At 44.4% G+C, this 144,179-nt stretch overlaps 1 pseudogene; it reads right to left on the bottom strand.

The window, feature by feature from the left end:
• Window positions 1–126,240: 126,240 nt before the first annotated feature.
• On the bottom strand, window positions 126,241–126,358 carry LOC126185745 (5S ribosomal RNA; annotated as a pseudogene).
• Between the last annotated feature and the right edge of the window lie 17,821 nt (window positions 126,359–144,179).

Below are 144,179 nucleotides of genomic sequence, written 5' to 3' on the forward strand. Positions count from 1 at the left end.
GTTCTTCCCGCGAACCATACGCGACTGGAACAGGAAAGGGAGATAATGACAGTGGCACGTAAAGTGCCCTCCGCCACACACCGTTGGGTGGCTTGCGGAGTATAAATGTAGATGTAGATGTAAGGGCGGACTGGCTTAATTATCCCAAACCTCGGGTGGGAAAGCGTGTCTTGTTACACTGTGCGCCCCTTATATCACCATCTACTGACTCACCGGCAAAACTGTGACATTTCTGTAGGCTTAGTATAAGTGGGGGTTCTTGAGTACTGGAGCATCTGCTCTGCCGTACTGAATCTTTTTTGAGTCGCTATGAGGTCGTCCAGAGATTATAAGAGGTTGGGTTTTAGACGACTTTGAGTTACGTTAGGTTCTGGACTGGGAGTACTCCAGTGCTTTGTGTTGCCAGTACAACGAAGGTTGTCTCACACTGACGATGGTGGTCTTTGTTATGATAACTGGGAGATGAAGAGTTGGTCCTATGATATCGAAAGTTGTGCTGTTGATTAACAAATCACAATGCCATGGCTCTAATCCCATAGAGCCGCTAGGTCTACCTCCGTCATTGCCATTTGCAACAGTCACCTCAGATTCGTACATAGAATATATACAGTGTACGCCTGCCCCTTGGAAATAAGGCTGCATTGGTACGGTATCCCGTGGGCTTCTTCCCACCCACCCCCACTTTGCCTAAAAACAATTGAACGTGGCATATCTCTGTGTCGTCTGGAACACTCGGATCGGACATTATACAAAATCTGGCACCTGTTACTCTCATGGCACGTTATGCCCATACTCATAATTACTTACAACAAAACTAATGCATGGTCTAGTCACTTTAATGTGGCCAACGCCTCTGTTCGACGTCAACGTGCAAATAACCACCCACGAACGGCAGGTGGCGGAACTAGCAGTGGAGGGTATATAAAGCATTTCGAGGGGATGCGGGAAATATGAAGTCTTGTATTGCGGAAACTGAGCGATTTATCTGACGTCCAAAAGGGCATGATCACTGGCTTTCGGGCCAAGGGTGGAAGCATTTCCAAAGCGGCTAATGCTGTAAACTGTTTGCAGGCCAGCGTGGTTATAGTATACCGTGCACCGCCAAATTGAGCTTTCGAGAACCGGTCCCAAGGCAAATGTGGAACACCAAAGGTCGTAGATGACAGGGGTGAACGATGGCTGCAGAGATGTGTACGGGCGAACAGACGTGCAACTGCTGAGCAACGGACCGCCCAGATGAACCGAGGAACTGTCTACAGTGTCTCTTCAAAAAGGTTCAGCTATTACTGCCGCTCATGGGCCCCACCAACACGCGCCTGGTTAATGCACTAATGCTGACTCTTCATTGACGACGAAGGCTGGAATCTTCACCCCGTTACAGCAACTGGACGTCCACTGAGTGGTGACGGGTCACATTCGCAAATGAATCACGTTTTAAACTCCTTCGCACAGATGGCTGTTGGGGTGTACAGTGTAAAACGTCTGAAAGCAAACACCTTGCAACCAGGAGGGAACGTTATTGTCTGGGGAATGTTTTTATGGCGTTCCCTGGGCGATCTCGACAACCTCGAAGTCACAATGGATCAACAGCAATATGTGTCTATGCATGTATCCATGAAACTATGTCCACCCCACATGCAGTTGGTTTCCAGGACGAGATGGCATCTACCAGCAGAACAATGCATCGTGTCACACAGCTCGCAGTGTACGTGACTGATTCGAAAAGGACCAGGATGAGTTTACCGTGCTCCCTTGGCCACCAGACTCCCCGCAGTTAAACGTAGTCTGGAATCTATGGAGCCATCTCGATCGGGCTGTTCGGACCATGGATGCTCAGCCGAGAAATTTTGCGCAACTTGCCACGGCACTGGTGTCGGCATGGCTCCAAATCTCTGTCGGTACCTTCCCAAACCTCATTAACTCTCTCACTGCACGTCTCGCACTGCAAAAGGTCGTTAGTCAGGCTGTTGTCAGGTGGTCTCATTAATGTGACGGGACAGTGTATCATTTCAGATACACCGCCCACAAAATACATCAAACAGATTCTCTAATTGACGTAGCTTGTACAAATACCTTACTAATCATTACACAAAAATTGATTAAAGGCGCTCCATCAATTAGTTCCTATGTCCCCATCAGAAGACTGTAGCATTACACCAAATCACTCTGAACTCCCAAAGATCCAACAACGTAATACGTTAAACATCGCAGGCGTGGCAAGACATACTCCTGCCACTAATCACAACGAAGTTTCAAGCGGAACACAGTAAGGAACCCTCTAATTGCTGTCGTCAAGAAAAATTTATATACTCGAAAATAAAAAGCCAGTAGACAGAACTGTTCACAGTAAATGCTCCCATGGTCAACCTCGGTGGCAACGCTACCTGGGGAAACGAAGCTGTGACCAGTCTCCATCCCCTTTTCGAAATATCCGACATTCATAACCCACATCCAATATCAACTACACAAAAACTTCTGTTACGTTATCATTCTCCCTTACACAACAAGGTACCATAATAAACTGCATCTCATGTATACCGCTAGTAAAAAAAAAAATCTGGATGAAGAACTCCCAACAGTAACAACACAATGTCCCAAACAAAAGTTACGCAAACAAGAGACAACAGACACCAATGCCTACCACGAATTCCACGCTTCCGGTATATGCAACCACAAACAATGAACATCTTAGATTAACAATTCGAGGAATATTTCTACACACGAAAATACAACGTTAACCCCCTTAAAAATCAACTTGAAATAAAACATGGTACTCTACACCTCTATTTTCACGACCTTAATGAGTATGCATTCCATGTGCAGCTTATACTAATGTTTTTAGCTCTATGCTCTTCCTCTCAGCCTTCAATCTCTTCTTAGTAATTATTGCTGTTCCTTGTGGCAATGAATCAGGAGTGTCTTTAAGAGGATGTGGGCGCCCCACATGAGCAACGGTTGTCGCCATTGGCACTTCTAATTTCACATCCGTCGATGAAGCCATTTCAACCACTTCTTTGTGTAACCCTTCTGGGTATATCGCTTGTTAACATCGCACAGTGCCTATTTGGTTTTCTGGTAATTTACCACTATGCTGCCCCATTCTCTCCTGACGTTCCAGTGCCTCATTGTGTGCTTTTTTCATCTGCTTCTACACATTCTTCAACGTTCTAGCCAAGTTCCGTACCATTTCTCAATTCCGTCCGGTTTTGAATTTGGCTACGTCAAATGGCGAAGGCATTTTCCTGCCATGAACAACCTCATATGGCAAAAGAATAATGCTGTAATGTATTTTAAAATTATACGCTGCTATCACATTCCTGTCATTGTGATGACTTTTAATTTAATATCTCATCATCTAACGGATCATTTAATGAATGCGTCACATCCTCTCGTTAGATTCTGAATGTAAGGGGTTGGTTCTTAGTTTATGAATACGTAAAAAGTGACACAACTAGAATAAAATTTTCACTCTACAGCAGCGTGTGTGCTGACATGAAACTTCCTGGTAGATTAAAACAGTGTATCTGACTGAGACTCAAACTCAGAAGCTTCACCTTTTGGGGGCAAGTGCTCTACCAGCTGAGCTACACAAACACAACTCATGATCAGTCAACACAGGCTGAATTACAGCAGTACCTCATCTCCTACATTTTAAAATATTCAGAAGGTCTCCTGCGAAATTTTCAATACTGACGCTCGTGGAAGAAAGGATACTGCAGAGATATGGCTTAGCCACAGCCTGGAGTATGTTTCCAGAACGAAATTTTCGCTTTGCAGTGGGGTATTCACTGATGCGAAACCTCCAGGGAGACTAATATGGAATGGTCATAACTGCAACCTATCATGGGAAATATCTATGGTATGCAAGAAATGATAGACAGTATGCTGTTTGAGGCAGGCCCGTGTGGCCGAGCGGTTCTAGGGGCTTCAGTCTGGAACCACACGGCCACTGCGGTCGTAGGTTCGAATCCTGCCTCGGGCATGGATGTGTGTGATGCCCTTAAGTTACTTAGGTTTCAGTAGTTCTAAGTTCTAGGGGACTGATGACCTGAGATGTGAGGTCCCATAGTGCTCAGAGCCATATGCTGTTTGATATTTTGCTTATAAGCTTGTTTCGGATTTATTGTCTTCATTAGTACATCTGCAAATAATCGCGTTTAGTTATATTTCACGTAATGTATGATGTATAAAGGTTTTTTTTATATTGGATGTTGTACTCACATCATGACGTTATAGACTGACGTATGTAGTAGCAACTTCTGACACCGAATGTTACAGGAAGAGGTAGAAGGCACCGTATTAAAACTCATCCCAGTTTCCCAAGTGATTAATTATTTCCAGCTACATGATCCCCGTTCCTCTCGGTTGGCGTCACCGGGTCCCGCAGTGCTGAGGACACAACTTCGCTGTCTGCGAAACGGCTTGGCGCGGAATGGCTGCCTCAGCGACCCGTGCAAAGCCCTGCTGTGTGTCTGCCTTGTACGGCCGCAGAGTTGCGTCGACGTCAGGATGCGCTGGCAGCCTACACTGCGGCCTTCGCCCTGCCGCCTCTGCGCCGCCCGCTGCAAGGCAACTGGCGGCATGACCCCTCGCCGGCGTGGCACGGGTCGCGGCGACAAGCGCCCATGATCCGGCAACTGAAGCTGCGGCTCTCGCCCTGGTTGCCTCCGGTGCGTGTTGGAAGCCAAGACGACTGTCCACGGTAGCGAGCCGTGGAGTGGCTCGCCGTTGGCTGGCTACGGAGCCCGCGTCGGCCTCAGAGGATCGAAGTGCGCCTCTGTTTTGTAAACGTGCCGCTCCGCATCTCGTACTCATAAGACTAAGGTTGGCCAGTGGGCCCCTTCTGCCTGTGACTTGCGCCATGCGAACAGCTGCGTGTAGTATTTCTGGCGGTTCTACGACACTGTGGCCTCTATTTTACTTCGCAACTGCGTATCTCACTGTAAACAGGCCTATGTCTGTCTGCAACTTGTGCGCTCAGAAATATTGCACCAAAACTGACTTTTCCTATCCAAAACGGTAGTACTGCTACATTATTCCCCCCTTTGGGAAGACCCGGTCCCCATAAAAATTCCTTACTGGACAACCAATGCTCGATCAACCCCTTACCTACTCGTCTCATGCCCTCGGTATCCAATACACAGGGACTTGGACTACCCTTGGTTCCCTCTTGGAATTGGCTCTCCCCCTGATCAGAATGAAAACAACACATAACAAAGTTAAGGCTGCAAAGACACTTGGCACAGAAGTGCTCAAAATGATCGTTATTTGCCGTTGGCTTTCCCTATACTGAGCGATATGTTGCACAAGCTGTTCGGCTGATATGCGCCCCTCTTGCTCCTTGGTCTAAAATGAACTGGTTTATGGATCTCAACAGACCTGGCTCCAGAGTTTGATTTAACAAAGTCAAATTCTGCCTTGGAAAAAACTCTAAAGTGGCTTCTGGCCAGTACAGCTGCCGCTGTGTAACGTTCAATTGCGTGACTCCTGAAACTGACGCTGGCAGATGGAAGGTTGGTCCTATTATGTTACACAAAGTTCCACTGATTAAAATTACGCTCCCCTCGAGCTCTATGCGTTTCGCTTCTGCAAATATTCCCCACTCAAAAAAACTTGCTACTACTATCAAATTCTCATAGGTGGAGAAGGTTCAGTGCATCCTGACCCGTTGCAAGCTCAATTTTGGCTCCACAATGTCCCTTGGACAGTCTATTCCTTTACCCCTAGATAAAAATAACTGCACTGTGCACATTTCCGGATTGGTGCTGACCATCCTGGTTGGACATACCGTTACCTTCCCTTTATGGCAGCTTCATAATTCCTCCCTTGTCATCTCGGCGTAACGGTTGCTAGCTGCTGAAATCAGCAATACCTCCTTACTTTCTACTTCTACAAACTTGCTCAACGCTCCCCTTTTCAGTGACCTGAGGACAGGCATCACCATCACCCTTCCCCCCCTCTGCAAAAAGACTGTTGTACAATGCTCGATTAATCTACGCAAACCCAATGATATGAAACAAGAAAACAAAAAAACTACAAATACTCCACTACTTTCTGGATCGCACAGAGTATGGTACTTGATGCTGTACTCTATCTTCCTGGTTTTCTCTGTGCTTAGCAACTCTCTTCACTCTCTCTTTCTTCCTCCTTCCTTCTTGAGACATGCCTTCAATCACATTCGGGCAACCCTTAAATGGCTGTAACCGCCCAATATGTACTATCGTTATTCTAGTTGGCAGTTCAAGCTTAACATTAACGAGGGATGTGGTTTCAACAACTTGGTATGGCCCTTAATACCTCGTGACGAACTTCTTCGGTTTCCATTTTTGCGTACAAGGGCTGGATAGCATTACCCATTGCCCTACTCTATACTGCGGCATACTTCCTTTCCTCTTAACTATGTCTTCCTGCCTTTCCAAAACCTTTGTATTCGCCTTTTGCACCCGTTTCCAAACTACCGAATTGTTCGCGCGAATTGACGTACAGATTCGCCGGTCCTTCCTTTCTGTAACTTCACTAAATCAAACGGTGACGGCATTTTTCACCCGTACACTACCTAATATGGAGGCAAACCGGTATTGGTATGGACTTTTGCACTGTGTGCGCATACAGTATGCTTCAAATACTCGTCCCACTGACGGTGATGAGAATCCACATAAAAACTCAGCATCTTCCCGATTGTTCTGTGTACCCGTTCTGTCCTTCCGTTCTTCTGTGGATGCAATGAGCTCGTCCTCAACTTCTTTACTTTCAACAACTTACACAGTTCCTTCATTAAATCCGGCATGAAGTTGGTTCCTTGGTCAGTAATTATTGTCTCCGGTACACCAAACTTCAAAATCCAGTTATTTACTAACGCTTGCACAGCCATTGCTGCCTGTTGATTTGGCATAGCCACCACCTCCACATACCTCGCAAAATGGTATATTATTGTCAGAACGAATCTGTTCCCCGATGGCGTTGGCCTGCAAGGTCCTAAGACATCAATCCCCAACATAGAGAATGGACATGTCGCTTCCGGCAATCGTTGTAGCTGTATCTGTTTCCGACTCAAACCTGCTCTCTGCACACGTGGTATACAATTCTTGACATAATGACCCACATCTTCTTTCCTACCTATCCACCAATACCTCTTCGCCAATCTCCTATTCGTCGCTTTACACCCTCCATGACCAGATAACATGTGATCATGTGCTTCCTTTAAAACCTCAGCCCTCAGCTTCGCTGGCACTACCACCCTTGGTCTTAACTTCGTTTCCCTGCGTAGAAGACCGTCGTACGTATTAAATTGTGGCTGTGTCCGATTCACTTTACAATCATTGTCCGCATCATGAAATTCCTGCCATACTGCTAGGTCACAACCTATGACTTCTACTTTTGCCACCTTCTTACTTAGTGCATCCGCATTACCGTGTTTCTTCCCAGGCTTGTGCACCACCTCGTAGTCGAATTCACTAAGCCTCACAGCCCACCTAGCGACTCTAGTGGACGGATCCTTCAACCCCAACAACCACTTCAATGCAGCATGATCTGTCACTACCTGAAATCTTCTCCCATATAAATAACATTTAAAGTATGTGATTCCATAGATTACGCTAAGTATCTCCCGCTCTGTTGTTGAGTAATTCCTCTCTGCTGCATTCAACTGCCTAGACGCATAGGCTACAGGATGTTCTTTCCAATCAATTTACTGACTAAGAACACACCTTCATGCTTGATTCGATTCATCGCATGCTAGAATAAATTCCTTTTCAAAATCTGGAAATATAAGAATCGGACTTGACGTTAACACTTCTTTCAGTCTGTCAAACGCTTTCTAACACTCTTCTGTCCACTCAAATTTCATACCCTTCCGTAACAATCGCGTCAACGGCTGTGCTAAATCTGCAAAACCCTTCACGAACTTTCGATAGAAATTGCAAATTCCGATGAATGACTGCACTTCCTTAACCGTTTTTGGTTCCCGAAAATCCCTTACGGCCTGTACCAACTTCTGATCTATTCGACTCCGTCCTTACTGATAATATGACCCAAATGACATTCTGCTGTATTGGTAATGGCCTCCAGGAGTAAGTAGAGAACGCAGTGTTTGGATGATCCTCTGGAGCCACCTCTAACTGATGATTACCACTTGTCAAATCCATCGTAGAAAAGTACTAGCACTGTCCTAAGTGATACAAAGTCTCAGATATGTTTGGAATGCAGTATGCGTCCGTTACTGTCTTATTATTGAGGTATCGGTAGTCACAACAGATCCTGTATTTCTTACTTCCAACCATAGATTTTTTAGGCACAACGACAATGCCTGCTCCCCAGCAAGTATTACTATGCTCTGTAATACCATCCATAAGCTGCTGATCAATGGAATCCTCCACGTTGCTGCTGTGGTCTTCAGTCCAGAGACTGGTTTGATGCAGCTCTCCATGCTACTCTATTCTGTGCAAGCTTCTTCATCTCCCAGTACCTACTGCGACCTACATCCTTCTGAATCTGCTCATTGTATTCTTCTCTTGGTCTCCCTCTACGATTTTTACCCTCCACGCTGTCCTCTAATACTAAATTGGTGATCCCTTGTGCCTCAGAACATGTCCTACCAACCGATCCCTACTTATAGTCAGGTTGTGCCACAAATTTCTCTTCCTCCCCAATTCTATTCAATACATCTTCATTAGTTATGTGATCTACCCATCTAATCTTCAGTATTCTTCAGTAGAACCACATTTCGAAAGCTTCTATTCTCTTCTTGTCCAAACTATTTATCGTTCGTGTTTCACTTCCATACATGGCTACACTTTATACAAATACTTGTAGAAACGCATTCCTGACACTTCAATCTATACTCAATGTTAACAAATTTCCCTTCTTCAGAAACGCTTTCCTTGCCATGGCCAGTCTACATTTTATATCCTCTCTACTTCGACCATCATCAGTTATAATAGCAAAGCTCATCTACTACTTTAAGTGTCTCATTTCCTAATCTAATTCCCTCAGCATCACCCGACTTAATTCGACGCCGGCCGCTGTGACCGAACGGTTCTAGGCGCTTCAGTCCGCAACCGCGTGGCTGCTACGGTCGTAGGTTCATATCCTGCCTCGGGCATGGATGTGTGTGATGTCCTTAGGTTAGTTAAGTCCAGGGGACTGATGACCTCAGATGTTAAGTCCCATAGTGCTTAGAACCATTTAAACCATTTCACCTGTCCCTTACATCTTGCTCACCAGATGGTAGAGTTTTGTCAAGGCTGGCTCTCCCAAGGCTGTTTGTAGTTCTAATGGAATGTTGTCTACTCCCGGGGCCTTGTTTCGACTTAGGTCTTTCAGTGCTCTGTCAAACTCTTCACGCAGTATCATGTCTCCCATTTCATCTTCGTCTACATCCTCTTGTATTTCCATAATATTTTCCTCAAGTACATCGCCCTTGTATAGACCCTGTATATACTCCTTCCATATTTATGCTTTCCTTTCTTTGCCTTGAACTGGGTTTCCATCCGAGCTCTTGATATTCATACAAGTTGTTCTCTTTTCTCCAAAGGTCTCTTTAATTTTCCTGTAGGCAGTATCTATCTTACCCCTAGTGAGATATACCTCTGCATCCTTACATTTGTCCTCTAGCCATCCCTGCTTAGCCATTTTGCACTTCCTGTCGATCTCATTTTCGAGACGTTTGTATTCTTTTTTGTCTGCTTCATTTACTGAATTTTTATATTTTCTCCTTTCATCTATTAAATTCAATATATCTTCTGTTACGCACGGATTTCTACTAGCTCTCGTCTTTGTACTTACTTGATCCTCTGCTGCCTTCACTATTTCATCCCTCAGAGCTACCCATTCTTCTTCTAATGTATTTCTTTCCCCCATTCCTGTCAATCGTTTCTAATGCTCTCCCTGAAACTCTTTGCAACCTGTGGTTCTGTCAGCTTATCAAGATTCCATCTCACATTTTTGCAGTTTCTTCTGTTTTAGTCTACTGTTCATAACCAATAGATTGTGTTCAGAGTCCACATCTGCTCCAGGAAATGTCTTACAATTTAAAACCTTGTTCCTAAATCTCTGTCTTACCATTATATTATCTATCTCAAACCTTCCAGCATCTCCAGGCCTGTTCCATGTATACAACCTTCTTTCATGGTTCTTCAACCAAGTGTTAGCTATGATCAGGTTATTCTCTGTGCAAAATTCTACCAGGCGGCTTCCTCTTTCATTTCTTACCCCCAGTCCATATTCACCTACTACGTTTCCTTCTCTTCCTTTTCCTACTATCGAATTCCAGCCATCCATGACTATTAAATTTTCGTCTCCCTTCACTATCAGAATAATTTCTTTTGTCTCATCATACATTTCATCAATCTCTTCGTCATCTGCTAGCTAGTTAGCATATAAACTTGTACTATTGTGGTAGGCGTGGGCTTCGTGTCTATCTTGGCCACAATAATGCGTTCACTATGCTGTTTGTAGTAGCTTACTCGCATTCCTATTTTCCTATTCATTATTGAACCTACTCCTGCATTACTCCTATTTAATTTTGTATCAATAGCCCTGTATTCACGTGACTAAAAGTCTTGTTCTTCCTACCACCGAACTTCACTAATTCCCACTATATCTAACTTTAAACTATCCATTTCCCGTTTTAAATTTTCTAACCTACCTGTCCAATTAAGGGATCTGACATTCCACGCTCCGATCCGTAGAACGCCAGTTTTCTTTCCCCTGGTAATGACGTCCTCCTATGTAGTCCCCGCCCAGAGATCCGAATGGGGGACTGTTTTACCTCCGGAATATTTTACCCAAGAGGACGCCATCATCATTTAACCATACAGTCAAGCTGCATGCCATTGGGAAAAATTATGACTGTAGTTTCCCCTCGCTTTCAGCTGTTCGCAGTACCAGCACAGCAAGACCGTTTTGGTTAGTGTTACAAGGCCAGATCAGTCAATCATCCAGACTGTTGGCATTGCAACTACTGAAAAAGATGCAGCTAATTTTCAGGAACAACACGTTTGTCTGGCCTCTCAACACATACCCCTCCATTGTGGTTGCGCCTACGGTACAGCTATCTGTATTGCTGAGGCACGCAAGCCTCTCCACCAGCGGCAAAGTCCACGGTTCATGTTTTGGGTGACGGGGGGGGGGGGGGGGGGGGGGGGGGAATCCTCTACAACCGGCTGCAAATACCTCGGTATTCTGTATGGTTTACGGTAAACAGATGATTAGTTACCTGCTGGTATCCTGTGTTGAACTAATGGAGTTGCTGGGTTGCTGGTAACGGCCGTTGCGGAAAAAACAAATCCTTAAATTCCCACAACAATTCTTCCATATGCTCTTTATCTCCTCCTTTCAAATGCTTAACTTTGTTACGCAATGCAGTTCTATCGGCAGTTAGTGGATGATCGCTACGCCTACCTCTCGAACAGCAGTCTTCGTCATCTGGCACATCCAAATTTGCAACTAAAACACCTTTTCTCGGATTCTTGTCTACAGCGCTAAAATTATCCACGTTCACGGGAATTACTCGCCCGTCGTTCCTCTGCTGTACGCGTACAATACTACGTTTCACAAAACAGCCGAATGGACCCAAAACTTCATTGTCCTCCAATGGTTCAATAAAACATACTGTACCCACAGGTAGATTCGACTCCAGACCTACCCAAAGCGACTTCCCGGTGCCACTAGACATACAGTCGTGTGAATTAAGCCTTAATGCTAATGTACGCGGTTCAATTGGTTTGTTCATTACGTTGAACGCCCCTCGCAACAGCTCTGCATCGACAGCCGATTCCCCTAGCTGAAATAACATTCCACCTCGTTCCACAGTTCGTTGTCCAAGGTCAATTTTGGCATGATGTTGATGCAAGAAATCTACTCCTATGATCATGTCGTAGCCCTCGCTTAGCCATGGTGCTACCTCCATGCATTCCTCTGCCTCGTGATGACTGGGTGTTGTGTGGTGTCCTTAGGTTAGTTAGGTTTAAGTGGTTCTAAGTTCTAGGGGACTGATGACCATAGCTGTTAAGTCCCATAGTGCTCAGAGCCATTTGAGCCATTTGCCATCCATGCATTCATCAAATAGGACTTTCCCTATGCGAAAGTCAACTGTCACCGACCCCAAAGGTGTGGCCTCCTTATCCCCCACTCTACACAACATATAATAACGTGGTGGATCTATCTTCCTTCGTCCCATTGAACACTTAGTAGCTACTGAAACTTGCGCCCCTGCGTCCAACAAAATCTTAAACGTTTTAGTTCCTATGGGTCCTACCACTGAACATTCCACCTCTGCATATGTATTTGTAGCACTGAAATTAAACGGGAGCTCCCCCTCTGCCGTTTAACGATTGTCCACCTCTACTAACTCCACTTCTCCATCCTCCTCGCTGCTGATTTCCACCCCTTCCTCTATTCATCGGTGACTGGGTACATTGCCTCTGCACGTGTCCCGTACGACCACACCTATAACATTTTATACCCGCTGTAAATGCTGCTTGTCTATCACGTAAACCCGTTGCCACATCTATTTCCTCACATTTAATTGCCAGCTTAATGGTCGAATACAAGTCTTTCGGAGTCCCTTCACGCACTTTCCGGGACATATGCGCAGGTAGCCCCCTCGAAAATACATCAAATGCCCTCTGCTCGGCCTCCTGCAACAGAACACCATTCGCCTCATCGCTCTGGCCGATCTCGTAAGTATACTCGTTAATTTGTCTTGTCCTGTCCGCAAATTTCTCTACCGTCTCCCCCTGCCTCTTCGTCATTGTACTCAACCTCTTACTCCGACAACAAAAAATACTATACCCACGCAAAACATCTACAATGGCCTGACATGAGGCATACTCAAAAACACAAAAAAGAAAGAAAACGTCCAACACTCAAAAGAAAACTGGTCAAAACTCACCACATCATGTGACTGTAATGCAGGCGGTGGGCTCGAGCGTCGCACTGTACAGACGACGTCGGCTATTCTGACACCAAATCTAGTAGCAACTTCTGACACCGAATGTAACAGGAAGAAGTAGAAGGCACCGTAATAAAACTCGTCAGAGTTTACCAAGTGATTTATTATTTCCAGCTACAGTGCCCTCGTTGCTTAACTATGAGTAAACTGTTATTGCTGTGCGTAGTTGTTGGATGAAATATTTTTTCAGTAATTTTTGAAGTTGTTGGATGACATAATCTTACACGGTTCGTGTATCTATGGAAATGTTACTGATGTGTTTGCAGTCTCTGGTGTTTCGGTTATCCATTATCCCCATACAAAATTTCGATAAAATTTTTTAAGAATTGTGTGTGCCCGAAAGCCAATTTTCCATTTAGAATTGTTTGGAGATGTGGTCTCTAACGACAATGGACAGCAGTAATAGTTTAGTCAAAGTTGACATATGTCCATCTACAACATCGAATGTAAAAAACCATTATAAATTACATATTATGTACAATATAAATAAATACAATTGTTTGTAGATATTCTGCTGAAGGCAATAAAGCTGCAATAAGCGTCCGTAGGACAAATGATTTCTTAAGTTCAGCCTAACTGAATATTTAATCACGTTTATTTAAGGTTTAGATCTAAAATACCTTATGTTATCTTAAATTGCAGCGCAGTGTAATTCGAGTGTGAAGTTCAGAATATCTTCCAGTAGTTGCTTTGTCACTACTTTGTGAGTAAAGTGGAACCACGAGTTGATGATCCGGAACTCTAACTAAGATCATCAATCTTAAATGCGAATGTGCGTGAGATTATAACGTCTCCTCTTGACAATATTTTTCAATATAGCAACTTTTCTTTATGTTCAACCCACGAGGGGTGTACTTTGTGAGACCAGTACCACATGCTTATACAATTGTTTGACCCATCAGGTTAATAGTAAGACGATAGTAACCAGTTCGAGGTTTTTCTTTTCTAAATTGCGTTTCGATGTAATTTATTTTAATTATCAAAATTATTGTGGAGTTACACTCTTTGTGTAAAGCAAGCTGACCACGTGAAGCATGTGGCGTAATCATCGAAGTAGCCCTCAGCTATTCTTTTTGGGAAGAATTCACAGAGAGTTAGTACGAATTTAGCATACCAGTGTGTGGTAATTTCAAGATGGACAGGATTGCGCTATGAACGTAACTTCTTTGGGTGAAAATTGAATCGGTTGGTTGTGGTTAATTTCCTCTTGCATATGTTTCAACGTTCTTCGTGTGTTATTTTATGAATGCAGTGTTGTATGCAGTCTCCCAATCTTGGCTCCATATTTGATGTGTTCCGTAAGATTACAAACTCACATTTTCACAATCCTAAATTCAAATGGCTCTGAGCACTATGGGACTTAACTGCTGTGGTCATCAGTCCCCTAGAACTTAGAACTACTTAAACCTAACTAACCTAAGGACATCACACACATCCATGCCCGAGGCAGGATTCGAACCTGCGACCGTAGCGGTCACGCGGTTCCAAACTGAAGCGCTTAGAACCGCACGGCCACACCAGCCGGCCTTCACAATCCTAAATAAGGCACCAGTTTAGTTATGAATCAAGTGTAATATGCTGAAATTTTAATGGAACAATGATCAATGTTAAAATAAATGTCCAAATATAAACTGATATATTTCTTTTTATTTAAATTCTCTTATATATATATATATATATATATATATATATATATAAAGAGAATATATATATCACCAGTTGTCGTAAGATGACTATTAAAAGATTATAATTAATGTTAGCCTGGTTGGGAATTTGGTAAGCTAGACTGGATACCTGGTGAAACAGTTGCTCAGTAATTCAAGGTTAACTTCCCCAGATAGCTCATGGCTTTTAAGCTGCTTTTATTGTCTTGAATATCACCACCGCTTTCAGAACAACTTAATGCATCAACATTACAATCTAACTCATCATTCTCCTCTAGTAGTTCTACCACACACAATATGTTGACATGTACTTCCATTCCCATGTTGTTCCAAAGTAATTTTCTTGTGCCTTGCGCCACCTCATCACGTGAATCGAGTCTTAATGACTTTGTATGCAGCATAATTGGTCATCCTTTATGACAGGTCATCCTTACGACCTAATATCGCTAGGCCAAACAATTGAACATTATTTTACCTACTCTATTCAAACTTTAACGTGATGCGGGTGTAGGGGGGCTTATCTGCATCTTGCTCAAGAGGTCCAGACTCGCCACAGGTATGTCAATCCCTGCGTCTAATACTAATCTACGCTCTCTACCATCTACTGAGCCAATTGATCAACACTCCACCTCTGCATATGCCTTTTGAAGAATGGAACGTACTAGAAGCACTTTCTAGCGGATTAGGAGCTCTCGTTTGTTTTCGTTCGTCCTAGCAGAAAAATGGTTCAAATGGCTCTGAGCACTATGGGACTCAACATCTTAGGTCATAAGTCCCCTAGAACTTAGAACTACTTAAACCTAACTAACCTAAGGACATCACACACACCCATGCCCGAGGCAGGATTCGAACCTGCGGCCGTAGCAGTCCCGCGGTTCCGGACTGCAGCGCCAGAACCGCTAGACCACCGCGGCCGGCTCGTCCTTGCACTTTTTACATCTTATGTCTCTCTCGGTACATAACAACTCAACATTTTTTTCACTATGGCTGGCGACGATGCCTCTAAATGTGACCTGAACATCGACATTAATAACACCGTACGTCAGTAGAGAGACACTTCCTTTATCCTGTACTCTGGTCATTCTGTCTCTCTCTTGTAGTTCTGTAGCCGCCCTGATGGCACCAGCCAGGTCGTTCCGGGTTGCTGCAGGTACCGTTCTTGACATATTGGGGGCAGCTCCCTTAGGAAAGCATCCAGTGTCCTATTTTATGCGTCCTACAGAACGACTTTGTCCTTTTCATTATTTCATGTCAACTCACAAGTATTACCTTTAATCTTTCTTATTCTACTGTGCAACACCCCAAGTAGCTATTCATGAAGGAATCTAGAACTATTTTGTTTCTTATGGTGGTGCAAGAGACCTTTTAAAAGCTGCTCGAATGTAAGCACATCTCCAAAATCTTCATGATATAACACGCATGTCTTTGCTTCCTCCGTCAGGCGCATCTTGACAACCGCTTGCCTGGTCAGAAATCCAGCCTTGTGGTTATCAATACATCATCCATGAATCCCAACACATCCTCTCTTGTCTTGCCTGAAAATGGGTTAACCAGACTGGTGACAGCTGAATCCAATCAAACTGGAGAAGGCCCTATCTTCTGTCGTAGTATCTACCTACCTATCCATTTATGAATTGCTACCTATGTTTTCTTTTAACTGAGCTACTTTATTTACGAAAGATTGAACTGCTTCTTGCTTAGAAACAACCTGTGTCTCGGATTCGAACTTTGTAGAACATATAGCTATCAAAAAAAAAAAAAAAATACAATAAGAGAGAAAAAACCAGAGATAACAGCAATACAGACAGCTGCTACACTAACTCACTATTTCTGGTTCTTATGCCTAATCATTAGCCATCTTAATGCGCTGTTTAGCAAGATGGCCATAGCTACGGAATGTGTAACATTTAACAGGTGCAGGCTCTGAATAAATTACACTGTGGCTGAACAAGTTTCACTGTGTGCACCTGCTTGTAACCGCATGCATGCCAGCGTAGTCCTCGCAAGTATTCTCACCTTTCTATGACAGAACGGCGGGTCTCTTAGACCTCACAAACTCCGCACTCAAGTTGCTATTGAAGACTTGTTTCTCAACCTTCCTCTTGCAAATGAAACTGGACAGGGAAAAACAGTCCGCTCAGTTCACTGTGATCTTCATGCTGTCCACTGCAGCTGGAGACACCGTCCCTGGTGCTGCTCCCATATTGCAACATTTCTGTCACCACTTGTTGAGGCCTGGTGTGAAAGACCTCTACTGTGGGTGGTAGAGCTACACAGCTAGTGGTCAAAAAACCCAGCAGTTCACCACACCAGGTGTGGTGCAGTCGTGTGGTAAGTGGATATCAAGTTGTTGTTCAACGTCTGGTAATACAGACAGCAATTTCGTAGACTCATTTATTCTGTGGCAAAAATACAGTGTAAAAGTAGCAGTTGGAGACTGAAATTGAGCGATTTCCCAAGTGACCGCCGTAGGTGCTGTTCTCAGCAAGCAACCTCAGTGACACAATAGGCATGACGTAGGCAGGCCATAGCGGAAGCATTACTTGTCAGCACTGTGGCAGCGAGAAACTGCCGAGTCAGGAATCTGGCCCCAGGTGCAGGCGGCTGTGGCGGACACTGGTGATGGACATACACACTGCTGTGGGTCTTACAGCATGACGTATTGTGGCATGCGAAGTCGAACTGTGAACTTTAGCGTCAAAAGTAGCGTCACAGTTTTACACAGGTGAAGTGTCTCCGCACAGTCAAAGGGGACCAGCAGCAAATTTTGCTCTCACAGGCGATGACCACTGGGTGCCAGACATGAGCCATGGTCCCCCCAAAGGCAGGTGGCCACTGGCAGATGGAAATTAGTCAGAAGGTGGCGGAGGATGGAAAGCGCTAAATTAGCACATTTAAACTTAGCGCAAAAGACAAGTCCACAGCTAGCAAAATGGTTCAAATGGCTCTGAGCACTATGTATGTGGGCGATGCTGGAGTGGTCGCCCGATGATATACCACATATGCTCGATTGGAGAAGGGGCTGGTGATCGGGCAGGCCAAGGCAACATGTCGTCACTCTGTAGAGCATGTTGGGTAACAACAGCGGTAAGTGGTCGAGCATTATTATGTCGGAAAGCACCTCCTGGGATGCTGTTCGTTAATGGCAGCACAACAGGTCGAATCACCAGGTTGACATACAAATTTGTAGTCAGGGTGCACGGGATAACCACGAGAGTGATCCCGCCGTCATACGAAATCGCTACCCACACCATAACTCCAGGTGTAGGTCCAGTGTGTCCAGCACACAGACAGGTTGGTTGCGGGCCTTAACTGTACTCCTTATAAACAACACAGGGGTATCAGTGGCACCGAGGTAGGACCAGCTTTCATCAGAAAATACAACAGACCTACACCCTGCCCTCCAGTGAGCTCTCGCTTGACACCAGTGAAGTCGCAAATGGCGGCGGTTTGGGGTCAGTAGAATGCATGCTACAGGGCATCTGGCTCGGAGCTGTTCTTGAAGTAACCGATTTTTAACAGTTCGTTGTGTTACTGTGGTGCCAACTGCAGATCAAATTGCTACTGCAGATGCAGTACGATGCGCCAGAGCCATATGCCGAACATGTCAGTAGTGCCACGTGATCATCTGGAGCCCGGTCTTCTTGCGACCGTGTATTCTCGTGACCACCGCTGCCAGCAGTCATGTACAGTGGCTACATTCCTGCCAAGTCTTTTTGCAGTATATCAGAAGGAACGTACATCTTCTGGTAGCCCTATTACATGACTTTGTTCAAACTCAGTGACGTGCTGATAATGGCGTCTTTCTCACCTTAAAGGCGTTCTTCACTAATATTAGTTCACCTCGTCCAGTCTCAAAGGTAACTAATGCTCACGACTGTTACAGCGTGCCTCTAAAACAAACCTGATTTGCGTCCTCATAGTGGCGCTACTAGCGCCACTCTTACGCGACTCCGATGTATATATATTGTTAGTCCAGACACTGTGACTATTGGTGCCTCAATATATGTCTATTTCAGCTCCACTTCAGTTTCTTTCTTGTTTCTTCTATACGCCTAACAGTCCTCCGACAATCACAATATAATTTACTACCCGATGGTTTCCGCACTGCCATACTGCACCACTAAGTGGACGAGAACTTTCGGGTGCCACATGTACTTGGAAGACTAACCAACCTGAAAACGGACTACTCCTAGTAGCTGTAATTTTGCATATGTATAAGCCAGAACTCAACTAATGTTCAAAACAAATAGAAACTAGAAACAGTGAAAGAAGTTGAACTTAAAATCAGCAGAAGAAACTCTAATATGATGTCAGTAAACATTTCTTGGGAGAATAATGACACAGAGCAAATGGCACTGTATATTTCGTTACTACAAATCTACAACGAACAGATTTTTAAAATGAATGCAACAATAAGCGTAGATAAACTCATGATTATCTTCCTATTATATTAATGAATATTATATCAATGTATTTTAGTGTGTTTGTGAATCCATAAATTCTAGACATATTGAAGGAATTTTTGAATTATACTTTAAATCAAATAGAAACTAAATATATAGAATTTTGCAATGTGATCACTCAAGAAATAAAATACCACATACGTATTTTGAATGAAGCAATACAAAACTTGAATGAATTACAGCTGAATAATGATGAATTTATACAGATATTGTACAACATATTATTTCTTTTGGCTCAATCAATTTCTTATATAATAACCTAGAATTTAACGATGAAACACTTTTTGTTGTTCAAATATATAGGAATTGTTAGAAGACAAGATTTCTGCACTTTATTTCTCTTATCCAAGGCTATAAAGATGAAGCAGAAACGAGTTTAGAAAAAAATCATTTATTTGCAAATGGTTATAAAATTTTAAAAAATGTCCAATTTCTACTTGGTAACATAAGAAATTTCCGACATTTATGAACTATGTAAATGGTAAAATGTTACTACTATTACGTTTTTCTTCGCATGTTCTATTGATAAACAGTATATAAATAGGATGTTGGAAAGAATGTAACGCACTTGAAGCACAAGGACGTGCATATGACCGATGACTACATGTTGAACGTAAATAACTACAGTTGCCACACATGGAGGGTCGCTTGCAGTAATTACTGCACCAAATTGACTGTTTATAACACACTATTAACAGCCTTTTTAAATGTTCAGCTAAACTGACTGCTAGTGATTGCAATTGTTAAACTATTTCTGCGTTCATCTATACAAGTTATAAAGAATAGTCAACAATCTGCACTATCACGATGTATAAATCGCATTAACTGTTCATGATGGATGACTGTAGAAAAATATGCAGAACAATCACAGTTAGTCAACACGGACAATACGTTTTGCTTAGGCAACAGCAGTTGCAGTGGTCTGAAGGCAAAGTAATTCGCCAATCTTTAACATAATGCAGCGCTTCAGCAACCGTGAATTGTTCAGACAAAAAAAAATTCAGCCTTCAGTTGCAACGTAAATTTTTTTTTTTAAATTTACTTAGGTTTCGATTACAGTAATGGTATCTTCTTCAGAACCTAGAAATTAACCCATACGGACATATATTAAACATTGAAATATATTTTAGTTAAAGTTTGCTTTGATTGTAGAACTTACAATTTTTAACGCGCTTTAATCTCTATTGAACTATTATTTTTCTTCTTCTTCTTATTGTTTCTAGCAGTTCCCTAATATTTGGTAGTGAGAGACAGCCTTAAATATTTTACCTTTAGCACTATATAATGCATTCGTGTTTCTTGCATCTCTTTTTTTATCACTAAAATTATATTCCTAAATACCTGTAACAGTTAAGCAGTTATTAATATGATGTTAAGATTAATCCCTGTATTATTTACAATATATTTTTATAAAATACTGTTGTCAAATATGTTGAAAAGTGGGCTGCAAACTATTCCAGACAGCTGGACATATGTCGAACATCAGCTAATAAATAAAAACAAGTAATAATAATTAACCTAAATTGTGCCGGTAATACAACATTTATCAGTGCGAAACTTTTGTGAAGACATTTGAGGGGCAAGCATCATGTTGTGGGTAGGTCATGGTCAATGTTCAAAATGATCACGATCCAAAAGTAGCTGAAAGCGTAGAAATGCTACGGACCGCAACGGAGATATGTTTAGCCAAAATGCAACGGTGTCAGCAAGGCTACATTTACTTTAAACGAAATCTGTCTCCTCGGTTAACTACATTATCTCCAGAAACGAGGAATGAAACAAACAGGGAAGCTGTTTGCCGCCACTTGACTTCTGGCCGGAAGCAAAGTTTTATCGACGCACCTTGCACAAAGAGAACGTCATTAACACGCGAATTACCAGAAGTGGAACGCTTTCGCTGGTGAAAACAATTTTTGTTTGCTGAGAGAATCTCGTGAAAGGGCTGCGCATCGCTCGCCAGCACTGAGTCGAGCGTGCATTTGCTTAAGAGAGTGCTTGGCCGGATTCGGGTGGTAAACCACGACACGAATTATTCAGGCTGCCGCGTGCCTCGCGGGACCACCTTGTCCCATGCCACGACAAAGCACAGCCCGCTCCTTCAAACGAGAGGCCATGCATTTTAACGTCAGCAGAGAGCTCTCAAATGAGAGCTTTATGCCGTATTTACCACCGCAATTACGAAGGAGTCTTAGCTTTCGTGTTTTTCACAGGTAACTGAGCACAACTTCTCTAAGGAATTTATTCCGCAATAAGAAGGAAATAATTGGCTGGTTAGTGCTTGTATTACATTTTACACCAATAGTGTGAGAGCATTCACGTATTTAACTTAAATAATGGACGTGTTTTGAGTTTCTGATCCCAGAACAGTTCCCCCTGTACCACGCATACAAATAATCACACATTAACGGAGAACTCTAATAGAAATATTTAGGAGCTTTGTTTATTCTAACATAATCGTACCAGGAACTTCGAATCACCTTATTTTATTGCCGTTTACTCTATTCGTATGGTTTAGTGGTAATCATTTTGTAAGTATTGACAGAAAATGTTTCTCTTTTCTTAAAAAATATTTATTTTGTTATTTTTATTTATTGTCTTAGACACGAAACAAGACTTTTAAGGTCTCCAGGATGACAGTGGCAAAATAATATTTTTAACTGTGTATTGCCTTGGCCCACGCGTTTGGTGCCAGAATGGTACATCTGCAATTCTGATATAATAAAAAGAACATTAATGACAACTTTAGAACAATTAATTTGTATATAATTAGAGCTATAGAGCAATTAATTTGTATAAAATTAGTTAATGTTAACTGTGGTGTCACCGCGAGACACCACACTTGCTAGGTGGTAGTCTTTAAATCGGCCGTGGTCAGTTAGTATGCGTCGGACCCGCGTGTCGCCACTATCAGTGATTGCAGACCGAGCGCCGCCACACGGCAGGTCTAGTCTAGAGACTCCCTAGCACTCGCTCCAGTTGCACAGCCGACTTTGCTAGCGATGGTTCACTGTCTACATACGCTCTCATTTGCAGAGACGACAGTTTAGCATAGCCTTCAGCTACGTCATTTGCTACGACCTAGCAAGGCGCCATATTCAGTTACTATAATTACTTCAAGAATGTATTCTGAACAGATAATATTGTGAATCATGTACCGTCAAGAGCGACGTTCATCATTAGTGGATTAAAGTTAAGTATCAAACTAATTACGTCCGCTTTCTGAATTCTCATTCCTTGTCATGTTCCAGACCTCCCGTCAGTATACAGGGTGTTACAAAAAGGTACGGCCAAACTTTCAGGAAACATTCCTCACACACAAATAAAGAAAAGATGTTATGTGGACATGTGTCCGAAAACGCTTAATTTCCATGTTAGAGCTCATTTTAGTTTCGTCCACCTACGCTCAATGGAGCACGTTATCATGATTTCATACGGGATACTCTACCTGTGCTGCTAGAACATGTGCCTTTACAAGTACGACACAACATATGGTTCATGCACGATGGAGCTCCTGCACATTTCAGTCTAAGTGTTCGTACGCTTCTCAACAACAGACTCGGTGACCGATGGATTGGTAGAGGCGGACCAATCCCATGGCCTCCACGCTCTCCTGACCTCAACCCTCTTGACTTTCACTTATGGGGGCGTTTGAAAGCTCTTGTCTACGCAACCCCGGTACCAAATGTAGAGAGCCTTCGTGCTCGTATTGTGGACGGCTGTGATACAATACGCCATTCTCCAGGGCTGCATCAGCGCATCAGGGATTCCATGCGATGGAGGGTGGATGCCTGTATCCTCGCTAACGGAGGACATTTTGAACATTTCCTGTAACAAAATGTTTGAAGTCACGCTGGTACGTTCTGTTGCTGTGTGTTTCCATTCCATGGTTAATGTGATTTGAAGAGAAGTAATAAAATGAGCTCTAACATGGAAAGTAAGCGTTTCCGGACACATGTCCACATAACATATTTTCTTTCTTTGTGTGTGAGGAATGTTTCCTGAAAGTTTGGCCGTACCTTTTTGTAACACCCTGTAGTTCTTCCCTCCTCACGCTAGCCTGCTTGAGCTAAAACGCGTGCATTTCGGTCTCCACTCGTAACACGGCGTTGGCTCTTCTGCTAACACAAAATTAACAGGTTCATGTAGTTTACTGAGCTGCGCGATAACTGGGCACTGCAAGCCATTTAAAACATACCACTCCGTGAGTACAAGTTTTAAAGACAGGTGACGGGAATGTGATACAGAAATATGGAGTATTACGCAATTAAGTATTAACGTTGGTAAGTGAACGTATTTAAAAGAGGCAAACCAGTATAACCTGCAATAAAAAAGCTTTAATTTGATTCAGTGTCAAATATGTACCAGCTGCTTGTATAGCAATATTCTCTCAGGGCGCATTGCCAGGTTTTCTCTAAAGGCACATGTCATGAGGGATTTGAAGATGCTCCCTATTCGGGGCGAGGCATATGTTTACAGCGGTAACTCGGTTGACGGCAGGCTGGCAGAAGCAGAGAGCGTCCCGTTGTGGAGCGAACTCCTCACGTCCAGCGGCACTCTATGGCCAATCTCAGTGCATCAGGATGACACGGTGACGCAGCAGATTCTAGACCAAGCCACAATGTCAGTCATCTCCAAGCACCAGTAGCTAGTGATGCATCTTGACCTATCCCAAGATTACAATAGCGTCGAACTCAGTCTCACGAAGTGTTCTTCTCCCAGGCTCCAACTGCACTCCAACGCTTTCCCCCAAGACTTCAATTTGACTGTTCCGCAAAGTGTGCTCCTGCCCTTTTTCTTCCTTTCAGTGGCTTACTCACACTGGTTCGTCCGTTGGATAACCCCCAGCCAGTGAATTGTGGAGTTACAAATTTGCGGGTCGCACTATTAGAGGAGTGTCAGTGTGAAGGCTGGTGTGTGATACGATCTTAGCACATAGAGACAAAAGAGACACAGAATATTTTATTGTGTAGTCAGTTACCTCGCTGTTCCTGTGCTACACGATACACTCCAGCCATAGGCCATTTTCCTAACCGGGAACGCTGGGGCATACGCCATAGAGGAACATGATTTTTATTTCTTACATTCGCTTGAAAAACTTATATAGTCAGAGCACTAGAGCTGGAGTTTTTTGATGTAATGCGTCGTATTTCTGTTACATCAGCCATAATGAATCTTAAAATGTCATAATTATACCTAAGCTAACGTGAACATCAACCCAAAATGTTCAACGTGCAGGCCAAAAAGCATGTCACAGTCAGACGTTGCCGAATGGTGGTATTGACTGGAGTGTCACGTGAACCACTAAATCTTGCTTCTGCACATCATGCCATTGTCCACCAGCTTACGTCTACGCTCACTCTGAATCTCTGTGGAGCCACTTTGTGCACCAGTTAAACAAATTTCCAAGGAAATACAGCGATCAGAATGTCTATGTTTGGCTACTATATGCTTCTGGCCATGAGAAGGTTACTACCGCTGCCAAGTTACCATATTTTGGCGATGTCTTTCTGAGGGGTTTTCCTTTCTCCAAATGAAGGGCTATGACATAGGTATGCCAGGTCATCTGCCGATAAACAGCTCACAGGTGGTTACCAGAAAAACGCTACTTCTAGCGGCAATATGCCTTCCTTTACAAAGACATACGGTTGAGGACTAAATCGAATATATTGCTTACACCATTATATAGAATCAGGTAACATGCAAATAGAATCACTCGCATATCAAAACACTTCACTCCTGTGTTTCTCCACTATACGAATCCAGTTTCCGGCTCGGTAAAAAGTTTAAAACTTCCATTGGGTTATTTGGTACGATGTTTTACTCATTTTTATGATTTGTTTGTTGTAACAGAAAAAGCAAGTTTATGTAATAAATTCCGCTTACAATCTTAAAAACTCTGGTAACAGAAAGACTAGCTTCAACACAGCTTCGCTTACACCCCAATTTAACATCGGTAGAGTTGTCAGCACGTAGATAAATAACAAAAGAAATCGATAAAGGAATAATTTTGCTTTTGGAAATTTCAATTTAGGGAACGAAAAAATTGAGCTGTGGAAAAGAAGGAAATTTAGTTTCCATTTGGGGGGAAATTTAGTTTTCAAGAGAACAATATTTAAATGTAGGAGTAAAATAATATTTCACGAAAGGCTAGAATTATTGATTTCGGATCTGTTTCCAAGACAAATGGCTTGATGGCTCGGCTGAAGCGTGAAAACTATTTCTTGAGGGAAAATTCCGATTCTCATTATGAGAAGAGGAAATGGTCTGAGACGCGGCAGTCCAAGTTTGAATCCTCATACATATATATATATATATATATATATATATATATATATATATATATACTCCTGGAAATGGAAAAAAGAACACATTGACACCGGTGTGTCAGACCCACCATACTTGCTCCGGACACTGCGAGAGGGCTGTACAAGCAATGATCACACGCACGGCACAGCGGACACACCAGGAACCGCGGTGTTGGCCGTCGAATGGCGCTAGCTGCGCAGCATTTGTGCACCGCCGCCGTCAGTGTCAGCCAGTTTGCCGTGGCATACGGAGCTCCATCGCAGTCTTTAACACTGGTAGCATGCCGCGACAGCGTGGACGTGAACCGTATGTGCAGTTGACGGACTTTGAGCGAGGGCGTATAGTGGGCATGCGGGAGGCCGGGTGGACGTACCGCCGAATTGCTCAACACGTGGGGCGTGAGGTCTCCACAGTACATCGGTGTTGTCGCCAGTGGTCGGCGGAAGGTGCACGTGCCCGTCGACCTGGGACCGGACCGCAGCGACGCACGGATGCACGCCAAGACCGTAGGATCCTACGCAGTGCCGTAGGGGACCGCACCGCCACTTCCCAGCAAATTAGGGACACTGTTGCTCCTGGGGTATCGGCGAGGACCATTCGCAACCGTCTCCATGAAGCTGGGCTACGGTCCCGCACACCGTTAGGCCGTCTTCCGCTCACGCCCCAACATCGTGCAGCCCGCCTCTAGTGGTGTCGCGACAGGCGTGAATGGAGGGACGAATGGAGACGTGTCGTCTTCAGCGATGAGAGTCGCTTCTGCCTTGGTGCCAATGATGGTCGTATGCGTGTTTGGCGCCGTGCAGGTGAGCGCCACAATCAGGACTGCATACGACCGAGGCACACAGGGCCAACACCCGGCATCATGGTGTGGGGAGCGATCTCCTACACTGGCCGTACACCACTGGTGATCGTCGAGGGGACACTGAATAGTGCACGGTACATACAAACCGTCATCGAACCCACCGTTCTACCATTCCTAGATCGGCAAGGGAACTTGCTGTTCCAACAGGACAATGCACGTCCGCATGTATCCCGTGCCACCCAACGTGCTCTAGAAGGTGTAAGTCAACTACCCTGGCCAGCAAGATCTCCGGATCTGCCCCCCATTGAGCATGTTTGGGACTGGATGAAGCGTCGTCTCACGCGGTCTGCACGTCCAGCACGAACGCTGGTCCAACTGAGGCGCCAGGTGGAAATGGCATGGCAAGCCGTTCCACAGGACTACATCCAGCATCTCTACGATCGTCTCCATGGGAGAATAGCAGCCTGCATTGCTGCGAAAGGTGGATATACACTGTACTAGTGCCGACATTGTGCATGCTCTGTTGCCTGTGTCTATGTGCCTGTGGTTCTGTCAGTGTGATCATGTGATGTATCTAACCCCAGGAATGTGTCAATAAAGTTTCCCCTTCCTGGGACAATGAATTCACGGTGTTCTTATTTCAATTTCCAGGAGTATATATATATATATATATATATATATATATATATATATATATACTCAGTTCGTCCATTCGTATGAAATATTTCACTAAATTTGACCGCTTTGGGACCTCAGTAAGTTGGTGGAACAGAAGACAAGAAGTTTATATATATATATATATATATATATATATATATATATATATATATATATATATAGTGGTCAAATTTAGTGAAATATTTCATACGAATGGACGAACTGAGTTACTACCGGAAGAAAAACAGTCATAGGGATATATTTAGAGTACACTCGAATAGACGACTACCACTTGAGATATGCAATGTGACACAGGCAAAACCCTAATGGGATATTAACATTCCAGAGTCCTATGACAGAACCTTCCAGAGGATTCACATTCACGCTAGTTGTGATGTCGGTATTTCCAGTAGGCTATTGCGTAAAAATACTTATTGGGAATTGGTATCTTAATCTTCCAGCATTTCATATTGCTATTTCGGTACATATTTGCCCTACTAGGGAGGAGCCAATATTTACCAAAATGTCAACGCACACTAACATAACTAAGTGTTGTACTCGTCTTTTGAGCTGTGTATGATTCAGGTTCGTCGTATATCTAGGAGTTGTGCAGAGGTCCATAGTCTTAAATAACCAAGTGAAAACTTACATTCACCGTATCACTGTATAAGATTTATTCCATATGCTGATTTATCACAACAGTAAAAAATTTACATTATTCATCTTTTAGCACTAAGCAAAGCTTCTCTACAAGCACATTTTTCATAGCAACAGAAGACATATGTTGTTTCACGTTTGCGAGCTTACAAAGAACTGAGACAAACAACACACTTTTGGCGCACAGACTACGATTGGTTACAGGCTAGATGACAACTGAACCGCGACTCGACTCATTTGGCGTGGATTCAGATCTATGAAAGGTTATAAACTGAGACAACTAAATATCACGAAAGTGACACATCATAGGAAAAACATGTTTAAGGGGAAAAGTTAATGTTAACTGGATGTGACTTTAACCTATGGAATGTCTATGGATTCACAGCTGTAAACTGACGGTCATGCGACATACTTTTTAACACGTCTTCCGAAAACTGTCTTGTGCAGGTAGCTCGACAGCCCACACACAATTGAAATAGCTTAGATCTTGTAGTTACAAACAGGCCGGACTTTATCAACAGTGTCAGTATAGAAACAGGGATTAGCGACCATGGTTACGAAAGTTAATAAATCAGTCGAGAAGGCTAGGAGAGTGTTTCTGCTAGACAGAGCAGATAAACAGTGACAGTGAACTGACACCACTTAGGTCCAGTAAGATGGACGTAGAGAAATTATGGGTCCTTGCTGCTCGTGGAAGCAATATGAGGCTTAAATCTCTTTTTTCTACTCCCAGCGGTTAGGATGGGCCGTTGGACAGTATTACCACCCAAAATCCTAAGAGGCCTCTTGTGGATTGTCCACCTGGGTCGTCACTGACTGTTAATGACAGTAACCACAGTAACAACAACATCCTGTAGAGAATAATGTTTTTGTTGTTATGAAACGTGGCCGCGCGGGATTAGCCGAGTGGTCTAGGCGCTGCAGTCATGGACTGTGCGGCTGATCCCGGCGGAGGTTTGAGTCCTCCCTCGGGTATGTGTGTGTGTTTGTCCTTAGGATAATTTAGGTTAAGTAGTGTGTAAGCAGTTAAGTCCCATTAGATTTCACACACATTTGAACATATGAAACGTGTGGACGCGTCTTTTGACAAATTATTGTCGTTTTAAAGTCATAAAACACTCGAGGGACATGCTGGGTTACTCAGATCTATCAAGAGGCTACGGAATGGTACTCTACTGGTGGCGACCTTGAAGGCTCCCCAAGTACAGAAGGTACTGATTGCCAAGCGACCTGGGGAATATCCCGTCACCAACGAGTTGCACACTGCGTTGAATAATGTTAAAGGTGTTGTTACTTGCCGGGACATTATGGATATGGATACGAAAGAACTGCAGTGGGAATGGGAAAGTGCACTGGTGACTGGCGTCCAAACGTTATGAAAAGGGCTGATGAGGAGCTCGGAAAGTCAGCATCGTTTACCCTGAAATTAAGTCTTCCGAAGTTGCCGGACTATATTACAGCAGGATTTCTCCACCTTAAGGTAAGACTATATGTCCAAAATCCAATGCCATGCTTCAAGTGCCAACGCTTTGGTCTCACCACTGTAGATTGTAACGGTCGGGTTAAATGTGGACGATGCGGCAGTGAGAAACACGAATAGGGTTTCCAGTGCACTGCGCTACCCAGGTGTGTTAATTGATCGCAGGCCCATCCCATTTGGAGCAGGGATTGTCCTGTCTATGCAGACGAAAAGAAGATTCAGGAACTTAAAGTCATCGGACTCTCGTACTCTGACGCAAAAGAGGAATTTAAGGCCACTTAGCCACCAATTTTCGTCAAGTCCTTCTTCTCGGCATTGACGCAACCTGTCCATAAGGTCAATGTTAGCATCCAGACTATGACTGTTGAGCAGGGCACATCTACCTGCCACTGTCAATGTAGCTGTGAGCTTGCATAGGTCGTCCCTATCACTGAAGCATTGAATGTTGCCGGAAACAATGTCAGCGTAGACAGCAAACCCTCCCGGTGGACATCGGAACAGATTCAGCAGAGTGTTTCTGTTCAATTTGCTTTTGCGCTGTCTCCAAGATTCAAGCTGGGGACGAAGGCCAAATGGTTCAAGCAGTCCGCTCCAAAGCCCTTTGACCTTCCGATGTTGCTGTTGCCTAATGGATTTGAAGACGATCATACCATCCCCCCCCCCCCCCCCGCCCCTCCTCTGTTGCTGTATCGCCACCGTGGCGGAACGAGAAGCGAAAAGACAGAGTAAAACCATACCGATGGAATGGCTTCCATACTACAGAGCAACTTGAAAGGGTTGAAGACTCATGTGGTGGAACTGAAACTTCTAGCAGAGACGCGCCCTTTGTGCTTGTGTTTACAGGAACCATATTTTAAAGATACAGACGTGCCTGTGCTACAGGATCATACGATATACCGGAAGGATGACTTCTCGTAGGAAAGAGTCAAGGGAGTGCTCGCAGTGTTTGTCCATAACGCTTCCCACTCCTCTGCTCTCCCCCTGGCTACTGATCCCTGCAAGGAGTTGCAGTTGAAATTCATTCCCATCAGAGAATTACAGTTTGCTTCCTGTATTTACCTCTGCTAGACGTCTGAGAGGCTCTCACAGATCTTCTGGAACAAGTACCCCAACAATTTCTCCTCGTGGGAACCTTCAAAGCCCATCATGTCTTGCGGGGCTCGACCTCTACTTGTCATCGGGGTCGGGGCTTGGAGAGCCTCATGACATCTCACGATCTGTGCATACTCATCACAGGTACTGACACTCATTTCTGTACTGTTATTGGATCATTCTCAGCCATCGACCTCTCTTTCTGCTCTCCTGCCCTCGGAGACTCTGTTCAATGGTAGGTGATTGACGACCTTCATTCCAGTGACCACTTTCCACTCCGCATCCATCTGCTGGATGGAATACTACCTGAAGAATAGCCACCAAACTGGATTGTCAGCAGGGCTAACTGGACGCTCTTCAGCCAGCTGGCTGTGTTCAAATACTGCGACAGCATCATGGATGGGTGGACCACATCACACAAATGATCCATCATGTCGCTGACCTATCCATCCTGATGTCCTCAGGTCACCTTAGGAGGCGACCTGTAACTTGGTGGACATATGAATGCCGGTGCCGTTCAGCAATCCAGGACAGGCTCTTAGTCATTTTAAATGCCGACCAACAGCAGACAACCTAAGGGCCTTTCGAGTTGCGAGAGGCAAGGCTAGACACGTCATTAGGGAGAGTAGAAGAAGGTCATGACAAGCGTTCCTGGACTACATCAATCGTTCCACATCTTCTACGAAAGCATGGGAAGCCATCTAGACAGCTTCTGGTAAACACAGTCGTTTACCAATAGCAGCCGTGCTGAAGCAGGTATGTTTCAAAACAACGTCTGGCGACATTACTCAGACGCTAGCCGAGGATTTTGCAAAAACTACTGCCGCTGTAAGCCAGTAGCCGGCGTTTTGACTCTACCGTGCAACTGTAGAAAGGGGAAAGTTCGACTACAGATCCAATAGCTTTGAGGCCTACAAGTCCCCTTTCTCCGTGTGGGAGATCGAAACGGCACTGACGGAGACTTGTAGCACTGCACCCGGTCACAACCAAATCCGGTACTACATGCTTCGAAGTTGCCTGCAGCGTCAAAGGAAATCCTCCTAGAATTTTTTAATCTCATATTGGGGACAGGTAACTTTCCCAACTCGTGGTGGGAGGCTATTCTGATACCTCTCCTCAAACAAGGAAACGTCCGAACATGTCCCAGTGGTTATTGCAGTAGCGCCTTAATGAGCCGTGTAGGAAAGACCCTGGAACGAATGGTTAACCGTCGTCTGGTCTGGTTGTTAGAGACCAGACAACTCCTTAGCTGCTCTCAGTGTGGATTCCGGAGATTTTTGTCGACTGTCGACAACCTGACACTGGTAGAGGAGGCTGTCCAGCAGGCTTTCCTATGTGAGCATCACTGTATCGGCATATTCTTCTATATCAGTATGGCGTTTGATACTACTTGAAGACACTGTATTCTCGCACAACTGCATCAATGGGGCTTTAGTGATCACCTCCCCATCTTTATACGCTCTTTCCTGTCTCAACGGTTCTTTAGGACACGAGTTGGTGACACACTGTCAGATCGATTTGAGCAGAAGAATGGTGTCCCTCAGGGCAATGTTTTAACTGTTACCCTCTTTGCCATAGCCGTAAACAGAATCACGTCTACAGTAAGGAGTCCTGTACAGTGCTCCTTATTTGTGGATGATTTTGCTGTTTTCTACACCTCCTCGTGTATTGCAACAGCGAGCCGCCAGTGGCAACCTATAATGTGGCGGTTAGAAGATTGGACGGCAAAGATGGGTTTTCAGTTTTCTGCAGATAAGTTTGTGTGTGTTCATTTTAATCGTTCTCGTCGGATTTTTAATTTACCTGCCTTGCATATGGGGGACTTCATCCTACATTTTAGAGACTCCATGAGGTTTCTGGGCCTCATTTTTGACTCAGAGTTGTCGTGGTTGCTACACCTGAGAGACCTGAATGCCAGAACCCTGAAGGCACTGAATATCTTAAAGAGTCCTTGCAGCAGGTCTTGGGGGGAAGACAGGGCGCTTCTCCTCTAGATCTATAGAGCTTTCGTGCTTTCGCGACTGGACTACGGGTGAAAGGTGTAAGGGCCAGCGAACCATGAGAGGATTCGGTTGGCCATGAGTGCTTATCGTACCAGACCCATACCCAGCCTTTGTGCTGAGGCGGGGTAACCGCCACTTACCATCTGGCGGCAGCTGCTCATGGAGCATCAGGCGTGTAAGTTTCTCGCAGCTGCGACTTCTTCCACACACCATACTATTGCTCATCCGCCTTTTCACCTTATGTCCACGAGCCACAATGCCGTTTGGGATCCGCATGCAGCGTGTGCTAGAGACACTCGGTGTGGAGGAAGTGTGACCCCAAATCCAGGGTTTAAACCGTCTGCCACCCTGGTTACTGAAGAGGCCCAGAGTATTTTAGATCTGGTGCGGTACAGAAGATATTGCACTCCTGCTTCCGTTTTTAATGCGATGTTTTCTGATATTTTGTCTGCGCACCACGACTATGTCGCCGTTTTTCCGGAAAGGTCGAAACAGGGGGATTTTGTTGGTTGCTCTGTTGTTTCCCCAGACCGTGCCCTCAAGGTCCGACTGCCCCCATCCTTTACTGTCTTTGATGCTGAATTTTATGCGATCTTGGGGGGCACTGGAGCAAATGAGACGTTCTTCCAGAGCTAAAAATAAAAAAAAAGAAAGTCACACATAAAAACGACAATGAAATTACAAAATCTGAAAGACAAAACACAAATGTTGGCACATATACACATAGCGCTGATTTTCTTTCGAGAACCTGTGTTGCAATCTAACAACATAATCACAGAAAAACCAGAGGACTGTACGAGGCGAAAAAGGGCCAACATCTATAAGGAGTAAGCTTCCTACAAAAAATTGGTCTGAACATGAGACGTCTCTCTTTCTCCCTCTCCATATATATATATATATATATATATATATATATATATATATATATATATATATATATGTGTGTGTGTGTGTGTGTGTGTGTGTGTGTGTGTGATGAGTCACTATCTATTGCCACCAAGAATAACTCCGAAAGTATGATAGGAGCTGAAAAGTTTGTGGGACAAAAATTGCATGGGACAACAGGGGCCATAATATGACGCTGGTTTTTTGTTCTTAGGAGGGGTCGCTTCAGAGATATGAAGGTCAACTTTGTTTTTTTAAATGGGATGCTATAGTTTGGTACTTATTTTCTTAAAGCGACTATCGAGACGAATCCAATGATGTGTAATAGTAAGGTGTTTGAAGGTCAACGAAGGCGACAAAGGCGGCATGAACGGCCATTTGCAGAAGGTGTTCGTTATCACTTCGGTGTTGGTCGAAGCACATGCTCTGACAGTTCTCTCTCGTATATAGTGCAAATAGTAAATATTCGCCAAATACGGCGTATCCATCTAACGCGCCATTGACATTTAAACACCACTCAGCGGTTTCGCAATACAACACTAATATGAATGTTAAGACTAGTAGCGTCGAATCAAGCGAATGTAAATGATGTATTACTTCGAAGAACAGGTCGATATGCTTCTCATTTACGGAGAATGTCAACGAAACTCAGTAGGAGCTAGAGGCCTATACGCTGAAAGATATCCTCAACATACTCATCGTATGTGTATGATAAATTAAGAACAACTGGATAATTAACGCATCGGAAGCGTATCCGGCAAAGGCAAGTTACTAACGAGGAAACGGAAATTGGTAGTCATGTCACTGTGGTTCGAGATCCTTGTGTTAGTTCGGGGCAAATCGCAAGGGAATCTGGCATGAGCCAGAGTAGTGTTGTTCGTGTTCTGTACCGCCATAAATATAAAAAAATGGCTCTGAGCACTATGGGACGTAACTTCTGAGGTCATCAGTCTCCTAGAACTTAGAACTAATTAAACCCAACTAACCTAAGGACATCACACACATCCATGCCCGAGGCAGGATTCGAACCTGCGACCGTAGCGGTCGCGCGGTTCCAGACTGTAGCGCCTAGAACCACTCGGCCACTCCGGCCGGCATAAATATCATCCTTACCATATCAGCCTCTATCAAGAATTAACTGGTACGGATTGTTTGCATCGCACTGAATTCTGCCGATGGGCTCAACTTCGGATTCAGGGGGATGACACATTTATTAATTTGATTTTATTTACTGACGAGGCTACATTCACGAACCATGGAAATGTTAATTTGCGTAACATACATTATTGGGGAACTGAAAATCCATGTTGGAAGCGGCCAGTTGCTCACCAAAAACAGTGGTTGGTGAATGTATGGTGTGGGATTCTGGAGGACAGAATTATAGGCCCCAATTTCATCGAAGGAAATCTTAATGGAAGGAAGTACACCACACTCCTGCAAGAAACGTTAGGTCTGTTATTGGAAGATATACCCTTAGGAAGAAGGAACAGTATGTGGTATCAACGCGACGGGTGTCCAGCACATTTTTCGCTGATGGCTAGAAATGAGTTGCAGAGACAAATCCCAAATTGTTGGATTGGACGCGGAGGGGATGTGTCATGGCTGGCTCGTTCGCCAGACTTGACGCCTCTGGATGTTTTCTTATGGGGATTCGTAAAAGACATTGTTTATTAAGAGGTTCCAACTACAGCTGTAGATATGCGAGAGATAGTTGTCAGAGCGTGTACTTCGGTAAGTGCCCATGTGATAAGGAATACCACTCAATTCGTGATAAGAAGATTACAGCACTGCATTGATACCAATGGTCATTACTTCGAACACCTTCTGTAAATAGACGTTCATGCCACCTTTCTGACCTTCGTTAGCCTTCAAACACCTTACTATTACACAGCATTGGATTCGTCTCGATAGTCGCTATCAGAAAATAAGTACCAAACTATAGCACCGTATTAAAAAAAAAAGAAAAAGAAAAAAAAACAAAGTTGACCTTCATATCTCTGAAGCGACCCGCCTAGCAACAAAAAATCGACGTCATATTATGGTCCCCGTTGTCCCTTGCAACTTTTGTCCCCCAAACTTTCCAGCTCCCATCATACTTTCAGAGTTATTCTTGGTAGCACTAGTTAGTGACTCACTCTGTATATATGGATTTTTCCTCATGTAACAAGTAATTTAGGTATCATATTGAATCGCTGAGCAAAACTGACTGTTGGTAGGCCCTGTGTTGCGCATGTAAACAGTGTCTTGAAATAAAACTTAAACATTCACGAAATTCAAAAATTGAAATAAAGAAAATTAATGTAATTAAATACCAAAAGAAACTAATTGTGTGCTCTATGAAAACTGGATAATTAAACTCAGTATTGAAGTGCACGATGAACGTTGCGTAGTATGAACTGCAACGTCTGACACGGAATATACGCATAAATAAATTAATGCACTACTCGGAAGAAAATAACTGTTTAAAATTATCAGCACTATTTATTGAAAATTAATCTGCTTGCTAGCTCGACATCTGAGAATCCCGACTACACACTGTTTGCCCAAGAAAGCAAGATGAAATCTGCCCTGAAATAAAAGGGACTTACCTTTTGCTAAGTAAATTGTTTTTGTGTCTGGAGTACTAACGTTCTCGAAAGCAAATGCAAATCAGGAGTTGCAACAGCTAAAGGAAAATAGACTACTAACTACTAGTTTCTTTTCTTTTCATGCCAGAAACAATCTGTGACTTCGTTTGGCGTAAGGTACAATGAGCACACGACAAAATATTTACAACTTTAGTATGAATTATGGAGGTGGGCTTTACTGTGAAGAAAATCGTTCTAGAGAAATCAAAGTCTAATTATTGACAAAAGACTGCACATCATAGGCAGAATAAAAATTACAAAACCCTCTCATTGCGGAAAAACTACAGACATTTCAACCAGTTGAGTTATTTGTGATATAATCAAAACGAAGAGTTCAAAGTAACACTAATCATGAAAGTTATTAGTTACCTGGGGGACAAATATTTCCTTCAATCAACAGTTCTGACAAACGTTTCACTCTTGCACATGACTTATGCCCCGGCGCTGCACAACTGCCTGATTATCAAGTCAGCCACAGATAAAACTAAATATAGAGTCAAGGGTCTTATTCTCCGCTCATGCAGCGAACTCATTCGTCTTTGTTCCAGTACAGCAAGGTGAGTTATTTACAATAGCAGAGAACCTTACAAGATGTTGTTAGCTTTGGATTCAAAGTCTTCGACTGCAATGAGACTAATACTGCCATTGCCCACTGCTGCAGTGCTGATGTAGTAACAGAACAAATAAACACTGGACAGTTAACATTTTTACTGTACCAAGCGCAAGAATCAGTAACAGGAAAACAACAGCCGAAGTCGATATCACGTCCGTAGCACACTTCTTGTCCAGCGTAGTATTGCATATCAGTAGTGTACTGAAAAGCAGAGTAGAAACAGTGTAGCACACCCAGTTCTCGGGTGCGGCACGGTATGCCGACACTGAACAGCACTGCGAAGAATGAGTCTGGTAGTGGAGCCTTTGGTGTCGGCTCCAAATGCGCGGATAGCGAGCCTTAGCTCAGCATAAGGAGCCATGACTTCGGCGTGCCGATGCGACCAGCCACTCGCGTGACCGGCGCACCGTACTGACGGACGGTGAATGGTAGTAGTAAATGTGCATTTGCCAAAGTAGCCACCAGATATCCATTGTTTCTAGGCTCTGTAAGATGATCGAATAACCGCGAATCGATCATTTTACTTTTACCTCGAGTCGATAACATTCTTGTCATTTGGGTCATCCAATGCGATAGCCGTTTTGTCCTTCTGCCCTTGTTCACTCGTAAACTCCTCAGTACGGATTAACAATTTCAGGAAAACTGTTATAAGGAGTTTTCGCTTTTCTCCAAGACGTCAGTTGCAAATATGGTGCTCGAGCCAACAAGACCTAAACCAATTAATGGAACGGCATCATAACGTATACGCAACGGCCACAGAATCTGGATATTTCACAAAAGATGCCTATCGTCAGTATTTGGACAAAGTCCCTTGACCTTAAGTAAAAATGGAGCCGTTTCTGTACATTATTGACTTGTGGCATGGATAAAGGTATCTTTCCTTATACGACGGCCCGGTTGTGGATGAAATCTTAATATTGACGTGTTCATTAAATTTAATTGCGCCAAAGTGTATACCGTTCTCTCAACCCTAAGACGAATGGTTTCGGTGACAGGTGAAGAAATACATTCGTCCATTACAAACATGCCCTATTCTTATTGTACAGCAACTGGAAATCACAAATAGAAGTGATGCAATTAATAAAACATGTGCCTGGATCCTTAATCAATTGCAGGCTCCAGCTTTCGAGAAAATGCTTTTGTATGCTTGGTTTGCTGTAGAATTATTTCGCAATGTTATCGACGTTGTTAATGTTGTTTACACTGAAATATGTGATGTGGCATACGTACTTTCGCAGATTGCTCGTGTTTCTCGAAATCTTTATGATATATTTTAATAACGCTTGAAATGCTCATTTGTTCTGGAAATAATCCCATTCCATTTAGCAATGTAACAAAAAATATCATTCATGTCACATACTTCCATGTTGACAAAAGAAAAAAAACCGACGTAAGATTGAATTTCTTTTAGCTGCTTCACTACCGACTCAGTCAGTTTAATGCCACAAGGGCAAACTGATAGAGTAGCATCAACACTTTGTAATTTTCTCGAAAAGTATTGGGTGTTGGCATCTAAGAGAATATATGTGTTCCTTTCTGTTACTATTGGTTATTCGTCTTGAGCTGACTGCAATTTAATTAAAAAGAATTGCAACAGACGCGTTTCGGTTTTACATATAAAGCATCTTCCGCGGTTATTCTGCAAATTTGATACATGTGTTTGTACATTTTTGGTTGTCTTAGGTTAAAAACAACGTTTTGTTTACAAAGTTGGTGTGCAAGTTACTTACGGTGTTTCTTTACATATTCTGCTTCTTCCCTCATTGCTAGCAGCGATTGACGTCAAAAGACTTCGAACCACATTTGCACTTGGCAGTTTTTGACATTCTGCAGTATTTCTTGCGCTGCGTTATTTACACTTCACTTTTGTAAACTGTTTCTCATTCCGCACAGCACACTGTAACAGCGTTTATGTCTGTTCATTTGTTTGCGTTCACGTTGTGAATGTTGCCAACCTATGAAACAACTTTTCTTTGTGAGATTGTCTTGTATGTTAGGTGGAGACATGAGGAGTGGGGGTGGGTTGACAATATTTTGTTTTTGGGTGGGGGGAGGGGAGCTGGGGTAGGCATGGACCGTGATTATAGGACAGAATCTGGAAGGAGATGGAAGTGGTAAGTGGAAACTGTAGTTATATGCGTACAATTAATGTTACATTAAATGGTCAATGAGTTTAAGGAGTGCGTGGTTTGCCAAGGACATCGAATTTTTATGCACGTATGTATAGGGAAACTATAGAGATTCAGAAACACCACAATAATTAAATAGAAAAGAGGGAGACTTAATGTTAGACAAGATATGGCCGTCGACTTTGCACCAACGATGTGACACTCGATTATCTTCAATTGAGGATAATGATGGTAGTCAGAGATAGACTTACAATCGGCCTCACGCGACGCATGGTGGTGCCTTCTATGCGCTCTATATGAACGTGACCTCCACGGCCTGGCAGCCAGTCGTTGACTCACCTCGGAAGATGTTGCCCGCAGTTGACAACGAAAGGTCAGGTGGAAGAAATTTAATAGATCGACCACGGCCTCTCAGTCCGGAAGTTTTAACTAATGAAGACGCCGGCCGTGAAAGCCTACACGTTATGATCAAGTTGGTCTGAACAGTGATGAGTTGTTTCTTTTCTGTTATTGTTTTTTGGATGTCGTAGTTTTCTTGTAAGGTGAGGAGGTGCTTTTTGTTGTTGTTTATCCTTATGAATTCCATTTCTGTGTCTCTGGCTGCAATTTTATGTTGGTGTTGGTGTAAGTGTTCCGCAAACGTAGAATGATTTGTCCTATACTTCCATGCTCTTACATGTTCTTTGTATCTGGTGTCAAATGTTCTCCTGGTTTGACCAATGTGTCTACCATCACATGTATTGCATTTCAGTTGGCATATTCCTGATTTCTGATATAGATCAGTTTTTCTTATTGTTTTTAGTAAGTATTTCTGTATTGAGTTGTTGATTTGGTGGACTATTGTTATGCCTCGTTTTCTTGAAAATATTACATATTCAGTGTTTGTATTTGTGGTTGTATGTCATTGTGTACCACCTTTTACTTTCTGTTTATTTCACACTTTGTGTTGCTCCTATTCTTGTATTTTGTGTATTTGGTTGTGTGTGATTTTGTCCTTGTGATGATAACAGCCGGGAGTTTGTTCTTTTCGGTTCTTGATTTTCTTGTTCAGCTTTGTTACTAAGTTCTCTTTGTAGCCATTGCTTGTGGCTGTTTGTGTTATGGTATTCATTTCTTTTTTGTAATTGCCTGTACCGTCCGCCCCTGGCAGCTGAGTGGTCAGCAGGATGGAATGTCATACCTAACGGCCCGGTCTCGATTCCTGGCTGGGTCGGAGATTTTCTCATCTTAGGGACTGGTTGTTATGTAGTCTTTACCATCATTATTTCATCCCCATCGATACGCAAGTCGCCGAAGTGGCGTCAACTCGAAAGACCTGCACCAGGTGAACGGTCTACCCGACGGATGGCCCTAGCCGCACGGTACTTCCATTTTCCATTATCTGTATCTAATGGTACTACGTTTAGTCTGTGGAGTTTGTATCTAAGTGCTGCCTGCTTTTAAGAACTATGATCTTGTGATGTCTCATCTATAACTGTGCCTGTTGTTGTCGGTTTTCGTTATATGTCAAATGTGTGTTGGTTGTTCTGAATCTTTATGGTGATGTCCAAGAAATTTAACTGTCTATTTCACTCTTTCTCTATTCTAAAATGTATCTTATCAGGGACAGAATGTATGTATGTGTGTAATTGGTCAATTTTATTGCTTGTTTCATCTATCAGACACAAGATGTCATCCATATATCTATTCCGGCATAGGATGTCCGCCCCACTAGCTGAACGGTCAGTGCGTTGGATGGCCGCACATGGGGGCCCGGGTTCGATTCCCGGCTGCGGTGGGAGATATTCTCCCCTCAGGGAGTGGGTGTTGTGCTGTCGTTATCATCATTTCATCCCCATTGTCGACGCGGAGGTAGCCCAATGTGGCGTCGTACTCAATAAGACTTGCACTTGGCGGCCGAACTTTCCGCCTGGGAACTCCCAGCCACTGACGCCATACGATCATTTCCATAGTACAGGATGTTGTACGTATTTGGCACTGTTTTGTTAAATATAATCTGTTCTATATGGTTCATAAATATGTTTGCCATGGTTCCAGACACTGGGGATCCTATTGGTAATCCTTCACTGTGTAAATAGAATTCATTATTGAACTGAAAATGGTTCTGTTCTGTTATCAGCACTCTTCTTTCACCTAGCGAAGTTTCGACTGTGTCAGAGAGTGATCTATGGTGGGTTCCCCTTGTAAGACTAGATGCATATAGACAAGCGAAGGAAACTTCTAAAACCACCTTGACAGAGACATAGAAAATGCACTGGACACATTTCGGTCAACACAAGCTCAAGAAAACGTGTGTGGAGAACCATACAAAATACTGACTGAAGAAATCCAAACCCTATTCATTCTTGCAAAGCTAAACCAGGGTGACGGGTCCATGACACAGGGGTACGTACTGGACCAACTGCTCCCCGATTATGTCACGAACACATACCAGGAACAACACACCACACCACGAGAGAGCCTCAGGACCCATGCCACACAACAACTGTTCAAAAAATGGCTCAAATGGCTCTGAGTACTATGGGACTTAACATCTATGGTCATCAGTCCCCTAGAACTTAGAACTACTTCAACCTAACTAACCTAACACAACACCCAGTCATCACGAGGCAGAGAAAATCCCTGACCCCGCCGGGAATCGGACCCGTGAACCCTGGCGTGGGAAGCGAGAACGCTACCGCACGACCACGAGCTGCGGACAACAACTGTTACCTGCCGATTTGCACAAGAGGAGAATGATTAGCAGTTGCAGGACTGACAAAGAAAAAGGCATTTGAGCCACGTGGGATTCATTCGTATGTACGATAAAAAGCAGCTCCACAGATCGTCGCAATGTTAACTGGGATATTAAATGACACTCTAAGACTGGTCATAGTACCAACAGTTTGGAAGACAGTCAGTTCAATAATATTTTAAAAATCCGCTGATAGCGAACCATCAGATTCAGAATCTTACAGATCCATCTATCAAACAAATACACTATCTAAAGATCAGGGGAGGCTCCTGCGTGATCTCCTGCAGGCGCACAAGAGCCCTTCGTGGCCTTAGGTCACATCAATGCGGCTTCCAGGAAGGTGAATCAACCTATAGTGCTATAAACAGAGCACTCAAAATAATTTCAGGAACCACACGTGGTTATGCTATTGCAGTAACCATAGACACTGCAAGCTCCTTTCAGAAGCTCTGGTGGCCTGCGAAGTTTACGAGGCTGCGAAATATGCAGCACTAGGAAAAATTCCACGGGGTAAACAAATGATGGTGAAAGACGAATGCACAAAAGTCAGTACGCACAAGAAACGTAATCCCCACGAGCAAATACATGCTACAAACAAACAAAGCACAGACAAGCAACTAGACAATAAATGTAATAATGGCCTAAAACAAATAAATAGACGTGAGCAGCAGAGTTAAACAGTGACCGGTGAATATACCGCAAGAAGTCACATTAAATCTGTTTTAAGATAAATAAGTTTATAATAATTACAATGGCGCAAATACTTAACACACATGGCACACAACATAGCTACAACAAGTATAATTTAAAATTTAAGGTCGGAACTATAATAATTAAGAACATTAAAGGCGTCCGCACGTCGATGCTTCGATGAATCACACCAAGGTTTCCATATCCGGACACCTAAGGTCGTGGGATGAATCTCTCCCCTCTACTCTATCCTGTCATCTTACAATTTCCTTCTTAAAATTAAAATATTATAGTTTCGCCTTTCACATATATGTAGACTTTATAGTCAATACCTGGTGACGGATTGCACATGATGCGCAACGATCCGAATTCATGTTACTGCCACCTCATTGTAATCTATAAGATGTTATGATGATTGTCCTATTAAATTTGGAATAACTCAGACAGCAATTTGAGTTCAGTGCTACTCTACATGTGAATTAGAAAATTGTGTATAGAAAAAAATATATATTCCATGAAATTCTGCGAAATTAGTAAAATTTGTTAAATACTAACGGCTCTGCCTCTGTCAAAAGTGAGATGTGAATAATATAGCATACAAAACGGACGCGGTACACTTGAGTAATACAGACTAAGTTCCATAATCGTGATTAAATATGAATTTAGCAAATATTGTGAAAACACTCCATTGCCCAGATTCGAATCCGCGTCCTCTCGCGCGGAAACTTGCACGCAAAGATTGGTCTCTCAAATATGACTGGCTATTTCTGCCAAAGTCGACTTCTTTCCACCATTTTCGTTTTACAGAAGCGGGTTGTTCTAATTTATTGCCGTATTCAATTCATGTATTGTTTCCCGATTTAAGAAATCAAATTTACTGCCATTTGTAACAGGATTTATTAACAAAAATGGGACATTTAAGCCATTTTGGATTTTTTCTTTAATTTTTTGGGAAGTGAGGTAGTGACGTTATCTGAATTGGCAGGACCATGACAAAATTAGGAGGTCGAAACACTTACTAATGAATTAACATCTTATTCTCGGTGGTGTGGAACGGCAAGATGATTACTATCAAATGTTGTTGTCCTAGGCTGTGCTTTGTTACACGTTTTGGATTCCGAACCAAGGCTTCTAAAGTGGAACATACTACGTATTACGGATGAACAAACATACAATCATTTGTCTATTTGGATCTGAATTTTACTTGCCTAAAATCTGTTTATGTTCCTCTACTGAAATGTTTCCGGTAAATAATGATTCGATACCATTCATCCAAGTTGTCTACGGCAGTTACTCTTGCTCTCACACCGCCACTAACTAAGCTACTTGCAACTGTCAGTGAAACATATCACAAGTGGATGGCAGCACCGTTGCTTTATATGCAACAGTCTCGTACACGACCACTATGGTAATTAAATAAGCAACTTTTTGTCTACTGGTTAATCTTCTCCAGAGTTATGGCTCTTTTGGAATTTTTCTCAAATTTGCCAACACTGTCGCAAATAAGACAAACTGTAGCAAAATACAGTGATAAATGTAGTATTGAGGAGAGATCTGGAGCTTTTACAGAGTTTACTCTTGTTTTTCAAGACGTGGGGAACATTCTGCTTCATTTGCTGTGAGGAAACCCCAGGAACGAAGTAGCAGCTTCAGAATCTCTGTGATCTAAAAAATGTTTATTTCAGGCCCAGGGACCAAGCATACCTGCGGATGAGGGAATTCGAAACGAGCCTTCACCCAGCTTCATTGAATGTTCCCGCACGCTGTCTGTGACATATGACCGGAGTATATGTAAGCAAAACAAGATAGCAGGCTACCACCTTAAATATTGTAAATATATTCTAATGTGTTCGCATCACTTTATATTCATTATTTCACTATAGACAAATGTATACGAAAGTAAAGCAGCAGCTTAAGGTTTCCAGGACAGCAATATCGCGGCAGAAAAAATACGCCCGTTGAGGGAAAGACTGGACGCGCGAGATGTATAAACAGTTACAAGCTTGTGAGTAAGAGCAAATGCGAATCAGATACGTGGATACTAGAGTGTTTCTATCCACGGACTAAACGGGTTCTTCAATTTTTTCCGTAGCAGAGACATGGTGTGAGCTATTACCTGCAGATTACAAAACTCAACATCTGTACTACTTAAAGACAGATTATGGTGTGTGGCAGTGAGTACCTTTTGTATCACAATCGTTTCTTTCCTTTCCTGTCAGATTCACTAATGGCGCTCTATTTCTTCCTTAAGACTCTTGGTATTAATCTATACCTAGATTCTGCTGTCCCTAAACTAATTTTGTGTGTTCATTCTACCTTAGGTCGACCCAGACAGTCATGCCTAAACGTTTTACTGTTTCGACTGTTACCAATTATTTACCATCAGTATTGTAACCGAACAGTGATGGATTATTTCACCTGTTTATGCATTCCATTATGTTCGGAATCAGCTACAGTTCTTGCACCAGTCGTCGACCTTCTACAGGATTTTCAACTTTTCAGTGCAGTCTTCTGGCATTGTAATCTTCCTGCTCTCAGACGAAGAAGCATGAATAAGATTGCATCGTTAAGAAATTATTGCTACATATAAGAAGATTCACAGATGATCAAAGCTTTGTTCGTAGGCTGGAGCAGAGTGAACTCCAAGAAGATTCACTCTTAAGATACAACCAACGGAATGGTCCAATCTCACATGTCGAAACCTATTCTGAAATTTTTCACACAGGAAAAACATACCGAAAGAAATGCACTGTCAATATTTTAGCTCTTGAGGCGCAGTGCAGGTATTTTTCAAAAAAACTGTTGAAGTTACTAATTTTTGCCGCACGAAGAACTGCTTGTAACAGCGTTTGTACAGCCCTTCCTGGCCAGCGAACGTTTCTGCGAAAAAGCAGACCAAGCCGTGACAAGGAGACGTAGCGATGCGTAATACGAAGTCCAAAGAGCACACGGGCGAATTTTACGCACTTATCAATACCAAAAAATGTATCAAATCATTAAGTTTTGAATGACTTGCAGTTAATATCGAGAGCTAAACTGTTGCAGACGAATTTGTTACACAAGTGACTAGTACAGAAAAAGAAACATCAAGGCAGTGTGTAACGTTATGTTACAGACGACTTCGATCAGTCAGAACTTCAACTTGTTGACATTAAATATTTTATAACAATCCACGTAGCACAGTTCTCATGATAAATTTTGCATAATCTGTATTTTGCTGACGACAAAACAGATCCTTGTTTATTCCCTGTAGTCGTCACAGAAATGCTAAGTGTCTATTGTATGACGAAAAAAAAAGTTTTCCTTACGCCAGGTAAACTTGATAAAAGAGAAATTAATGCATAGAGGCATTTCCCAGTAATTACAAGCTTTATTAAGACAGAACTGGAGTAGAATAGGAAACGATCGTGGCCATTGTTCAGCATACTGTGCTGCGTACGAGGCACACTTGATCAAATTCGTACAATTTGGTGATGAAACTGACAATGCAGAAATGACTGAAGTGTAACAATGGTGTACCGCTGATAAACCTGAAATGACAAATAGCTCACGGCAATCATATTGCCCGACAAATTTCTGAAAAATGTTAGACTGTTTAAAACTTTTAAATCGAGAGGCTGAATCATATTTTTGGTTCTGGGTGGAATCTGAATTATATTAACAATCTTTTCGTCGTCCTCCTAAATACAGAGCTGTCATTATGTCCAGTCCTAGAGTCCAACAAAAGCCATTAATTATTTTCTGCAAATGGTAATAAAACGTTGCAGATGTAACACTGAAAATTGTTCTCTCCCGCTTTTCCAGATTTTGCTACGCCGATTACAAGATTTTTGCTATTAAATAGTCCTCTTTTTTAGATTTTTGCCCTAATTTACCTTGATGATCTTGAAGACCGAAAGCTGCGGAAACAGCAGTCCACTGATACATATCACTGGCATTGTTGTATACGAATGTGTCCCAGCATTCGTCGACTCCGCAAGCGACTCCGTCTTTTTTTTCGTTCGAAATGATAAAGTACGGTTTGCACGAAACCTGAATGAATGGCTATATACGCACAACGGGAGAACAAGAAGCTTCGTCTCCACTTCAGCTACGAATTTCTCTTTGTGTAACTGCTAATGACATCTCCTCTATACGTTTACTTGAGGTGAACTTGGTAATTTTGCGGGTTCTTTCACTGTATAATTTGTTGAATCTGTTTATCCAGGTCGAAGAAACCTGTAAATGTTCACCTCCCTTGCAATTCAGAGCCCCCACTCTGATATAGCTCCCTCGGTGACGGTGCAATCATTAGCACGAGCAGCTCTAAGTCTTTCGAATAGTTTGTCTTTCACACTTTTGCGAGTTTCATTTTGTCAGATGTAGATATTTTTTACGTTTATACAATTCATGTTCAGAGTTTATGAAATGATACTGCCTTTATACACTGCTTATGTGTAAGCGTTTTCTACCTTCTTCGTTTCACTTAAAATTTATAGACTTTCCGTTCTCACTGAAGGATGTTACTGTACATACTTTCTTTGGGCATTGAAGACACTCTATTTTTGTTCTGGGCTTCTATTAGCGCAAAAATCATCGTTCGAATCACAATTCACATAATCGATCGAGTTATTTTCTGTGTACACAATTTCTAACGGAACGTCGCCATTATCCCAATGAAAATCCAAGACATCAAATAATGAATCAAAAATGGAAAATCCAGGATATAATGTAACAATATGATGAAAAGGAAAGTTGCTACTCACCATATAGTGGAAATGCTAAGTTAAATAAATTGTAAATTCGAACGTATGCTGACTGTGAACAATTGTGTTACAGAAACTATCAACGGAAACTGAAATTCGCTTTATAAATTACGATCGCGTTGTGCCGTGTTGTCAACCGAGGATATGTGCCTCTCGTGTTGCATATTCTCTGTCTGCTACAGCTATGGGGCCAAACTGCTTAGGTCATCGGTCCCATAGCTTACACACTACTTAATCTAATTTAATCGAAGTTACGCTAAAGACAACACATACACCCATGCCGGAGGGAGTTCTCGAATCTCCGACGGGGGGATCCGTACGAACCGTGGCAACGTGCCTAAGACTACGCGGCTACCCCGCGCGGCAAATACGGTTGTCTAAGTAACTGATTTCAGTGATTAACAGTGCAAGATCACAGGTTAATGAAAGCATGAAATAATCCATTGTAGATATGAAATGCTGGTGTATTAATAACCGGTGTAACCGCCAGGACGTTGCAAGCAAGCATGCAAACGTGCTGTTTGTGGATGACATGTCCCTTACGTTCTTGATTTGAGACAGATCTGGTGATCTAGCAGGCCAAGGGGACACGTCAACACACTTTTGAGCATTTTGGGTTACAACAGCGGTATGTGGGCGAGCGTTTTCCTGTAGGAGAAAACCTCCTGGAATTTTGTTCATGGATGTCTTCACATCAGGTTGAATCACCAGACTGACGTCCAAATTTGCAGTCAAGGTCCGTGGGACAAACACGAGAGTGCTTCTACTATCATACGAAATCGCATCCCAGACCATAACTCCAGGTGTTGGTGCATTGGGTCTAGCACGCAGGCAGGTTAGTTGCAGTCCTCAACTGGCCACCTTATAAGCAACACACGACTATCACTGCCACCGAGGCAGAACCAGCTTTCATAGGAAAACAGAACAGAGCCTTGTAATGAGCCCTCGCTTGACATCAAATAAGTTGCAAATGGCGGTGCTTTGGGGTCAGCGGTATGTACGCTACCAGCTGTTCTTGACGTAACTGATTTTTAACAATTCGTTTTGTGACTGTGGTATCAACGGCTGCTGAAAATGAGGTACGATGCGAAAGGTTCATATGCCGAACGCGATGGTCTCCCGTCACGGCAGGGTCACGTGACCGGCCGGAGCCCGGTCTTCTTCCGACTGAACATGCTCGTGACCATCGGTGCCAGCAGTCATGCACAGTAGCTATATTCCCTGACAGATATTTCTGCAGTGTCGCAGAAGGAATATCCAGCATCTCGTAGCCCTATTACTCGACCTCGTTCACACACAGAGAGGTGTCTTAATGGCATCCTTGTCGCCTTAAAGGCATTCTTGACGATCATCAGCTCACCACGTCCAGTCTCAAAGGTAACTAACGCGTGTATTTAACGCAAACCTGATTTGCATGCTCATAGTGGTGCAACTAGCGCCACTGTTATGCGACTGACGCGAAATTGGAATAGAAACCATCTTTCATATGTAGAAACAAGCCTTCTTTTTAGTGTTGCGACTTTTTTCCGTCAGCATATATATACTTCTCTCCTTGTCATTACACAAGTTTTAGGATTAGGAACAAAAGAAGGGAGGAAGGTTAGCGTTTGACATCCCGTTGACACTGAGGTCATTAGAGACGGAGTGCAGCTAGGTGTGGATGAGTAAGGAAATTGGCCGTGCTCTTTCAGAGGAACCACTCTGGCATTTGTCTTAACAGATTTAAGGTAATCACGGAAAGCCTAAATCTGAATGGTAAGTGGGGGTTTGAACAGTCGTTGTCTAGAATGCGAGTACAGTGTGTTAATCACTGTACCACCTCACTTGGTTAGGATTATGAGAGCGGATTTCCAAGACGATTACAAAATTATGTTACAAAATTATATCTTTTCGCATCACCTAATATTTGTGTTATTACAACGATTACGCTATATGAGGGCGTAATAACAACATTTCATCCTGTACACCACACACGAATAATCTAGGAAACGACAGTGCTTCGCTATGTACTCTTCGCCACACAGTGTGCAGCTGCCTGCGGAGAGTAGATGTCCTCTTCTTAGACCACACTAACTTTCGGTGATTTACTGCAGTAGTTGTTGATAATCATTAATCTGAAATACGCAAACTGCAGTACTAAACGGTTTTAGCAGGAGCAGACTACTTACGAGAAACTTATCCCTGTCTCTCTGTTCCTTCCATTTCCTTCGTAATAACATAAATATAACACCGCAGGTAATATAAAGCGACAAAAATGTCAACAGTTTAGCTACGAATTTCACAAAACAATGAATTTCTGCGAAAACTCGTGTAAACTACCATAACTAAACCTTTACTAACATAATAAAGAGGAACACACGATAACTGCGTATGGAACTTCCCTTGTTCTTCGAAGAACCAGTCGCTACGATAACTAAGTGCGTTACAGAAGGGAAATATGTACCAGGGGAATATGTACACTTAAATGGCGGTTGTATCCTTCAAAAAAATTTATATGACTGTTGCTCCACACATTAAATACGAAACTCTCCATTGCGTTCAACCGATCTTCCAAATCCTTTGCTGTCTCTGACGGAATTGCAATGTCATCAGCAGACCTGAAACTTTTTGTTTCTTCTCTCTGGACTTCAATTCCTTCTACAAATTCTTCTTTGGTGTCAGTTACTGCTTGGCCAATATACTGATTGAATAACATTGCGGATATGTTACAGCCCCGTCTCCCTGCCTTCCCAACAACCGCTTCCCTTTCATACCTTACGACTCTTATAGCTCCTGTCTGGTTTCTGTACAATTTGTAAATAACCCTACACTTCCTAAATTTTACCCGTGCTACCTTCCGAATTTCAAAGAGTGTATTACAGACAACACTGTCAAAAGCCTTCTCTAAGTCTACAAATCCTATAACTGCAGGTTAGCCTTTCCTCAACCTATATTCTAACAAGGGGAGACCACACATTGGAATCACTGATTTACTTCAAACTTTGTACACCTTTAGAGGCAATACAAACAACATAATGTGTATGTAGTAACATGTACTACTCTGGCAGTTCCGAGAAAATCTCAAGAGAAGTTTTACAAGTCTATTATGTAACTGACGTATCTGTGAGGAGGTGTCGGACATTGGAGTTCATGGTGATCAAATGGTTAGCCTTCGTGCTTCACAAGATGAACATGTATGAGGCGACGGTTCAACTCCCGCTCAAACCTTCATTTGTGTAGTACAAGTGTAAATTCTGTGATGTTAAAAATAATTTGCACCTACACTATTCGTTGTTGCCACATTAGCAACGTTTCACCGTTCCCAGGTTAACTGCCAAATGGGGCATGCCTCTGTGTCTGCAGCTCAAAGCGTCGAGATGCCAAATAGTTCCGGGTAACTTACCAGATTGCCTGTACAAGGGATTTCGCAAATCGCGACAGGCATACATTTTCAGGAAAACACAATGCGTCTCTTCATTTACTAGTCGATAGCTATAAATATATTTGTTATAATAATTAAATTTAATTAAAAATAGTAAGCAGTCAGATACCAATAACATGAAGTTCACTAAAACCTCATGCAATTACATGTGTTTTTTAAATTATATTACCTCTCAAATGTCATGTAAATTAAATAATATGACCAGTGATGAAAATAATATAGATTAAATATTGAGTCCGAGCGGGGATCGAACAGTCGCCCTATACACGCTCATCTAACGAAGTTCGAGCGCTAACTACTAAATCACCACGTACTCTGACTTCCGTGTTCCTACGCACAAATACATGCGTTACATACCTGATGCGTAAAACTTCTCTTGCGATTTTCTCGGTCTTGCCAGAGTAGTACACCTTACTACTTGCACGTTATGTGTTTTAATGGCCTACTAAAGGTGCACAAAGTTTGAAGTAATCTGTGGTCCCAATGTCGTGGCCTCCCATCTTAGGGAGGCCACGACATTGGGCATCTTAGGGTCAGTATTCGATCTCGTAAACTCATATACGGCCGAAAGAGAGTGGTGCTGACCACCTGCCCCTCCATATCCGCATCCTGTGACAGCTGTGGGCTGAGGATGACACGGCCCCCTGCTGATACCGTTAGGCCTTCATGGCCTGTTAGGGCGGAGTTTAGTTTTTAGGGTCAGTACTACCTCGCGTGTTCCTACATTCCTCCGGATCCATACTGATATTCCGAGAGGAAGGGCTTCTGCCATATTTTCCATGTTCCTATAAAGAATACGTGTTAGTATTTTTTGCTACCGCGAGTTACATTCTCGAACAGAGCTTGGAAAAAGTGACCACTTATTGTGCGACCTCTGAGTCGTCTTATTTTCTCACTATGGCCATTCCTCACAGTGCAAGTGAGAAATAAAAAAGGACTTTGACATGTCCGCCAATCTAGTAAGGATCGTATTCTGTATAGCAGTATTCCTCACAAATTTAATTATCAGGACTAATTGAAACTTATCGCAAAATTCAGATAAGTTGTCTAAATCATTTGGTAATTGCTTTTGATTTTTATTGATGTCACTTTTCCAAGCTATCTGTGAGAGCTGCTCACAAGGAAATCCCTGAGTACGAGGACACAAGTTCAATCTTTAGTAAGGCTCATTTGAAAGCGTTGTGTTAACAATTATGACAGGAAAAATATTAACTGCTAATGACCCACCGTGTGCATCAGGAGGGCAACGGAAAATGAGTGTACGGGTCTTGCTGAGATCAGACTTCTATGGAATGTATGTAACTCAAAAAATGGACATCGTCGACATTGTTTAAAACAACCATTAACTTGCATCATGAAAACTGAGCGAAAAATGGCGATCTAGAGTGATCACAAAGGTTCGCACAATCAAGATCGCAGACGAACTCCTTGAGAGTTATAGGACCGTGCAGGATGTTCAGCTAGCTATCCACTGTCAAAGAATGCATATAAAATCATTTTGGTGCAACGGGATGATGAAAACTAATGAAATGTGATGGCATGCAACCGAATGCGAAACGGTCCGTCGTACAGCTTATCGTGAAACAGGCTATCCTTTAAGGAGTAGATGCAGATAGTGCGATAATATGTTTTATAGGCACGGAAAAAAAGAAACATCCAGAGGCTGATTTTGTCCAGTGGTTCCAGGTGATATAAATTGCAATGTCACACTATTTTCAGGAGGGATAGTTTGCTGTAAAGGAATATAATTTTTATACACAGACCATGAGTAAACCAAAAGCAAGTTATTTTCAACAGCTACTGGCCAAAAGCAATGTTCATACCATAGTTATAAATTCTCTTACGCCCATTTTCCCTCTCTTGCTTGCTGGGACGTAAATATTCCCTACTGTCCTTGCAAAATCACGCACACGAGGAACAATGGTAATGGGCGGAGCACCTCCAACTTCTCGCAGCACATTAAATAACTTTCTAGCTAATTTACCATCCAGATTAACAGTCGGCATAACTGTATACAAATGCGTTAAAACATTATGGTTAGTTTATCTTGATACAATTCTCTTGCTACTTCTAATTTCCAGGCTTCCTTTCACATGCATTTCGTCTTCAAATGCCAGTTGGTTGGAGTTGAAAACAAATTCCTTACTGGAGATGGAATAACTTTGTATATCTCATCTCTAAATTTTCTGACCGATTCCGCAGTTTGCTGTGCATCGTCAAGTTGACGCTTGTTTGAAATTTCGTTACCTTACGTCTTCAAATTCTGTAGCACTGTAGGAAGTTAAGCAACCATCCAGTACTTCCCTTGAAATCAGTGTGACTATGTTGCTCGTAACTTGATATGCATATCGTAGTAGGTCATTATCATGTGCATCCTGTACATTGTATCGAACATCCTTGAAACGCGCAAACACCAGTTTTTGTAACAACTACGTCTTGTCCTAGCTTGAATATCTGTACTTTTTCATATTCACTACACGGTCATATTGCTGCGGAATTAATCAAAATCTGCCCATAATTGATTGTTTACAATGCTGCGGATGACCTTCCGTGTACGTAATTATGCTTTGTACCTCCCAATTTGGACAACTATTGTCTTTTACTACCTTTCACTGGAGCCTTGATTTGTGACTCCCTGTAGTACAAGAACGATGAATTACATGGCTCGACACCTGTTTCAGTATCACTTCCACTTGTTAAGCACGTATCGTCAGCATTTGTACTCCTCATGTACATTGCCCAAACACTCGAGAATACACTGACTCCCCTTGCAGAAACGCTGAGATTTCATCGCCCACTCCCTTCTCACCCTGCGAAATTCCTTGAGTTCCTTTCATACGAAATGTCGACTTCGGCAGTTGTTGTTATAGATACTCGTATAATGCAAAGTTTGCTTTGTTTATCGTTGTCATTGTGTCAACACCACTAGCACTCTGGCACTGTTGTGAATTACTTTTCGACTAAGCAGTTCAACTATGCTCCGCAGCCTCATGCTGTGCTCACCATAGGATACCTCCAGGAACTACCCCTGTTGCCGTTAGCAGCCAAGATTGTGATTGCATGGCAGACAATATGTGGGGCGTCGAATGCCGTAAACATCATTTGCCTTTTGCGACGTCGCACTCAAGGGGTTCCTGTCAGAGTGTCTCCTTAATCATTTATATGAATCAAAGTCAGCAAATTTGTCAACTTATCCATTGGAGCGTGGCTTACAACAAAATGATGCAATACGAGTGCACTTTTCTTTATCACCCTGACCTCTGAAAAGTCCTCCCCTCTCTCTTCCCCACCCTCCCTGCCCATACGAGCACACTTTCTGAATTTTGTGCACTTTTGAAGGAGGTTTCTGGTGCACTTTCTTTGTCACCCCCTTGACCTGTTCTGTTCCATGTCACCACTTTTTATATCAAATTAAACTGACTGAAAAGAATTGGCGGGAAATATCTCAATTAAGTACCACCCTCCCCATAACCTACTGTGCCACTTTCAACATTTCGTCATTAAACATGAGCTGCTTCAGGTGAAGCCTGAGTTATTCGAATAGCCCCCCTCCCACTCAATCAAATTGATTGACTAATTAAATAAATTGATTTTCTTTATGGTGGATACAGTCCCCGCCTGAAAATATTGATTGATTGGCAGGAAATTGACAGCAGTGTATGGAAAACTGTTTATTTAAAAAAAATGTGGATGACAAGGCAGTATGGAATACATAAGCAATCGCGTCCCTTCTTTATTCTGATTGCACAAGGAATACTGTCATGAAACAGTCTCCATATGTAATTGCACTGTCACGGATAACGATAAACATGTCTGGTGATCATCAGACTGCACCAGGTGCTGGTGTCCTAGCCAGCTGAGAGGCTTCCCTACCTGCATTCGGGCCCACAACCACTGTCGGCCCCCAGACCACCGTGTGAAGGATCACCAGCCACATGACACCACCAGTTCACCTCAAATGGCTATTTCCTATTGCATGCCACTGCTGGACCTGGCACATCTGTCGCGGCCGGGCCAAGCTACCAACAAAGCAGTGATTACTTGGGAAACGCCCAAGCCTTCCCCTGCTGGTTACCATCACACACGAGAACTCCTTCCAAGACAAATGCCTAACAGGGAATCGACACAGAAACGCTGCTTAAGTCAATAAATTGATTGAATAACTAATTTCTGGTCATATGGTCGTGATGTAGGTGATATAAGGCGGAGCTGGTGGCTCACTGGTCTCAGCTGTAGTCAGCCTCTGAAAGATGAAGAAACTTGAAACGTCAGCAGTCGAGATAATGCAGTGATCCCCAGCAGGACAGGAAGAAGCAAAAGAGTAAGTACTCCTTGCTTAATAATACATCTTTGTCTCTCTCTCTCCCCCTGTAGTTGCTATTATCGTACGTAACGGTTCTTCCTCTTTTTGTCTCCAACGTCAGAGGAAGTGGCATCCAGCTCGCTGAGACCTGCAGTGGTGTGTGAGCCTCTAGCTGAACTGGTCAGCATATTGGAACTAATAAATACGGATGTGGCATATACATCTACATCTACATCTACAGTTATACTCCGCAAGCCACCCAACGGTGTGTGGCGGAGGGCACTTTACGTGCCACTGTCATTACCTCCCATTCCGGTTCCAGTCACGTATGGTTCGCGGGAAGAACTGTAGTGCTGCGGAATAGTAAACAGTTGGAAACGTGGAATATTGTCAAAGTTTCGCTATGCCGAGAGCCAGAGGCAGTATGTTAGCCAAGAGGTAAGAGGATTGCACATATATCGGAATGTGTCGTCACGCAGGGGCAATGGCCTGGTTACACACAACAGGCGAGAGAGAATTGCTTAGCACGTGGGTTTGTGTTAGACAGAGACTTTTGTAGAGTGCAAGACAGAGGTATAGCGTCAGCTGTACTGCATTTCGCAACTTCGCGTAAGTCTGCCGTAACAACACATAACTCTGTCGCAAGAACACCTAAGGGGCGAGTACGACAGATGAATCACCAGTATAAGTGGAGTGAATGCGGTCATTACAAACGAGCATGACGTCAGGACGTCGCTCGTGCTTCCTTTAAATACGCCAGCTTTGATAGCAACAAGGCACTCGCAGTTAGACTAGCAGTTAGATGTGTACTTGGTCGCTGCGTAGTGCTCAGCTCGGTGATCGACATGTTAATCTTTATTAAGGAGATGTTGCAGTAAGGGCGGCCCATCCAGCAGCAGACGTGAGGGGACAGTACCAGCTCTGGTCCTCTCTACTGCCACTGTCAATCATCAACCCAGGATTAGCAGACATCGCAGCAAACTCTCTCGCTGCCAATGCTAACCACATCAGTCAGACATCGTCGAGATCGTGCGGGGCTTAGGCCCTGTGCATCCGCCGTCACAACTGGGTGAGCCAACGACACTGGAGGATTGCAACCCAGAGCCACCAGGAGGAGCAGGGAAGAAGACGGGGTGGGATAGAGTACACACCACGCTACGAGAACGCCTCTCATGCCAACAGCACCGGGACTGTAACCTGGAGCCTCCATGCGCAGTGGCTTGCTGTCCGCAGCCGAGCCGACCGCCCAGCCAAGCACCACCAGCCACGCGCGGCCGAAGTACGAAGTAAGGACATTCCTCCACTACGTCACAGCACGCGGCGCTGCGCTAGCATGACTGTGCGGCCCAGATTTGGTGTCATCGCTACGATTCAGCGAGGACTCAGGGAAGGTCGTTGATATCACCAAGCCACATTGTACTCGGCAGGAAGAAAGGTGTTATGAATTAATAATGTTTCTTTGGCGTTTATGACGCTTCTACAGCCATTTCCTAGCACCCTGACAACTGAAGAGGTCAGCGCTCGGCCATCCAGTCCACCGTAGGCGACCGGGACCACTGGGGTGCCTACAGATTTGGTGTCAAAAGTTCTCGCGCCCACCGCCTACAGATTTGATGTCAGAAGTCCTCGGCTTACCGCATACAGATTTGGTGTCAGAAGTCCTCGCGCCCACTGCCTACAGATTTGGTGTAGTGGTAAGCGCACGAGGCGATTTTTGTTAATAACCATGGATGCACGTTCTTTGTTGGGAGTGCACTTTGTGAGACCTATGGAAACAGCAGATTTATCCGAGTTTAAGGGAAACAGTTGGGAAACGTACTTGGCACCAGTCAAATGTACTGTGTGTAATTTAACAGGGCATGGGGATCCATGCTTGAAGTTTGTACCAGTAGAATGTTCAAGTTGTGAACAGTTTGGTCACGCAGTGCACAGTTGTAGAGACGCGTCGCTGGGCAATAGCAAGGTGGAAGGATTAATTTTGTTTAGTTGTGCATTGTGATTCTTGTTTGTCTTCTTGTGCGTAGTGCTCAATTGTGGCAAAGAAGTTGAGTAGCTAGTGTAGTTATTGTTCTGAGGAGTAAATTCAGTACAGAGTAACTTCTTGGTAATTTGCACAAATCATGCCGGAAACAAGATCCGTTAGTACTGAAGTGAGCATAGCTGCTCTGACGGAGCAAGTCTCAAAATTGTTAGAAGAGAATGCGCAGCATATGTTTCGTCATGTATAATTAATGACGCAAATGGAGACCTTGAGTTCGGCACAAGAGTCGCAAACGGGTTCAAGTGAGTGCAAGTCAGTAGCAATGTCCAACCTTGCAATGTATCCTTCAGTAGCTAACCTGATCACGCCTTTCTCGGGTAAAACAACAGAGGATGTCACAGCGTTTATTAACGATGTTTTGGCAACAGCTGCAATGAGCAATTGGTCGGACGTAACTACATTACGTACGGCAAATTTGCGACTTGCAGGGGAAGCCAAGACGTTCGTGATGTATCATGAGACGCTTAGTAAGGCGAGCACGTTTGAAGAATTGGCAGATGGGTTAAGACAAAGATATCATAAGCAGAATAGTGCAATATTTTTTAGGGAGAAGTTAGCTAATTTGACGCAGAAGGTTAATGAGACAGTGGAGTCGTTTTCAGATAGGATACGGAAAATTAATTCGCAGACCTATGAATTATCGGGTAATCCTGAGGCGGATCGTGTGTTACTACGAGAGGCAGAAAACAGAGCCCTCGATCTATTCCGCAGGGGAATTCCTGCAGAATTTTCTCGTAGGGTTAGGATGGAGTATCCTGGGGATTTAGCTGCAGCACTGCGTATTGCAACGCATCTGCAGGAGATAGACATTGCAACAAGGGTTCGCAATGATAAACGCATCTTTGCGTCGGAGAGGAATTGTTACCGTTATGGGAGGAAAGGTCACGTGAAGGCTCAATGCAGACAGCCGCAGTGCTATGCTTGTAAACGCTATGGTCACAAGGCGAATGAGTGTAGTAGTAAGCAGAATGGTAACGGAAATAAACAGGAAAAAGCGTTAAACGGGAACGGGAGTGTTTCGTCCGTCGGAAGACATTCCCAGTAAGCAGAAGTACTGGGAAAACTAGTACACAGACGGATTGTTGCTTGATGGGTGTTGTAAGGAATAACAGATGTAAGTTTTTGATTGATACAGGGGCACATGTATCTGTTGCTAGTCTAGACCTCGTGGGTAGGAGAAGACTAGGTACTTCTAGGTATAGATTACGTGGAGTAGGGAATAATGAGTTGCAATCATTGGGTACAACACAGCTCGTTTTTAAGATTGGAACTGTAGAGTTCGGAGAGCAAATGGAAATGTTGCCAACTAAGGGACAAGGGTATTCTGTGATTCTCAGACTGGACGTCCTCGATAAACACCATGCCAAAATTAATCTTTCACAGTGTACAGTTGAACTTAGTGGAAACTTGTTTTCAATGGGTACAACAGCTCAAAAATAGTTCAAATGGCTGTGAGCACTGAGTATCTGTACACAAGCGTGCCTCTATTGACACGAATTAGTAAAATACTACTCACTTCGATTTTGATTGGGTCTGTGTTTAATTGGTATGCTGTGTCATACTCAAGAAGTGCGCAAATGTATTCTTAGAAACCCAAAATTTGCTTGTCAGCAGCGGAAAAAAAATGGCTCTGAGCACTATGGGACTTAACATCTATGGTCATCAGTCCCCTAGAACTTACAACTACTTAAACCTAACTAACCTAAGGACATCGCACAACACCCAGTCATCACGAGGCAGAGAAAATCCCTGACCCCGCCAGGAATCGAACCCGGGAACCCGGGCGCGGGAAGCGAGAACGCTACTACAACAGCTGTAAATGTTTCTACGTCGCGAGGTGCATCCGTTGCTAAGATGTCACCAACCGAACCGCGTACAAGGGTATTAAAGATGATTACGCATGTCAAAGTGTCTTTGGGTACAGGGAAGTTAGTTTGGTTGTCAGTAGGTACCGATGTACCACAGCAGAGACTATGTGTGGTGAAGCCACTGCAGAGCAATGGAGCATTAGATGAAATGCATTGTTTTATTAAGAGGAGCGTTGCGCGCGTAACGGATATAGATGGGGAACTGATGATTCCGGTCAGTGTAGATATTTTGGGCAGATGAAGTGGATCTCCCAAAGGGTTTAGTGGTAGCAAGTTTGGAAATACTCGACGATGAAGATATAGGTGAATCCCAAGGTGATTATAACGTCAAGCAAACCGTCAAGGCATCTGTACTACGTGATAAGATTCGTCATTTGGAGAATGGTGATCGGAAAGCTATGGAAGCTTTGTTATTAGAGTATTTAGATTTGTTTAATTCAGAAGGTCCATTGCCAGCAACTCCTATTACACAGCACCGTATAGCGACTGGCGATAGTCCGCCGGTCTATAGAAAACCATACAGGATAGCGAAACACCTACAACCACTAGTGGAAGAATTTACTAATCAACAGCTAAGGGACGGTATTATAGAGAACAGTGAAAGCCCGTGGTCTGCCAACATAGTGGTAGTTCCTAAGAAGTCATTGGACGGTACTAAAAAGTATAGGTTTTGTTGTGACTATCGTTTTTTGAACGCACGAACTGTAACGGATGAGTATCCAATACCGAACATCACGGAAACATTGGATAACCTAGGTCGGCGTAAATATTTTTCGACACTAGATCTAAAGAGTTGGTACCATCAGATAGAAGTAAGTCCCGAGGATAGACCGAAGACGGCCTTTACAACAAGCCTTGGTCACTTTCAGTATCGCAGAATGCCATTTGGGTTGAAAAACGCTCCTGCTACTTTCCAGCGTCTGTTAGATGGTGTGCTTCGGGGACTGAAACCGAAGTTTGCTATGGTATACCTGGATGATATTGTTACTTTTTCGCGTGATATAGAAGAGCATGTGGAACGACTGAACGAAGTATTTAGTAGGCCAAGAGCGGCAAATATTACGCTTAATATCGAGAAATGTCAGTTTGCTGCCTGCCGAAGTGGCCGTGCGGTTAAAGGCGCTGCAGTCTGGAACCGCAAGGCCGCTACGGTCGCAGGTTCGAATCCTGCCTCGGGCATGGATGTTTGTGATGTCCTTAGGTTAGTTAGGTTTAACTAGTTCTAAGTTCTAGGGGACTAATGACCTCAGCAGTTGAGTCCCATAGTGCTCAGAGCCATTCGAACCATTTTTTTTGTCAGTTTGCTCAGACGCAAGTGACTTATCTTGGGCATATTATCAGTCAGGATGGGGTAAGAACGGATCCTCGTCTAACGTCGGCTGTGTGCGTGGTTTTCCAGTACCACAGACCACTAAACAAGTTCAGCAATTACCGTAATTACTACAGACGATATGAAAAGGGATTCGCGGAAATTGCACAGCCATTTACGAGATTGTTAAAGAAAGGTGTTAAGTTTGAATGGACAGCACAGTGTCAGGAGGCATTCGAGAAGCTCAAACAGATACTAACATCAGACCCAGTGTTGATACTTCCTGATTTCGAACAAGAGTTCATACTATCTCGTGATGCTAGTAATATTGCTGCAGGTTGTATTTTTTCTCAGAGGGTTAATGGACAGGAGCATCCAGTGGCTTATGCTTCCAGGCAACTGAATAAGGCAGAGAAGAATTATTCAACTACAGAGAAAGAAATGTCAGCGATGATTTACGGTATCTCGTATATTCGCTGTTATTTATATGGGCGTAAGTTCAAGGTGATTGCAGATCACGCAGCATTGAAGTGGTTGTTGGGGCTGAAAGATCCTTCGAGTCGTTTAAGGAGATGGGCACTGAAACTAAGTGAATTTGACTACGAGGTAATTCACAAACCAGGGGTAAAACATACGAATGCAGATGCGCTTAGTAGAAAAATAGCAGCTGTACAAGTTGTGGGCATAAGTGAGAAGGAGTGGATAAAGGCGCAAGCCACTGACAGAGAGTGTCAATTGTTCCGAACGCAGCCGCAGTTTGAAAAGCAGGATGGGTTGCTTTGCAGGAAGACGAAGTGCGGACTACGCGTCGTAGTACCGGAGTCGCTGAGGGAAGCGCACGGCCATGTATTGTCGGGTCATGGTGGTAAAAGAACGACTGATAGACGGGTAGCTGAAAGGTTTTGGTGGAAGACACGTCGCAATGATGTAGAGCAGTATGCGCAAAATTGTCTACGTGTGCGCAGAGAGTAGATGTAAGTCATAAGAAAATTCAGTTACAGAGACTACCTGAAGCGGATCGTCCGTTCGCATTCATAGGATTAGACGCAATCGGGGCATTTAACAAGACCCAAGCGGATAATCGATACATATTAACAATATTAGATCATTTTTCCCGATACCTGGTAATGGTAGCTATTCCAGATCAGAAGGCAAGCACTGTTGCGCAAGCCTTAGTAAATAACTAGTTACTGAAGTATGGTGTGCCTGATACTATAATTACAGATCAGGGTAACTTTATGTCGGATCTGATGAAGCAGTTATGCCGTTTATTGAAAGTTAAGAAATTGCGGACAAGCCCATTTCATCCTCAGTCGAATTGACGCACAGAACGGGTTCATAGGACGTTAGTTAAGATGATTAGTCATTACGTAAATTCAGAACACACGGGTTGGGACGTGTATTTAAATCTGTTGACAAGTGCATATAACGCGAAAGTTCATACAGGAACGGGGCTCTCTCCGAATGAGGTAATTTATGGTCGGAAAATGCCATCACCATTCGATGTGCTCAAACCTCAGGTAGGTTCACAGGATGGGTCAGTGAAGAATTTCGCCAAGAAATTGAGAAAAATTTGGCAAAGGGTACGGCGTGCTAATACTAAAACTTTGGAGAAACAAGAGAGTTCAAAATGGTTCAAATGGCTCTGAGCATCATGGGACTTAACTGCTGAAGTCATCAGTCCCCTAGAGCTTAGAACTACTTAAACCTAACTAACCTAAGGACATCACACACATCCATGCCCGAGGCAGGATTCGAACCTGCGACCGTAGCGGTCGCGCGGTTCCAGATTGTAGCGCCTAGAACCTCTCGGCCACTCCGGCCGGCACACAAGAGAGTATTGGGTAAAGAACACGTAAACTGCCGCAATACAGAATTGGTCAATGGGTATTGTTGGCTAATCCTTATATTCCGAAGGGTAAAACGAAGAAGTTTTTGACGAAATATCCTGGACCGTATCAGGTAAATGAAGTAGTGTTTCCAGTGAACGTAAAGTTGCAGTTACCAACCAAGTCGTCAGTAGTTCATGTGAGTAGGATTAAGCCGTTTAAGGGCGCAGTGGATGCGTTACCGCAGATTCCTCCAGCAGTAACAAAGGTTGTGAGGGTACCGAAGCTAAAAGAACAGCATAGGAACGTTCTTTACGCACTTAGGTCTAGGGATAAGTAGATTAAGTGTCCTTGGAGAGGAACATGTCGTATTTATTGTTATTAGACAATAGGGTATGTGCACGTTTTACTTGTCATTTGTGTGTTTTAGACATGGTAAGGAAGGGAGCGATTGACATAGCTTCCTTTTCCTTCAGGTGCCGTGCCAGGATGTGGCCCGGGAAACTTTTCGTCAGTCTGGTACTGCTACACTGTTGCAGAGCACTTGGGAAGTGGGTGGAAGTGCAAACTCAGAAAGTGTTGTTAGTGTCAAGTCGGAGGAGTGCTCATGTGGTAATGTCTACGGATGATTTGACAGACTGTTTCAGGAGAAGTGTTTTTATTTGTCCAGCAAAGAACGTGGCAACCCACAATCATTTGTGTGAGATGCAATTATTCTTGGGGAATATGGGAACCTTAGAATGCGAAAAGAAGGTGTTACTTCCGAGACCGAAATTTCAGAAAGTTGGGGAACATTGGATTTACTCTGTGTTCGAACTAGAGACCGTAGTTGCCAGTTGTTACAGAAATGGTAGATTGACAGATACACTCCTGGAAATTGAAATAAGAACACCGTGAATTCATTGTCCCAGGAAGGGGAAACTTTATTGACACATTCCTGGGGTCAGATACATCACATGATCACACTGACAGAACCACAGGCACATAGACACAGGCAACAGAGCATGCACAATGTCGGCACTAGTACAGTGTATATCCACCTTTCGCAGCAACGCAGGCTGCTATTCTCCCATGGAGACGATCGTAGAGATGCTGGATGTAGTCCTGTGGAACGGCTTGCCATGCCATTTCCACCTGGCGCCTCAGTTGGACCAGCGTTCGTGCTGGACGTGCAGACCGCGTGAGACGACGCTTCATCCAGTCCCAAACATGCTCAATGGGGGACAGATCCGGAGATCTTGCTGGCCAGGGTAGTTGACTTACACCTTCTAGAGCACGTTGGGTGGCACGGGATACATGCAGACGTGCATTGTCCTGTTGGAACAGCAAGTTCCCTTGCCGGTCTAGGAATGGTAGAACGATGGGTTCGATGACGGTTTGGATGTACCGTGCACTATTCAGTGTCCCCTCGACGATCACCAGTGGTGTACGGCCGGTGTAGGAGATCGCTCCCCACACCATGATGCCGGGTGTTGGCCCTGTGTGCCTCGGTCGTATGCAGTCCTGATTGTGGCGCTCACCTGCACGGCGCCAAACACGCATACGACCATCATTGGCACCAAGGCAGAAGCGACTCTCATCGCTGAAGACGACACGTCTCCATTCGTCCCTCCATTCACGCCTGTCGCGACACCACTGGAGGCGGGCTGCACGATGTTGGGGCGTGAGCGGAAGACGGCCTAACGGTGCGCGGGACCGTAGCCCAGCTTCATGGAGACGGTTGCGAATGGTCCTCGCCGATACCCCAGGAGCAACAGTGTCCCTAATTTGCTGGGAAGTGGCGGTGCGGTCCCCTACGGCACTGCGTAGGATCCTACGGTCTTGGCGTGCATCCGTGCGTCGCTGCGGTCCGGTCCCAGGTCGACGGGCACGTGCACCTTCCGCCGACCACTGGCGACAACATCGATGTACTGTGGAGACCTCACGCCCCACGTGTTGAGCAATTCGGCGGTACGTCCACCCGGCCTCCCGCATGCCCACTATACGCCCTCGCTCAAAGTCCGTCAACTGCACATACGGTTCACGTCCACGCTGTCGCGGCATGCTACCAGTGTTCAAGACTGCGATGGAGCTCCGTATGCCACGGCAAACTGGCTGACACTGACGGCGGCGGTGCACAAATGCTGCGCAGCTAGCGCCATTCGACGGCCAACACCGCGGTTCCTGGTGTGTCCGCTGTGCCGTGCGTGTGATCATTGCTTGTACAGCCCTCTCGCAGTGTCCGGAGCAAGTATGGTGGGTCTGACACACCGGTGTCAGTGTGTTCTTTTTTCCATTTCCAGGAGTGTATATCAAAGCTTGAATTGCAGGGCAGTGGGTTATTGATTAATGGCACTGGATGTGAAGTAGTGGGGAAGCATTTTCACCTACCAGCTACTTTCACAGGTACAACAATGTTTAATGTGACACTGCCTATCTTGTATTATCCAGAGGAACCACCACGCATATTGCCTCGCCAGAACCTAACGTTTATTAACGAGTCCTTGGATCCCACATTGATACAATCTTTAGATAGCCTGATTATCTCAGAAAAAGTGCAGATCTCAGTTAATCAACTACTGTAGCATGTGCAGCAATATCGGGAGAAACGTAAGCAAAACACAATTATTTTTGGTGTGTCAATGACTAGCATAATCTTAGTTCTAGTGTTTATTTGTGCAACTTACTTTTGTATACGGAAAAAGATGTCTCGTTCTAAAATTACAACCGTACATCAAATACCTATGAGATGGATCAGGAATAGTGGAACATAATGTAAATAGATAACCAATGATAAGATTGAAATCATTATTAAGTGTAAATAGATCATTAGCGGATAAGAAAAGTTTGACAATGTTGAAGGAGTAGTTGTAAGATACCTGTAGAGTATAAGGAAGTATGGCGTGCACAAACAGTAAGTCCAGAATTGTAAAATTCGGGACGAATTTTCTTAAAGCAGGGGGATGTGTAGTGCCGCGGATTAGTAAAGAGTTGGAAACGTGGATATTGTCAAAGTTTCGCTATGCCGAGAGCCAGAGGCAGTATGTTAGCCAAGAGGTAAGAGGATTGCACATATATCGGAATGTGTCGTCACGCAGGGGCAATGTCCTGGTTACACACAACAGGCGAGAGAGAATTGCTTAGCACGTGGGTTTGTGTTAGACAGAGACTTTTGTAGAGTGCACGACAGAGGTATAGCGTCAGCTGTACTGCATTTCACAACTTCGCGTTAAGTCTGCCGTAACAACATGTAACTCTGTCGCAAGAACACCTAAGGGGCGAGTACGCCAGATGAATCAGCAGTATAAGTGGAATGAATGCGGTCATTACAAACGAGCATGACGTCAGGACGTCGCTCGTGCTTCCTTTAAATACGCCAGCTTTGATAGCAACAAGGCACTCGCAGTTAGACTAGCAGTTAGATGTGTACTTGGTCGCTGCGTAGTGCTCAGATCGGTGATCGAGATGTTAATCTTTATTAAGGAGATGTTGCAGTAAGGGCGGCCCATCCAGCAGCAGACGTGAAAGGACAGTACCAGCTCTGGTCCTCTCTGCTGCTGCTGTCAATCATCAACTCAGGATTAGCAGATATCGCAGCAGACACGCTCACCGCTAATGCTGACCACATCAGTGAGCCGTCGTCGAGATCGTGCAGGACCTAGGCCCCATCCATCCGCCGTCACAACTGGGTGACCCGACGACGCTGGAGGATTGCAGTCCGTTTCGCCCGTCCACCGCGCTCGAGCCAGCAGGAGGAGCAGGGAAGAAGACGGGGTGGGATAGAGTACACTCTGCACTACGAGAACGCCTCTCGTGCCAACAGCACCGGGACTGTAACCCGGAGCCTCCATGCGCAGTGGCTTGCTGTTCGCAGCCGAGCTGACCGGCCATCCGAGCGCCACCAGTCATGCGCGGCCGAAGTACGAAGTAAGGACATTCCACCACTACGTCACAGCACGTGGCGCTGCGCTAGCAAGACTGTGCAGCCCGGATTTGGTGTCATTGCTACGATTCAGCGAGTACTAGGGGAAGGTCGATGATATCACCAAGCCACATTGTACTCGGCAGGAATAACGGTGTTATGAATTAATAATGTTTCTTTGGCGTTTCTGACGTTTCCACAGCCATTTCCTAGCATCCTGACAACTGGAGAGATCACCGCTCGGCCATCCAGTCCACCGTAGGCGATCGGGACCACCGGGGCGCCTACAGAACGACTGCCGGAAAGCCTCCGTGCGCGCTCGAATCTCTGTAATTTTACATTCGTGATCTCCTCGGGAGGTATAAGTAGGGGGAAGCAATATATTCGATACCTCATCCAGAAACGCACCCTCTCGAAAACTGGACAGCATGCTACACCGCGGTGCAGAGCGCCTCTCTTGTAGAGTCTGCCACTTGAGTTTGCTAAACATCTCCGCAACGCTATCACGCTTATGATATAACCCTGTGACGAAACGCGCCGCTCTTCTTTGGATTTTCTCTATCTCCTCCGTCAACCCGACCTGGTACGGATCCCACACTGATGAGCAATATTCAGGTATAGGTCGAACGAGTGTTTTGTAATCCACCTCCATTGTTGATGGACTACATTTTCTAAGGACTCTCCCAATGAATCTCAACATGGTACCGGCCTTACCAACAATTAATTTTATATGATCATTCCACTTCAAATCGTTCCATACGCATACTCCCAGATATTTTACAGAAGTAACTGCTACCAGTGTTTGTTCCGCTATCATATAATCATACAATAAAGGATCCTTCTTTCTATGTATTCGCAATACATTACATTTGTCTATGTTAAGGGTCAGTTGCCACTCCCTGTACCAAGTGCCTATCCACTGCAGATCTTCCTGCATTTCGCTACAATTTTCTAATGCCACAACTTCTCTGTATACTACAGAATCATCCGCGAAAAGCCGCATGGAACTACCGACACTATCTACTAGGTCATTTATATATATTGTGAAAAGCAATGGCCCCATAACACTCCCCTGTGGCACGCCAGAGGTTACTTTAACGTCTGTAGACGTCTCTCCATTGAGAACAACATGCTGTGTTCTGTTTGCTAAAAACTCTTCAATCCAGCCACACAGCTGGTCTGATATTCCGTAGGCACTTACTTTGTTTATCAGGTGACAGTGCGGAACTGTATCGAACGCCTTCCGGAAGTCAAGGTAAATAGCATCTACCTGGGAGCCTGTATCTAATATTTTCTGGGTCTCATGAACAAATAAAGCGAGTTGGGTCTCACACGATCGCTGTTTCCGGAATCCATGTTGATTCCTACAGATCAGTTCTGGGTTTCAAGAAACAACATGATAAGTGAGCAAAAAACATGTTCTAAAATTCTACAACAGATCGACGTCAGAGATATAGGTCCATAGTTTTGCGCATCTGCTGGACGACCCTTCTTGAAGACTGGGACTACCTGTGCTCTTTTCCAATCATTTGAAACCTTCCGTTCCTCTAGAGACTTGCAGTACACGGCTGTTAGAAGGGGGGCAAGTTCTTTCGCGTACTCTGTGTAAAATCGAATTGGTATCCCGTCAGGTCCAGTGTACTTTCCTCTGTTGAGTGATTCCAGTTGCTTTTCTATTCCTTGGACACTTATTTCGATGTCAGCCATTTTTTTCGTTTGTGCGAGGATTTAGAGAAGGAACTGCAGTGCAGTCTTCCTCTGTGAAACAGCTTTGGACGAAGGTGTTTAGTATTTCAGCTTTATGCGTGTCATCCTCTGTTTCAATGCCATCATCCCGAATTGTCTGGTTACGCTGTTTCGAGCCACTTACTGATTTAACGTAAGACCACAACTTCCTAGGATTTTCTGTCAATTCGGTACATAGAATTTTACTTTCGAATTCACTGAACGCTTCACGCATAGCCCTCCTTACGCTAACTTTGACATCGTTTAGCTTCTGTTTGTCTGAGAGGTTTTGGCTGCGTTTAAGCTTGCAGAGATGCTCTCTTTGCTTCGCAGTAGTTTCCTAACTTTTTTGTTGAACCACGGTGGGTTTTTCCCATCCCTCACAGTTTTACTTGGCACGTACCTGTCTAAAACGCATTTTACGATTGCCTTGAACTTTTTCCATAAACACTCAACATTGTCAGTGTCGGAACAGAAATTTTCGTTTTGATCTGTTAGGTAGTCTGAAATCTGCCTCCCATTACTTTTGCTAAACAGATAAACCTCCCTCCCTTTTTTATATTCCTATTTACTTCCATATTCAGGAATGCTGCAACAGCCTTATGATCACTGATTCCCTGTTCTGCGCTTACAGAGTCGAAAAGTTCGGATCTGTTTGTTATCAGTAGGTCCAAGATGTTATCTCCACGAGTCGGTTCTCTGTTTAATTGCTCGAGGTAATTTTCGGATAGTGCACTCAGTATATTGTCATTCGATGCTCTGTCCCTACCACTCGTCCTAAACATCTGAGTGTTCCAGTCTACATCTGGTAAATTGAAATCTCCACCTAAGACTATAACATGCTGAGAAAATTTATGTGAAATGTATTGCAGATTTTCTCTCAGTTGTTCTGCCACTTATGCTGCTGAGTCAGGAGGTCGGTAAAAGGAGCCAATTATTAACCTAGCTCGGTTGTTGAGTGTAACCTTCACCCATGATAATTCACAGGAACTATCCACTTCTACTTCACTACAGGATAGACTACTACTAACAGCGACAAACACGCCACCATCTGGAGAACTGTACTGGACTTCAACATATGCACCATCCCAGAAGATTCCGTAGTTACTGCAAGGACAGTGTGCTGAGACTGAGATGAGAGGCAGCCTATTCCTCCTAGCGCTCTCCTGCTTTTCACTTCAACTTATAATTTAACAGTTAGTGGTTCAAAGCGCTTAAATATTGGTTTAGGACCACCAGTGGACAGTAACTGGTGTGTTGTGTAAGAGATTGAAAATGCGTCGAGAAGTGTTAAAGTGCAGTTTACAGAGTTGTAATAGGATGAATTGTGTCATGCAGTATCAACCAACAGATGACCTCTGAGTATTCTCCATCTCCGGACATTTACTGTGCCGGCCTGACACTACTGTAAGATAACTGTACTGTGGCGTGACACTCATGGTGAGACCAGGAGGTCAATCCATTTACCTGCAACATTCAACCATTACAAACATATTCGGCCTACAGATGGTGCTATCCCTTGTGCTGGAAAGACCGAACCGTGGGCTGCCGTATGTTCAAACTGTGTATAAAGACATCATGAACTATCTCTGTGTATATAGTGTGCATGCAGACGATTTGTAACAGTATATCAGTACTGTGTCAAAAGAAAAAGCTAAAGGAACACCCATCAGTTTGAGAGAAATACACACAGAACGTAGTGCATACAAGAAACAGTTATTTGGAAAATACTGTAAGAAATGAATCAGTGGTTTTTGTTGTTGATGTAACGCAGTCAGTGGAGCATTGCTGAAATATATATAAAATTGCAAATTGTGTGTGTTATTTCTTTCTTCATAACCCTCTCTTTATAACGTCGCCTTGGTAGCTCAGTCAGTAAGATGACTGCACTATAGTGATTACACATATTTTTAGTACAAGTGTTCATTTTGCTATAAAAACTCATTGCACGCCAAAAACTGATGTAGTCGGTATCATGCCAGGGCGGGTGAAGCATCAGGACTTTGTCATAAGTGACTGGTCCTGTGATGGTGCGGAAGAAGGCTGGAACAAGGAGAAGAAGAAGAAGAAGAATGGGGTACTCCTATACCATAAAATACAAGCTATAATTGTAGGTCTATCCACTACTAATACATCTGGATGGAGTTCGCTTTGGGTACTTGTGTGTATTTTCTAAAACGCTGTTTCAGCCCAAGTACCAACAACTGAGAAAGGTACTGGAGGGTGTAGACAGTGTAACGTTACGACATTCAGTCGAAGTAGTCAAATTTGCCTGCCAGAAAAATAAAGCCAAAGACAGTGTTCGTGTTTGACAATATTTCTGCGGAAAACTAAGATCAAATCTGCAGTCGTTCTGTTTTGGTCGTCATATGGATATGGCCGTATTTTATTTGAGTCACACATATTTCAGAAGTCCAACACATATGGTGGGGGATAATGCAGATCTCTTTATAGCCTTCAAACAAGACAATGTGAATCTAAAACACATTTACTTGATGCCTGTAGGAAGTGACATGTCATTCAATGACTTTGTAAAGATATGTGCAGATTGCTGGAACTACACACAGTATTGGTTTCTTGTTATTGATAAATCCAGAAAACTGAATGATGTTAGGTGTAGAGAGAACTACCTGGAGTTTCTACATATACATGTAGCTATGAAAAAAGTGATGAGTATGTTAGTATACATGACACTATGGACAAGTTTGCACGTATGTCAGGCACTTAGCTGAAGCGGATAGGTGTGCATAGACAGATAATGATTCTGTACATAGATGGAAAATTAGAGTCTCTCGAACACAACGTTAACGAGCTAGAGATGTATGCCCAGACCCTTCTGAGCTGGTCATCAAATTAGATGCTAGGGTTAAGAAACTAGAGACGTACACCTGCATCAACCTGAGAAAGAAAGTAGACGGCCTAGCTGTAAAGGTTGATAGGACTGAAAAGAGAGTACGTGACTTAACTGTAAAGTTCAAATGGCTCTGAGCACTATGGGACTTAACATCTATGGTCATCTGTCCCCTAGAACTTAGAACTACTTAAACCTAACTAACCTAAGGACATCACACAACACCCAGTTAACTGTAAAGATTAAGTGAAATGTATATAAGGTGCAACATGTGATGTGGCCCACTTAGTATATAGCAAGATGTCAACTAAGTATAAGATCATCGCTGCACAAAAGAGAAACGTTTAAACCAGTCACTGAATATCTCGATGAACTCTCAGCAAAATTACGCAGTGATGAGTATGATGCTATTGCAGGTTTCATTAACCATCACAGTGACTCTAGGATAGACAAAACATTCGGTGTCAATGATGAAAAACCATACATGTTGGGCATGAGGCCTATAATTTTAGATGAAAGAACAATACAGATAGGGGATAGGGAATTTCAAAGAACACCGGGTTTACTGAACATCATTTTCTTAAAATAGTCAAAAACCGTAAAATTTTCACACAACGATCTGGAGATGTATGGTAAAATAATACAGTTGACTGGTGTACATAGGAAAGCAGGAAACCAATGCAGTGCGAAATACAGAGATTTATAAGAACACTACCATTAGGTGGTTGGTGTAGCAGTGGTGATGGTATTGACATTCACCATAAAAGAGTCAGCAGTCAGCCACCTCAGTACATTTACTATGACAACCATAATGAGATAATAGACTGATTACAACTGCCCATGGTATCAGCTGCTGTGGAAAATATCGCTCTTTCAAATGAGGTTGTCTCAGTAATTTCAGAGCGTAGAGAGAGAGATGTAGTTGAATGAGTATGAAGACGGTAGTTCCAGAACTACACGAAGCAGCATGCAAAACATACCCTTTTAGGTGCGTTATGATTAAAGGATTGGATGAATTAGAGCAGGCTGATCTTGTAGATATGAGGAGATATTTACATGGGAATAATGAAGACAAATATATTTTAATGGTTATTGATACATACACCAAATTTGCCTGGGCATCACCTGTTAAAACAAAGATGGGGAGAAATGTCACAGAGATGTTTGGGCGTTTGTTGCAGACAGGGATGATTCGATGCCTGGAGAACGTGCAAAATAATCCCCATGGAGGATTTTACAACAGGTATTTCAAGACTGTGATTCAGTGGTATTGAATACATCACTACTCAACCTTCACGCACCTGAAGGCAAGTATAGTGGAAGTCTGAACAGAACAATGAAATGCCAAATTTGGATGCATTTTAATCTTTGTGGCTCATAAAAAAGGACAAATGTACTCCCAGAAATAAATGCACAGTGTAATTGAACCAAACATAATACAATAAAAATTAGACCGATATATATTCATGATAATAGACTCATGGATTCGGTGTACTATCAATTAAAATGCTTGAGCTACACAAACAAAAATTTAATTTGGGCCATTTGTTATGTATCTCAAAACACAAAACAATATCTGACAAGTCATATCTCCCAAACTGGTCAAGTGAGATGTTGACAGTTTCCAAAGTGCAGACAACAAATCCCAGAACTTACATCTTAAAGGCTAGCAGTGGAACTGAAATTTTGGGATGCTTTTACACCGAGGAAATACAGAAGAGCTCAGAACCACGCGTTTCTTATACAGCGTGTCATAAGACATCGACGGAATAGAGCAATAGTTAAATGGCTTGGTTTTCCTACAACTCAAAACGGCTGGATTGACGCTGACGGCTAGCCCCTGGTGGCCGAGCGGTTCTAGGCGCTTCAGTCTGGAACCGCGCGACCGCTGCGGTCGCAGGTTCGAATCCTGCCTCGGGCATTGATGTGTGTGATGTCCTTAGGTTAGTTAGGTTTCAGTAGTTCTAAGTTCTAGGGGACTGATGACCTGAGATGTTAAGTCCCATAGTGCTCAGAGCCATTTGAGCCATTTTTGACGCTGACGATGTACTACATAGTGGAGCGCACAGAGCACAACCAGAGCAGTAGCATCATAACATACATGATAAGATACGCATTATAGGAGGTGGTGGTGTGACTGCCAATAAGATACATATCCACACAGCAAGTACCCGCCCCGCAACCACTAGCTGTTCTAAGAGGGTAAACATTTCATTGTAAATATTGTATTAAACGTAAATGAATCTCTTGTAAGTGAGTATCTGTTAAAAAAGCAAATAAAATCACGATGATAACTAATATCCTGTTTTCACGAAAAGAGGCCACTCCATTTCATTTTAGTTTTATGTAGAAAATTGGTGTAGATTTTTACGTTCAGTTGCAAGATACAGTTCTCATCTCTCACTTTCCCCCCATCTCCCAATATTTTGTGACATCCAACATGAAAATACAAACTACAGCACTGGCACCGATTGCACATGACCAAACTGCAGAGGTCGGTGCTCCATAGCGATACATCTAACTTATCCCTCATATCCTATACAAGTCCAGTAATAAAAACAAACAAAACCATCTTGATGCACCTTTCACACCTCCTTTTATACTCTTAAAGATCCACGATGACGGCAAATGATTATTACAATTCCGCTTTTTTGTGTCCTAGATGTCCGTTGGATGGTGGAACACAGTCCTTAGTATTTTGCTTAAGTACTCTGACTAGAGACACTGGAATAATACTCCACAATTGATGCCCAGAGTTGATTTACGTAAAAAGTTTCAAATTCCACCCATTAGAGATCCATCATGCATAAATCACACATTTACTATTAACTGTCTGTTATATCATCTCAATACTCTTACGTCTACTATACACCAACAAGGGGTTCTAACCTGCACCACATGCATGCATGCGGACAGATGTTGTGCACGTGGATATGTGTCATGAGTAAGATTGATGCGGAACAGTCTTCACTAAACAGCAGTTATGGGCTCAGCTCGCTCTATTCCATCGCGAGACATGGAGTGTAGCAGATATTGTACCCTCCTAGTTCTGGTCAGTTGCAGATCAAACTGGCAACCGTGTTGCAAGAAGGGTTGATCAAGTACAATTTGGGGAGATCTTTCAGTCTCCGACTTTATCTCATGAGTGCGCAAATACTCTGTGACTCCCATCCACATAGGGAAAGATGGCCAGTTGTATTCGTGAACTCTGCACTATGATCGATGTGCTAGAAATATGTAGATAACATGACTGCATCGGTATAAGAGGTCGTCTGGTATACTTTGGCGTATATGACTGAATGGACGTACTGCACAGTCATCTATCTGCATTTACGGTCTAATATACGTTACTCTCGAAGTAGTGGAGGGGTGGTTTAGCGATGATGCAGAAATTTTGAAGCCATTCTGGTGTGTCATTGGCCGGTGTTGAAATTACGAAACAACTGGTAAAATTTCTAAAATTGATCATGCTATCAAACGCAGTGCTTATTAAAGTACATTATACTATACCGACAGTGACTTTTCCATCCCGTCCGTCCACTGGTACGTTGTTGATTACCACATAACAACTGACAGACACCACTCCTTTGAGATGGACAGAACCTGCGCATCTGCTACTTGTCAATGTGGAACATGCGATTAAACGTTGAGGTCATCACTTTCAGACCGTTGTTTGGAGACATTCCTCATTACTGCAGAAACATCCTGTTTCTATAAACTGCGATGCTCTCCACATATTTTTTCACCTTCTGGCGATGGTCAACACCAGAACAGTGATCATGTACACGACTGCAAAATGAGGAAACAACACTTCTGGTCACTTTGAAGTGGCCGAGACATCTGCTACCCCATTACTGTGGAAGACGAGGCCATCAAATTCGGACAGCTGTTTGGAAATGTTCCACAGTTCCTCAGACTCTTCCAGTTTCCATATGTTCCGATGTCTTCCTCATTTTTGTCAATAAGAAACACTAGCTTTGTGTTTTATTTCTGCCATTCTGTGTGTTCGGGGAGCAGCATAGCTTACACCATGCGATGTCCAGCTTTATGTGAGAGCCAATGGATCGAAATGTGTTTATGTCGGTTTAGCACCTGACGCAGTTCTCGAAGTCATGGTAGAGAAACAAATGTATGGCAGCGTAAAAGGTGTGATCACAAACTTCTTGTATGTGTTACAGCTGAAAAACGATGTACCAAACTGCTTATGAAACAGGAACCTCTCTTGTGATTGATAGTCTGTGTTATATGGTCTTTCTCCTGTACAGGTGACAAAGCTTTACACAGGCCTTTTCATGCGACTTAGATCACTGGCCACCTGCTCCAGTGCACCGATATCTGTATATATATATATATATATATATATATATATATATATATATATATATATATATATATATATATATATAATAGGTGCGATGACAATATGCAGATAGTATTTGTTTTTCGATATATCGGGTGATAGATATGCTGTATAATCTTGTACAAGAAGTACTATGATTACAAGAAGTACTACGATTGGTTAAAGTTTGGGTGTAGATAGTTTGTAGTTGTCTTTTACCTTGTCTGGATGTTACAAAATAGGGATGAGGATGTGATTTAAATTTCGTGATACGGACTGTTATGTGATGACCAGATCACTTACGAAACTACAGCCCAAGAATCTGCTGTTGTTGTTCATGATAGCCTGCTGGGTGATAGAAATTTCACACACAGATCGCTAGAGGGGAGTTATGTAGCAAAAATGTCAGATGTCTGCATGCATACTGTATTTTCTTTCGACGTATCAGTGGAATCTTATAGTGTTCTCTACCAGGAGACATTAGGAGGTTCTATTACAAGGCATGCTGGCCCAATTTGTTTTCCAGGTTTCGTAAACGCCAGTGCAATATAGCATCGCATTGGTAAAACGGGACCTGTCATAGTGTACAAAACAACAGTCTGCTCTTGAGTCATAGTTTCTTGTTGCTGAATGTAAAATGATTGTGTTTCTTCCGACAGGTGAAGAAATTTTCGTCAAAATTCGAAATTTCCTCCGCCAGTAGGGCAGGTTTGGGAGACGGAGGTGGAGAGGTGGGGAAGGGGGGAGGGGCAGGAAGAGGGGCCCACGAGCAGGCTGCGGAAAAACCATGACGTCATCCAGGTGGGAGTGGGGGGTTATTAGTTGATCAATTTAATTAATTTGCATGTCAATTTGATATAAAAGAACCTTTGGCCTTCCTTTTCCTCATTATGATCATCATAATAGACTGTTCAAAACAAAATTGGATAATTAAACCTAGATCTATAGATGTAGGAGATTTTATCTTCAGAAAATTTTCTAGAACACACTGCAGCGTGTGCTCTACTTCTCCATGATCATGTGATTAACTACTGCCCGTTCACTAGTGTTGTCCATCGAGCTGTATAAATGGACAGGTGATGCGCCGTACTCAGAGCATAACACAGTATTATCTCAAGATGGAACACCATTGCAGACGCTCAGGGTTTCTGCGATGATGAGTGTAAGAAGTTCATATTTAAAGATGTTGCATTCATAGCGTACACAGAAGATGCCAGTATAATTTCTCAGGAAACACTGCATCACTGAGGCCTTTCTAGGATGTGAAATGTCCTACAACAAAGAGAAGTGCAAAGTGGTCAACACATTTCTACCATGGACTTCACTGGGATCATCCAGGAATACCCTATAAGACATGATGACGTCACCCCGATTATTCGCCCACACGGATACCATCATCTATGTGAAGGGGAGTGGAAAATCTCATGGATGCATCTAATCTTCAAGTATGCCGCTATTTAGTTCCTAGAACTAAATGTATATAAAGTACACAAGCAGCCTGACGCAGTCAATACCTTCGCTGCGCAGTGCCGATGGTACTGTTACCGAAGACTGTGTCGCTAAAGCGGAGTTATTGAAAGCAGTTTTCCGAAATTCCTTCACCAGGGAACACGAATGGAATATTCCAGAATTTGAAACACGAACAGCTGCTAGCATTAGTTTCTTAGAAGCCACTCAAATCGCTTGATACGGGCAAGTCTTCAGATCCAGATCATATACCGATTAGGTTCCTTTCAGATTACGCTGATACAATAGCTCCCTATTTAGCAATCATATACAACCGCTCGCTCACCGATAGATCTGTACCTACAGATTGGAAAATTGCGCAGGTCTCACCAGTGTTTAAGAAGGGTAGTAGGAGTAATCCATCAAACTACAGAGCTATATCATTGACGTCGGTATGCAGTAGGGTTTTGGAGCATATACTGTATTCAAACATTATGAATCACCTCGAAGGGAACGATATATTAATACGTAATCAGCATGGTTTCAGAAAACATCGTTCTTGTGCAACGCAGCTAGCTCTTTATTCGCACGAAGTAATGGCCGCTATCGACAGGGGATCTCAAGTTGATTCCGTATTTCTATATTTCCGGAAAGTTTTTGACACCGTTCCTCACAAGCGACTTCTAATCAAACTGCGGGCCTATGGGGTATCGTCTCAGTTGTGCGACTGGATTCGTGACTTCCTGTCAGGAAGGTCGCAGTTCGTAGTAATAGACGGAAAATCATCGAGTAAAACTGAAGTGATATCAGGTGTTCCCCAGGGAAGCGTCCTAGGACCTCTGCTGTACCTGATCTATATAAATGACCTGGGTGACAATCTGAGCAGTTCTCTTGGCGCAGATGATGCTGTAATTTACGGTCTAGTAAGGTCATCTGAAGACCAGTATCAGTTGCAAAGCGATTTAGAAAAGATTGCTGTATGGTGTGGCAGGTGACAATTGACGCTAAATAACGAAAAGTGTGAGGTGATCCACGTGAGTTCCAAAAGAAATCCGTTGGAATTCGATTACTCGATAAATAGTACAATTCTCGAGGCCGTCAATTCAACTAAGTACCTGGGTGTTAAAATTACGAACAACTTCAGTTGGAAAGACCACATAGATAATATTGTGGGTAAGGCAGGACACTTAGAAGATGCAACAAATCCACTAAAGAGACAGCTTACACTACACTCGTTCGTTATCTGGTAGAATATTGCTGCGCGGTGTGGGATCCTTACCAGGTGGGACTGACGGAGGACATCGAAAGGGTGCAAAAAAGGGCAGCTCGTTTTGTATTATCACGTAATAGGGGAGAGAGTGTGGCAGATATGATACGCGAGTTGGGATGGAAGTCATTAAACCAAAGACGTTTGTCCTCGCGGCGAGATCTACACTCCTGGAAATTGAAATAAGAACACCGTGAATTCATTGTCCCAGGAAGGGGAAACTTTATTGACACATTCCTGGGGTCAGATACATCACATGATCACACTGACAGAACCACAGGCACATAGACACAGGCAACAGAGCATGCACAATGACGGCACTAGTACAGTGTATATCCACCTTTCGCAGCAATGCAGGCTACTGTTCTCCCATGGAGACGATCGTAGAGATGCTGGATGTAGTCCTGTGGAACGGCTTGCCATGCCATTTCCACCTGGCGCCTCAGTTGGACCAGCATTCGTGCTGGGCGTGCAGACCGCGTGAGACGACGCTTCATCCAGTCCCAAACATGCTCAATGGGGGACAGATCCGGAGATCTTGCTGGCCAGGGTAGTTGACTTACACCTTCTAGAGCACGTTGGGTGGCACGGGATACATGCGGACGTGCATTGTCCTGTTGGAACAGCAAGTTCCCTTGCCGGTCTAGGAATGGTAGAACGATGGGTTCGATGACGGTTTGGATGTACCGTGCACTATTCAGTGTCCCCTCGACGATCACCAGTGGTGTACGGCCAGTGTAGTAGATCGCTCCCCACACCATGATGCCGGGTGTTGGCCCTGTGTGCCTCGGTCGTATGCAGTCCTGATTGTGGCGCTCACCTGCACGGCGCCAAACACGCATACGACCATCATTGGCACCAAGGCAGAAGCGACTCTCATCGCTGAAGACGACACGTCTCCATTCGTCCCTCCATTCACGCCTGTCGCGACACCACTGGAGGCGGGCTGCACGATGTTGGGGCGTGAGCGGAAGACGGCCTAACGGTGCGCGGGACCGTAGCCCAGCTTCATGGAGACGGTTGCGAATGGTCCTCGCCGATACCCCAGGAGCAACAGTGTCCCTAATTTGCTGGGAAGTGGCGGTGCGGTCCCCTACGGCACTGCGTAGGATCCTACGGTCTTGGCGTGCATCCGTGCGTCGCTGCGGTCCGGTCCCAGGTCGACGGGCACGTGCACCTTCCGCCGACCACTGGCGACAACATCGATGTACTGTGGAGACCTCACGCCCCACGTGTTGAGCAATTCGGCGGTACGTCCACCCGGCCTCCCGCATGCCCACTATACGCCCTCGCTCAAAGTCCGTCAACTGCACATACGGTTCACGTCCACGCTGTCGCGGCATGCTACCAGTGTTCAAGACTGCGATGGAGCTCCGTATGCCACGGCAAACTGGCTGACACTGACGGCGGCGGTGCACAAATGCTGCGCAGCTAGCGCCATTCGACGGCCAACACCGCGGTTCCTGGTGTGTCCGCTGTGCCGTGCGTGTGATCATTGCTTGTACAGCCCTCTCGCAGTGTCCGGAGCAAGTATGGTGGGTCTGACACACCGGTGTCAATGTGTTCTTTTTTCCATTTCCAGGAGTGTATAAATATGATATGTGAGGCTGTGGGGTCACCTTCACAATGGGTCACAGGAGCAAGGACACATTCAAAGTCTGCAGTCTGGAACCGCGAGACCGCTACGGTCGCAGGTTCGAATCCTGCCTCGGGCATGGATGTGTGTGATGTCCTTAGGTTAGTTAGGTTTAACTAGTTCTAAGTTCTAGGGGACTAATGACCTCAGCAGTTGAGTCCCATAGTGCTCAGAGCCATTTGAACCACATTCAAAGTCGGTGTACACGAGACGCTTCTGATGGTGAACATTCTTAAACTTTATGAATTTGTTTCCTTCAGTAGGCATAATAACACGTGCCGGATCCTTGGAAGCCCAATCTACTAAATGCTTTGGTAAAAAATCACTTATTGAAAAGACATTTAGCCACCTTAGGCAAATATGCTTCGCATTTTTTGATATTTGGGATGAAAGTAATCAGGTTTGCCTCACCAGACCCCGCTTTGGCGAAGCAGGCTTCGCTGGCCCCGGTACCCGCGCCACAGCGGATTGTGGAAATTGTTCCCCTGACACAGCTGTTGTAAAACACAGACAGAATAACAAAAATTAAGTACAATGTTCCAGACAGAAGATGAAGAAGGTTACAGATTTTATATATCACGATCACATCGTTATAAGCATGTTGAGTAATTATCTTTTCCACTCTGCACCCATGGTATTAGCATTTCATCCAAGTCATCCGGCATATCACCTAACCACACAGGTAAGGCCTCCTCCTCTAAAAGGACCAGGTCACGGCATCTTTGCGCCTCTTCTTCCGCCGCCATTTCCTGAGCCATTCTGGTATCTCGTCCTCGTCAGAATCGTCTACAACAACAAAAAGATACCAATTTGTTAGGGAAAAGCATTCTATACTACAGACACAAACGGAATATATTTTATACTGCTGGATTTTGTTTTCTATTTACAAAGCTGCTCCAGCATCTCACTGTGTGCTGGAGGCTGTTCTAGCATGTGAACAGTCTCCAGCTGCCTGTCTAACAGGCCAAGTGCCTCTAGAATTGTTGTTGTGACAAGACGATATACCGGGTGATCAAAAAGTCAATATAAATTTGAAAACTGAATAAATCACGGAATAATGTAGATAGAGAGGTACAAATTGACACACATGCTTGGAATGACATGGGGCTTTATTAGAACAAAAAAAAAAAAATACAAAAGTTCAAAAAATGTCCGGCATATGGCGCTTCATCTGATCAGAATACCAATAATTAGCATAATAAAGTAAGACAAAGCAAAGATGATGTTCTTTACAGGAAATGCTCAATATGTCCACCATCATTCCTCAACAATAGCAGTAGTCGAGGAATAATGTTGTGAACAGCACTTTAAAGCATGGTGAGGCATTGGCGTCGGATGTTGTCTTTCAGCATCCCTAGAGATGTCGACCGATCACTATACATTTGCGACTTCAGGTAACCCCAAAGCCAATAATCGCACGGACCTGCGAGCATGACGAAAGTGGCGGCTGAGCAGACGATCATCACCAAACGACGCGCGCAAGAGATCTTTCACGCGTCTGGCAGTATGGGGAGGAGCACCATCCTGCATAAACATCGTACGTTCCAGCAGGTGTTTATCAGCCAGGCTGGGGATGATGCGGTTCTGTACCAAAAAATGGCTCTGAGCACTATGGGACTTAACTTCTAAGGTCATCAGTCCCCTAGAACTTAGAACTACTTAAACCTAACTAACCTACGGACATCACACACATCCATGCCCGAAGCAGGATTCGAACCTGCGACCGTAGTGGTCACGCGGTTCCAGACTGTAGCGCCTAGAACCGCTCGGCCAACCCGGCCGGTGGGTTCTGTAACATATCGGCGTACCTCTCACCCGTCACGGTAGCAGTTGCAAAACCAGAATCACGCATTTCCTCGAAGAAAAGAGGCCCGATAACGGTAGATGTGGTAAATCCAACCCATACCGTGACTTTATCGTCGTGCAATGGAGTTTCCACGACAGTTCTAGGATTTTCGGTTGCCCAAATTCTGCAGTTGTGGGCGTTGACAGACTCTCGGAGCGTGAAATGAGCTTCGTCGGTCCACAACGCGTTACTCAACCAATCGTCATCTTCCGCCAACTTTTGAAACGCCCACACCGCAAATGCCCTCCGCTTCACTAAATCGCCAGGTAACAGTTCATGATGCCGATGGATTTTGTACGGATAGCATCGGAGGGCCAACCAAACAGCAGTGTATGGAATGCCGGTGCGACGTGCGACTGCAGGAGCGCTAACTTCCCCGTGCATAGAGAAACCCGCTACAGTCTCCATTTCTTCCTGTACTGTCTCAGCAGCATTACACCTTGTGTTCGGTCGGTCACTACGGGGTCTATCGTCTAAACAACCCGTGGCTTCGAACTTCGAAATTATTCTTGCCACAGATGCATTTGTCAACGGACCTTTACCCGTTCGAATCCCTTTCCTATGGCGATAGGATCGTAACGCTGAACTACCACATTCCCCATTCTGTAAATACCGCTTCACTAAAAGCGCCTTTTCAGGTAACGTCAACATGCTGCGACTGTTGGCGCATCTGATTCTCTCTCTTATTACAGCTCCTTTTATACACGATTGTCATGCGCAGTCACTGACGTTTTGCTGTCCAGCGCCATCTGTCGGACATTTTGTGAACTTTGTTTTTTTTTTTTTTTTGTTCTAATGAAACCCCATGTCATTCCAAGCATGTGTGTCAATTTTCACCTCTCTATCTACATTATTTCGTGCTTTATTAAGTTTTCAAATTTATGCTGACTTTTTGGTCACCCGGTATAATATTTTTTAATGTTGAGTCACAAACACGCACACGCACGCACGCACACGCACACACACACACACACACACACACACACACACACACACACGCACGGACACGCACACGCACACACACACACACACACACACACACACACACAGAAAGATTGCACAACTACTACTTAGATATTTTTTTTTTATACTTACGCGACTGTGGCTGCTGAGTATTCCCTGATGAAAGCTGTACGACAACATATTTCTGTTGAGGTTGGTGCTTCCTTTTTCAGTCTCCAATCTAACACCAGATCAGACTGTATTTCAGTCATGTAAGCAACAACACGCATGAAATAAGAAATATTTGTAATTCAAACCGTCGCTGCTATGCAAAAAGCTATAACAAGAACAAGCATGAAAAGAGAAATTTTGAATGTCAAACTGCCGCTACTAAGCAAGACCAAATACGTTACTTTGTTAATTATTTTAATATACACAAGAGAGTTCTGGCTGTGGGTTTTCCACAGGAGGCTGGACATCAAAAGGGAGAGTTCACCATGGTCCAGCCTCGTCCTCTCCCATCTTGTCTCTAATTCCAGAATGAAATCCCGGAGCTGTGCTGTAACAAGAGAAAAGGAACAATTACTGCCGAGATATTCGCTGTAGAATTTGACGGGATAAATTTTACCGATTTCAAAGCCATAACCACAGATATATGAAAAACAAACTATTTACTCATGTGGTAGTTCATCTTCTACAAATCTATGGCATTTTTCCCTAATGTTAGAGATTCTGCTGCTTTGTTTCATTTTTAAAAGTAGACACACGATGACAGACATGGAACTATACCCTCCACAGTGGACAGGAGGAGGGTGAGGAAGAGGGAGGGAGGTGGCTTTTATAGAATCACCAAATTTCACAGGCGGCCAATCAGAGGGCTTCATTTGGAATGGGCACCCAACTGGGAAGGGCAGTTGATGTAAAGTTCCTGAAACGCCTTGTCCTACTGTAAGGTGGAGTAATCCATGACGTCACACTTCTTTGTCAGGGCGAGGAGCTGCGTCCAGCAGTCTTTGTACTGGACACAGTGGCGTTATTTGTGACGTCACAACTGCGATGTAACCGACTTCTGGCCAGAGACCCGACTTCTGCTCAGGCCTCACTCACAAGACAAACTCCCCATAGCATCCCCTCAGATATAGTAGTAAGTTAGCCCTTTTAATAGCCCGTCAAAAACTGAACACAGATCAGATATGGAAACAGGAAGAAGATGTACAGAACTGTGGACAAAAGAAGCAAAATATAAACAGTGAACAGTCCAAATTTAATACGTGCAAAAACGAGTGACATTAATAGCGGTCGCGTCGTAGTTGTATGGTCCTGGTGTTAGATGGCTGCACAGTGAAAATGTCATTCTGGATTAGTAAGCATATCTGGGATGCCTTGCAGCGTGCTGTTCAAATGGTTCAAATGGCTCTGAGCACTATGGACTTCTAAGGTCATCAGTCCCCTAGAACTTAGAACTACTTAAACCTAACTAACCTAAGGACACACATCCATGCCCGAGGCAGGATTCGAACCTGCGGCCGTAGCGGTCGTGCGGTTCCAGACTGTAGGGCCTAGAACGGCTCGGCCACCCCGGCCGGCCTTGGTGTTAGACCGCGAAAGGGGAGATACAGGTTGAAATCTCTCTCGTATCCTTTTTTTTTTTACAAAATTACGAACTTTCCATCCAGTCATTGACACGTGTGTACTCAAGTTGGCATATGCCTCGTGGCGTAATGTCCATCTGCAACAGTGATGTGTAGCGAAGGGACCTCCAGTTGTACATACCTCCTATGTATACAGGTACACATGTTATGCCTCTTTTGGAAGTTTTGACTCTTGAATTCCTTAGTTCACACCTGTTTATTTGTTGTTTTCATTTCCGTGAGAAATCTAAGCGGCATCTTGCCTGCTCTCACTATTCATCACAGTATATGAGTCATGTGGTAAGAATACATTGTAGTCACAAGTAAATGTGATGAACAGTGAGAGCAGGTGAGATGTCGCATAGACCACTCACAGAAGTGAAAACAACAAATAAATGGGTGTGAACTATGTTACAACGAAGGAATTCAAGAGTCAAAACTTCCAAAACGGAACGCAAGAGGCAAAGTATGTGACACCTGTGTAGAACAAATAGGAGGTACGTATGTCTGGAGATCCCTTTGTTACACATCGCTGTTTCAAACGGACATTACGCCACGACACATACACAAATCTGAATACAACGAACAGAGCAGTCAATGACCAGATGGACAGTCCGTAATTATGTGACAAAAAGTGTGGGATATGAGGGAGAGTAGAAACCAGGAGTCCCCCCGCGCACTCCAACACTATGACCACACTACCATGACACAACTACTATTAACGTCAATTGATAATGCATATGCTAAATTTGGACCGCACACCATTTTTATTATTTTTTTTTCACAGTTCAGTACACTTTCTTCCTGTTTTAATGCTTGATCTGTGTTCAGTTTTTGACGGGCTATCCAATAGGCCATTTTACCTCTAAATCTGAGAGGGGTGAACGGGCTGATCGATTGAGATAGAGCTGTAACGAGGAACGATTTAATGCTTGACTTATGCATTCTAGAGAAGGAGAAGTTGCTGCAGGTCAATTTTTTTCCAGTGTTTTGTTTGCATGCATCAGTCGCGTGACGTATCCTGCGTTCTACTCGTATACAGCCACGTGCTTTGTATGTGGTTTAAAGCACTGTCTACTTGCGATCGTTAACGGAAAACTTATCGGTCATCAGAGGACTTCCATCTCATGTATGATGAAATTTGACACACTTCTCTAAACGAACTTTGATTTATGTGATAGCACCTGTCGCATCTTGGGTGTAAAATCGAGACTTCAGCGTCATAACTAATTTAGCGATAAGAGCTTGTGAGGCGCTGCAATCCCCGTGTACACATTTACCCAACAGATGTGCTGTTTACAAAGTTAGTGACGGAATGACTTGTAATTTTCACATGTCGGTCACTGCTGCTACTCGTTTATCTGTTTCCGTGCCGGCCGGTGTAGCCGAGCGGTTCTAGGCGCTTTATTATGGAACCACGTGACCGCTACAGTCGCAGGTTCGAATCTTGCCTCGGGCATGGATGTGTGTGATGTCCTTAGGTTAGTTGGGTTTAAGTAGTTCCAAGTTCTAGGGGACTGATGACGTCAGATGTTAAGTCCCATAGTGCTCAGAGCCTTTTGAACCATTTATCTATTTCCTTGTAGGATGTATCCCCCACTACTAACGATCATTTTATATAGGCATCGTATAATTTCTGAACCATGATCGGATGTGAACAGTGGACACTATACATCTCCGGAAAGCTATATTGTGCTCGTATCAGAAAGAGCAAGTGTATTAGAGAAGAATTTTTTTCGTTTTTACGAATCGATAACATAGTTTATCGTAGAGAAACCGGAAAGAAGGATGTATGTCATGCACTTGAAATATATTTCTCACAATGGAATGTTAACAATGCTACATTCCATAAGACTGATAGATCGGAAACGCAGGCGATCTAACATTATAGCCCGTTTCAAGTGCAAAACGTTGTAGCCTTAGAAGTGTGTGTGTTTATGTTCTCTCTTACCAATACCTTCCAGGTACCGATCCTAGGCTCTAGAACAACACTTTATAGTTGACAGCTTGGTTGATTTACGTAAAAATGCGTCGAACTCCATCCGTGTGGAGCGCCATCGCGTATAAAAATCATTCGTTTCCTGTTCATCTTAACTGTCTGCTACTACATCATGGCACTTTGAAATCTGTTACTGTACATCGATAAGGAGTGCGAAGCTCCTCGACATGAACGCATCTTGAGATGGGTGAGGACTCGGAAAGCTCCATTCATTCATGATATGTGGAGTCTTCTTCTGGTCGGTATCGGATTAATTCCCTAATGGTGCTGCAGGGTGGGTTGGTCAATGGCAGTGTGAGAAGGGTCTTTCACTCTCTAATTTTACCCTAAAACAGCAAGAATGCTCTGTGACTCCCATACGCATAGAGGTAGATCGTAAAATAAACACTATGCTCGAGGTGATAGAAATATGTGGAGCGCTGCCTGGTATACTTTGATCATTTATGTGTTCGAGAATTAACACTAAATGGATGTACTGCATGTTCACCATGATACTCGCAAAGTGGGTAGGGGATGGTTTATCTATGACAATGAAATTGTGGAAACATGCTGTCACATCATTGGCCTGTGTTGAAGTTACTGTAAAATTGCTAAAATTGTTCGCACTATCAACTGTGATGCTTATTATCAAAGTACATAGATGGTGTCTTTTCCATCCCATCCATGCACTGGCACACTGTTGGTTACCACATAATGATTGACTGATATCGCTTGTTTGAGTCGAGGAAAGAGTTTTGCTGGATGGATAGCATATTTTGGGGTGGATATCACCGAAACACTGATGGCGTACATGAGTGCAATATGAGGAATCAGTCGAATGGAACATAGAGCCATCAGCTATTCCTTCAGTGTGAGAGACGAGTCTATATGTAGAGCTCGTGAATCACCTTCGGACTGTAGTTTGGAAACCTACACCAGTGCTGTAGAACTCTTCCGGTTTCCTTATGTTGTGACTATCTTTTATTTAATATCAGTCGATGTTCGGAGTGTTATACTATCCACTGTAAGAATATGATTTACATGGTGCAACGTATAGTTTCCTGCGAAATGCCATGGATCAGAACTTCTTAATGTCAGTTTAGAACCAGGCACAGGCCTCGAAGTCGTGGCAGAAAAACGGAAATATTTGGCATTGTACAAAAGCGTGTTAGAAAACAGTGTTTCAAACAACTAAACAGGACCAGAGGGAGCGTCTCATGCGATTTAGTATAGTCTGTGGGATACCATCATTTGCCTAGAGTATAGGTGATAAACTTTAAAGTGGCCTCTGCAGTACCTGTATGTTTAATAGGATCATGCCACACAGGCGGTAGTAGCAGCAGCAGTTTGAGGTGTAAATTCGGAGAGGGACTGGGTATACCATTACGAATGCTTGGATGGCTGCACAGTGAGCAATTCTGGGGAAGAATTGCGAAATCTCTTTTTCTGCGCTGTACTGTACTGCAGCTATGCGTCAGGGAGCATTGTGAAGTCTCTTTCTCGTCACTGGACTGCACCACAGCTATGTGTCACTGCGCCAGCATCGGTACCTATTTGACTTCTAAATGGGATGAGCTTTTATAGTTCATAATTTTTTTTTATCTGTTGGTGGGGTAGAGAATAACGATGGTAGCATGTTGGACTGTTTCTACATGAGTTGCAGAATGTGGTGGATATTTCCTTCTCCGACTTCTGCCCAGTTCCGACATAAATTGGAACGATCACATGGGGAAAGCTGTAGAAATGGAAGCAGTTGGGGAATGCGTAGGGGGTGACTAAAACCACGTTGCAATTTTACTGCAGCAGATAGGTTCAGGAAAAGTGAATCGTTTGAGATATGGGTATACGATTGAGTGAAATACGATTGATTAGTGGTTGTAATCATTAAAGGAATTGTCAATAGTATCCAATGCAGGTATGTGCTTGAATGGAAAAACTCGATTCAAAATCATGGACATCATTCCTAGTGGATTGCATAACACTAAAGATCTGGGAAGCTAGTGCACATTTTCACATGACCTCAATTGGCGCATCATCTACTACTACTGTTTGTGTTCCTTCTCAATCAGTCATCGCCTACAACTCAGTGGATATATCGCGGAACCTCTGATATGGCCTCGATACAGAATACGCTACAAATACTATAGAATTATCTAGCTTGGGTGGTGTGAAGGAGTCGCAAATACCGCTTATGTACCACATTCCTTAGCCGAATCACTTTCAAAATGCGGTAATTTTATCATGAGGTTGCATCGTGGGCTGATAATACACATTCCTATGATCACCGTCACTGTATTTGTCCAGCAAAAAGCACCTCATTCAGTGGTAATGTCCTACCTCGATTTCCAGAGCAGGTATAGCTTTTAACATGGATACTTGTATGCACCTGTAGAACCAAGAACGCTTGTGACAGTAACATTCATTAGGGTACGCTACTAGCAAGGCGCGTTGGCGGAATCAACCCTCCAATCAAAGACTAGTCGTGTGATCACGTGGGGACGCGGCCGGGAGCGGCGAGGGTGGCTTGGAAGCAGCTCCGCGCTCTCTTAGCTTCAGACGTCGGCCCCGAGTAGTCGCTCCTCTAGCCTCTGCCTCTCTCCTCAAACCTCGTGATGAACAGACGGCAACCCCTCTTGGGGCTGCTCAGCCCTACGTAGGCACCCATGTACCATCGTTACATGAATAAACAGGGTCCATTCCAACTTCATTACTTTTCATTTTCACAACGCCCACCGCTCCTGACTCCTATCCTGACCAACAGAGGGTATGGATTTGACTTGGAGTACTGTGATAGCAAAGGGTAGAGTATGTCGAGTCATAAGAATTTTATTTATATTTCCACAGCCACTGCTGACAGCAGGGTGTATTTCCGATATTTCGCTCATTGTCGAATGCCGTTCAGTTGAGACCGCGATCGTAACATTTAATTGTAAGTATAATGATAAAACATATATGTGACCGGTTTTCTGGAAAGATTCCGTGTATGCATGGCATGTGGTGGGAATGATTCACGTTTCCCGTTAACGGTAGCAGCTGTCTGAATGCAGAGGCCTGTTGGAGTGTAGGAATGTAACTGGGTTAACTTTGCCATCCTCTAGAGGACCAAATAGCAAACTAATACTTAGTATGTGTTGGGCGGCTTTCGTGATCAAGTGGAAATTTGAGAAGATCGTTTGTGGAAGTGCGTTTGCGCTGGACTGTTATTCCCTCCCATGTAAATTGTTCGGTTGACTGCTTCTGCACATTTCGCGCCTTTATTTAGTTGAGAGAAGATAGATTGTGATGTGTGAATCTAGCATGCGGAAGACACGTTTGCCTGTTCTCTAGGCGCTACAGTCTGGAGCCGAGCGACCGCTACGGTCGCAGGTTCGAATCCTGCCTCGGGCATGGATGTGTGTGATGTCCTTAGGTTAGTTAGGTTTAATTAGTTCTAAGTTCTAGGCGACTGATGACCTAAGAAGTTAAGTCGCATAGTGCTCAGAGCCATTTAAACCTGTTCTCTAGCCATCAGAAAGACCTTACTTGGCTTGTAAATTATAGGAATGGTTTGGAACATGTTACATCACGGACTTCGGTATTCGAGAATGGAAATACCCGTTTGCTGTATTTGTTTCTAGTTACTCATTGGTTAACAGCACACTGCACCTCGCTAAAGTTTGGGGTTGTAGAGAAATAATTTCCAGTCTATATCTTGGTAATTATGTTACGCTAGCGATCGGTAGGATGCTGCCTAGTGCTTGATATCGAGACGTACCGCAAAAATGGTGTAATATTATGGTGAACCATGCGAAAATACATGTGTTCTTGTAATCCCCGAGTCTGGAGATGTGCAGAGGAAAGCAAGCAAACAAGGAAGCAGATTCGGAGCAGAAACAGTAATGCGTTTGTGTCGAGGGGAAACGAATGTGTGTTAGTACACATTAGTGCACATTAGTACACGTTTATGTACGTTAATGAATGTGACACTCTTCCCTTGAAATACACCACTTGGAGTTCATTCTGTCGTGTAGCCGTTGTAATTCAATATTTAAGCTCATGTCCTCAGTGTGAGAGCAGCGTAATTGAGTAAGAGTCTTTCCATATTTGACGATATGTATGGCACTTTGCGAGGTTTAGTTGTCGGTGCAATAACCGCTAAAAGTCTCTTGTGCAGAAGGAAAAAAAAGTGGACTGTGCTTCGATACCGCTGGCATCAGTAATTATGTGGGTAAATTCGATAAGAGCCAATCATAATGCTCTATTCATTCACATCCTTTGTGCTGGGATATAGGAGCACCTACATAGCAGTGAGAACATTTGTGTATGTAGAGAGCAGGATGTGTATCACGTTAGGAGCGCTGGGAAGAGTGCATTCGACGGTATTCGGCGTTATTTTCGTAAACAGGTTCTGTTAGGGCAAGAATGTTGGAGCAGACAAGCAGAGACATCAAGAAAGCGAGCATTAACTATTTCTGAGACAGTATACAATTTCTGCAAGGTCGACTAAGTTCTTATTTTTTAGATAGTCACGTGACATGAGTATAAGACTGAGAACATTGTTAGATGGGTTTGCGAAGGTTTGTAGCTACTCTGTCATCAACAGTAAAGACAAGTGCTGTACGGAGGTGTCTCGCATATGTGGGCTTCGAGTTCTATGACGTCAGTATAACAGTTGCTGTATACCTGAAAATAGATGCAACTTTCACCTGCATTCGGCAGCTGCTTGCGGCTACACTCCTGCCTGATCACGTCAGCACCTGTGGCTAGGTAAACACGTATTTGAATAGGAATTTATCAGAAATCAAGTATGAAAGGGATGTCGCCGCCTCATGCCTGAGGGCACCTGTGTGTAATTTGACAACTGACAGACGAATCACTTGGTGGGAGTTGCCGATAACCTCCTGTGCACTCTAGTGGACAGGGGAAGGTGGACAGTGCTTGCGTGTGCCTTTGTTGTATTATTTTGCACGTGGGCCTGCATGCTGTGTTATGCGTTATTTGGACAGTTTATGAGTTGATTTCATGTCTGCACATCTGTGTACTGCATTATTTAGGGACAGTTTGTAGGTCTGTACTGAAATTGTTTCGGTAAATTAGGAGTTGTTTGGGTGTCTTCAGACTGTGAATTGTGACCCCAAGCGCATCAGGGCGAGTGTTTTGTGTGAGTGTGATAAATATACTCCATCCCTAAATAAAATTTTCCAAAATACATAGAATGCACTCATTCCCTACTCTCCCCAGCAGCCCAGCCCAGCCTGCGTCATTTTCGCGCCATTTTCCCCCTACAGACCAACATCTGGGATTAGGTCACAGGAGGGATGACAGTACCCTCTGGTGGCAGTAATGTGTACTAGGTCAGTTGGAGTCTAGATCTCGCGATGGAGGCATTGCTTGCAAAGTAAAAACTTATGTCCATCATATGCAGAGTTTCCAAAATACATAGAATGCACTCCTTCCCTACTTTCCCCAGCAGCCCAGCGCAGCCTGCGTCATTTTCGCGCCATTTTCCCCCTACAGACCAACATCTGGGATTAGGTCACAGGAGGGATGACAGTACCCTCTGGTGGCAGTAATGTGTACTAGGGCAGTTGGAGTCTAGATCTCGTGATGGAGGCATTGCTTGCAAAATAAAAACTTATGTCCATCATATGCAGAGTCGTTTTCCTGCCATTTCGCCCCATCACCTTGGGTGACGTCATGCACTGTGCACGTTAGTACTCGTTACTACACGTGAGTACACGTTAGTTCATGTTAGTTATCGTTACTACACGTTACTACATGTTAGTGCACATTAGCCGCAGAGCATGGGTTGGTAAGGGGACATGGCGGTTGGTTGAGGATCATGGTGGAAACTTTAAGTATTTCCTTCCAAGTCGAGGTGAGTGTGGCATTCGCGAAAACTAATCCCAAGTCCATGGTAGCGCTCTCTGTTGGTGTCAATATGTACTAGGCCTTGTGGTGAGCACAATGCATGCCACCATCTTGAATAACGGTAGTCGCGTCATCAGATGATGCCACAGATGACAGTGCCTTCTGGTGCTGGTACTGTGTAGTAAGTCACTTGGAGTCAGGAGCTCTTGGTGAACACAACATATGCCGCCATCTGGGATTACATCACAGATGAGAGCGCCCTCTGGTGGTATCGCTGTGTACCAAGTTAGTTAGAGTCCAGACCTCATGGTGAACACAATGGATGGCCGTACTGCTTGAAATTGTTTAAACAAAGACTTATGTCCAAGTCCTTTTCCCACGAATCCTTAGGAGAAGATGGCGGTCAGGTGGCTGAGGTTAGTACCAGCGTCCTTCTTTCACGCCATTTTCTTAGCTTAGTAAATATATGTGAATTGACCTTTGTTTACCACCAAAATGCAAACTTGGCGGCAGTTCATAGGAAGAAGTGGCGGTTGGGTGACTTAGGTTAGTACAAGTGGCCTATCTTCCCACGATTTTCTTAGGTTAGTAGAGATACCCATGGTGTGATGGATTATCATGTTGTAATTTGAACTTCCCACCGTTATTCTGTGGGAGGGTAGGGGGTTAGGTTGGTGGAGGTAGCCCACTTGACCTATCCTCCTGCCAAACTTCAAACTTCCCGCCAAAATTCAAACTTCCCGCCAAAATCCGCCATCTTGAATAACTTCACTGCCGCCATCTTGGATGACGTCATCGCCGCCATATTGGATAGATCTGGCAACAGTGGAATGTGGGGCAGAACATACATTGTTCCAATACTAAGCTCTTTCATAAACTCAACATAGGCCCATTGCAGTTCAGTTCTTCTTGGTAGTCAAATCTGTTAACATACCCTTTCAAAGAACGTTCGATTTTATAATAGCCAGATGGACGGGTTTTGCTAGGGAATTACACGACGAAATTAACAATATGAATCCAGTACCTGGACAATACACACTTTTTGTGCAAATTATCTGAAGATTCTAAAAAAAGACATTCCAAGAGGCTGTAGACAGAACTTCATACCAGGACTCTCTGAGGGTAGCAAAAAAATCTTAGCGAAACATGAAGAACTGTACTCAAAAGACCCTTTCACTGAAGAGACAATAGCCTGTGGTACAGCTCTTATGACAGCACCAAGTGAAACAATGCAAAAGAAATGCATCCGAACCTTGGAGAAAATGGACAAGTCAGATAGCAGCAAAACTGCATGGACTCTGTGATTCTTCAATTTCTCCAGGCGTATTTTATGACGAAATAAATCTCGGGTGAAGAGCCTAGTATGAGTGTGCACAGGACACAATATTTCGGCAATCGACCACATTGCCATCATCAGGCGCACCTGATGATGGCAACGTGGTCGATTGCCGAAATATTGTGTCCTATGCACACTCATACCAGGCTGTTCACCCGAAATTTATTTCGTCGTGCATGGACTCTGATCATCAAGCTCAATGGGGATCCAAAAGAAAGAAAAGAAATGGCTACAGTAACAGCTAATCAAACTGCGCATCAAACACTACTGAATGACAAGCCCAACAGAAAATGTGAGAAAAGTATGTTACTACGTGGTATACACACAGAAATCCGCAACTTCTCCTTTGGTTTCATAATGAGAGAACTCAATTATGGTATAACCTCTTCAAAAAAGGAAAGGTGGCTGGTTTTTATGATGTGTGTGTGGAACAAGTAAAGCACTTCTAATGCCTAAAATTCGGTGATAAGCCTCTTAAACCGTGGTAAGCCTCTTAAACCACTGGCGGGGAACATTTAAAATCTCTAAAATATGGCGTAAGTCCAAGGTAATAGCACTCATAAAACTAGGAAAAGAGCCTAATTCACCTAGCAAGTATCGGCCCATATCCCTTCTGTACCATCTCTTCAATGTGTCTGAAAGACTGAGCCTTAATCGAATCAATAACATCATTGATTCAAGGTTAATTCTGTGTCAAGCTGGCTTAATGCCTGGTAGATCTTGTACTGGACAGATCTTTGCAGTGTAATTGGCGATGGTACTTAGTTCAAACGTTTTTGTAATCAGCACCTAAAACATATTCATAAAAACCACAACTCAACTGTAGTTGCTATCGAAACTTGCGTTGACTCCCATGTGAGTATAGAGACCCAACAGAGCTACTCATTTACGCGGAGCGCCACCGGCTCCACCCCAATTGGGGCCTACTTTCAAGCTGTATACCCGACGCCATGTGCTCGCTTCGCTCCCAGGCCTGTGAAGCACTCCTGTCTGACCGGTTCCTGGTTCTGGGCGACACCGTACTCCACTCACCGTTGGACGCTACTACAAGAGATTATGGCATATTGACCGATTTAAGACAGCTCTCATGTCAGCTTTCGATCTAATCACAGGCAACGTTGCAGAGGATATCTAATCTATGTCTACAACATTAGTTATCAGTCAGACTGTAAGTCGATCTGAGCCATTAGTGAGCCTGTATGGGAGGTTTGCACAAGGAACTGCGTATTAACTCATCATGATGCTGCCCACTAGGTTACGTTAAACGTTTAAGCAATGCACATCTGATAATTGATCTGTGCTCTTGTATGGTTACCCACTTATCTTGAGTCATGGGATTCAGGTACATCCATATTCTAGTTGCAGATAAAATCAAATATCTTCATTTGTTGTGTGTGAGAATTAACATTATTATGACACTCCTATAACATAATTCCTATAAATTATTTGTAAGTCAGTAACATGAAATTTTATATATGTGTGGTGTCTGTTCTTTTGGACATGTCCGAAGAAACGGACAATATATATATATATATATATATATATATATATATATATATATATATATATATATATGTATACGCTAACGGGCGACAAGCTAGGAATGAGGTTTGGACGGGAAGAGTGCTTGAATAGCCGAAGCGGTTAAGCCGACCACCTACATAAAGCGGAAAATCAGGGTTCAGGTCCCGGGCCAACACAAATTTTCGCTTGTCGAAATTGAATTCGTATCAATACTCAAATGTAGCAGATGTCTGACTGTATACTTATTTCACAACATAAACGTCTACTATTGTTCACTAACTATTTGAACACTGATCAGACATTAGAGCAGGGAACTCATGAACTGTATTATGATTGACACTGCACGTAATGTAAGATGGAACCAATAATTGGCAAGAGCTAGCTATATGAATGAACTTTATGCCCACCAGCCCATTAACAATGGTCAAGGTGTATGATCAGTTGCCTGGACTAGCAACTACCTTGGACTAACTATTCATTGTCACACTTCCACGAGAGGGAATAAAGAAACGATAAACACTAACTTCTTGTTTACATGTTATCTTGTGTGGCGAACCTTTCCTAAAAAACAATTCGTATGGTGAACAGTGTATTTCCTCGAGAGCAGTGAAATTGTAAATTTGTTTTGTGTTTTTATTGTTATCTTACAGGGAAAACTATGTAGACTAGCCTGTAGGTGCGCCAGCATTTGTTTAATAATTCTGGCACACACCATCAGTGGCGGTGAGAATTGTTTGCATTCGTAAAGCCAGCCGCTGTGACCAAGCGGTTCTAGGCGCATCAGTCCGGAGCTGCGCTGCTGCCACGGTCGCAGGCTCGAATTCTGCCTCGGGCATGGATGTGTGTGATGTCCTTAGGTTAGTTAGGTTTAAGTAGTTCTAAGTCTATGGGACTGACGACCTCAGCTGTTAAGTCCCATAGAACTCAGAGCCGTTTGAACCATTTGCATTCGTAAATACGCTCACCATCAGCAGTGCCAAAATTTGGGCATATTTGTAAATTTATGGTGTTTATTATGAATATGTGCTCTAGCGGTGCTGCTAATTTGTTGATACTGTTTATCCTTGATGTGGCATTTGTGGCACTTATTTACAGATATGTACGTCAATTTGTTTACACAGCATCACAAGTGCTTGTGTGTGAGAATTTATCTATAGTTGTTAGTATTCTTGGTATTGTATTTGCATTTATACAATTCCTGTGTAATCAGGATTACATGTCTTGATAATTTACAACATTCTGCTTAGACATAATCATACAATACCACAAGAGTAGTAGACTTTATGTTTTGGTTGTCATTCTAGTGTTGCCATCCAGTTTATAGGGAAATTTTTGAGGTAGACATTGTGAAATGTTACAACAGCAACTATTGGCCTGCAAGTGCAGTGTTGTGACATGTGGGTTAGAATAACACACACGCAAAAGGACTGCAAGACGGGCCAGCTGTGCCTGGTGGAACCTGCACGTGTTCAGTGCTAACAGCAGAGCAGGCTAGAGGATGTTATCGCACGAGGCCAAAATCCATATTGTCACTACATGACTGGGGGCTGAATAATAATGCAACAAATGTGTCTCAGAGCTGTGTAAATAGATGTGAGTTTTGAGACAGATTCATTCAGAATCTAGCAGCACCACCACGACACCAGGAACTTGCTAGAAAACTGGGCGAATGAGAGCTGCCAGCTGCAGCCATGTGTTTGAGATTGGATAAGGCCAGCCACCCCCTGCACTGAGTCTTCTTGTGGGAGCTGGTGCCATAGCGCCGCTGACCTGCCGTCCACACCGGCCATCGCCAGACTCCTGCCAGGGCCCAGCGGGTTTCATCCCACGTATGGCAGCCTTCACCCGCCTCTGCAGTGGACACGAATGGAGCCTGAGATGCCAGGAGTGGGTGTTCCGCTGTGAAATGCTGTCCCAGCAGAGGTAGGAAGGGATCTGATGATGTCGAGGCTGTGGGCTACTGTGAGGCCACTGGCCATTGCTCGGCCTGACCTACACATGCACCCCTACACTGGCGTGGAAGGCAGCCACCTGCGAGCCGACACTAGCCAGGGTCGGCAGTGACATTGACAATGGCATGACGTGTATTTGAAGTTGAATGAAACATTTCTCTCGATCAGCAGTGTGTCACTGAGCCCATTGACCCATCACTCTGCCACTCAGTCTACCAAGTATCGTCTGCACTCTACAGAGAGGTGTCAGCAGAGCTGACGTTACCGCCAGTGGAGAGCGGAAGGTGTACTACCCCCTTCGGTGCCCAATCAAACTGCAGCCTGTAATACCTTTATCTGGGCGTGAGACTATTGTTTTTGTTTTGGTGATGATCAAGGGGTCGTGAGAATGGGGGCGTCACAGCTGCAAAGTTCATTTTGTGAGGCCAGGGGCATCAGCAGATGCCTCTCAGTTTACGCATAATTCTAGGGATGGGTGTATAGAGATCGTACAATGTGCACAGTGTAATTTACTTGGTTGTTCTTCCACTTGTGCCTAATCCGTGGCAGTTGTTTGTTTTATGTGGTATCATTTTGGCCATATGTCAAGACAGTGTAGGGAGTCCATGTGGCTCATGATTAGAAAGAAGAAATGAGCGTGGTAGTGTCAGTAACTAATGAGTGTTCTGTCATTGTTACTTTTGGGTCGTTATTGCTAAATCTGTATATATGAATAAGGGTGGTGCAATGGCGAAATCGAGAACACAAGGTATCACTAGTGAGGAAGCTATACAACCATTAATTGACCAGATAGCATGGTTAAGAACAGAGACTGTATTTGTCAATAATAAGCTAGCAGAGGAGAATGCAGAGTTACGGTTGTTAAAATCGCACTATCTAGGGGTAGATCGAGCTCTAGAGAAAATGTTTTTTTTTCTTTTTCTGGTAGGTTGTCCAAGGATGTGTTATCATTTATAGATAATCCCCTGTAATCAGCTGAAACCGGGAGTTTATTGCAAAAACAGATGTTACAAATACGCTCTGTGATCAAAAGTATCCGGGGATATGGCTGAAAATCACTTATAATTTCGTGGCACCCTCCATCGGTAATTCTGGAATTCAATATGGTGTTGGCCCACCCTTAACCTTGATGAGAGCTTCCACTCTCGCAGGCATACGTTCAGCCAGGTGCTGGAAGATTTCTTGGAGAACGACACCCCAATCCTCACGGAGTGCGGCACTGAGGAGAGGTATCGGTGTCTGTCAGTGAGGCCTGGCACGAAGTCAGCGTTCCAAAACATCCCAAAGGTGTTCGATAGGATTCAGGACAGAGCTCTGTGCAGGACAGTCCATTACAGGGATGTTATTAACGTGTAACCACTCCTCCACAGGCCTTGCATTATGAACAAGTGCTCGATCGTGCTGAAAGATGCAATCACTATCCCCGATATGTTGTTCAACAGTGGGAGGCAAAACATCAGTGTAGGCCTGTGCTGTGATAGTGCTACGCAAAACAGCAAGGGGTGTAAGCCCCACCGTGAAAAACACGTCCACACCAGACGAGATCTGTCTGTACGCTTTTGTGCTATAAGTGTCCGTTCACGTTTCTGCTTCTCTATCACATCAGAAACAGTGGACCTAGAGATGTTTAGGAGTGTGAAAATCTCGCGTACAGACGTATGACACAAGTGACATCCAATCGCCTGATCACGTGTCCGCCTGCTTAGGTGGGTGGTAACGTGCTCGCCTCCCGTGCAAGCGGGCCCGTGTTCGAGTCCCGGCCGCGTTGGAGATTATCTCCGCTCGGGGACTGGGTGATGTGTTGTCCTCATCATCATTTCATCCTCATTACCGGCGCGCAAATCGCCCAATGTGGCGTCGACTGAAATAAGACTTGCACTTGGCCGCCGAACTTCCCTCGATGGGGCCTCCCGGCCAACGATGCCATACGCTCATTTCGTTTTACCTGATCACGTTCGAAGTCCGTGATTTCCGCGGAGCGCCACATTCTGCTCTCTCAAGATGTCTAATGACTTCTGAGGTCGCTGATATGGAGTACCTGGCAGCAGGTGACAGCACCATGGACTTAATATGGAAAAGTATGTTTTTGGGGGTGTCCGGTTACTTTTGATCACATAGTGTAGCAAGGTTGTGCCTCTAAGGGGAAGCCAAGTCATTTTGACACTTCACGGAGAAACTCAACATGGCGGAAGCTTTTGAACAACTCAGGTAAGTAGCGGTTCTGAGATATAGGTATCAGAATATGTGTGTTTTTTGTGAGTAGTTTCTAAGAGGCCTAACGAAGCCATAGAGTTAGTTCTGAGGAATTTAAACCACTGGTGGATGGTGAGATCTCCATGCAGTAGTTAGTCTAGCAGTGAAATTCAAGGAGATTGACGATATGATACGAGTAAGAGACCAGAAAAATGTGTTTGCAGCAAATGTAAGATGATTTAATTGTGGCTGTACGGGCATGTGTAGAGGTAGTGCCGACAGCCGTGGAGTAATAGGGGTGGTATGTGCTATCATGGGTTTAGTGGGAATAACAGTAGGGGTGATACCGACCAGCTGCAGTATTATAGGGATAATGGTGGGGGTGATCTTGTTGATAATAATCACCTGTTAAACTTAATAGGGAACGCAGTTAGTACGAAAGCAGAGGTAGAATGTGCCGAAGTGAGGGTAATAGGTGGTAAGAAGTATGAATTTCTGTTGGACACAGGGGCAGATGTGTCGGTGGCCTTGACGGTTTTGGAGGGCAAGAGGCAGTGGGTCCCACCACTTCATGCTTTGTGTGCCAGCGCCGATAACGCTGTGTGGCCAGTGGGTCGGTAACGGTGAATTTTCAATCAGAGGCAACCAAGATTGGGCAGTGCATGGAAGTGGTGTCTTATGTAAACGAGGGCTACAGCATCAACATCATGCCATAACTGACCTTAGATGACTTGTGGTGGAACTTAGTGGAAGGACATTCTGGGTAGGGGAAGCTGTCTTGAATATTGATCTTTCGCGAGGAGCATCTGTTGTTCAATGTAATCACGTTAAACCACGAGAAATAACATTAAGGTCTCATTCGCTTCATTGTGCATTGAGTGGCACCGGTATATCACTGTGGGTCAATGTGGTGCCTGACTTACCAGATGGTATAGCGGGTATAGTAGAACCACTGGAGGATGGTGAGATACTGGATGCAGCGTATTGTTTAGTGAGTCGAAGTATTGTACATGTACAGACAGCGAGGTCATCAGTCTCATCGGATTAGGGAAGGACGGGGAAGGAAGTCGGCCGTGCCCTTTCAAAGGAACCATCCCGACATTTGCCTGGAGCGATTTAGGGAAAGCACGGAAAACCTAAATCAGGATGGCCGGACGCGGGATTGAACCATCGTCCTCCCGAATGCGAGTCCAGTGTGCTAGCCACTGCGCCACCTCGCTCGGTGACAAAGGCAAGGTAACGCCCGTAAATGTGGATAATTTTGGCACTAAGGAGGTTAAGTTGTTGCAGGGAACGTTAGTGGCAACGTTATAAATTCCGGGAAAGCAAGTTCGCTGCACAGATGTTGTAGGCTATGGAAGGGTTCATGCTGACGCTAAGACTGCACTGTGCGGAAGGATGAAGTATTTCAGCGAAACAGAGAGTGCACAGATGGAATAACTGTTGCTACAGTTTCAAAACTTGATCTTTCTGTGAGGACCGTTGCCTGCAACGCCCATGACGCAACACAGGATTGCGATGTGTAATGACTCACCACTGTACCAGAGGCTGCATAGAATACCGTGGGCTCTGCAACCGGTTTTGGAGGAGTTTATCAATAAACCGATGGCATAATAGAAGAGAGTAGCCCTTGCAGGGCAGAGGAGGTAGCAGGAATCGTAATTGTACCAAAGAAATCTACAATCGATTCGAGGGAGTACTGATTCTACTGAGACTATTGTCATTTGAACAATAAGACAGATGCTTACCCCAAAAATCACAAAGATAAATGATAGTATTGGGCAGTGCCGGTATTTTCCAACCATGGTATTTAGGAGTCGGTACCATCAATTGCAAATAGCTACAGAGGATAGAGCGAAAACTGCATTTTCAGTACCTTGGGGATATTATCAGTATAGAATCATGCCATTTTATGTAAATAATGCACCAGCAAGATTCCAGGGTTTGTTGGAAAGACTGTTGAAAGGATTGAAACTTCGTCAATGATCCGTGTATCTGGATGACATAATTGTTTTTTTTTTTTAAGAAATGTGCAAAATCATATGCAACGAATGGGGGAAGTAGTCAAGAGGTTACAGGCAGCTCATTTAACACTGAGTACTGAAAAACGTCAATTTACAATTGAAGAAATAAATTAGTTAGATCATTTAATTACTAAGGATGGTGTGAGGACTGATCCTAGATTTATTCAGGTGGTGTGGGGTTATCCAGTACCAGGAACAAGCTAAGAGTTGCAGTCCTTCCCGTGCCTCTCAAATTATTATAGGAAAGTCGTTATACGTGTTGCAAGTAGAACTCGACTACCTACAAAATTACTAAGGAAAGGTATCATGTTTCTGTGGCTTCAGGAGTATAAGAAAGCGTGTGTGGAACTAAAAGTTACGGATGTTGAGTCCAGTGTTGGTGTTTCCAAATTATCAGAATGAATTTATATTATCATGTGATATGTCGAACGGTTCTCTCAGGTGCGTTTTGAGTCAGGACGATGGAAAAGAAAATCCTACTGTTTTGTCATCGAGACAGCTGAATAGAACTGAAAGGAATTATTCTACCATGGAAAAAGAGATGCTTAACCAGGAGTAAAGAGTGACATACTTCCAGTGTTACCTATGTGGAAGGAAGTTTAAAATAGTGACTGACTATGCTACCTTTAATTTGTTACTTAGTCTTGAAGGATCCATCCAGCAGGCTGATGGGATGGGCACTGAAACTCAAAGAATTTGAGCATGAAGTAATCCACAAACCAGGGACGAAATGCGGAAATGTGGACGCTCTAAGCAGAAAGTTAGCGGTGATACAAAAACTAGGTCAAGACCCTGTTGAGTGGCAAGCAGCACAGAGCACTCACAGACGGTGTAAGCAATACAGTAAGCAGCAGCAATTCAGCATGTGTGATGGAGTGTTGTGTAGGAAGATCACATTATGGACGTGAGTGGTTGTGTCAGTGAAGCTGAGGGAAGAGGCGCTGAGAGAAACGCATGATCACATTTTATAGACCCTTGGAGGGTGCAGAATGACTAACTGGATGGTGGTGGAGAAGTTCTGAACGAGAGGATGAAAAAGTGATGTCAATCAATATATCATAAATTGTACACAGTGTTTGCAGCATGCAGATTTGCGTTGGAAATAAGTACTGAAGCAGAGTTTGAATGAAGTGACGAAACTGTTTCATTTTATTGGGATGGATGTGATAGGACCATTCAACAAAACTCCAGCAGAGAGTGGCTATAATATGAATGGCTTATTTAAATAGTGGTACAAGTCCATTTTTGTTCATTCTGAGATTCATAGTCCTAAAGTTAAATGAGCGCTAAAAAATCTGCAGTTGAGATAAAAGAAATACTCAAGTATATATACTTGAATATTTCTGGTATCTCAACTGCAGATTTTTCAGCCCTCATTTATCTTTAGGACTCTGTAGCTCAGAATGAACAAAGATGGACTTGTACCACTATTGAAAGAAGCCCTTCATATACAACTTTTCTAGTTACGTAGAGGTGGTGGTGATGCCGACCAGCAGGCAGTCACAGTCGTACAAGCTTTGGTGAATAGATGGGTGTTTAAGTTTTCGGAGCCAGAGACAATAATTACGGATCAAGGGACTAACTCCATGTCAGACTTCATGAAGAAAATGTATCGGTTACTAAGAGTAAAAAATTGAAAACTAGTCCACTCCATTCTCAATCAAATGGAAAGACAGGGGTTCATCAGACGACTGTGAGTTTACTTAGTTATTATGTTAATTCCCACCACGTGGATTGGAACACGTATTTATCTTTTGAGGTGAGTGCATATACTTCGAAGGTGCACAACATCACCAGGTTGTCGCCATTTGAGGTGGTGTATGATAAGAAGATACCATCATTATTCGATATGGTTAAGCAGATAGGAAGCAGTAACGGAGAGTCAATCCGAGAATTTGCGGGAACAGTGAGAGAGGTTTGGCAGAAGGTCCAACAAGCGAAACCAAGGCATTGGATAGGCAAGAGGGGACAGTGAACCGTACGGAACTTTTCTTCAATATAAGGTGAGCCAATGGGTGATGTTGGTTTCGTATACTTCGAAAGGTACAATAAAGAAGTTTGTGACATGCTGCCATGGCTTGTACCAAATGACTGAAGCCATGTCACCTGTGAATGTGAAGCTACAGTAGCCAACAAGGGGAGGCGATCATAGTCCCTGTCCTGACTTTGCAGTTTGGAGAAGGCAGGGAAAGCAGAATGCTAGTTTTGACGGTATAGTACCTTTTCGTCCGGAGCAGAGTGGAGCACTACGAGATCATCACCTGGATGGAGGAGTTCTGTTTTCCAGGGAGAAGGATGTGGTATTGTCTACTTACAAATGGCCATTAAGTTTGGTATTAATATACGGGAGCTTCAGAACGAGGTAAGGAGACTGAAAGAGTATTTTTGGGTTTGCAACAATTAGTATGTAGTAATGAAGTACTCAGGGAGGTACACAAAAAGTTGATCGTTGCACGTGTAGTGGTTGGTGTCAAAATGGGTGTATTGAAACTCGGCTGAGCTTTTCAAGTGAGTTATGTTTTCCACTGCAGAGCTTCGTTCACTTTGGTCTGCGTCACAGGCCCCGCATTGCTGAGGCCACTGCCCCAGCAACCTGTGCAATGCAATGCTGTGTCATGCCGGTCTCATTCGCCAGCTGTAAATTTCGGATTACGTCAGGATGGCTGCGCCAGCAGCCTACTCAGCGGCCACCGTCTTCACTGACTCTGCGCTGCTCCACCGGGAGCCGTAGGCTGGCCCCACTGCTGCTTCTTCCTCGGCTGGCGTAGCTGGGAACGTGGCGGCAACGAGCGCCCCCGTTCCAGCGTCCGCACCTGTGGCCGTCGCCTTGTAAGTCTCCGGCGTGTGTCGGGAGAAGAAACGACTGCCCACGGTAGCGACTCGAAGAATGGCCTGCCCTGGCCGGCTGCGGACCCCACGCCAGCCTCAGAGGGTCGAACCAACGACCTGCCGTGGACTGGGACGCTGTCTCCCCATCTGTTGATGCGTGTAGCCCGGCAATATGACACTCCCCGCCGTCCAGGAGAGCTGCCACACTGGAATGAATCTCGTTAGCAAGCAACACCTATTTATACTAGGCTGCGCACCTCTGTTTCGCTAACGCATCACTCCGAGTCACGTACGCCCCCACACCCCGGTTGCGCCAGTGGGTCCCTTCTGCCTATAGCTTGCGACATGTGAACTGCTGCGTTTACTCTTTTCAGCGGTTCGATGGCCCCTGCGGCCTCCATTCCACTTCGCAACCACTGGTCAGCGTAACTTATTGCAATCCAGCCCGCACATGGCTGTAACTTGTGCGCTCTGGAATATTGCACCAAATCTAACTTCCCTATCTTAAACTGTGGTGCCGCTACATTATTCCCCTCTCCAGAAAGACCCGGTCCATGGGTCGTCCTTTAACTAACTCTTAAACTTGTTTGGATTGGCACTTATGGCATACTTACTTACTACTAGAAAACTTAAATGGGGTCTAGTGTCCTTTTAAAACCATGACATAAAACAAAACGACCACTGCCTAAGCAACCCCTTCCCTACTCGTCTCACGCCCTCGGTATGCAATCTACTGAGACTTGGACTACCCTCGGATCCCTCTGGGAATTGGCTCTCCACCGGATCAGAAAGAAAACAACACACAACAAAGTCAAGACTGCGATGACACTTGGCACAAAGGTGCTAAAAATGACCGTTATTTGCCGTTGTCTTTCCCTATACTGCGCGCCATGTTGAACAAGCTGTTTGGCTGATATGCGCCCCTCTTGCTCTATAACGAACTGGTTTACAGATCTCAACAGACCTGGGTAGAGAGTTAGATTTAATAAGGTCAGATTCTGCCTTGGCAAAAACTCTAAAGTGGTTTCTGGCCAGTACAGCTGTGGCTGCGTAACATTCAATTGTGTGACTCCTGAAATTGACACTGGCAAATGGGTGGTTGGTCCTATTATGTTCACTTAGTCTCTACTGATTAAAATTCCGTTCCCCTCGAGCTGTACACGTTTTGCTTTCGTAAACACTCCTTGTTCAAAACAACTTGCTAGTACTACCAAATCCTGGTAGGTGGAGAGGATCCAATGCATCCTGACCTGTAGCAAGCTCAATTTTGGTTAAACGATGTCCCTTGTATAGTCTATTCCTTTCCACCTAACTAAAAATAACTGCATCGTGCACATGACCCACATTTATAGCTTCACATATTTTCCTCCAACATTCACTATTTTTGATCCCAAACAACACCGATTGTGTGACTACTGTTATCCTTAAATTTACATTATAAGAACTGGTGCAATAAACACGACTTTCCTGACCCAGCACTGTAGGTAACTAAAAATTTAAACAGGAAATCGTACGACTCTGACCTCGTTCAACACATATTTATTACGGCTTTGCCGAAAAATTTACTCCAACGCATTTATCTCTCCAGAACTGCGTTTGATTTCTCCTCCAACAACACTCCACATACGTCAGACGCTACGCTTCCCTTTTCAGTGAGCTGAGGGCAGGGATCACCATCACTCTTCCTCCCTCTTCAAAAATACTGCTGTCCCTAGCAGGCTCACAATACTCGAAAACACATGCCAAATTACTCTACACAATCCCAATGATACATGACACGAAAAAAAACTACAAATACTCTACTACTTTCTAGATCGCAAAGCATACGGTACCTCATGCTCTTCTCTATCTTCCTTGTTTTCTCTTCGCTTAGCATCTCTCTTCACTCTCTCTTTCGTCCTCTTTCCTTCCTGTGACACGCCTGGAATCACATCCGGGTAACTCTTAAATTGCAGTAATCACTCAATGTGTACTATCGTCGTTCTAGTTGGTAGCTGGAGCTTAACATTAACAGGAGATGTGGTTTCAGCAACTTGGTATGACCCTTGATACCTCATGAGGAACTTCTTCGTTTTCCCTTTTTGCGTATAGGGCTGGACAGCATCACCCATTCCTCCACTTTATACTGCAGTAAACTTCCTTTCCGCTTTACTGTGTCTTCCTGCCTTTCCAAAGCCTTTGTATTCGTCTGTTGTACTCGTTTACAAGCATCCCGAATTGTTCTCGCGAATTGACGTACAGATTCACCAGTCCTTCCTTTCTGTAGCTTCACTAAATCAAACGGTGACGGCATTTTTCGCTCATACACTACCTCATATGAAAACAAACCGGTATTGGTATGGACTTTTGCATTGTACGTGCATACTATATGCTTCAAATACTCGTCTCACTGATGGTGATGAGAATCCACACAAAAACTCAGCATCTTCCCGATTGTTCTGTGTACCCGTTCTGTCCTTCCGTTGGCCTGTGGATACAACGCGCTCGTCCTCAACTTCTTTACGTTCAAAAATTTGTGTAGTTCCTTCATTAAATACGACATGAAGTTGGTCCCTTGGTCAGTAATTATTGTCTATGGTACACCAAACTTCAAAATCCAGTTATTTCCTAATGCTTGCGCGACCATTGCTGCCTGTTGATTTGGCATAGCCACCATATCCACATACCTTGAAAAATAGTCTAATATTGTCAGAAATAATCTGTTCCCAGAAGGTGTTCGCCTGAAAGGTCCTACGACATCAATCCACAGGAAAGAGCGTGGACATGTTGCTTCCGGTAATCGTTGTAGCTGTATCTGTTTCCGACTCAAATCTGCTCTCTGCGCACATGATATGCAGTTCTTGACATACTGATCGACATCTCCTTTCCTACCTCTCCACCAGTACCTCTTCGCCACTCTCCTATTAGTCGCTCTACACCCTCCATGACCAGATAACATGTGACCATGTGCTTCCTTTAAAACCTCGTCTCTCAGTTTCGCTGGCACTACTACTCTTGGCCCTAACTTCGTTTCCCTGCACAGAAGACCGTCCTACACATTAAACTATGGCTGCGTCCGATACAATTTACAATCGTTGTCCACGTCCTGTAATTTTAACCATACTGCTAGGTCATAACCTATGACTTCTACTTTTGCCACCTTCCTACTTAGTGCATCCGCATTACCGTGCTTCTTCCCAGACTTGTGCACCATCTCGTAGTCGAATTCAATAAGCCTCACAGCCCATCGAGCGAGTCTAGTAGACGGATCCTTCAACCCCAACAACCACTTCAATGCAGCATGATCTGTCACTATCCGAAATCTTCTCCCATATAAATAACATTTAAAGTATGTGATTCGATAGATTACGCTAAGCATCTCCCTCTCTGTTGTTGAATAATTCTTCTCTGCTGCATTCAACTGCCTAGACGCATAGGCTACAGGATGTTCTTTCCCATTAATTTCCTGACTAAGAACACACCCTAATTCTTGATTCGATGCACCGCATGCTAGTATAAACTCCTTTTCAAAATCTGGAAACACAAGAACCGGAGGCCGGCCGGATTGGCCGTGCGGTTCTAAGCGCTTCAGTTTGGAACCGCGTGACCGCTACGGTCGCAGGTTCGAATCCTGCCTCGGGCATGGATGTGTGTGATGTCCTTAGGTTAGTTAGGTTTAAGTAGTTCTATGTTCTAGGGGACTGATGACCACAGTTGTTAAGTCCCATAGTGCTCAGAGCCATTTGAACCATTTGAGCAAGAATCGGACTTGATGTTAACACTTCTTTCAGATTGTCAAAGGCTTTCTGATACTCTTCTGTCCTCTCAAATTTCACACCCTTCAGTAACAATCGCGTCAATGGTTGTGCTAAATCTGCAAAACGCTTCACGAACTTTCGATAGAAATTGCAAATTCCGATGAATGACTGCACCTCCTTAACTGTTTTCGGTTCCCTAGAATCCCTTACAGCCTGTACCAACCTCGGAACTGTTCGCACTCCGTCCTTACTGATAATATGACCTAAATGTTTTACTTCTTCTAATGCGAAATGACACTTCCCCAGGCTCAACGTCAAACGAGCTGCTCTTAACGTCATACAGACTTCCCTTAACCGCTGTCTATGTTACTCCATACTACTTGGAAACACTATAATGTCATTCAAACAGACAAGACACTGCCGTGGTTTCAAACCCCTCAATACACTCTCTAGCAACATCTGAATCGTTGCCGGAGCGTTTTTCAAACCGAATGGCATTCTAATGTACTGGTAATGGCCTCCAGGTGTAGAGAAAGCAGTTTCTGGACGATCCTCTGGAACCACCTCTAACTGATGATAACCACTTGTCAAATCCATCTTAGAAATATAGTGGCACTGTCCTAAGTCATCCAAAGTCTCCAATATGTTTGGAATGGAGTATGCGTCCGTTACTGTCTTATTATTGAGGTATCGGTAGCTACAACAGAACCTGTATTTCTGAGTTCCATCCGCAGATTTTTTAGGCACAACGACAATGTCCGCTCCCAAGCAACTATTACTATGCTCTATAATACCGTCCGCAAGCTGCTAATCAATGAAATCCTCCACAATCGGCTGCAAATACCTCAGTATTCTGTATGGTTTACGGTAAACAGGTGTTTCGTTCCCTGTTGGTATCGTATGTTGAACTATTGGAGTTGCTGGCAACGGCCCTTGTGGAAAAAACAAAATCCTTAAATTCCCATAATAATTCTTTCATATGCTTTCTTTTTTCTCCTTTCAAATGCTTAATTTTGTCACGCAATGCAGTTCTATTGGCAGTTAGTGGTTGATCGCTTCACCTACCTCTCGAACACCAGTCTTCCATCTGGTACATCCAAATTTGCAACTAAAACTCCTTTCCTCAAATTCACGTCTACAGCGCTAAAATTATCCACGTTCAAGGGAACTACTCGCCCCTTGTTCCCCTCCTGTACGCGTACAACACTACGTTTCACAAAACAACCCAATGAACCCAAATCTTCATTATACTCCAATGGTTCAGTAACACATACTGTACCCACGGGTAGATTCGACTCCACACTTACCCAAAGCGACTTCTCGGTGCCACTAGACACATACTCATGCGAATTAAGCCCTAATGCTAATGTACACGGTTCAATTGGTTTGTCATTACGTTGAACGCCCCTCGCGACAGCTCTGCATTGACAACAGTTTACCCTATCGGAAATAACATTCCACCAAGTTGCACAGTTCGTTGTCCAAGATCAATTTTGGCATGATGTTGACGCAAGGAATCTACTCCTAGGATCACTTCGTAGCCCTCGCTCACCCATGGTACTACCTCCATGCATGCATTAAATCGGACTTCCTCTATGCGAAAGGCAACTGTCACTGACCTCAAAGGCGTGACCTCCGCATCCCCCACTCCACGCAACCTATAACGTGGTGGGTCTAACTTCCTTCGTCCCATTATGTTCTTAGTAGCCACTGACACTTGCGCACCTGTGTCCAACAGGATCTTAAACTTTCTAGTTCCTATGCATCCAGCCACTGAACATGCCAACTCTGCATACGTATTCCTAGCATTGAAATTAAACGGGAGCTCCTTTAGGTTGGTCTTGGGCCCCCTCTGTCGTTTAACGATTGTCCACCTCTCCTATCTCCATTTCTCCATCCTCCATGCTGCCGATTTCCACCCCTTCCTCTATTCTTTGGTGATTGGGCCCATTGCCTCTGCACATGTCTCGTACGACCACACTTATAACATTTTATACCCGCTGAAAAAACTGTTTGCCTCTCGTGTACTCCTGTTGCCACGTCTATTTCCTCACACTGAATTGCCAGCTGAATGGCCGAATACAAATCTTTCGGAGTCCATTCACGCACTTTCCGGGACAAATGCGCCGGCATCCTTCTCAAAAATACATCAAGTGCCCTTTGTTCGGCCTCCTGCAACAGAACCTTATTCGCTTCATCACTCTGACCCAACTCGTAAGTGTACTCATTAATTTTCCTTATCCTGTCTGCAAATTTCTACACCGTCTCCCCCTGTCTCTTTGTCATTGTACTTAACCTCTCCCTAAAGTACCGAGCGCTATTCTGTTTCTTGTACCTTTGTAAAAGCCCTTCCTTTAAATGCTTAAACTGTCCTGCCTTCCTTAAGGCCACAGAACACCTTACATATGTTTTCGCTTCACCTGTTAATCTAATCTTGGCCACATGTAACAGCTGTTCATCAGACCAACCATTAATTGCAGAAGTCCTCCACAAACGAACGCCCATCCTCAGATGCCTTGCCAGAAAACGGAATTATCAAACTCACGGCGGCTGGATCAATCTCCTGCTCCCTAGGCAACAACGACTGATCAGATGCAGTTTCCCGCTCACTTGTGGATGTTAATTCATTTCTCAACTGCGTATCGTCCACTGTCAATTGTATTACCTTTTCCACTAAAATCCGTACCGCTTCTGATTCCGATACACCTTGCGTCCTTTACTCTGCCATTGTGTTGCTTTTTTTATCAGTTAGCCGTTTTGTTTCGGGTCTAAGTACAAGAATAATCTGACTTCCTACAACTCAATATCAGTAACATCATACTCAAATTAATACAAAAGTAATTAAACGCCACGAAACAATGTTACTCCCTGAACATACTAACACTTAATCTGACAACAAAAAATACTATGCCCACACAAACATCTAAAGTGTGGCTTCTGACAATCCATACTCAAAAAACAAAAGGAGAGAAAACGTCCAATACTCAAAAAGAACAATTTTGTTAGCACTCACCACATCTTGTGACCGTAATGCAGGTAGTGGGCTCAAACGTCGTACTGGACAGACGACGTCCGCTATTCTGACACCAAATGTAGTCTTTGGTGTCAGAATGTGGCGTATTGAAAATCGGCTGAGCCTTTCAAATGATTTATTTTTTCCACTACAGAGATTCGTTCACCTCGGTCCGTGCCACAGGCCCCGCATTGCTGAGGCCACTGCCCCAGCAACCTGTGCAATGCAACGCTGTGTCGTGCCAGCCTTGTTCGACAGCTGTAGAGTTCCGATTACGTCAGGATGGCTGCGCCAGCAGCCGACTCAGCGGCTACCATCCTCGTTGACTCTGCGCTGCTCCGCCGGGAGCCGCAGGCCGGCTCCGCTGCTGCTTCTTCCTTGGCTGGCGTAGCTGAGAACGTGACGGCAACGACTGTGACCCTCACCTTGTAAGTCTCCGGGGTGTGTCGGGAGACGAGACAATTGTCCACGGTAGCGACTCGAAGAGTGGCCCGCTCTGGCTGGCTGCGGTCCCCACGTCAGCCTCAGAGGTTCGAACCAACAACCCACCGTGGACTGGGACGCGGTCGCCCCATCTGTTGCTGCGTGTAGCCCAGCAGTGTGACACGCGCCGCCATCCAGGAGAGCTGCCACACTTGAATGAATCTCGTTAGAAAACAACAACTATTCATACTCGGCTGCGCGCCTCTGTTTCGCTAACGCATCGCTCTGAGTCATGTACGCCCCACACCCCAGTTGCGCCAGTCGGTCCCTTCTGCCTATAGCCTGCGACATGCAAACCGCTGCGTTTACTCTTTTCAGTCGTTCGATGGCCCCTGTGGCCTCCATTCCACTTCCCAACCAATGGTCAGTGTAACTCACTGCAATCCAGCCCGCATCTGGCTTTAACTTGTGCGTTCGCAAAATATTGCACCAAATCTAACTTCCCTATCTTAAACTGTGTTGCCGCTACATATGCATGACTGAAGGAGTAGATGCAGGAAGTAGCAAGAGCCGTGCCACATGAGTAATGTAGGGTAAAAAGGGGATGCGTACGCGCTGTAGGAAGGATATTAGGCACAGTATTCGGGGCAGCTGATGAAATCGACGTAAGCGAGCCGGATAGGACAACAGAAGCCGCAATAGAATTGGCAGAAGGGGATAGGTTGGCTATAGAGTGACTTTCCCCGTGGATTGCGAGTTCAGAGAGCAGCATGTTGAACAAGACACACATGCTTCGGCAGCTCCTTAGAGAGGTAAAAGATTATGCCAGAGCATCAGCTATCTATCTGAGCCGGGAGCTAGAGGCAGTTCAAGCACGGATGCAAGTATCAGGCTTGCAGCAAGTTGTTCATCCAGTACTATATGGCCAATTGTGTCCGGAACAGTATCTGAAGGAAATGAGAAAGGTGCAGAGGGAATTACTACTAGAGCACAGAAGCCAGAATCTGCCTTCCTACAACCACAGAGCAAGTGTGGCTGTGAAAACAGTGCACGGTTGTATGTGTCTGTGAACATACAGGTTATGGACAAGTATTTATTTTTTAAGCGTTGTACGATGCTCAGCTGTCCAGTAAGGCTAGAAACAGTGGATAGAGGTGTGCAAGTAAAATAAGATGTTGTGCTACTGGTGACAGAAGACGAGGATTGGCATGTGGTAACGACTGAGAGTAAGCTAAGGCAATTCCAAAGTGGGGTGGTCACTATATATCCCACTCGCGAGATCCAGATGAGAGGAAGCACATGCGCCATACAACTGTTCCGTGGCAAGGCACAGACTGTCCATGTTGAAAAGAGGGAACCAAAGCCATACTTCCAGTGAGTGGGTCTCCAGTGGGTGTACTCGATGTACGATGGCATAATAGTGATGGCAAGTCACTATGAACAGGAAAAACCCACGGGAATAAGACGCTAAGAGTTAAAAGGCAGTGGGTTGTTCACTAGTGGAATCGTGTGATATTATGGAACCAATATAACATAACAGGAGCTGTATGGGTGAGACGAACCCTTAGAGATGTTGCCTAAAGAGATTCCTATCTTCCTGAACAATACCTGGGAATCAAGTCCAGTTCATTCACCAAGTCAAATGGTGTGAGCACAGGAGGAACAGACCTCTGCGGAGCAACTTATGCAGCATAAGGATGGTACACATTTGGTTAGTGTGACCTTGAGCCTCGAAATGCCTAGTGCAATAGTGACTAACTATGCAAATGTAAACGAGATTTGACTCAAATTCAAAGATATAGTAGCAACAGCAATTGAGAGATTCATACCTCATAAATTGGTAAGAGAAGGAACTGATCCCCCATGGTACACAAAACAGGTCCGAACGCTGTTGCAGAGGCAACGGAAAAAGCATGAGAAGTTCAGAAGAAAGCGAAATCCCGAAGATTGGCTAAAATTGACAGACGCGCGAAATTTGGCACAGAATTCAATGCGAGATGCCTTTAATAGATTCCACAACGAAACATTGTCTCGAAATTTGGTAGAAAATCCGAAGAAATTCTGGTCGTATGTAAAGTACACAAGCGGCAAGACGCAGTCAATACCTTCGCTGCGCAGTGCCGATGGCACTGTTACCGAAGACTGTGCCGCTAAAGCGGAGTTATTGAACGCAGTTTTCCGAAATTCCTTCACCAGGGAAGACGAATGGAATATTCCAGAATTTGAAACACGAACAGCTGCTAGCATGAGTTTCTTAGAAGTAGATACCTTAGGGGTTGCGAAGCAACTCATGATACGGGCAAGTCTTCAGGTCCAGATTGTATACCGATTAGGTTCCTTTCAGATTACGCTGATATAGCTCCCTACTTAGCAATCATATACAACCGCTCGCTCACCGATAGATCTGTACCTACAGATTGGAAAATTGCGCAGGTCGCACCAGTGTTTAAGAAGGGTAGTAGGAGTAATCCATCGAACTACAGACCTATATCATTGACGTCGGTTTGCAGTAGGGTTTTGGAGCATATATTGTATTCAAACATTATGAATCACCTCGAGGGGAACGATCTATTGATACGTAATCAGCATGGTTTCAGAAAACATCGTTCTTGTGCAACGCAGCTAGCTCTATATTCGCACGAAGTAATGGCCGCTATCAACAGGGGATCTCAAGTTGATTCCGTATTTCTAGATTTCTGGAAAGCTTTTGACACCGTTTCTCACAAGCGACTTCTAATCAAGCTGCGTGCCTATGGGGTATCGTCTCAGTTGTGCGACTGGATTCTTGATTTCCTGTCAGGAAGGTCGCAGTTCGTAGTAATAGACGGCAAATCATAGAGTAAAATTGAAGTGATATCAGGTCTTCCCCAGGGAAGCGTCCTGGGACCTCTGCTGTTCCTGATCTATATAAATGACCTGGGTGACAATCTGTGGAGTTCTCTTAGGTTGTTCGCAGATGATGCTGTAATTTACCGTCTAGTAAGGTCATCCGAAGATCAGTATCAGTTGCAAAGCGATTTAGAAAAGATTGCTGTATGGTGTGGCAGGTGGCAGCTGCTAAATAACGAAAAGTGTGAGGTGATCCACATGAGTTCCAAAAGAAATCCGTTGGAATTCGATTACTCGATAAATGGTCTCGCGGTTCTAGGCGCGCAGTCCGGAACCGCGCGACTGCTACGGTCGCAGGTTCGAATCCTGCCTCGGGCATGGATGTGTGTGATGTCCTTAGGTTTAAGTAGTTCTAAGTCTAGGGGACTGATGACCACAGATGTTAAGTCCCATAGTGCTCAGAGCCATTTGAACCAACTTCAGTTGGAAAGACCACATAGGTAATATTGTGGGGAAGGCGAGCCAAAGTTTGCGTTTCGTTGGCAGGGCACTTGGAAGATGCAACAAGTTCACTAAAGAGACAGCTTACACTACACTCGTTCGTCCTCTGTTAGAATATTGCTGCGCGGTGTGGGATCCTTACCAGGTGGGATTGACGAAGGACATGGAAAGGGTGCAAAAAAGGGCAGCTCGTTTTGTATTATCACGTAATAGGGGAGAGAGTGTGGCAGATATGATACGCGAACTGGGATGGAAGTCATTAAAGCAAAGACGTTTTTCGTCGCGGCGAGATCTATTTACGACATTTCAGACACCAACTGTCTCTTCCGAATGCGAAAATATTTTGTTGAGCCCAACCTACATAGGTAGGAATGATCATCAAAATAAAATAAGCGAAATCAGAGCTGGAAGAGGAAGGTTTAGGTGTTCGTTTTTCCCGAGCGCTGTTCGGGAGTGGAATGTTAGAGAGATAGTATGATTGTGGCTCGATGAACCTCTGCCAAGCACTTAAATGTGAATTGCACAGTAATCATTTAGATGTAGATGTAGACTCTGATTTTGCTCTGCATGGCTTTTGTTTTTCTAAGACGATGAGCCTTTCTGAAACCCCATATGTGGGAGAACTGGATTCCTCAAACGAGAGATGAAGAATGAATTTGTAGAGCTTAAGAAAGATGTGAAACAGACATAAAATATACTACAGTAGGTGAGCTGTGTGTTTCACTCTAGTATAATTTTGGGAGTGTGTACTTACGTTATAGATCAAGGGGAAGTAGTCACGGTGGAGAACCAGTCCCGGGCCAAACTAGATAGCTATGTCTTCCGTGTGGAGGAGGAAAGTGTAATGTCACTGCCCAGTTTTTAGTGAGATCTATAAAGTAGTCGACATTAGGTGTTGCAGTAGCAGCTACAGGCCGTTAAGCACAGTGTGGTGACATGTGGGTCAGAATAAAACACACACACACACACACACACACACACACACACACACACACACACACACACAAAAGGTTGTAAGATGGGCCAGCCATGTTTGGTGAAACCTCGACTGTGAAGCAGTAATGGCGGAGTGGGCAGAACAATGTCATCAGACTAAGGCAAGGTCCATGTCATGAGCTACATGACTGGGGAATGGGCAATAGTGCAATAAAAGCGACTTAGAGCCATATAAACAGATGTGATTTTGAGGCAGATTCATTTGGAGTCCAGCAGCACCACCACGATGCCAGGTCCACACAAGACTAGGCTCCACCAGCTGCAGCTATGGGTTTGAGACTGGGTTGAGGCAGCTGCATCCTGGATTGAGTCTCCTTTTGGGGCTTTGTGCCACAGTGTCACCTGACCTGCCATCCACACCTGCCATTGCCAGACTCCTGCCATGGGGAACAGGTCATATGCTATGCGTAGCACTCCTAGCCCACCTCTGCAGTGGATGTGAGCGGAGCCTCAGTCACTGGAAGAGTCTGTTCCACAGAGGAACGCTGTCACTGCAGAGGGTGAAGAGTGCTACTGACGTCAAGGCCGTGGTGTAGTGTGAGGCCGCTGGCCGTTGCCCACCCCACTGTCAGCGATGCAGGACGCCTACATCTTTATCTCTTTACCAGGATGGAACCCAGCCACATGCGTCCTGGCACAGGCGAGGGTCGGCAGAGGGGGGCGTGCATGTCTCACGTTGCTAACAACGTGATTTGTATTTGAGTTTGAATAACACACTTATCTGGACTGCCAATGTATCACAGGGCCCACCGTCTCATCATTCTGCCAGTTACCCTACTGAGTTCTGTCTGTCCTCTACACCATGTACGTATGATATGAAAGTCAATATACTTTTATTATTCATGTTGTTCATTGTGTTGAACTATGTTGTAGAATATGTTGGTAACGGCATGAATGAATTGGTGTTGTGTTATAGTAAGCGTAGATGCAGTAACTAACTATAAATGACTCGAGTATGAGTTGATTTTGAACACAAGCCATTCATGTGTGTGTTAGATTATCAAGGCATTACCTTCATTCGTAAGAATCGTAAAAAAGGTTGGTATGTGTGTGTGTGTGTGTGTGTGTGTGTGTGTGTGTGCGTGTGCAATATTGTATTATCTGGTCCTTCTTATGATATATTATCCAAATGAATATACCCTTGCACTAGTATAGGTGAGTGAGTGGGAGGCAGCTTATGCAGAGATGAGTTCGTGTATTTTCATGTTGTTACCATCACACTAGGTTAACCTTTTCCATCCATGGAATGAATCTCATCAGGCTATGAGAATACGAAAAAGAAAAAGAAGATAGTACCCATACCCAAGGAAAAATATCTTTGATGAACTCATTCTGCAGATTAATCTCAGTACAATTTCATAGGCAGCCATATTAAGCGAGACAAGGAAGCGTTGTTACGTGGAAATTTGTTCTCAAACTGCAACACAACGCGTTTCATAATGTAATATGCACATCCCAAAAACCTGTCAAGTCTATCCGTTAGTGCCGCATCATGACTGCAGACAGTATTCTATACTGCCAATGAATGCACAGCTAATTACTTCTTGTCTTCCTTTCCTTTTATTATGATGAGAGGCATGTGTTATTTTCTGCCACCTTGAAGTGCTCTTTTTAACTGTTTTACTTAACAGAGAAATTTACTTAAAAGGACCAGGAGGGGTCATAAATGGAACTGAAAACAGTCCATCCAAGCAGATAGGATATGTAAAATTCGCCACATCCAATCTCATCACAGCAGGTGACTTGGGTCGGCCTAGCTGTCATAAAACTCTATTTTGTGAGATGCTAGAAGTATTCTGTTTCGAAAGAGAACATTGTATTCTGGTGTAGCCAAAAGAGTCGTTAAGCATGAAACTGGCTGTTTCTCTGAGGTCGCTCCACGAAAAAATGTTCGCTTAAAATGCTGTAAATTGGAACTCTGTTCAGCTAACAATAACTATTTCTGTAGAAGGCGAACTTTCCCACTCATGTCTATATGCACGACCTTCGGTTATCCAAGGTGAAATACCTAACTTAGAGTGAGAGAGATTTTCGGACTTCTACCCCCCTGCCCCCCGCCCCCACAGACACACACACCAGACCATCATTGGCTAACCATGACAAAGTTTGTTAAACTTATTTACACAATTTTTACTGATCGTAACTCTTAAGCGCTGCTGCAGTTGGATGGCTAGTTTCCTGAACAGGTAGAAACAACCTAGCTTCAAAGAGTTAAGTCAGACAATACATGCTGCCAAGCGACCGATGAGAAAACGCTTGCTGCTGAAGAATTGCATAGAAACATGTCTGCATATGAGAACTGAGAGTAGCAGGCGACCTGGATTCCGAATTTTCAGCCGTTACTGCCGCCGTCTTCCACAGTCACAATGTATGAAAGTGGTAAGAATGAGATGGCGCTGCAGTCACCAAATCGAGGGGGCACGCGAAGATAGTTAACTTTCATCTACGTTCGAATTCTCAGTTTTAACGTTTGCAGCCAGCTAGTTGCTTCCATCATACACTCTGGCGATTTTACTGGTGTTCGTAGCTATTTTTCCAGGTTCTTTCTTTAACCATTATTCATTCTTGCAATCATTGTCCATATCCGTGATGCTTTCGTGAGTTCACCCACTTGTGCCAAGGCTAGATTTCGTAATTACGATCCTCTGATCCACTTACTAAATGTTTATAAACTTATTTCAGTGGATAATCATTTGTTTGATGTTTTATGATAATAAGACAAATGTTATAGTGACGACTTGTTTCTTTTGTAGATAGATGTGTCCATTCCTTACTATATCCATGTGTGGTTTGATACCCCTACTTATATGCTTTATTGGGCCACACCTAATAGTTTTCTTTTCATAAGACTTTACTGCTGCGTGACGTATTTCTTCAGCTTTCATGATCTAATGAGGAGCTTCCCTTCTCTGTAGGTCACATGGATCGCACTTTTATCATTATATGGATATGCTAAACAGTTTATCTGGCACCTCACAGTCAGTAGATAGTTAAGTGGGAGGTAGGCAATCGATAGGAAAGCGACAAACGTTAAACTAGATGCAATTTTTCTACGAATGAAACACATCACAGAACTGCCTCAGTATTTAGTCGTCTTAAGAAGATAACCGACAAGGAGCTTACGATCTAACGTCCTACGGATGAAGAAATCATTATAAGATGAGCCCACCTAGCATTATACAACCTTGTCTAAGGTACTCCTGCTATTCACCTGAAGTGATGTGCAAAATCTGTGGAGGACGTAAATCAAGATGAGTTGTAAGTAGGCTGTTTAGGTTTTTATATTGGTAACGCCACGTAGCGCTCTGTATGAAAATCATTGGCTATGCTGTGTGCAGTCTGTGGCTGGTTTGCATTGTTGGAATTTGCTATTGTAGCGTTGGGCAGTTGGATGTTAACAGCGCGTAGCGTTGCGCAGTTGGAGGTGAGCCGCCAGCAGTGGTGGATGTGGGGAGAGAAATGGCGGAGTTTTGGGAGCGGATGATCTGGACGTGTGTCCATCAGAGACAGTAAATTTGTAAGACTGGATGCCATGAACTGCTATATATATTATGACCTTTGAACACTATTAAGGTAAATACATTGTTCGTTCTCTATCAAAATCTTTCATTTGCTAACTATGCCTATCAGTAGTTAGTGCCTTCAGTAGTTTGAATCTTTTATTTAGCTGGCAGTAGTGGCGCTCGCTGTATTGCAGTAGTTCGAGTAACGAAGATTTTTGTGAGGTAAGTGATTTGTGAAAGGTGTAGGTTAATGTTAATCAGGGCCATTCTTTTGTAGGGATTATTGAAAGTCAGATTGCGTTGCGCTACAATTATTGTGTGTCAGTTTAGGGTTGATCAGAATAGGTAAAGAGCGAAATGTCTGAGTACGTTCAGTTCTGCTCAGCTGTTTGAAAATCGAGTAATGTAAGAGGTTTATCAGCACAGTAATTCAATAATTTTTCTAAGGGGACGTTTCAGACTGGATGGGTATTTGTGGTTTCCCCAAATAGTGTAAGTCATATGGTGGAATCGTTCATTTGAAACAGACTCGATCGAACACCTTCCTCATCCTTTCCCAATCCAGGCCTGTGCGCAGCTCTAATGACACTTCCTTCGACCTAACATTAAACACTAATTTCACTTCCTTCATTCCTTTGTTTCACCTGTCTTTTTAAATTGCACTCCAAAACTCGACGCAAATGTCATAAAGAGTGCGTCACGTCATTCTATGAGAATAAGGGGAACGCTGCAACCGTTTGAGACTGTGCGTGCGATCGACTAAGCGAGACACAGTGGTTTCCATAAATAACTCTAGGAGATTTCTGAAATAGGCTCTTTGAAAAGACTGCTGTCGATTCCTTTGCCAGAGCTAGCTAACACCTTATCATCTGAAAGACCGTAGAGTCCTAAAACAAACAGTCTAAGCCGGCCGTGGTGGCCAAGCGGTTAAAGGCGCTACAGTCTGGAACCGCGCGGCCGCTACGGTCGCAGGTTCGAATCCTGCCTCGGGCATGGATGTGTGTGATGTCCTTAGGTTAGTTAGGTTTAAGTAGTTCCAAGTTCTAGGGGACTGATTACCTTAGAAGTTAAGTCCCATAGTGCTCAGTGCCATTTGAACCAAACAGTCTAAAATGAGGATTCTGTTGCTAACTACATGGATCTTTGGAATTTTTCACAATAATAAAAATTTACCAACAACGTTTATCGATAGAAAACATTAGATAATGTATAATATAGCTTCGACCTCAGAACTAGTCGTCTCATCTTTTACTTACGGTGTATAGAGGAGTCTCACCACAATCCTGCCCCTCGCTATCGTGTTTAGCTACTTCCAGGTCATATAGTTCTTCAGCTATCCTCAAATTGTTGTGTGGGCCACATTACTGTTTGCCTTTCAAGGTAAAATCCGTACTACAATTGGAGACTGTCATCCATGCAGCAGCGAGGGAAGCTGATCGCCTAGAAACGGAGTCGTGCTATATGTAAGTAGTTTCGCAGCAGAGCTCCAGTTAAAGTTTAATCGCTCCGAGGTCTCCTCTGTCGGGGACTTTAGGAACTCTGTCACGACAAGATACGACTCCACTTCGTGGAGGTTCTGAAGCCAATTTCTTTGCGTTTCGCTGTCGGAAATTAGGAAGGGCGACGGGCAGTGGGTTGTCGGCCGGCGGCCGGCGACCGATTCCTCCGCATGCAGTATTCATCGCGTCTCCGCGCCGGACCAGCCAATTATTGATGACGGATCACCCACGCCGCCAACAATTCTTTAACGTGTCCATTTCTATTCGGTGCACGCTGTATTACTCACACTTGCGAGATTTCCGTGCTGAGTGAGGAATCGCGGCAGATTGCTGCAGTGGCAGAATATTCCCAGAACTGCCCTTAACGGCGCGCCAAGCTCCGGCCTCCAGAAATGAATTATTCCCCGCGCAGCCCGTGCTGCCGGCCTCCTCGGAGCAATAAATACGCAAGCCACATGGCCGGTTTGGCACTTACGGCGCGCCTCCTGCCTCTGACAGATCTCTCGTACGTGTTCTACCGACGGGCTACTTTTCTGTCACGCGCCGGCAAAATGCTCTCGCTTGCTCGACAAGATTGTACGTCACCTGTAAGAGAAATTGAATTACTCGCCTCTTAGGAAGTAAATCTTCTCAAACTACTTCCCGTTGTCTGCGCTATTAATTAAGACATAGTAGCTAACTTAATCCCGTAGTGACATCTGCGGTGCGCACGAACGCAGTGAAATCCCTGCTGATACTCTGAACTATAGATGGGTCGAACTCGTTCATTCCCGTGAACTGCTTCATTCATTCCACTCTTTGCCGTGAAGCGTTCAAATGAAGTAGTTCATTCATGAAGTACGGAAGCCTGGCGAAGTTGCCCAGTTCGCCGCTCAGCCGCGGCTACGCTCGCTTCGCCTCGCTCGTACAATAAAGCTTCGTAATACTTCATAATTTTACCAACAGATTGCCGAACTATGCAGTAACGTGCACGCAACGTTTTACGCTCTTACAACGTCTGAGCTAACTTAAATAGAGTATGGTCGAAGGGGAGAAAGGAAAGATAAACAGAGAAGCCTGTACATTTTCTCATGGAGAGACATCTACAGACGTTAAAGTAACCTCTGGCGTGCCACAGGGGAGTGTTATGGGACCATTGCTTTTCACAATATATATAAATGACCTAGTAGATAGTGTCGGAAGTTCCATGCGGCTTTTCGCGGATGATGCTGTAGTATACAGAGAAGTTGCAGCATTAGAAAATTGTAGCGAAATGCAGGAAGATCTGCAGCGGATAGGCACTTGGTGCAGGGAGTGGCAACTGACCCTTAACATAGACAAATGTAATGTATTGCGAATACATAGAAAGAAGGATCCTTTATTGTATGATTATATGATAGCGGAACAAACACTGGTAGCAGTTACTTCTGTAAAATATCTGGGAGTATGCGTGCGGAACGATTTGAAGTGGAATGATCATATAAAATTAATTGTTGGTAAGGCGGGTACCAGGTTGAGATTCATTGGGAGAGTCCTTAGAAAATGTAGTCCATCAACAAAGGAGGTGGCTTACAAAACACTCGTTCGACCTATACTTGAGTATTGCTCATCAGTGTGGGATCCGTACCAGATCGGGTTGACGGAGGAGATAGAGAAGATCCAAAGAAGAGCGGCGCGTTTCGTCACAGGGTTATTTGATAACCGTGATAGCGTTACGGAGATGTTTAACAAACTCAAGTGGCAGACTCTGCAAGAGAGGCGCTCTGCATCGCGGTGTAGCTTGCTCGCCAGGTTTCGAGAGGGTGCGTTTCTGGATGAGGTATCGAATATATTGCTTCCCCCTACTTATACCTCCCGAGGAGATCACGAATGTAAAATTAGAGAGATTAGAGCGCGCACAGAGGCTTTCAGACAGTCGTTCTTCCCGCGAACCATACGCGACTGGAACAGGAAAGGGAGATAATGACAGTGGCACGTAAAGTGCCCTCCGCCACACACCGTTGGGTGGCTTGCGGAGTATAAATGTAGATGTAGATGTAGATGAAGCGCCCAAAAAAGTCTTTATCTGCCAAGTGAAACATTATTTGTTGTATTCATGGACTGAAAATTAGGGCTACCAACGAAATGCAGTCCAATTTTATGTTCCTTTTAAAATTTAATCCAAAGTAGAATGTGTATGTTTACCACTGTCACAAAGTCTATATATCTACTTTAAGTAATAATTCAGAAGTTTTAGATTTAAGTGTCAGGAAGTCATTTCTGAAAGTATTTGTATGGAGTGTAGCCATGTATGGAAGCGAAACATGGACGATAAATAGTTTGGACAAGAAGAGAATAGAAGCTTTCGAAATGTGGTGCTACAGAAGAATGCTGAAGATTAGATGGGTAGATCACGTAACTAATGAGGAAGTATTGAATAGGATTGGGGAGAAGAGAAGTTTGTGGCACAACTTGACCAGAAGAAGGGATCGGTTGGTAGGACATGTTCTGAGGCATCAAGGGATCACCAATTTAGTATTAGAGGGTAGCGTGGAGGGTAAAAATCGTAGGGGGAGACCAAGAGATGAATACACTAAGCAGATTCAGAAGGATGTAGGATGCAGCAGGTACTGGGAGGTGAAGAAGCTTGCACAGGATAGAGTAGCATGGAGAGCTGCATCAAACCAGTCTCAGGACTGAAGACCACAACAACAACAACCACTGTCACAAAGTCTATATATCTACTTTAAGTAATAATTCAGAAGTTTTCCTGTAGATTTATTTTTGTTGAGAATACTAACCCTCCAGATTCAAAACGTAAACTGTCACCTGTAGTCATTGGTACAATTTCAGTGTTATTAACATGTTGGCTGTGCGTGCTCACACAGCCAGCCTCATCGTTCGTACCTGTAATATTCATTTGTCCGCAAGCGCTGCCAACGGTAGGCTACCGGTAGACGCGAAGTATAACTGAACTGCACAAATAGTCACGGGTAATGATGTCAGCACTGCAGGAAGCAGCTCACGCTGCCTTCCTCTCGCCCCTCACCTCCAAAGCCCCACGCAAACCTATCGTTTCCCACAAACGCCGCGCGATTCGTCGACAGGCAGTAGAGGGGGAACTGGAGTGAAGGGAGAATAAGTGACGTAGCGCCGATGTAATGGGATGAGGGAGAGGGGAAGAGAGTGAGTGAACTAGAAAAAAGTGAGGAGTGTGTTATCTGTGAAGAGTTTGAAGTACCAGTTCATTGAAATTGAGTGGTTAGTTCACACTTCACTGGAGTGAAGCGTTCATTTAAACGACTCATTCACGAGCTCCCCATCACTACTCTGAACTGAGCTAATCTACACTCCCAGCCATATACGTTTTTCTATAATTTCTAGGCGTGCATCATTTTTGTCCTTTATGTGCTGTGCACTTAGATAAAGTACGAATATTCTTCTCCACTCTCAGCAGTTGTAATAAAGGTGAAACTATCTGGGATGTCTAGCCCCTCTCTGAGATTTTGTGAGTATGAAACGTTTCTCCGACCAGGTCTCCGTTTTCCTCCTTTCCTTCCTTCTGTGATGAACTTTATGTAGCTATAGCTCTCATTTGCAAAGCAGTGTTCAGCATACGCCGGGTTCTTGTGTTTCATGACTGTCACGACTTCAAAGTTTTTAATAGCACTCTGAGGAACCTCATCATAGTCCACACGACATACTTACGAATTATTAAGTGAGCGGCGGTACACCGACATTTCAAACGCCTTCACTCTGTTCGTGGATGACATTTTAATTCTCTTAGGCTCTCCTTCATGCAGCAGTACCGATATCAAGTGACATTTTACAATTCACCAACATGTGGTAAATTTAAGGTCGCAATTGCGATATCGGTCGCCGTCCGGTCGGCCGCATTTTCAAATACACGCACCGTCAGCCTCGCCGCCGCGTTTCCTACAGCCACCACTGCGACATGAGGGTGCTGCCACGAACGATTGTACCGCTGACAACGATATGCAAGCATCTGCTCTTCGGAGCTCCAGTGGAGGGTCTGCCTAAGTTCAAATATCAACGCACAGATCCCCCATTTTGTATGTTTCCCATTTTGTAACATTTACAAACTTTTACAGCGGTCAGGCCACATCATCTACGGAATAATCGTTGTATTGATGACTGACTGAATTGTAAGCCTTTTTATTTGTATACAGGGTGAACATTAATACAACAGACAGACTGCATGGACAGATTGCTGACTGGAAATGGAGGAAAGAAAGTCCTATGGTCATGTCTCGGGAAATAGATGGCGTTGACGAATGACAGTTCCTCTGACCACGTGCCGTGTGTTGCTTATGAGTTGAGGCTGTGTGATTGACGTAGCGTGCTGTAAGCAGCAGAATGATCCGGTATTCATGTCGGGAACATGCCAAGATGGTGTTTGTGTACTGCCAAGAAGACGAAAAAGGGTCGAGAGGTAGTACGCCTATAACAAAAGAGGTACCGTCGCAGACACCAACCGCATCACACAACATTTCAAGTCCTTTTTGGGCGGCTGTAATCATAGGCTCTTTCAGACAGATGAACGTGCTGGGCGGTGGTGGACTGTGCGTACTCCAGATTTGGTCGAACCCATGTACAAGTTACAAGGAAGTGTCCCGCCAACGTGATGTAAGCCAGAGAACGATTGTATGTATCCTGCATGACAACCACTACTACCCCAGTCACCTGCAAGTTGAACATATGTTGCGGTGTGGATGCGATGGAGCTCTGTACTCTGTTCCGGTACGACTTTTTGTCGTTGCACGCACACCGTCAATTTCCGGGCTAGTTTCTCGGTCTCCATACTAATAGTTGATCCAGATTTAAATTTCATATTACAATAACAATACTCAAGAAGTAAAATGTTAATTCTTATAATTTGCGTTAACACTGTAAGAAAATAGCTATAAGTGCTCAAAATATAATAGATTCAGGCGTCACATATCCCATCTGAGTTAAATGGTATGAGAAAGTGAATGCTCCTTGAGAATACAAATAAAAATCAATATAGAAAGACAATTACATGGTAGTAATCTCCAATAACTAAATTGGCAATAGAACCTCTTCTCCAAGTTGGTAGTGCTCCACCATTAGTAATCATTTACCTATAATTATCATTAGCATCCTACTTTAATCTGCAGATAGTAAGCGTTATTGAGAGCCAGTTGCTGCCTGAAAACATTAATACTCCTTCGGTGTTATTCATGCCAAACTATTGTTTCACTACTTGCTAAATTGCGCCACTGCCTTGTATCTTATCAGCAAATCAGTATTTCAGTACCTAGTAAAGTCATTCCCAATAGTTAACTTCCTTTATGAACCATGCTAATACTTGGTGCAACTTCGCCTATTTAGGATGGCGACCGTTTCTTTTTACGCACTTGCAGTGTACTTTATCACTAATAGAACTTTGGTTCGATTTCCGTTTGTTCAGCTGTTGCTTCCTTTCAATAGAAATCTTTAGAGAAACGGAGATAATTCGACCCCTCAAGCATTATACGCACCATCACGGTAATACTAAAATCCTTTCACAAGAGCAATATTATCAGTATATTGCTACTGTAGTAATGAAGGGCAACAGGCAGATTCCATAGTGCTAGTTTTCTGGAAGGCATTTTACATGGTGCCCCATTGTAGTCTATTAAAGAGGGCCCGAACACATAGAATAGGTTCACAGAAATGTGAGTGGCTCGAAGAATTCTTAAGTTATAGAGCCCAGTATGTTGTCCTCGACGGCGAGAGTTCTTCAGAGACGAGGGTATCGTCAGGAGCGCCCCAGGGAAGTGTGATAGGTTTGCTGTCACTCTCTATATACATAAACGATATGGCAGACAGGCTAGCAGCAATTTGTATTTGTTTGCTGATGATGCTGTGGTGTACGATAACGTGTCGACGTTGAGTGACTGTAGGAGGATACAAATGACTTAGAGTGTGCAGTCCTAAATCATCGATTGCACACTGACCAGCGCAGCGCCACATAACGGCATCAAGAAGGCGCTGACGCGCGCACCAATGGAAACAGCGGGCAGCATCAAACCTTGAGGAAAACAGAGTTCAGCGCCTCTGTCAGTGCTGATTTAACCAGCTGACTAACAAGTCAACTACAGACAAAACTGAACACAATTTACAATAGCAGGAAACGTATGAGAACCTTACACTCTGACAACGTGTCCGATGTTCACCTACAAACGGCGAGTTTATTGTGGAACTGGTTCAGCGTGGTCTGGATGCGGATACGACGAACCTTGGGACCCTAATCTGGGCTGGTGAGCTCCACCAGTCTTCAATAACAGTAAGTTTTGGTTATGTTGTAGCCACCGCCGTTCTGAATGACGGTGAAACATCGTATGGCACAACGAATAGGGTTCTTCACTTACCATCCAAGATCGTGATAACAATGCAGACCTCCATAAAAGAAGTCTCTTCCTTAAGCTCGACTACAGGCAATTAGGGTGACAGACTTTTAAAACGAAACAATTATTGGCAGCAACTACTGAGGTATCTACCACATACCAGTTATATCAGATTTGTGCAGGTATGAGGCGTTCGGATCCAGCAGACGTGTGTATCCCTGGCTACTCCTCGTAACGAAATATAAACTCTCTCAGTGTTCCGGGAGGGTAATCAGTTTGAAAAGATGTATCAAAGAAGACAGAATGCAATAGTAACAGCCGGCCGCGGTGGCCGAGTGGTTCTAGGCGCTTCAGTCCGGAACCGCGTGACTGCTGTGGTCGCAGGTTCGAATCCTGCCTCGGGCATGAATGTGTGTGATGTCCTAAGGTTTAAGTAGTTCTAAGTTCTAGGGGACTGATGACCTCAGATTTCAGGTCCCATAGTGGTCAGAGCCATTTGAACCATTTGCAATAGTAACAAACAAATGTCTGTTTTCGCTGTTGTTTTGAATTGTGAAATATGATGAAGATATTTTTTAGAAGAAATTTTATAGAATCCTCACCATATAGGTGATGCACTGGGTGACATTGTAGTAAGTGGATGCATATGAAGACTTAAGAATCCTCCTCCTCCTCCCGAATAGTCCATGAAGGCCCAACGGTACCGACCGGCCGCCATGTCATCCTCAGACCGCAGGCGTCACTGGATGTGGATATGGAGGGGCATGTGGCCAGCTCACCGCTCTCCCGGTCGTATGTTAGTTTCCGAGACCGGAGTCGCTACTTCTCAATCAAGTAGCTTCTCAGTTTGTCTGAGTGCACTCCGCTTGCCAACAGCGCTCGGCAGACGGGATGGTCACACATCCAAGTGCTAGCCCAGCCCGACAGCGCTTAACTTCGGTGATCTGACGGGAACCGGTGTTACCACTGTGGAAAGGCCGTTGGCAAGACTTAAGCATGGAAAACTTTTTATAGAAAGCACTACATGCCAATAGTACAGTTTACTTCGAAATCCAAAATGCAGTGGAGATTATCCGATCGTAACTGAGATACACAAAATGCTGAATAATGATATTAATGTTGAAACGTGCAAGTACATCATACTGCTTAAAAAAGATGAACGGTAATGAGACTGAGAGTCAGCGGGTGTCATGTCACAAATATTATAAAGCAAGTGAACAGCTAGCGCCAGAAGACGGCAGTATAGGTGGTAAAATCCAACACGTGCTCACTGAATTAACGCAACAAGTATCACCCATATGAAAGTGCTGCTCTGAATACCTAACCTGTTGAGATGTTTTAAATTGCTCCATTTCTGACATAACATGCTGTCGTGTAATGGTCAAAGAACGTGTGGTAAATGTGGACTGGCTACTCACGAAGCAGCATGATCGGCTTATCTTCTGCATACTGTGTTAATAGTAATGTTGGTGGTAAGTTCCTATGGGACCAAAGTGCTGAGGTCATCGGTTCCTAGGCTTACACACTACTTAGTTGAACCTAAAGTAACTTACGCTAAGGACAACACACACACCCATGCCCGAGGGAGGACTCGAACCTCCGACATAGGGAACTGCGCGAACCCTGACAAGGCGCCCGAGTCCTCGCGGCTACACCGCGCGGCCTAACAGTAATGGCAAACACTTGTTTGAAGTAGGACGTGTGCTAATTACACACATAAAAAAAAGGTTTCGTCACCTCGGTTCTGAGAGGTCCGGAACCTGTACGGAAAATTCGAATAGAGATCAACATAAACATCATTTCCGCCCTTTTTACTGCTCATGAAAACCACACATTGCATGTTATACAACCATACAGCGAGACCTTCAGAGGTGGTGGTCCAGATTGCTGTACACACTGTTACTTGTAATACCAAGTAGCACGTCCTCTTGTATTGATGCATGCCTGTATTCTTCGTGTCATACTATCCACAAGTTCATCAAGGCACTGTTCGTCCAGATTGTACCACTCCTCAACGGCGATTCGGCGTGGATCCCTCAGAGTGATTGGTGGATTATGTCGTCCATAAACAGACCTTTTCAGTCTGTCTCAGGCATGTTCGACACGGTTCATGTCCGAAGAACATGCTGGCCACTCTAGTCAAGCGATGTCGTCATCCTGAAGGAAGTCATTCACAAGATGTGCACGATGGGGGCGCGAATTTTCGTCCATGAAGACGAATGCCACGCCAATACGTTGCCGATGTGGTTGCACTATCAGTCGGAGGATGGCATTCACGTATTGTACAGCCGTTACGGTGCCTTCCATGACCACCAGCGGCGTACGTCGGCCCCACATAGTGCCACCGCAAAACAGCAGGGAACCTCCACCTTGCTGCACTCGCTGGGCAGTGTGTTTAAGGCATTCATCCCGACCGGGTTGCCTCCAAACACGTCTCCGACGATTGTCTGGTTGAAGGCATATGCGATACTCATCGGTGAAGAGAACGTGATGCCAATCGTGAGCGGTCCATTCGGCATGTTGTTGGGCCCATCGGTACCACGCTGCATGGTGCCATGGTTGCAAAGATGGACCTCGCCATAGACGTCGGGAATGAAGTTGCGCATCAAGCAGCCTACCGCGCACAGCTTGAGTCGTAACACGACGTCCTGTGGCTGCACGAAAAGCATTATTCAACATGGTGGCGTTGCTGTCAGGGTTCCTCCGAACCATAATCCGTAGGGAGCGGTCATCCACTGCAGTAGCAGCCCTTGGGCAGCCTGAGCGAGGCATGTCATCGACAGTTCCGGTCTCTCTGTAGCTCCTCGATGTCAGAACAACATCGCTTTGATTCACTCCGAGACACCTGGACACTTCCTTTATGAGAGACCTTCCTGGCACAAAGTAAAGATGCGGACGCGATCGAACAGCGATATTAACCGTCTAGGCATGGTTGAACTACAGACAACACGAGCCGTGTACCTCATTTGTGGTGGAATGACTGGCTGCCGGACCCCCTCCGTCTAATAGGCGCTGCTCATGCATGGTTATTTACATCTTTGGGCGGGTTTAGTGACGTCTCTGAACAGTCAAAGGGACTGTGTCTGTGATGCAATATCCATAGTCAACGTCTGTCTTCAGGAGTTCTGGGAACCGGGGTGATACCAAAACTTTTTTTTTTAATGTGTGTATTTGGAGGATGGAAAAATCAAATAAATTGATATATTAAAATATATGCCGGAAATCAAAATATGAAACTCCTCTAAGACATAAAACCTCGAATATCCTGCCACTCCAGCCAAATGGAAAGGGTTCAGAAAAGACGGCGATAGTATCTGTGTAGCAGACTTCAATGCTCGTGGCAAACACGTCACACGCGGACGGCTGTTGACACTCAATAGGAAATAAATACCCGGACAAGCCACTCAAACAGCAGTTCGTACCGGGTCATTGAATCTTACATTGTGCTGATGTCCGAGTACAGCTGTTACTTCGGCGTTCTCAACCTGGAGTTTTAATTTAGACCTGTGATTATGTGTGTTGTTATTTAAGACTATTCTGATATTGCTCCTGATTAGCTATTTGAGCTCACATTACTTGGAGTCTTAAAGTTCACGCTCTACTGTATTTTCGGCCATCTACTTAGCGTCGTTGTTGGTACCCACATGATACGTCATTCACGATAATTATCGGCCTAGTTTGTGTCACGCTACGACTCAGAAGAAACCACTGCCTTTTACGACTTCTTTCGCACACCCTCACAAAGTGTCTGTGTCTATATAAACTCTGGCCTCTGCCACTAAAACCAACTGTAAAGGCGATCTAGCTCAGTCAACTTCTGTCCTCTTCATTCAGTCATTAGTGACCACAGCAAGGCGAATTGCGCATGGTGTTACTACGTCCAACTAGAAAAACGAAGAAAATCAAACTAGCGTATTGCTTTCTTGAAAAAAAAAAAAAAAAACAAGGAGTCTGTAGCGCCAGCATGTAATTGGGCTGTTGGCCTGACTGCTGATAGAGTGCAGCCTTTCTTCGCCCTAGGACTAGGAAAGAGGGGATTGTGAGTCCATCGCCCCAGCCTCCTTTTACCCCTGTTACGCTCACGAACGATTCCTGGTACTCGTTTGATAGCTGGCTGAGTGGATCTGGCCCAACCTTGGAGGTGCTAGAACGAGGAAAATTCCCTCCCTTATGCGGACTTGAACCCGGGACATCCACCACACAAGTCTAGTGCTCCAACTACAACACCACCACAGACAGAGGTGTATTCTTAACCAAAGAAAGTAGTCATATTTTTTAAAAATCTTAATATTATGTGGAAAACATTGCCAAATCGAGGAGAACAGACCGAACATCGTCAGCCCATGACACATTGCTTGTGTATCTACATTTACATCTATACCCTGTAAGTCAACTTACAGTGCGTGGCGGAGGGAACTTCCCCTCTTTCAGGTGTAGTTGCGTATGGTTCTCAGGGAAAACTATTGCTGGTAAGGGTGCGTGTGAGCTCGAATCCCTCCAGTTTTACCTTGATGTCTTTCCGCGAGAAATTCCTAGGGGGAAGCAATATATCGACTGACTCTTCTAGGAACATATGCTCTTGGAAATTTAACGAGAAACCACACCGTGATGCAGAACGCCTCTCTTGCAACGTCTGTCACTGCAGTTGGCTGAGCATATTTGGGGCGCTTCCGCGCTTGCTAAACGAATCTGTAACCTGCAATATGCTGCTCCTCTTGGGATCTTCCCCATTTCCTCTATCAGTCCTATCTGGAACGCATCTCATCCTGACGAGCAATATTTAAGTATTTTTCGAACGCGTTCTTTGTAAGGTGGATCTTTTATGGATGTACCACATTTCCTGAAGATTCTTCCAATGAATCTTAGTCTGTCATCTGTCATACTAGTAATTAATTTTATGTAATCGTTCCAATTAAAATCACTCTGTAGGCATACCCCCAAATATTTTATGGAAGTGACTGATTCCAGTGATTGTTCTGCAATTGCGTAGTTATAGAATAAAGGGTCTTTCTGTTTATATCTTCACAATACGTTAGAGCTGTTTTTGTTGAAGGTCAATTGCCACTCCGTGCACCAATCGTCGATCTTCTGCAGGTCTTCCTGCATGTCGCTACGATTTTCTACTTTCGCGACTTCTCTATACACAACAGCCTCATGGAACTCTCGATGTTATCTAGTAGGTTATTTATGTATGTTGTGAAAAGTACTGGTCCTATGTCACTCCCGTGGGGCATGCCGGAAGCTACTTTCTCGTTTGAAGACACGTATTTGGACATATTTTAATATCATTTGATAGAAGTAGAGACGTTTATTACGGAAACAGAATATGACTGACTGTGTGAAGTATACCTTGGTACTAATAATTGAAATTCATTTGCATGTTGGGTGATCGGAATTAATGTAGCATGACTGTGTAATCACTCAGTGGGGAGAACAAACACGGGTTTCACCAGCACTGGGTGGACAGCCGTGCAGGCATCAGGAAGCTCTGCGGGGAGTCAGATGGCGACACAACGCTCAACGGAGGAAGACAGCCCCAGGGGAATTTTAGGACACCCAGCGGCCTAGCGCCTGTTGTAAGCGAGCGGCCGGCGACCTGGAGACACCGAAGGCGCCAGCGTTCTCAAGGAAACGGCCGTAGAGAAATTTCCCACACAATGAATGCTTGTGGTCAGCTGGCGACGACTTAGCATGGCTGCGAATATCTCAGCTCTTGTAGTAGTCGCTTGGAACGTGTTGGGCACTGGGACAACGCCAGCAGTCGTTAGCTCGAAGCACGTATGCCACTCGGATTCCCGCGACTTTTAAATGCAGAGGTTTCTGATTGGTGTATTCGTATGAAGTGATGGGAGAGGGAATTTGTTCCGGAAAGTTTCACGGCAGAAGCCGAACTTGTGTTTGTGGTTGGCTGACGCCTTTAAATGAGGCGAGAGTGAATATAATCTGTGTGTGTTGAGAGTATTATTCGTCCACCCTTGCTTAGGGGAGAGGGAACAGAAAAAATTGGTTCTGAGCACTATGGGACTTAACTTTTGAGGTCATCAGTCCCCTAGAACGTAGAACTACTTAAACCTAACCAACCTAAGGACATCAAACACGTCCATGCCCAAGGCAGGATTCGAACCTGCGACCGAAGTGGTCGCGCGGTTCCAGACTGTACCGCCTAGAACCACTCGGCCACTCTGGCCGTCGCAGGGGGAACGGAAGTGAGCTGAAGAGCCAGCACTCTTTAGAAATGGACGTTCTCGTCTGAGCTTCAGGGCTTAAGACTGTTGTGTTTGAGGCCTCTGAGCCCGACATAACTTTAGTTTCAGCTATTAGGTAGTGCACTGGACTATGTCGTTCGCTTAAGACGAATCTGGACTTCACCTTTTGGCTCGGAGTTTACATCTGACGTTAGTTTCTGGCAATGAAACTCGAGGATAGTCTGCTGTCTAAGGCTTTAGACTTCAGTGGACTACACATTACAGGGCTGCAGCCTTCGCCACAGCGCACGGTACTATGAGAGTCGTCACTGAACTCCGTCAGCGTGCTGTTTGTGTCGGTGAAATAGCTATCCGATCTGGTATTCACGGCAGATAACATAAATTATTGGAATCACTCATAAATGTTTCTCCTCTAAAGTTTACGTCACTCGATTGGGGTAGATTCTTACAGATTTTGGTAAGCAAGTGACGTCAGTCATTCCATGTAGAGATTTTCAGGCCGTGTTGCTCACAAGCCAACAGGTATTATTCTGAAGATTGCTAATTTTAGTTCATTTCTGTTAATTCATGTTTATTATGCGTCCACTGGACATATTGTCAGTAGTTATTTGTTCACATTGATAGATGGTCCGATTTAAATAAATCACGTAGTCAAAACTGAGCAATTTATCCTTTCAGTGGAATCGTTGTTCACTATTCGTCATTTGATTTTTTACGTGTTTTGAAATTATTGTACTGGGTGTTAGGACTTGTAGAGCGAAATGAGTACCCAATATTTTGAGTAGGACCCGACGTCCCGAAACGTACCGTTTCGATTCTATGATAGTTTTAGTTCAGATGTTTAACATATCCAAGTCTGCTTGACGAACTGAATTAGGCATAACACAGTACAATTGTTAGGTAACAATTAGAAAAGAAACATAACGAAACATTTATTTGTCATTTAAGCATATTTGTTTATATTAACACTTAACCATTACGTTCTGTACGTACGCTATACTGGACTCTTTTTTATTTTAGAATAACGTAAACACGTAATGTTTAAATGTTAATACAAACAGATTCACTTAAGAGATAAGTTTGTGTTTCGTTATGTTTCATTTCGAATTATTACGTAACAACTGTACTGCGTCGCGCCTAATTCTATTCCCAAAGCAGAAGTGAATGAGTGAAACGTCTGAACTGAAATCATCATAGAGTATAAATGGTAATTTCTGTACTCGCACCACTATACAAGTCCTAGAAATCCGTAACATGAATCTTCGAACACCCTATATACTGTTGAGTTGTAAGTGGTCAAGGATCTATAGTCTAGCAATCACAATAATTACGAGGGTTATTCGGAAAGTAAATGGTTCAAATGGCTCTGAGCACTATGGGACTCAACTGCTGTGGTCATAAGTCCCCTAGAACTTAGAACTACTTAAACCTAACTAACCTTAGGACATCACACACATCCATGCCCGTGGCAGGATTCGAACCTGCGACCGTAGCGGTCGTGCGGTTCCAGACTGTAGCGCCTTTAACCGCTCGGCCACTCCGGCCGGCTATTCGGAAAGTAAGGAACGATCAGTCGCGAAATGGAAACCACAATGAAGTTTTGCTCGGGTGTGTTGGGTTATGTCTCTAGTATGCCCGTCGATCGCGTTAAGTCGTTCTTTTTAGTTCTGAGCACACAAGGAGTACATAAAGATACCTAGAACAATAGTGTCTGCCACCAAGTACGAGGGCCTGGTGAGAAATGTCGACTGAAGCTATGCAGCCAACATTACATAACTGTCGTGCATTTTCTTTTTCAAGACAATTCTCAGCCGCATTCTGCAGGGGCAGTGTAGATGCTCCTGCATCGTTTTCAGTTGGAAATGTTTGATTACCCACAATACAGCCCGTAATTGTCTCCCTCTGAGTTTCATCTCTGCTCACATGAACCGCTGGCTATGAAGACAACATTTTGGCACAGACAACGAGCTGTAGTTCAGCATAGAGAATTGGTGGAAAGCACTGGCGGCTGCCTTCTATAACGAGGGTATTGGAAAGTTGGTACAACGCTACGACAAACGTCTAAGTCGGATCGGCGACTATGCAGGTATGTAGCTTGAAGTTGTAGCTAACTGTTGAAAATAAAACAGTTTTGATTTTCACTGTGGTTTTCAATATGCGACCTATCGTTCCTTACTTTCCGAATAGCCCTCGCAAATGGATACTCATAACTAATACAGAAGTATCAGAAAGTAAGCAAAGTAGATGGATGTTGAGTAAGATGGATTTGAAACTGTACAACCGATCGAATAAAAAGTTATCGGTTAACTTACGATATCAAATTCGGTTAAAATCACAAGCTTTCAATGGGTGCTTCTATCACTGTCGTTAGGAATTAATTCTGACTGTTGTGAAACTGGAAAAACTCTCACTTTTAGCAACACAGGACGCCTTCTGAGTGGTCCGATATCACGTGTAAGCAACACGAGTAGTAGGGCAAAGGGAATGCAGACTAACTCTGCTTTGTTGCCAACTTTATTCAACATGGCGGATCCAAGACAGCAGCCATAGATGTGGCAATGTTAAACTGACGTCATGATGACAAATTCAGATTTTGGCAGGAAAATAGGTCAACTGGGCTACCTCCACTAACCTAACTCCACAACACCTCCCATCCCCTCCCCTTTTCCGCTGTCCCATTACACCCCTCCCCTCCTCCATCTGGAAATTGCCGGAGAAGAACACAGTCTGTACTGGGATGCTGGATACGACAGATGTAAGTCTGTATTTTGTATGCATTGTGCTATATTGTTTATTTAAACAATTTTAGTTGTCATTGATTGAGCACTTAACAGTAGTTCCATCCACTGCATTCAGTTTAAGGTCTGGAGTTCAGCCGAATTTGTTCACAACACCACCACGAAGAGGTGTTGTTGGCCCTCCTCCCTCCTGTCCCGTGATGTAATCCAAAGTGGCAGCCCTGGGAAAAATGGCGGAAAATTCGCTCTGTCTATATCTAGCTGCTGGACTCGGAGAATCTGACGACAGCAGGTTAATATAGCGTGCACGAGGCATTGTTTAAGCAATTTGTTTAAAAATATTGTTTATTTATTTCAGAAATCGCAATACACCTCAAAACTTAATGCCGGTGATTTAAATAATTGCTGTGCTTTTCCATTCCAATTGCGTAAACGTATCTGGAAAACTTTCTCACATATCGCCACTCACGCAGGCTCCCGGAGACAGGGTGTGCTGGAGGGACTTGGAAATGTCGGTGTCTCAGCTGACCACTGGGGGAAGCCACGCATCAGGGACGCTCCGCTGACATGTGGTCACCGCATGGATACCCCTTGTCACTGAACATGAACTGCCTCAGGAGTTATTACATCTGGTGTTTAAGCAATGTGCATAATACTGTCACATTCATGCCTTGAAGATATTACAGGAACCAAAAGTACCACTACACAATGAGAGAGAGAGAAGGAGAGAGAGAGAGAGAGAGAGAAAGAGAGAGAGTTTAGCAGACGACACAGGAATATGTAAACGATTTGCGATATAAATACACTAGGAATACCACCATCGCACTTGAATGCAGACTACAAAAAGATCATGGCACACTTGTAAAAACTCCTGGAGACATCCCCCCCCCCCTCCTTTTGTGGGTAAATACCACAGACTTCCCTTGTCTCTGAGCACGAGCTTCTACAATCTTTAAATACACTTTAAAAAAGATTGCTGCACAATAGTTTCCCACAATTTTCTGGTGTATACCGCCACGCTTGAACACAGGCTCTAAAATGATCATGGGATACTTCTAAAATATCTGTCTTCATCCAGCCTTCCTCCCTGAGACACTTGGCGCTTTTGTGGGAAATAGGTCCAAAGACCGATAGCAGCTGCAATATCCGATTTTATTCCCTGACGTCATGGAATTTCCTTTGAATGGAGCATTCTGAGTAAAACTTATTGAATTTACCCACCAAACTACTGCTGCCGATGTGGGAACACTGTTCACCACTTTGTGCAGACGGACAAATTACTCTACTTTCAGTGGCCAACTATTTTGTACAGATCGAAAAACATACTGCAGTCATATTGCGCTGACAGTTATACACCGCAAAAGTGGTCTACAGATTATAAAATGCGGAAACTAACTCCAGAGACACTTACTCAATTACACTACTCTGCTACTGTCGAGGAAAGTTCGAATTTTCTCGCCGTGAAACCGATTTCGAACCGAGCTATATTACCACAAACGATTGTACCACCACACCATACCGGTGTAGTAAACACAGTTCGTATCCTGCACCAAACAGTTCATCACTTCAGCATCCTGCATGTACCTGTCGACCACCAGACACTCATACATATACCATGAAGACAGACAGATCGAAAAAACCATAGGCACATGCACCGTATATAGTGGCAGCACTAGGTACTTCCCACGAGATCGGTCGGTTATCTACAGCTGCCAACGGTCACGAGCCAACTGGCCTGCGCACGCTGGCCTGATGTGTGATCGGAGCGCCGCCCGCCGACCGTGGCCACTGTCCAGAATGGGCAGGCTGCCGCAGCACAAAGCCGTCCGCCGCTTGTACCGTTCCCGATGTGGTCTGTTTGTTACCGTTGTTCCTGCAAAGAATTGCGATCATCTCCAGACGTTGGAGATACAAAAACATATGTATTTTCACATCGTTGCCAGAATATCACACGTTTTACATAATAGTTCTCATTATCAGCAACATAGCAGTATGCTACCGATCACTTGCACAGTACAATTCAGAAGATAAAGGGTGGAAATTATATCTCTGGAAACCTGAAACTTTTGCAAAGTGCAGTGTGACGGGACATGCTGCAACCAACTGAGTAAGTAGAAACATGTCTCGTCTGCAAAGATTTCAGTGTGAAAAATCAAAAACAGAAGAAACCGGTAGTTCCACTCATATTTTTTTAACGAATGCCGATGTCAATGATATAACAGATTCAAAATCATCCTTCTACTTTATAAAGTCCATTGAGATTTTAATACTTATAATCGTATGTAGTTCTCATATCTAGATAACCAGCAATGTTCTTTTTTTTTTTATAGGGTTTCGATACCACCCCCCCCCCCCCCCAGAGGAGGGCAGGCTGGCAGTAGCTTAGTACGCCGCTCTTCAGTTGAAAACAGAATAAGAAAAAAATAAACAATAAAAAGAGGCGACTTTTTAAACTATAAAATGGCGGAAAGTTGTGCAAGTTAAAATATAAAAACAATGGGGCTGGTGTTCTTAATTAAGAGACCCAGTAAGCAGACAGACAATTAAAAAACAGGGTGACAGTCTGGTTTCTGTTCGCAAGAGATAAATTTCACACCTATGGTAGTATGGTTTCTGTTTGCAATACTTAAAAAAGACTGCACAACACTTAACACGCTCAAACACTGCCCTAAGGAGTAGATGCAAAGATGACACAACACAGCCTAAGGCAGATGGGGGCAGAGGGGGACCGGGACAGATGGGAAAAGAAGGGTGGGAGGAGAGGAATAAAGAAAAGGGGGGAAGCCAATTGACTGAGAGGACACACAAAGGGGAGGCAGGAAAGATATGAGAGGGAGTGGGGAAGACAAAGGAGGGGAATGCAAAAGAACTCAGGGGAAAGAAGGGAGTCAAAGAGAGGGTAGGTGGGGAAAAACAGGATGGAAGGTGGGGGGGAGGGAGGGAGCCCAGGAAAAGGAAAGAGGTAGGGAAGGGGAGGTGAGGATCAGAGTTGATAGGACGGATAAATGGAAGGAGAGAGGGCATCATCTGACTAAGCCACCTTGGGAAAGGAGATGAAGTGTGTAGAGGTGGAGGGTAGGTGGAACACAACAGTGAAGGCCTGAAGGCGCAGCAGTGGGCAGGGGTTTGAGAGGAGAGGAGCAACCAGGGGAAGGGGGGCGGGGGGATCAAGTTTGTGGGAGGTGTAGAGGACTCGGATATGTTCAAGGAAAAGGAGCAGATGGGAGAAAGGAAACAGGTCATAGAGGATCTGCTTGGGAGATGGGAGGTGTATATGGAAGGCGAGGGGTGGTGCATGGCACTCAAGGATCTAGAGAGACATATAGAAATTGGGGGGGGGCAGAGATCCAGGTGGAACTGGCATAGGAGAGGAGGGGACGGATCAAGGATTTGAAGGTGTGGAGGATGATAGAGAGGTTCAACCCCCATGTCCAGCTGGAGAGGAGTTTAAGGAGACAGAGGCTGTTGTGGGCTTTGGATTGGATAGAGTGGAAATGAGGGGTCCAGGTAAGGTGACAGTCAATGGTGAGTCCAAGGTAGGTGAAGGGGGTGGGGGAGAAGTGGACAAGACATTCACAGATGGTAAGGGAAAAATCGAGGAGCCAGAAGGAGCAAGTTGTATGACCTATGATGATTGTCTGGGTCTTGGATGTACTGATTTTTAGAAGCCACTGGTAACACCATATGACAAAAAGGTCAAGGAGATTCTGGAGAAGGCTTTGTGACCGTTGAAGAGGAGGAGCGAGGGCAAGGAATGTGATGTCATTAGCATACTGCAGGAGGTGGACTGAAGGGGTGGGGGGATTGGAGTGTGTTTGCTGTGTACAGGAGGTAGAGGAGAGGGGAGAGGACAGAGCCATGGTTCACACCAGTGGAGAGGTAGAAGGTGCGGGAATCGGTGTTATGGCACATGTGATGGTAAGGGTAGGGAAGAAGACGCTGAGGGTGAGATGCTCGGCAAGATTGTTGAGGAGAGGTTGGGGCCATACATGGAGTTGTTTAAGGTGGCCAATAGCAACCCCACCATGCGCTAGGTTGTACGGGGTATTGGTGCAGTGGAGGGTGTAAGGGGCTGTCAAGATGGAGACAAGGGGGTTAGAGGAAGGTTTCATTTAGGATGAAAGCATCCTAGCGGTGTTGATTGAGGGTGTGGAGGAAGAGGTGTTTGTGGGTTAGCAGAGAGCAGATATTATAGTAAATGTTACTGTAATGTTGTTGCACCATGGTAGGGGAGATTTAGATGAGGGTGGTGAGGGGGGTGAAGGTGGAGTGGGCCTGGTTGTTGGAGTAGGTGTCATAGGTGGTGAGGAGAAAGACAGAGCAGGCAGTGAGGGCGATTTGGGAAAGGGTGTGAGGGTGTTGGAAAGGGTTGATGTTTTGTTGGACAATGGTGACGAAGTGCATGATGTCCTCTGCAGTAGGAGGAGGATGGAGGGAGTTGTTGGAGTGGATGGAATCATCTACTGGATGGATGGGGACAGTGAGCTCTGGGGTGATGGGAGGAGGTTTTGCTTTACATTTATATGAGTAGATAGGATAGGATTCATTGCAGGTATTACAGGAGGGGGGAGAGGCAAGGTTGGTTCAGTTTTTCAGGAAGTGGGAATCTTTGCAGTGGGGACAGGCAGGGGGGACTCTTACATTCTGCAGTGACACGTACATTATAAATAAGGCAGCATTGGCAGCAGTAGGATTGGAGGGGAGAATGGGAGGGGTCAGCTTAGTGGGATCTATTATAGATGATGGCTACCTCTGTAAGGAGGTGGTCGGTGGAAGAGGAGTTTTCCATGAATAGTCTCATAAGATAAGTTGGCCCATTATCATTAATGATGCGACAGGCCAAGCAGATTTCAATGTCGGGGTGGGAACTGAGTTCTGCCAACACCTCAGCCTCTGTGATCACAGGGCTAAGTGTTGTGATCATGGCGGTGAAGGTTGGCAGACGTCAGGGAGGTTGAGGCTGTTGGGGAGAGGAGGGGCTGTGGTAGGGGTAAGGGTGGGTCATGAGCCAAATTGGATACATGGGATTTTGGAGAAGACATCGGTGTGGAAGGATGCAATAGGGGATTTGATGAAAACTGAGTTCTTGTGAGGAATGAGAAGGGAGATGGGGTCACTGGCTAAGTATTTACAGATGGCCAGGGTGCAGGTGTGAGCATCAAGGAATTGAGGGTCAGGATTGGAGAGGACAAAGGTGTGGGTCAAAGGAGTTGTAGGAGTGGGCATGGGGTCACATCCACGGGTGTGGGTTGGTCACAGAGATCAGGGGTTTCTTTGTGGATAGGGTAGGAGCAGGGTCAACATTAGGGTATTTGGTAGGTTTCTTGGACAGGACATATTGGGAAAGGAGCTGGGGGATATGTTGGAGGGGCAGGTGTCGGGGGCAGGTCCTCCATGAGGGGCAGGTGATGCAGGGGGTGGGACCAGGGGGGGGGGGCGATACTGTGGCTTGGTAGACTGAGATTTGTGCTGGGTGGGAGCCTAACATAGGTGGTGCTAAGAGTGGTGAGAGTTCCAAAGATGACAATGGGGTGACAGGTAAGGCTGAGGGAGAGTTGGGTGAAGTGACAGCTGAAAACGGCGCAGAAGTGGGGCAGACAGGGAGGGAAGGGAGAATAGGGATGGGGTCTGCTGATGAGCACCATTTGATAGTGGTTGGAGCAGTGGAAGGGATGGTGAAAATGATGGAGGTGGTAGACCCGGCCCTGGTGGTGGTGAGCAAGTGAAGATGGTGACAGTGGTGACGGTGACAGTGGGGTAATGGCAGCAGGGATGAGGAAAGGCAGCAGCAGCTAGGACAGTGGCGTCGGAGAAGGACTGCGGCGATGAGATGGCGGCGGCAGCACTGACGATCCCCAGCTATGGATGGCAGTGATGGCTGCAACAGGGTTGAGGCAGAGCCCCACCAGGGTGGCGGCGGTGGCGAGCTCCAGGCGGCAGCGACAGTGGCAGCTGACAGCCAGGTGGACGGATGGAGGGGTGGCGGCGGCAAACAGACAAACAGCTGCGGCAGGGGGCAATTTCAAAAGCGCCAATTGCACCCTGAGTGCAGCCCAGGCAGCGTAAACCTCCGATTTGGAAGTGAGGGGATCAAACCCTCGAGAAACCAGCAAATATCTCTTCCACCTGCATTTCACCATATAGATGCACACATCACAGCCGATCTTCTCTCAACCAAATAAAGATGAGAAATGTGTAGAATGGCAGCAAAAGCAGTAAACTAGTCAATTTACATGGGAGGAAATAATTGTCCAGCGCAAACACTCCTCCTTATTGGACCTTCTCAAATTTCCTTGTAAAGTACTCACACCACACACGATCATGATAGTTGCCAAACACACACTAAGTATTAGGTCGCTGTTCACCCACCTAGAGGGCAACATGGTCAGGTCAGCGGCATTCTTGTGTTCCAGCCTCCCCAGTTTGAGCATCTCCCATCGTATGTCAGAAATGTAATTCATTCCAGCCACAGGCTACCTCCTCGATACACTCCTGCACCCTGAACATCATCGTCCTAGGAAACCAGCCACATATTTATCAATGTTCTTAAAATTAGATATTATGATTGCACCCTCAATCAGATGACATTCGACAATGAGTGAACAGAGACCTCGGGGGTAGGATCCCCTCAACTTCCAAATCGGAGCATTACGCCACCTGTGTTACTCTCAGGGTACAATCTACGTTTTTGGAAGAGCCCCCTGCCCCTACCTCTGCCATCTATCCGCCACCACCACCACCACCACTGCTGTCTGTCTGTCTGTCTGTCTATCAGTCAGCGAGCCGCCGCTGCCACTGCAACCACCCAGTGCTCGCCGCCGCCACTGCTGATGAGAGAGGAAGGAAGGAATGCGACAGACGAAACTGATGGGAAGAGCATAGTTCTGGAGGTTGAAGAGGAGCCTGGAATGCCAGACAAGTCCATAGGCGTTCTGGAGGTTAAGGAAAACAAACATAGCGGAATGATGGGAGTTAAGTTGGAAGGAAAGAAGACTGTTAAGTTTAAGGAGCTAGTCATCAGCTGAGAAGGAGGGCCAGAAGCAACAATGGGTAAGGGGAAGGAGGTGGTGCTGGTTTAGGTTGTGATGAATATGGTGGGAGAGGGTGGGCTCAAAGACCTTACTGAACACAGAGGTGAGGCAGAGGGGACGATAGGAAGAGGTGTCAGAGAGGGGTTTGTTGTGTTTAGGAAACAGCAGGACATGGGATGTCTTCCACAGGTCAGGGTAAAAGCCAGTGGACAGGAGAACATTGTACAGGGTAACAAGGGCAGCCAGGAATGATAGGAGGATTCCTTGAGGTGGTGGTAGAGTGACTAGGGGCAGTTTTGGGCTTGGAGTGGAGGACGGGTTTGATGTTATGTGTGGTGATGGGAGTGCTTATATCTAGGTGGGTTACTGATCCAAGTACTGGAAACGTGGGGAGAGCGGTGACGAGCACCGGGCAGTGGTGGTGGATGTGAGCACTGGATGGTGGCAGCAAACACAGGGCGGTGGCGACAGTGGCAGTGGCATCAAGCACTGGGCCGCGGCCGCAGGCGCCAGGCAATGGTGGTGGTGGCGGCTGTGGCAATGGTGATGGCAGCGACGACAGCAGCGGCGTCGGCGACAGCGAGCACCATGTGGTAGCGGCAGCGACCACCCGGTGGTGGGAGTAGCGGCAGTGGCGGCGACGAGCACCAGGTGATGGCGGTATAGACGGCTGCGGTGGTGGCGGCTGTGGTGGCAGCGAACAATGGGCAGCAGCAGTGGCGTCAAGCACCTGGCAGCGGTAGCGGCGGTGAGCACCAAGCGACGGCGGCAGCGGTGGTTGCAGCAATGGCGGCGGCGGCGGTGGCAGCGGTGAGCACTGGGTGGTGGTGGCGGCGACGAGCACTGGGAGGTGGCGGTGGTGGCAGTGGTGGTGGTGGCTACAAGCACCAGGCATTGGCGGTGGCGTCGATGGATGTGAGAAATGCTTCCTTCCAAATCCTTGATCTGTCCCATTCTTTGTTATTCCAGGCTCACTCTTATTTCTGCCCCTCCCGTATTCTATACAGCCCTCCAAATTCTAGAACGCCATGCTCTCTGCCTCGCCTTCCACATCTGACTTCCGTCCCCCATGCGATTCCACTACAATCTCATCCCCTTCCTCCATCTTCTTTCCCTTGAAAAAATCCACACACTGTATATCATCTGCAGATTTGATCCCCCACACCCCCCAGGTGCCTTCTCTCCTGTGCTACCCTAGCCTCTTGCCAGGCCTTTACTGTAGAGTCCCACCATCTCTCCACACCCTCGACCTCCTTTGCTAACGCCACTTCCAGCAGCTACTGGATGATGAGCTTCACCTTGATATCTACCCCTCCTACCAACTCTAACCCCACCTTCCACCTCCTCCTCCCCCTCAGGGCTCTCTCTCCATCCTCTTCCCTTCCCCTGAGAGGTTTTCCTCCCTCCTACGCCTCCCCTTTCCCATGCCCCCTTCTGTGTCTCTAAGCTCCCTCCATACTCAACATCCCTTTTCATCTCCTGCCCGCCCATCCCCTGCCCTTTGGTGCAGTCTGCAGTCCCCTTTTTCCTTTTCTTCCCACCCCTTCAACCCCCCCCCCCCCCCGCAATGCACCTTCCTCTTAGGCCTCCCGTCCCTCTGCAGGTCCCTACCAGCAGTTTTTATTCTTTGTGTGGGTTCCATCACTTACAGTAGTTTTTGAAATGTCTCTCGCTCTGTGTGTTTTTATACTGTGGCGACTTTTCACTTGTGTGCGTGACTCCAGTGTATTTTAAGTGCCCCACAAATCGCTGACTATGTTATTTTAACCTTATGTCGACTTTTTTTAACTCTTCCCCAATGAATGTCCCCATGTTAGTGTATATTTTAACTTCCATTATCTCTATTTACTTTATTTTTATATCCCCGTCTTTCGCCCTTTTTTATGTATGTTATGTCTTTTATTATTCGTATGTCTCTTGGCTGAAGAGCGCCAGATTGTACCGCTGCCAGGCCTCCCCTGCTCAGGGGCATGAAATTACAATAAAGGGAAAAAACAATGAGCAAAGTATCAGCAATACCCCCTCCTGACGCCTGTATTTCTGGAAATATCAAAATTTGTACCATTCTTATGACTAGACATAATTTTCCACGTAAAGAAACCTTTCACTCCCCTTACGGCTATCGATGCGGTGAAATCACAATTTTCCATGTCAAATCCATACCGGCTATTTTCTTTGTACATGTCGGAACGATGACCACAGAAATATTACACCCCAACACATGGCGAATCTATGACACATCTCCTACTAAGTAGAATACTTCGTCAATAACCGAATGCTGGTGATACCAAACAATATCGAGCGAAAATCCAAAGTGGATGGACATGTCTAATCCGTTTTCCTTGCGAGTGATACCAGTTTGCCTTAGGGAGAGAGACGTAATCGTCTTATAAGCGACAAGCTATTTAAAAAAAAAGTTACTGTCACCTTGTATAAAATGATGTATGGCTTCTACAGGTGTGCACAAGTATCACTAACGATATCCATGTTAAAAGCCATACAAGCTTTATAAATCGAGATATGATATTTCTCTCAAATTTAGTGGTGCGCGTTGCTGGCGGTTTAAGATCGTAATACACTGAAGACCCTAAGAAACTGGTATAGGCATGTGTATTTAATTACAGAGATATTTAAACGGGCAGAACTGGGTGCCGCGGTCGGCAACGCCTATATAAGACAACAAGTGTCTGGCACAGCTGTTAGATCGGTTACTACTGCTACAGTGGCAAGTTATCATGATTTAAGTGAGTTTCAACGAGGTGTTATAGTCGGCGCACGAGCGATGGGACACAGCATCTCCGCGTTAGCTATGAAGTGGAGATATTCCCATA

Source organism: Schistocerca cancellata, chromosome 4 (assembly GCF_023864275.1).
Source record: "Schistocerca cancellata isolate TAMUIC-IGC-003103 chromosome 4, iqSchCanc2.1, whole genome shotgun sequence".
Lineage (NCBI taxonomy): Eukaryota > Metazoa > Arthropoda > Insecta > Orthoptera > Acrididae > Schistocerca > Schistocerca cancellata.